This window comes from Brachyhypopomus gauderio, chromosome 18 (genome assembly GCF_052324685.1).
Source record: "Brachyhypopomus gauderio isolate BG-103 chromosome 18, BGAUD_0.2, whole genome shotgun sequence".
In the NCBI taxonomy this organism is placed as follows: domain Eukaryota; kingdom Metazoa; phylum Chordata; class Actinopteri; order Gymnotiformes; family Hypopomidae; genus Brachyhypopomus; species Brachyhypopomus gauderio.
The window spans coordinates 12,027,138-12,171,316 of record NC_135228.1 but is presented as its reverse complement, the minus strand read 5'-3'; the positions used below and the strand labels follow the sequence as shown (position 1 = coordinate 12,171,316).

General features: G+C 41.8%; 7 protein-coding genes across 11 annotated transcripts in view; 3 read left to right on the top strand and 4 right to left on the bottom strand.

Moving 5' to 3' along the window:
• The window catches only part of clcn5a (chloride channel, voltage-sensitive 5a), an 8,601-nt gene extending 6,395 nt beyond the window's left edge, over positions 1 to 2,206 (top strand). For all 3 annotated transcript variants that reach the window (XM_076979326.1, XM_076979325.1, XM_076979327.1), the window contains one exon: positions 5 to 2,206. In XM_076979326.1, coding sequence (XP_076835441.1) covers positions 5 to 95 — 91 coding nt within the window. In that variant the 3' untranslated portion in view covers positions 96 to 2,206. The remainder of the gene's footprint in view (positions 1 to 4) is intronic.
• Positions 2,207 to 4,546: 2,340 nt separating this feature from the next.
• tnfsf10l3 (tumor necrosis factor (ligand) superfamily, member 10 like 3) lies at positions 4,547 to 11,352 on the bottom strand. Of its 2 annotated transcripts, XM_076979328.1 has the most exons (5): positions 10,657 to 11,350; positions 8,049 to 8,198; positions 6,873 to 6,909; positions 6,570 to 6,665; positions 4,547 to 6,174 (listed from the first exon to the last, which is right to left on the bottom strand). In XM_076979328.1, exons 1-5 carry the CDS (start codon positions 10,918 to 10,920, stop codon positions 5,717 to 5,719), a joined length of 1,005 nt encoding a protein of 334 aa, XP_076835443.1. In that variant the 5' UTR covers positions 10,921 to 11,350; the 3' UTR covers positions 4,547 to 5,716. The 2 variants fall into 2 exon arrangements, with proteins under 2 accessions (XP_076835443.1, XP_076835444.1); XM_076979329.1 differs by lacking the exon at positions 8,049 to 8,198 and having other exon boundaries at positions 10,657 to 11,352.
• An 18,906-nt stretch (positions 11,353 to 30,258) lies between these two features.
• LOC143481843 (multidrug and toxin extrusion protein 1-like) lies at positions 30,259 to 46,489 on the top strand. The gene is made up of 17 exons (XM_076980010.1): positions 30,259 to 30,989; positions 33,541 to 33,642; positions 35,628 to 35,696; positions 36,346 to 36,494; positions 40,276 to 40,318; positions 40,574 to 40,618; positions 40,715 to 40,812; positions 41,163 to 41,260; positions 41,610 to 41,723; positions 42,135 to 42,202; positions 42,676 to 42,784; positions 43,989 to 44,064; positions 44,269 to 44,338; positions 44,872 to 45,004; positions 45,446 to 45,540; positions 45,699 to 45,833; positions 46,012 to 46,489. The coding sequence occupies exons 1-17, from the start codon at positions 30,819 to 30,821 to the stop codon at positions 46,252 to 46,254; spliced, it is 1,818 nt and encodes a 605-aa protein (XP_076836125.1). The 5' UTR covers positions 30,259 to 30,818; the 3' UTR covers positions 46,255 to 46,489.
• A 10,804-nt stretch (positions 46,490 to 57,293) lies between these two features.
• On the bottom strand, positions 57,294 to 66,571 carry LOC143482065 (multidrug and toxin extrusion protein 1-like). The gene is made up of 17 exons (XM_076980322.1): positions 66,272 to 66,571; positions 65,769 to 65,870; positions 65,604 to 65,672; positions 64,930 to 65,078; positions 64,755 to 64,797; positions 64,513 to 64,557; positions 64,236 to 64,333; positions 63,951 to 64,048; positions 62,998 to 63,111; positions 62,799 to 62,866; positions 61,751 to 61,859; positions 61,212 to 61,287; positions 59,363 to 59,432; positions 58,789 to 58,921; positions 58,559 to 58,653; positions 58,351 to 58,429; positions 57,294 to 58,242 (listed from the first exon to the last, which is right to left on the bottom strand). The coding sequence occupies exons 1-17, from the start codon at positions 66,449 to 66,451 to the stop codon at positions 58,010 to 58,012; spliced, it is 1,761 nt and encodes a 586-aa protein (XP_076836437.1). The 5' UTR covers positions 66,452 to 66,571; the 3' UTR covers positions 57,294 to 58,009.
• Positions 66,572 to 83,567: 16,996 nt separating this feature from the next.
• wdr55 (WD repeat domain 55) lies at positions 83,568 to 92,715 on the bottom strand. Its single transcript, XM_076980156.1, has 8 exons — positions 92,445 to 92,715; positions 91,976 to 92,130; positions 91,443 to 91,543; positions 90,847 to 90,934; positions 90,466 to 90,645; positions 89,820 to 89,919; positions 88,721 to 88,890; positions 83,568 to 84,440 (listed from the first exon to the last, which is right to left on the bottom strand). Exons 1-8 carry the CDS (start codon positions 92,511 to 92,513, stop codon positions 84,104 to 84,106), a joined length of 1,200 nt encoding a protein of 399 aa, XP_076836271.1. The 5' UTR covers positions 92,514 to 92,715; the 3' UTR covers positions 83,568 to 84,103.
• Positions 92,716 to 95,610: 2,895 nt separating this feature from the next.
• Positions 95,611 to 126,118, bottom strand: chm (CHM Rab escort protein). 2 transcript variants are annotated; one of them, XM_076979616.1, is made up of 15 exons: positions 126,048 to 126,118; positions 119,657 to 119,723; positions 119,042 to 119,114; positions 118,797 to 118,927; positions 117,987 to 118,341; positions 117,299 to 117,415; positions 115,744 to 115,864; positions 115,196 to 115,418; positions 109,729 to 109,806; positions 106,118 to 106,222; positions 105,037 to 105,100; positions 103,600 to 103,696; positions 100,602 to 100,712; positions 97,100 to 97,257; positions 95,611 to 96,853 (listed from the first exon to the last, which is right to left on the bottom strand). In XM_076979616.1, the coding sequence occupies exons 1-15, from the start codon at positions 126,097 to 126,099 to the stop codon at positions 96,617 to 96,619; spliced, it is 1,989 nt and encodes a 662-aa protein (XP_076835731.1). In that variant the 5' UTR covers positions 126,100 to 126,118; the 3' UTR covers positions 95,611 to 96,616. The 2 variants fall into 2 exon arrangements, with proteins under 2 accessions (XP_076835731.1, XP_076835732.1); XM_076979617.1 differs by lacking the exon at positions 109,729 to 109,806.
• An 8,172-nt stretch (positions 126,119 to 134,290) lies between these two features.
• The window catches only part of dacha (dachshund a), a 108,369-nt gene continuing 98,480 nt past the window's right edge, over positions 134,291 to 144,179 (top strand). Inside the window, 2 exon segments of the mRNA XM_076980103.1 lie at positions 134,291 to 134,722; positions 134,825 to 134,931. Coding sequence (XP_076836218.1) covers positions 134,453 to 134,722; positions 134,825 to 134,931 — 377 coding nt within the window. The 5' untranslated portion in view covers positions 134,291 to 134,452.

Below are 144,179 nucleotides of genomic sequence, written 5' to 3'. Positions count from 1 at the left end.
ACAGGCGTTTATTGGGCATCATCACCAAGAAGGATATTTTGAAGCACATGGCCCAAATGGCCAACCGGGACCCAGACTCCATCCTTTTCAACTGAAATTCCACACGGGACTTTCTGATCTCAACTGCCCTCTTGCGCGTAGCCACCCATTGGGCAGCGAGCACATGCCTGACCTGACCTTTGCACTACAGCACTGCCGGTGCTGCATAAGAATCCAGTCCCACTGTGATGGCCATTTGAGGGGCCCCTTTGCTGCAGACACCCCGTCGAGATGGACGACCTTCAGCGGCCCTCGTGCACTCCAGCATATAGCTTCTTCACCAAACGTGGATAAACCAAGATGCTAAAGTTTGGTTTTGCAAGTAGCCAGTCTATCAATAACATATCGAAACTATGACTTCGATTTGAAGCGAAAAAGACCAGTGGATATACACACACTAGAGCAATCCTGATAGAATGTTCCTGTGTATCTTAAATATGTTGCAACATCTACAAAATGAGGAAACTTGCATTCATGGCCTTTGGTAAATCTAAAATCCCAAAGCCTCATGTTCCTTCAGTGACAGCAGTGCTTTATTTTTAAATTAATTGAAAATCAAATGAAATCAATCAATAGATTGGGCTCTACAAGCTATTAACAAAACTCCTGTGTTTTTGCACAATTTCAGTCCTTGGTTGTGCAAATGCTATAAATGGGCTAATTTGAATAGTAATTTGGTATAAATAATCACACTGATGTATTTTCTGTTCTGACTTTCTCCATTTTATGGTTTATGGTTCATGTCTATAAAAAATGAAATTTAAGTAGTTTCCATTTAGGTACAGTTTGAACATTTTCTGAGTTTACAGCACATGTATAGAGAAGGAAAATGCAGATTTACAGGTTCTACATGTAATAACGTATAGCCTTTAGAGTTAAATGGCTTTAGAGTTAAATGGCTTTGTTGTGTGTACTTTATCTAGCATGAAATAACTGTGGAGTATCATTGAGTGCTCTGCCAGCTGGCCTGACCACTATTGTCCTTGGATTTTGTTAATCACAATGTTTTTTTATATCACATCAGCAGGTTCAGGGGGTTGCACAGGCACCAACCAGTTCTGACAAAACGATGAAGCGAGATTTACTTTACCTAGCCACGTAGTTTTAGATATATCAACATTATGCATTTTGAGAACATTTTTATGATTGAAGGGAAAGGATGCGAGAGAATTTCTTGTTTAAACACGGCATTATCAGTCCTCATCAAGCAACATTTTTAACTTTGCAGGCATAATTATCCACTTGGAGATTAAGCAACATATTGTAGTATGCTTTATGCCTCATGATGCATGTTTGAGGCACTCAACGATATATTTTAACTACAACCTTAATACCGGTCAACGTATGCAAATGTTTTTCTCAAGTTAGTGTATAATATGTATATGTTGTGTCTGACGGTTTGTTTAAACCTTCCCAATGTAGAGGCAGACTGAAAACAGGAATTGCTCTGTTGCGGGCACTCCGTCATGCTTCATAAGAGACTGGACAGCCCTTCTATTTGTTCCATCATTATTATGCAAGTGAGTTTGTTAGTTACATCATACGGTGGTTTGAAGGGCTGAAACAAAGGTGCAGTTGTAGGAGGTTGAGCGTGAAATTTCCACATGCTTTTTCTTGGCTGCCTGCTAACTTTGTGACACTGCCTTCAGTCAGTTGCATATGATAACTGATTCAAGGAGTTTGTTGTTTACATCCTACAAAGACATTCATTTTTATCGATTTAAGCTAAATTGACTCATCTGAATTTATCAAGGTCTGGCGTTAATACTGATATTAAGCCAAGATGCAACTACATTTCTTTATTACTTTTGCTAACATGGAAAGCACTAAAAGACATTAAACACATCAGGTGATGAGTAGCATTGGACCAGTCTCTAGATGCAGCAGTTCTCTTCAAGTCCCAGGGCATTAACATGCCCTGTCCCTTTTAGTTACTGTTGATCAGTTGGTACCTCATAAATGTATTAATTGACATATAGTGACTTTTATGCAGAGTATTCCCTTTGATACAAACATGTATTTGTGTTAAAAAAAAGTGGAATGTCTAATCAGTTGTTTTTACTCAGTTTGTCTGATTAATGCTTGTTTATCATTTATGTATTAGTATAAAATATGAATGTAATGTTATCACAGTAATTTATTCATTAATACCAATAAGACAATTTGAGATGTGATGTGTGTATATTTGGTTTTATCTCTGCCTCTAAGCAGTCGGAATGGGTCCAAGTCTGATCTGTAAGTTTTTTGTAAGACGGTACACTGGTGGGTTACAGTCCAGCATCAGCTTTTGTCCATAACTGACCCAATATTTCATGTGCCACAGCGAAAGACTAATGATTTCAACTGCTGGTTCAGAAAAATCCTTTTATTTTCAACTTGTACTGAACCAGTTTTTCTTAATCATCATCTTTATACACTGCTCAAAAAAAATAAAGGGAACACTTAAACAACACAATGTAACTCCAAGTCATACACACTTCATGTTCAGATAGGAAGCAACACTGATTGTGAATCAATTTCAACTGCTCTTGTGCAAATGGACAACAGGTAGAAATGAGAGATTTTCAACTGATTTCAAAGATTTTTATTGATTGAGATCTAGGATGTTATTTTAGTGTTCCCTTTATTTTTTGGAGCAGTATACTTTTCCTGAGGGTCACAGTAGTACCAGGCTAAGATCAGCCCAGATTCCTGCTTCTTCTGTGTAGCACCCAGAAGCTCCCAGGCCAGTAGTGAAACATAATCCCTCTGGGTCCTGGGTCTGTCTCTTGGCCTCCTTCCAGTTAGACGTGCCTGGAACAGCGGTGGGAAGCCAACCAGGAGACATTCAAACCAATTCCTCAGCTTCTCTCAGTCTTGAAGAATTGTGGTTCTACTCCAAGGCCTTCCTGGACTGCACAGCTACTGCATTGTGGAGTCTAGCAGCCCTGTGGGTAAATCAAATTTCCCTTGTTTCTATTTGTGATCTTATTCTTTTTAGTCACTCCACACATCTCATGACCACAGAAAGGATGTGGACTTGGACTGAGGACAAAGCTCATGCTTCACCACCACATAATCATTTAGAGATGGCAACACTGCTGACATGATTGTCAGTTCTTTGTTAACCTATACTCACAGCCTCTTATCACTTGTGAGTAAAATCTCCATTCCATTCTTTTCCAGTACCAGACCTCAGGGTTGGATCTTCTCCACAATGTCAGTATGTCAAAAAGATCTCCATCAGCCTGACACATACAGTGAAAGACACTGACTTAAAGCCAAAATAGTGTAAATTGCCCTTACTGCATCTAGGCTAGGTTGACATATTTCCATGTTCCCTCATAAAAGGGAAGGGATGAGAAAAGAGCTCAGTCCATGGTTCCACAACCTGAGTGCAAACTGCAGTTTTACCTGTACCCTAGTTTCATTTTTGTACGGATTCTCATATCCAGTATCCCAGAATAGACTTGGGAGGCTGAGGAGTGTGATTCCCCTGTAATTGGAGCATACCTTTTTCAAATATAGAGACTATCACTACAGTTTGCCAGTCTGAGCGAGCTGTAAATGATGTTTAAGTGTGTTAACCATACAGCCTCATCTTTCCTCACTTGACACTTGGTAGACGTTATGTTAGAAGTGGAAGTTGAAACAGTTTCTAACAAAATGATCTGTCAGATGTTCTAGGGCCACCTGGAAGACTTGAAGCTGTTGGGTTAGTAGGAAGCAATCACATAAGCACCTGCCTTGCTACTTCACTGAATACTCTCAACTATTATTTGGTTCATACACACATGCCACAGTCAGATTTCATCTGAGAATTCTCATTGAAGTAATCTGTATTTCCCCATTTGGACAAATTTCAACTGAGTTAGCCTTTGACTTGTGGACACCCCCATCTCTGCCAAGGCCCTGACTCCTCTGGGGACTGCTGAGCAGAAAAGCCTCCATCTTTGATCAAGAAATTTGGTTCCAAAGCCTCTGTTGTGTGTGGATGTAAGGCTGACTGTCTAGTCCACATTATTCCATTTCCCACACCATTTCTTGCACCTTCTCTTAGGAAGTGACACTCCACAATTCCCAGATTTGTTTCGTGGCCTGGCTCCAGGTGCATGTTCCTCATCCAGGTAAGGTTGTTGGTTAGTTTGTTTTCTAAAAGCACCTTCCACCTGCCCTCTGACTGTTCACCAAGGGTAACCCTCCTTGAAGTATTTCACTTCTGATGACATAGCCCTGAGGTTCATGAAAGCCCCTTAAACATAACAAGGGTAAAGTTAAGACCATGGCATCTGATATACATAATAGAGAATTATTGTATATTTATGGCAGCAAAACCTCGAGACCAATTTTTTAAAATAAAAATCAAGTTGTCACAAGCAAGAAACAAAGGTTCAGTGTGAAATAGGATAGTTTGGGATTCGCATGTAAATGGAGTATCAAAATGCTGACTATCTTATATCACAGTCTGACCTGAGGGTGGTTGTGGTGATGTTTCTCCACACTAGTCACTGAGGTTTTTTGCATCTAGTCAAGTGTCCAAAAACTTTATTTTCTTTAAAAGACTATATAATACAAATGTCGTTTAAGTCATTACATTGACATGGAAAAGTCACTTAGAAATCATAATTTTGGTTTCAGAGTTGCTCAGAAACTGAATGCCATGTTGAAATGTGTCTACATAAAAAGGGTCCTTTTTCCATTCAGGTTGTCACTTTTAGGGACATCCAAACTTTCTCATTCCCTAAAACCAGTAAACCAGTGTCTGTAAATTACTATACAAAGGGGGGGGGGGTGTGTTTTTTACATTGTTAACAGTACTGTGTATAGCTAACAGAACATGTGTTGTATAAGCCTGATAAACTAATATACACTCATTTCTAAGAATGGTGAGAGACTGGTACATTTTATGCGTTTCATGTATGTACCTAATCATAATGGGGATTATTTTTGTTTCTTTGTTTTTTCTTCTAGTGTATCGTTTTCAGAGTAGTTTTCTATTTATATTATGTGCCTTATTATACACATTTTAAACTACTTTTTAAAAATGTATGTCGTTTTTAACGAGTATCCATCAGAGAATACAGCAACAGCTGTTCCCATCCCCAGTGCGTGTGTACATCCGGATGAGAAGTTTTTCCATGCTTCTGTCAGCACTCTCCACATCTGCCTTATTACAGAGTTTGAGAGTCAAGCTGTCGCCTTTCCGCTTGCTCCAGACCCTCCATGCCAGAGAATTCCTTACTTGGGATCCCATTGCGCATTTATGAGGGGAAACCCAACTTGAGCTGTGATGTTGGTTTCCTTAGTCACTGTGGCCTTGGGGGGAAAAAACCCAGTGATCTCTCAAGATCCCTTTTGTATATAAATAAAGTTTAAACATGAAGTCTTGTACTCTTCCTCAACTTTGCATGAAATCAGCTGCCTTTCTTTTATGGTTTGATATTAAAACATGCGCTTTATCACTGGGTGATGAATCACACTTCTCCATCTGGTTTCATTATTGGCATCTGTCTTTAGTTTGTTAAATCCTGAAGTCATTTGAACGTGGTCAGTGGAGGTTTTGGATAAACAGGAAGCATGGTGACTTAACGGATGCTTCTATTCCACGCTTTTCTTTCCATTTCGTCCTTATCTGGGATGCTACAGAAAGACCCATTTGCATTCATCAAAACATGGCCACCACCCACCGCTCGCAAACTCAGAGATCAAAGTGGAAAGCTCCAAAATAACTGGACGAGTCCTCTGCATGGACCGCTACAGGAGAGGACACGGAGACGAAGATCTCGTCACCCGCTCGCAGCTCAAAAAGTCCACCCTGGTAGACGGAGTGGAGGGCGTTCTCGCTGTCCGGGGCCCAGCACTTGGTGCCCACGCCTTTGAGCAGCTGAATGGGTCGTGCATATGCGGTCTTCTTATACACACACTGCACCACCTGGTGGCTCTCTGAGCTGGACTGCTGGCTGCTGCTGGAGAGCGTGATGTAGCGGAAATACACCTGGGCGTACAGGTAATAGCGTCCGGTCTGGGGGATGCGCAGACGCCCGTTGGACACCGTCATGTTGTGCAGGTGGGAACCGAAGCTCTGGTTGCCCCAGGAACGCACGAGGTGACGGCAGGACTGGTGGAGGTCTAACTGAGGGGTTAAGGATGTAGGTCCTAAAGGAATGAATATGATGTTTAAGTATATAGCCGAATGTCTATAAATATAGCTTGTCAATTCTGTAATACAGTGCTTAATACAACGACATCCTGCTCCCTTAAGTATATGACTATATGGAGTAGGCTTGAGCTAAGGTTGTAAACCTATATTAAGTCAGATATAGTATACATAAAGCATACTTAATACAGTACTTAATAAAAGTCCCTTAAGTCTTTTGTAAATACCTGTAAAATACTGTGTGTCTGTTTAAGAGGTTTAAGTTCAGTTAGTTGTGTTAACATTCTAATCATTAACAACGTCCTGACATTCTTAAGAACTCTTGGACCGTTACTTGGTATTTAAGATTATTTGAAAGAAAAGCTCATACACCAACTCGTTCTTTCATACACACCCTGTGGTCCACTGTCTCTGAGAGTGAGGTGGGCAGAAGGTCGTGGGTTCCCACCAGTGAGAAACTTCGTATGTGGCTGACCAGTGCTTTGCCTCTCTGTGGGAAACACAAAGGATTAGTCAGATTGTAAGGAGATGACTCAAAATGAAAATGAAATGTGGTTTACCTTTGGGATTTAGTTACATGTTTAATGTGTGTGTGTGCGCGTGTGTGTATGGATTGAGGGAGTGAATGGAGAATCTTAGTAAGTTATTTTTGGATTATGTTAAAACAACTATTGAGGTTCAGTGGGTATAGTATTACCTTGAAAGGCATGTTGGGAGATGATGTTTTCTGTTACCTAATAAAAAAAGAAACATGTTATTCAAGATTTTTTAACAGCAGGAAAGATAAAAAACAAACATTGACACTGTTATCTTGCTGATCATCCTTGCCTACAAAATTCAGCTCTGTCCTTAGTTAACCAGAATGTTCAAAAACCTACTCCCCAACATCTTTGTTTACAAAACAAAGTAAAGGGTGGTGGAAGGATACTGTGTGCAGGAAATGACTGCATTACTTAACACTGCCAGAGGCCAGTCAAAACTTGCTGGCTAAATGGAATAATGCGTATAGACTTAGAGCTCTTTTGTCCGTGTATGACATCATTCAAGACATGCTTATCCTCCTCATATCCAACAGAGCCACTGCGAAAACTAAACACACTGAGATTCCAAGCAAATTTGTGCCAATAACACAATGAAGTGCTGACATCATAAGTGATCGACTTTCTCTTCCGGATTCAGACTACTTATGTATCAAATGTACAAAAAGACACCTTCCAGAGTATAAACAAATGTCACAGATTCAGAGGGAAAAAAACTACACAAAATATGAAATGCATGTTTTACCTAGTCCAAACAGTTGAAACAAATTGCTATTGAGTAAGTAAATCAAGCAAGTAGACTGTCCTGCCAGTAAGGACACAGAAGATCTATGTAGTGGGTGAGATTTGGCAACCAGTAAAAGTGGAGAGGAAGATTTGTCCTGAGGGATCCAGTCTAGGATAACAGAGGATAGCTGTTCTTTTGTTTTTGCACTTATGACCAAAACATGTTTCTGTGGAGATTTACTCCTGCATCTTCACTTTCACAGTCACATGACTCTGGACATTCATTCAAGGAGGAACCAGTGATGGGTCCAGCAGTGATACCTGATCTGATATCACTGCAGGCAGCATTCTTGCAGTTTACCATCGAGCCTCACTAATTAGAAGCAGGTGATGCTTGAGATTGTATTCTATCATACTATTCAGTCAATGAAATGTAATCAATGAATCTATTTCCTGAACTTCATGCCAGTGGCCATAGCTCGGGTGAAATCTTGATTGGACTAAATAATCTACAGGTTCAATTAAAGCAAACTCTACAAAGTAAACTTGCAAAAGACATTACAATTTCCAAATGAAATCCATTTCGCCCATACGAGCAAAATGTTTACCTTGGAAATATATGCCTTAATTCCCTCAGCCAACTTGATGCATGGTTCACCAAAGAGCTGCACCAGGCCATCAGGCACCTCCTGCTCTTTCTCCAGAGCATTCAGGAGCCCTAGACATCGCAGTTCCTCTGAAACGCCCTGGCTCCGGGCCTATCATAAAGTCAGGAGTGAAAAACGTTGAAGGCAGAGTGAAAAACAGACAAATCTTTTTACTAAAACAAAGAGGTTAGAGTGAACACTGCTTGTCCCATGAGCAGATGTTGTCCGCTCATCCACAGAAACCCCCTGTACTGGTTCCAGAACTGTGGTCAAGATGAAAGAAAAAAAACTGAAGAAAAAAAAAACAGCACCACCAAGAATTTCATAAACATGTTATGACTTCAATGAATGTTTCAGTTTTGTTGGCCAAAAGCAAACTTGCTTGTTCAATGATCTTAACCAGTAATGACAGAAGTGAAACTGAAAATACACCTTCCAGTGTCCTTCTGATAAAACCACAAGCTTTTTAAATCCCTCATCTTGAGACTGAGGCTTATGAGAACTAGCACTATAGTCACTCTCCTCTGCCACAACACACTAATCAGGTCTCCTTTCTCTCTCTGCCTTTGACTGTTAAGGCCTACAGTAATAACATGTTGCAAGGTTTGCTATTGTTAATGCAAAGTTAAAAAGTTTATTCTCCTGGTCTCAAGGACAAGGGACACCTGTTTTTGTCTTCATTTTTCACTGATGGATTGGACTTCCAGCAGGGAATCACACTTCACAGAAAAAGGTCATTTCTTTACACTGCATCTCTGATAAGGAGAGTGGAACATTCTACTGTTCACCTGATTAGGTATGGGACAGAAAGAAAACTTCATATCATGATCTCAGTAACCACAATTGTTACAGTTTCGGGGTTATTCTTAGCACAGTATTTTTAGAATATACTTTTAAACATGAACATGAAATTTTTAACATAAAATATCCCATCTTAATTTTTTTAATCTACATGCACCTTTTCATGAACCACTGTTATTAGTGTAATTATTCATATGAACACCTAAAAACTTTAATAATGGAGTGCTTTCACATTTTTCTGCTTCTACACTGAATTTTGCATCTGAGCTGTTGTGATGGACGCCTTGCACAGAGACTATATCAGTTGGCAATTTACTTCTATTATGACCTAATGATGGCTATCATTAATGGTTATGAGAATTATACCATTTGAAAATGGTATAATAAATGGCATGGTCATTGTTTTCTATTACTGATTTAATTTATTTTGAATAAGCTTTACATGAGATTTATGCTGCTGTCATCATGGGAATACAATTAATCATACACTTTCTAAACCAAATTTTGGCTCTAATTATTTCATAATGAAATTCATGATTATTGTTTGGGCATTCCTAGCTACACAACTGTAATAAGATTGCTTATAATATTTAGAATTATTAGTTTGATAATACTGATAAACTTTAGTTGCCACCATGAATGGTACAGTATAATGTGGTATTTAACTTGTAAACCATTCCCTTAATAAACAATCTCATACAGATATGGGGATCAGGTATTGTTTTGGTGGGTATTTTAGCAAGCACATCTCCGTGGGAACAAAAAATGTCTGGAGTCTTTTTCTCCCCCAAGCTCTGTGGTTTTTGTTTTGCAAGGTCACATTTTTTAAAGACTCCTTATGCATTATGTGCACAAAGCTGCCCTAACCTCTTCTTTGTATCCAAACCACAGACCATGATCTCATATATGGAACTAAGATCAGACATAATATGAAATAAATCTGTAACATCCAGCCTTAGTTCAAACATTCATTTATGTTTTGCTTCAGTGCCCATATAAAGAAAATGCCTTTGTATATTTTTATGGCTTTCTAGGAACTATATATTCTGTGAATCTATTTAGTGATTATTTGGAATAACAATACGCGTTTTTAAAGGTCATTGGGTTTTGGTCATTACTCATTACCAATACTGAGATATATTATGCACGGAATGAGAACTGTTGTAATGTGACATGACGGTTAGGCCAATTAGGGCAATAATCATCCAGCATCCAGTGAACCAAAATGGGCTTTGACATGGTCCAATGAAGCAAGCAGGAAAAAAGCTGCTTTCTAGGGCCATATAAAAGAAGGACGATTATAATGCAAAATTTCTGGTTTAAATATAGGACCCATTTGCGTCATTCAATACGTTGACAAATCAATAATTACGTCATGAATTATTTAAGAATTGTTCATTAAAATTGTTTTACGTGTGTTTACGTGACGATTATAAAACATATTTACTAGCAACACACCAAAAAGTATAGTGTAGTCAGTTTTGGTGTATATTTATTAATACACACTAACTATTTTCCAACCAAAATAGTTAGAATTCAGGTTGGAAAATAAAGAGAAACACTGGGGTAACGTACGCCCGAAGGGGAAAGAGTACCATGAAATAACAGCAGCGCTTTCGCGTAAAGTTTCATGGATTTCATAGATTAACGCAACCAAATCTGCCTTTGTCCCCGGGTTTGGTTACCCCACATATGCTGCTCAACACTTCATCAACTCTGTCTATGACTACTACAAAGCTCAACCAGTGCAAAAATGAACCAAACTTACTTGGGACATGGATATATTAAGGTAAACGAGGAGTCCGGCAGTCGAAGCAACTTGAAGAATAATCATGACGATAACGATCATTATCATCCATAACTTGGAGGGCGCTTCCATGCGACCTTTCGGCTGAACCATAATGAATGAGCTCGACTCGCTATTCACAGATCTTAAATAATTCGAATTGGCTTCGGATGCTAACGCGTTCCTGTCGAAGGACTGCTCTTCGTGTTCAAAAGAGGGTGCCGCTGTGGCCACGTCCATGTTCATAATACAGTCCGTTAATTAAAGACGTAGATAGACCGTCAGGCAAAAGTCACCCAGATGCTGTCTGGAAGTTCATGGCTGTGGCTGTTGAGCTCATCTAAATTCAGACAGCGATACCCATGTGCAAATCTTGTCATGAAGGCGTTCCGGTAGAACAAAACATTCGCCTATAGCTGCATGGAGCTAAATTTAACCATAGTTTTTTAGATTAAATTCCACTTTGGCTAATATTAAGTCAAACCTGGATTTATACACGATCCTATACTTTGTGCCTTTTGTAATAGTCCATCTTACTGCAACGCCCGGCACAATCGACCATCTGCTTTTGGCTTTAAATCAGTTTTAATATTCTGTTTTTCCCCCAATATTAACTGGGAGAATATGATTAGTCGGTCGATTTGCTACAGCACACTTCCACGTTTCATATTGGGACAAACAACAAATCTGTTTCTGTCTGGGATCAGAACAAAGCGAAGACGTTTTATCAGTACATCACTGATGAAAATGTAAGATGCGTGCTGCTACATTCCATTTTCATGCCCTTACATGACAAACAGGACCCAATGCAAAACAAACCCTCTACTATATTTTTCCATTTTCACGTCCTAACAAACAGAAATAAACGTAAATGCCAAAGCCGCAACATGCTGAAATAAATGTCTCTCAAAACTTTCTTTCAAACGCCTGTGGAGTTAGCCTTCTTATTAGAGGGAGCCATTTCTACCCAATTACTCATTGAGCAGCTTAGGAAGGGCAAGATTCTTCCAGTAAGAAAAATCAGACATAGTGCCATTATGACATTTATTTGGCTGGACTAACTTGGTCGTGTCTGACAGTGCCTTGTAATTAATGTTTAGATGTTAGATGAAATTAGAGTTTAGGTTAAAAAGAAAGAAGACTGCCCCCTGTCTGCTCTGTTTGGAAAAGAACACACTGCAGTGTTCAGCCCTGTTCTCCAGGCGTCGTAAAAGCTCTGAAAGCACTACATAGCTACCATTTATTTGATTTGGAGAGAAGGTATGCTACCAAACAATTTAAAAGGGGGTCACGGTCAGCCTTGCTAATCCAGGAAAGGTTTTCAAACCAGTCTGTTCTTGTGTTCAACATGTGTAATACAGTGCACTATACATAGGAGGTGTTAGAGAAATGCTCTTTTCCAGATGGTTGAAATTTGAGAAATTCAAATGCGAGAAAGGCGTGACAGCCTGTCAACATTAGTCCACTTTAGCTATTGGAGAAGAAAGTGGGTGGTTAGACACTGTGGTGTTTGTGGGTGTGTGTGTGTGCTACAAAGATGCTTGTTTCCTAAACTCCCCAAAAGAGCGCGCATACAGTGAACAGCTGCATCCTGATGTGTGTTTACCCTGCGTCCTAGTCCACATGGCACATGCGCATCAAAGCCAGGATGTGCGGAACCCACAAGAGACAGCTGCAGGACGAACCGCATGTCAGGACTTTTCCCACACTCCTAAAATGCAGGTTTCACGGGATAGAAAGCTAGTGGCCTTAGTTTGTTTGTTTGGGTATAATAAGCAAACAAGATTTGTGATGGGGCTTACTGAGTGTTACATAGACCTGCATGTGATAGGAATTAAGAAGAATTAGGAGTTCAAGGCACAGCTTACTTTTTAATCCTGTTAGAAAACAAATTTAATCTGAAATGCGGGAGGCGAAGGGATAGCAACAGAATAACCTTTTAAAATGTAGGCTATTTGAAAGAAATAGGTTTTAACATATTAACATGCGTACCGCAGTTAATGTAAAAGTAAATAAAATTTTAATGGCATGAGACCAAGTAATTACGGTCAGACATGCTGATGCTGACGATGGCCTTAAACTGTGTACGTTTTTTAATTACACGTGTAATAATGTCCTGTATTACATAACTAATTTTCTGCATTTAAGGTAACATATTGTTTAGACTATACTGAATTTTAACTGCGCTATTATACATGTTTTACACTTGAGTTTAGCCAAATTCTAAATTGTAGCTTTGTGTATTGTTATACCTGTAATTAATACTGCGCACATTTCTAAAATCTATGTATTCTATAAAATATATACATTTTATGACATTTGTGGTTTGCAAGGAAATACATTTTGTATTCATCGTAGTATTTAGCATTATGTTAATATGTAATGTAATGGAAATGTATGTAAATGTAAATGTAAATATGTCGGCTTTAGCTCTCTGGATGCTGATTTAACAACACCTATACGTTGCAGTATGTGTAGGACTATCCATTTACGCTAAAGTGATCTTGATCAGCACTAATGCTGGTCTTGTCTTGTGTTTTTAACCACGAGTATTTGTACTGTCAGAGTTATCCAGTTAAACTGAGAATTGAGGTTACGCTACACATTATTTCAGGTGCCACTATATTTTTCACCACAAGAGGGCGCATGTAACGCATCCCAAACCGGATAATCGGGGCTTTGCTTCAACGCAAAGATCAGACCGCTCAAATAATTGGCGGGAAATTTTTGTTGCGAAGCATATAATATGAGAAATAATTATACGAATTAACTAGAATAAGTTACTTAAAAGTTAATTAATTTATTATGAGTAAATTCTATTAGCTAGATGGACAGTCTTCACTATGGTACCTATCAAAATTAAACATGTGTCATTTACGTCACAGGTAAACCATCTAAATCACATTTCTGTAACGGTTTGGTATAGGTTTCTCTGATTTTGATTAAATATTTGCAATACAATCCTCTGCATACATTCACCAACCAGTTGAGCACAAAGCATTACAAAGTGAGCATGTAGTTTTGTACACTCCACAAATTCATTAGGAGCTAAAATAATTGCTGTGTAACCATTATGTCCTTCATCGACCGTCAGCGGACTTCTTGCCTAAGGCTGCTGAGGAGGGCTGGGACACATTGCGGGTCACCTGCACTCAGCCCTTCAACAAGCACTGCCAGTTTGGCCTGTCCTTCCTGTGCATGCACTGTGGAGTCAAATATGACGCCTGGCCCTCTGGAGAACGTGGTCGCTGAAAGGTGACAAAAGCCGTGGGACCCTGTGCTCAAACCTGAAAACCTCAAACTAATGAATGAACTGTTAGTTTATCTTCAAAAGAGATACAGGCTAATGTAGATCAACCTGTTCAGGATAAGTTGTGAAAAGTTGTGTTTCATAAATAAGTGCCAGATGCCACTTGTTTGTTTTATAACTAATTATTTTATGGTTTAACAGAGCTTACCAGATAAGATGCAGTCTGTAAGAGAGTGGTTTTCCAGCCGTGTTGTACGCGAGACCTCCTACAAAACTTGTCAGAGCCCAACAACATATGTCAGACCCCTATAACATTTGTCAGACCCCTACAACGTGTCATACTCCTACAACGTCGGACCTCAACACTTGTCCGACCTCTAAAACATTTTTCAGACCTCTCCAACACTTATGTTTTTAGTATGACAGTATGTCTCAAATGTAGTCTTATCAATTTACAATGAAATTCATTGGGACTGTTTCCTGTTTCCACCACGGACGTAATTTTGGGGGGGGGACGGGGGGGACATGTCCCCCCCACTTTTTCAAAAGCCGGCTTTGGTCCCCCCAGTTTTTACGGTTAAAACCAAATATTTAAATAGCGACGAATCCATGTCCCCCCCACTTTTGAAATCAAAATTACGTCCATGGTTTCCACCAAATTGACTTTGAAGCCACATGATCTGTATCAGTATCTGTATCATCTTATCAGTCTCTCTAAGGTCTTTATTGGTTTTATACAAAGGAAACACCTATCTTGAAGAGGCACGTTATGTCTTTAACACTTTAACGATTCAGCTTGAAACATGGACCCAGCCGCGATACGTGAGACAGCTGAGTTGAGGGCGGCTCTTGCTAACCAGGGGCACGATCAAGTATTACGGCAGATTGTGGAAGAACTTAAGAGGTACTTCTCAGCTGCAGGGACCAGGAGACTGGCACCAACTGAGCAAGTACATGAAGCCAAAAACAGGAAAATGCAAAAAGAACCCCTACTCTAGAGCACACGCTAACAAATATACAGCCAACACTGGGGGACAAGTGTATGAATGTCCTTGAATGAACATGCCAAACATCCATGGAGAGATCTGAAGATGAAGCGTACAGATGATCTTCATACAATCTGACAGACCATTCAGAAAGAGATGAACTGGCCAAATCCAGATGTTAAAAGCTTATAGTGACATCTATGATTTACAGATTTAACTGCTACAAAGTACTGAATAAAGGGGTTAAGGATGTTACTGCCACAACTTTCATAACAGGGACAGTTTTAGACAGGTGATATGCAGTGTGTCACGCCCAACTCTGCCCCCCTCCATTGTCCCTCCTTGTTTTCCTGTTGCCATAGTTCCCTTCTGTCTGTCACACCCCTGTCCTCAGTGTTCCCACCTGTGTCTTGTTTTGCTTCCCTGTCCCAGTGTATTTTAGATCTTCTGTTTCAGCCATCTGTGTTAGTCATTGTGTTTGTAAGGTTTTCTTTATTCCTGTGCTCTGTTCCTTCTGTGTTAGCTACCCTGCTCTTCACCCCCACCTTTCCCGTGCGCCGGTCCGGTTGGTTCTATGTTATATTCCTTATGTTCTACTGTGAACGTGGTACTACGAGTGGGTGAATATGGAGGTGGGTTCACTACAGAGAGCGAGATGAATACAGGCATGGAAGTTCCAGTTCAGGTGTTTTAATTGTGTATTCCAGCAAAGGAGTAAATCACCAATACTAATAAACAAAAAGAAAAACTGTATAAAAGGAAAACAAACATATAAAAAGTACTCAAGCCCGCAAAGGCTTATAAGCAGTACCTCAAGAAAGCACTGGCAATCAGCAGCCAGTCTAGCCCCTAACTTTCTTGGGCTCAACACAATAACCTCCAATATCTACAACCAACATTAACCAACCAATCTCTACCTCCCTTAGCCTCTGAGAGGAAGCCCTCTTATACTAGTAGCCCTTCCCCTTAATTAAGCTGGGACATACCACTACTACTAGCAGGGTTTACCTACAAACACAAACATGACATACATACATTACTGCAGTAACACACAATATACACATAACATTTTACATTTAGTGCACTACTATGACAGGAATAATTATTAATATCTCCATTTGTTGCATACATCTCCGTCCTCATGAATTCCAGGACCTGTAACCCCCCTCCCCTCCTTTAGTAGGCCGAGGGCCCTTTGACCACTATAAGGAAGGAGCTGGCTGGGCCGCCAGTCCCCCTGAGAATAACACAGGAACAGGTAAGTACAACATTTAATCAATAACATGAATGTCTGTAGAGTCTTGGTGATAGGCCAGAGCTACTGGCATCATCACATCTACTCTGCATTGCTCTTTGCAAGTATCTTGTCCTCTGATCTCCTGAACTCTATTTTAGTTACCTTGGTTCATTTAGTTGTTTCTAGTCGTGTGTATTCCCCACGTATAATCTCTCTATCCTAGTTAATGATTTCAGTATTCTCACTTTTGTATGCGTTGTCTTCCCTGTCTGTCTGCCTCCTGATAAAGTTCATGTTTAGTTGTAACATTAGTTTTGTATTTCCAGGTTTCTGTGTTTTAATGCCCTGAGTGTAGTTAGTATTTATGTTCTTTCAGTCCTGTTTAGTTTGTTTGTGTTTAGTGTTTCTGTTATCGTGTGTGTCCTTCATAGTAGGTAGGTTTGTTAGTTAGTTATTGTCTATTCTCCGCATAGTTGGTTGCATGTTCTCTTTTGCCTATATTCCCCTATACAGTTGTGATCAAATTTATTCAACCCCCACTGAAATAAAGTGTTTTGGCCAGTTTGACATTGATTTTGATCATTTCAGTCATCTTATTTACAATTATATCAAAGAGGCACTTATAAATTAGACAAACATAACATAATATTTATGATGGAATAACCACAAATGTCTTTACTGTGCTCACATCATTATCAGTTTTATTCAACCCCCTAGTGACATAATTTTTTAGTACTTAGTACAACATCCTTTTCCAGTTATGACAGCTTTCAAGCGTGAAGCATAGCTTGACACAAGTGTCTTGCAGCGACCTATGGGTATCTTAGCCCATTCTTCATGGGCAAAAGCCTCCAGTTCAGTCACATTCTTAGGCTTGCGCACTGCAACTGCCTTCTTTAGGTCCCACCAGAGGTTCTCAATTGGATTTAAGTCTGGTAATTGCGATGGCCACTCTAGAATGTTCCAGCCTTTCATGTTCAACCATGCTCTAGTGGACTTGGATGTGTGCTTCGTATCATTGTCCTGTTGGAAGGTCCAACGTCTCCCAAGCCGCAGGTTTGTGACTGACTCCATCACATTTTCCTCCAAGATCTCCTGGTACTGAAGGGAATTCATGGTACCCTGCACACGTTGAAGCTTTCCTGTACCATTAGAAGCAAAACAGCCCCAAAGCATAATTGACCCCCCGCCATGCTTCACAGTAGGCAAGGTGTTCTTTTGTTCATAAGCCTGGTTCTTCCTTCTCCAAACATAGCGCTGGTCCATTGTCCCAAACAGTTCTAATTTAGTTTCATCTGACCACAGTACACTGTCCCAAAACCTTTGTGGCTTGTCCACATGACTTTTGGCATACTGCAGTCGACTTTTCTTGTTCTTTGGAGTCAGCAAGGGGGTGCATCTGGGCGTTCTGGCATGGAGGTCTTCGTTATGCAGTGCGCGCCTTATTGTCTGAGCTGAAACTTCAGTGCCCACATCTGACAGGTCTTTTTTCAGTTCCTTAGCAGTCACGCGGGGATTTTTCTCCACATTACGCTTCAGGTAGCGCACAGCAGTCGCGGTCAGGATCTTCTTTCTGCCACGACCAGGTAACGTTTCCACTGTGCCCTTTAACTTGAACTTGCAAATGATACTTCCGATAGTGTCTCTTGGAATATTTAACAACTTCGCAATCTTTTTATATCCATTGCCATTCTTGTGAAGAGCAATAACCTCTTCTCTTGTCTTCTGGGACCATTCTCTTGCCTTCACCATGCTTGGAAACACACCAGTAGATGTCTAGAAGGAGCTGAGTATCACAGTCCTTTTAAATCTGCCTAATTGGTGCTTATCATGCTTGATTGCTGCTCGTTGACATCCACAGATGTTTTCAATACCTGATGGAAAACACTGGAATGAACCTCTGTTCTTAGGAGTGGTAGTCGTAAAGGGGTTGAATAATTGTGTCAATGAAGAAATCACAAAAAGGCCATTTAATACTTTATGACAAAAAAAATTGATGCTATCTTAGTTGCATTTAGTTCTTTAACAAGTCCTTGTAAGATTTCATTATGAACACAATTACAAATGTGCACTGAATTCCATAAAACCCTTCGCAGCATTGGGGGTTGAATAAATTTGATCACAACTGTACCTGTTTACATTCCTCTGTTTAGTCCGTTGCCTTCTTTATTTAATAAATTATTCAAACACCTGCATCCACATCACACCCGCCCCCTTGATACGTTACACAGTGCTTGTTTTTTGAGTCATGGTGCTTGCTGTTCTGCCCATACACCAGTCTCCCACATTACCAGATTCATTTATATGCAGTTTAGTAAACACCAAATGGGCTGTCATATACTTTTTACTCAATAGTGGCTTCTTTCCTGTCACTCAACTATACTAGGAAGGTTCATGATGGTGCTAATCTTCTTAGTGAGGTCCTAGTGAGTATTCAAAGCCATATATGTTGTTTTATGTCATTGGCCTGGTCTTTTGCTTGCACAACTTTTATCCTGGAGATCCACTGATTTTCCTTAAACTTCACGGCTCAGTTTTTGTCATGACAATGTAGTGTAAATTGTGGACCCTTATAGGCTCAGGTGTGTGTCAATTCAAATTGTAGCAGGTGGACTCCATCTGGATTCTGGGTAGCTCAAGATTAGTAAAGCAAACAGGATGTACTTGACCACAAATTGGAGTACCACAGCAAATGGTTTGAATTCTTCCCCTGAAATATTTTTAAATTTGTAATTAATCTTCAAACCTCTATGTAATTATATTCACTCAGAATCAAGTTAAACTGTAATAATGTGCAACATCACTACATAAACAATATAATGGGTAGAACAGTAGAAAGACAGAGCGTGAGAGAGAACCAAGGCAGCATCGGAAGGATGGACAATAACAATATTCATTCTTCCTAAACACTAATCCAAATAGTGAACAGGACATGTTCCAGGACAGTGCTCCTTCCTCTTTTACCTATAAATACTATACGTGAATACAAAATTTGCTCCTGCTCTCTAAAAACATACTATACATTTTATAAACCTTATCATACAATAGTTATGTCTCGTATGGCCTCGCCCCCTCCCTTAGCTGTCACTCCGGGTTCCCTCTTGTCTGTGCTCCTTGCTTGTTTATCCCGCCCTGCTCGTTTGTCTCCGTGATTCCTTGTTTGTTACCACGCCCCCGTGTCATTGCCGTGACCTGTCCCTAGTTTAGTTACATTGTATATAAGTCCCAGTATTTCCCCAGTCTAGTGATCTGTGGTTTTGTCTATCAGTCGGTTTGTATTGTCAGCCTGTTTGAAGTCCTGTTCGTTGTATCCCCGTTTTCAAGCTCTGTGTTTTCCATCATCAGTTTGTTCCTGCCTAGTTCGTGAGTCCTCCTGGTTTCTGTTTTGTCATGCCTGTTTTTCCTTCCTGTTCGGACTGCTTCCAAGTTATGACCCCTGCCTGCTATGTCGACTCTGCTTTTGGTATTCCCTTTATTAAATCTCGCTCTCCTCAGCGTTTGTGTCCGTCTCCTCGCTCTGTAGCGCGAGCTACGTTACATAACCACGGATCCATCAAGGACACAGCGAGAGAGCGAGACTCTGGTGAGTTCGTTCACAGGCCCGTCGCGATGGGGCAGGCAAACCAGGCAATTGCTTGGGGCCCCAAGCTGGCCTGGGGCCCCCAGACAACAACAGGTTAAGAATTAAATGCAGCGACAAACTGTGTGAGCCCCCCTTTACATTCTCAAAGTCATGAGCAATGACACTGTTCTCAGAATCCCCCTCAAGGGGCCCCTCCCACCAGCTGCTGAAGGCAGGCAGACTGTCCTGGCAGACAGCCAAGTTTTAGATGCCGGCAAATATAAAACTTAACCATGAAGCGAATTTATACATCAGGAAGCCAAAAGAGAAAACAAAAGAAGAAAGAGGAACACAAAAAAACACAAGACAGTGGTAAGTGATTTACACTGGATAAATTAGGCCTACCTGTACAAATGGTGTAATTTAGCAGCAGGTAGGCTAAAAACAATATATACGTCCCGGCTAGTGTTGCCACCTGTCCCGGTTTTCCCGGGCCGTCCCGGTTTGTCCCGGTTTTTCTTCTTTTTAATATTCAGTCCCGGAAAAAATTAGGTTAGTTAAAACCACGATTCAGACTGTTTCTGCACACTTTAAATCTGTTTTTTTCTCGCTGTGTCCATTTTAAACCCCTCCGGTAACATTTTACGTTCGCATCCCCCCCCCCCCCCCCCCCCCGCTCAACAATTTACGTTCGCCAACCCCCCCCGCTCAACAGATTACACTCGCCACCCTGTGTCAGTATGACAGTGTCCTTGTTTTTTGTCAGACCTAGGTGGCAACCCTAGTCCCGGGTAATCCCATACTTAGGTTGGGGGGGGGGGGCGGTTGGTGTCTTTGCTTGGGGCCCCCAAATACCTTGAAACGGCACTGTTCGTTCACTGCAACGAGATGTTGGCTGGTTTAATTCGGTTTGACTCTCCTGTGTTACAGCTCGAACAACCCAGAGACAGGAATACCCCTGGCGCTGTGGGAACAAGGAAGTCTCGTCGAAGACCAAAGAAAGCGCAGTCTCTATCAACTGGCTTTCGCGACGAGACTCCTATTGAGTGCTATGAGTCTGCCCAGCTCGGCGAACACCACAGGGAGGAGCAACCTGTGGTGCAAGCAGCGGGCAGACGGAATGAGCGCACAGACGAGCGTTGGCTTAACCCTCGGTTGGCTCTCGATAGCTGCTGCGAGCTCCCGACGCCTCAGAGGAGGCGGAGCTATCGCAGAGAGAGCCACCGAGGGGCTTGTGTGTCTGTGTTCTTCCAGGCTCGACCCGGACCCCGTGGAAGAGGACTTTCCCCCGCCAATCCCGGAAGCCGCTCCCCGAAGCGTTTTTGTCCGTCTCCTCGCTCTGTAGCGCGAGCTACGTTACAAGTTACATCAATTAAATAAGGTTGTTATTATAATTGCTATTGATCATAGACAATTTAACAATGGTGATCTTCATATAATAGAAAACTACTGTAAAAACCATTTTGTGGATCAATGGAAGGCTGGTTGGTGGACTGGAGCTAAACGTCTTAGTGTAAATATTTGGGAACAGTACTGGCAAAGGTCAGGTGTGATAAGCGAGGTTGTATTCTTGGTACCTGATGCCCTTTTCAGTCTTTAAGAGACAGATAACCTGAATGACCAACCTTCAGATGACTCTGATTCCCAAAATGCTGTGAGCATTAAAGCACATTTTCTAAATGAACACACAAGACTTCAAATACGAAAAGGGGTTCTTTATTCTCAGCAAACACTTCAGTTCTCCGAACTAGTAAAGAATAAGAGTTAGCAAAAACATGCAACTCGTGCTCTATCTCTGGTCTCGAAATGGCGTACTAGCGTGCAGCGGCACGTTTGCATGAAAAAATGAACATAAGAACATACGGCAGTAGTCTCTCTACAAAAGGACAAAAGAACAAAAAAAACATTGTTAACATCTCTATGCTGCTCATGTAACAGGGTAAATCATTGATCCCACAAACATTTCTTACAGAGTTTCTCGAACATTGGTTCAGGTAGCCTAACTCACTCACACCACTGACACTCATTACCCCGGCACCTGGGGATGGCGCCACCCTACGCAGGTACTTCAACCAGCATGTGGATAATACAATGGATTTACAGTGAACACTTTACAGTTAACCACTTTTTTCCACCTGGTTACATTCTCCCCTGCTTAACAGTCAACGTCCTTGGTGACAAAGTAACTATGTTTAACTTCTTTTAGAGCTTCTCAGAAAAACACAGAACCTAAGCTTGCAATTATCTGGGAGACCATTGATGGACTCAGTTCTGGCTCCAACACTGACCTAGGTTCATGGTAGGGGTTTGGATGTTTCCCTGCAGTTGCACGCTTGGTCCTGCGAGGAGCAGGTACAGGAGCTTTCCTAACACAAGGAGTAGATGCTTGCACCTCACATGGTTGGTCAGTAGTACATGTTTCAATCTCAACATGTTCAGTCTCTGCCTGTTCTAATAGAGGTTCACTGTCTGAAATCAAATCAGAGTCCTCTGGCTGCTGAACACAATCATCAACTAAGCAGTTTGCAACATCTAAATGAGGGTTTAAATTAAAAGAAACCCATAGACGAGTCAATGTCTAGTTCAGTAGTCTCAGCTGATGTGGTTACAGTCTTTCTTCCAGTGTTTCTGTGGGTCAAGTCCGGAATATTAACACATGGTCTAATGTCAACCCTATTCACTCTCTTGATAGGCCCTCCTTCTGCAGGTTGTACTGTGTAAGTTGTACCTACAATGTCTACAACTTGGTAGGCAACTGGACTCCAAGCATCCTGTATTTTGTTACGACCAGCCGGTCTGTGTCTCAGGTTTACATACTCTCCTACTTCAACTGAAGGACAATAAATTGTGACTATGCTGAGCAATGCGTTCTGCTGCCTTTTGTTCACTATACTCTTTGGCTCTTGCATGGGCCTCTTTGAGTCTATTTTGGTGCACAGCAAGCCAATCAAGATTTTTGTTGTTGCCAGTTTCATTTGCAAGCAGTGCATCAACAGGAAGATGCGGATCTACCCCATAGAGCAAGAAGTAAGGGGAATACCTTGTAGTTGCGTGTGGGGTGACATTATATGCATATACAAGCTCGGGTAAGTGCTCAGGCCAGCGTTTCTTTTTGTCAGCTGGAAGTGTACGCAGTAGTTTATGGAGCGTACGGTTAAAACATTCACACTGTGCATTCCCTGTGGGATGATGGGGTGTAGTGCGTGTCTTTTTCACACCGTACATTTTACAAAGCTCTGCCATGACCTCTGATTCAAAGGTACGGCCCTGGTCTGAATCAGTAATGACTAAAACATTCTCTCGGCCATCTGAGGCTGGTTCGAGAAGCGTGAAGTCCACTGCCACCACTTCTAAAGGCCGTGTTGCCAAAAAGGATTTCATTGGAGGGTGAATTTTTGGATTGGGCATTTTAGTGAGAACACAGCGCTGATAACTTTTGACCCAGTGCTCGATGTCCTTGTGCATCCCTACCCAAAATGCTCTTTGCCTCAACAGTTTCAACGTCCTCTCTATTCCCTGATGGCCCATAGAATCATGTACACTCTGCATTACAGACTGTTGTAAACAACTGGGAACAAGAAACTGAAAACACTCTCCAAAATGATGATCATTCACTCCTCTGTACAACAACCCATCACGCATCTGAATGTGTTTCCATTGTTTCAACAATGATTTGACATTAACAGGAAGATTATTTCTTTCCTGTGAACTTGGCTGACTGTCTTGATCCCAAAACTGTTTAAAAATGCTGATCACAGGATCTTGACACTGAAAGGTCTGCAGTTGTTCCTTGGAATAGCCTGGAAGGGTTGGTGTTGCCTTTTTAGAATGGGACCCACACTGATCAGCTTCTATAGCCCTAATCTGGTTTAGCTGACAACATTTGACTCCTGCTGTGACCAACTCAGGGTCAAGAGTGGTACCTCTACAGATCAGGTTACAAATTGCGATGCAATCATCAAACTCATCATCATGTAGCTCTGGCTCCCCTGCTAACAGGTGCCGTGACAGTGCATCAGCTGCAGGGTTGCACCGACCTGGGCGGTACTGCACATCAAAGTCAAAAGCAGCTAACTGCGCTACCCATCTTTGTTCAATAGCTCTAAGTTTTGCATTTTTGAGATGACATAAGGGGTTATTATCTGTAATAACCGTGAACTTTGAGCCTAGCAAATAACCTCGAAACTTTTCCACTATTGCCCACTTAAGGACAAGCAGCTCCAGTTTCATGCTGCTGTAGTTTTTGTCATTTCTCTCTGCATTTCTTAGCCGTCTACTTGCATATGCTATGACACGTTTCTTGTCACCTTGCTGCTGACATAGGATAGCTCCTAAGCCCTGACCACTTGCATCGGTCTCCAAGATGAATGGGCAAGTGAAATCTGCATATCCCAGAACAGGTGCAGTAACAAGCTTTTCTTACAGTGTGTCAAATGCATCCTGGCTGTTAGCATCCCACAGTGCACTCAGTTTTTGACTAGACTTGGCTGTACTAACAGCACCATGACATTGATTTACAAGGTCATGCAGTGGGGCTGCTATCTTAGAAAACCCTTCAACATACCTTCTGTAGTAGCTGCATAAGCCTAGAAACGACTGAAGCTCTTTAACAGCGGTGGGCTTAGACCACTCCTTGACTGCAGCTATCTTAGAGGGATCAGTTGCAATGCCCTCTGCAGAAATTTGGTGCCCAAGGAATTTAACTTCACTTCACTTTTAGTCCTGTGTATCTCAAACATTTAAGGACAATGTCTAGCCTTTCCAAGTGAGACTCAAATGATGGTGAATACACCAGTATATAATCAAGATAGACCAACATGATGTCAAATATCAAATTGCTCATGGTTGCCTGCATCAGTCTTTGAAATGTCGCAGGGCCATTACACACTCCCATGGGCATGCGAACATACTCAAACAGCCCAAAAGGCGTGGTGAAGGCAGTCTTATGCCTATCTCTCTCATCCATGGCCACTTGATGATACCCACTTGCTAAATCTACTGTGGAGAAGTATTTTGCACCTTTTAAGGCATCAAAACTCTCATCAATGCGAGGCAACGGAAATGCATCTTTCTTATTCTTAAGATTCAGTTTACGGTAGTCTACGCATAAACGTATGCTACCATCACTCTTGCGGACTACCACAATGGGTGAGGCGTAAGCACTTTCACTTTCCTGTATGATCCCTTTCCTCAAAAGTTTAGAGATGTGTTCTTGTACTTCTTGGTACTGATTAGGAGGTATGCGACGATACGGTTGTGTGATTGGGACATCATCAACCAACTTAATCTCGTGCTTCACCTTTTCTGTGTGGCCAAGATTTTCCTCATTGTCTATAAACACATCTATATAACAAGAAAGTAATGCACAGAGAGCGACTCGCTTCTCCTCAGTACCTCCTATGTCAAGTTTGTCCAACATGGTTTGCACCTTACTGACAGTTGGATCTGTGTTGGAATCCACTAAAACCTGTTCAACATCTGCAGAGATGCGCTTAAACTTTACTTGGCATGTCTGCTCACTTTCAACACAATCAACATTGGAGATAATGCCTAGCCTTGTTCTAGGGCACAACCACACATCCTCTGAGGAAAAGTTAACAACCTGGAGGGGATGAAAGTGGCTGGCATTTGTAACAAGTGTTGGGAGAACTACCAGACCAGGGGGTCGAGGTGTGGTCACTGGTTCAATGATAATCTGAGAGGATGCACCTGAGGTTTTGGTATGGCTTCTAACAAGTACCGTGGACACTGAGGCCGCCGGGATACGTACTTTCTCTCTGCCTGCAATGCTACAGACTTGTATCTGTTGGAAAGCTGTCCTCCACCCGGAGTCTAAGGATCCTCCCAAAGCACTGTCAAACTCTGCTGCCACAAGCTGTCTGCATCTGCAAATGACATTCATACCAATTATGCACTATTCAGAAACAACAGGATTAGCTGAGGGCTTCAAAACCAAAAAACCACAGTTTGGAATTTTCAAACCCATAGTCTCAACCTCCAGTTCCACATAACCCTGATAAGGAATGTCAAGTCCATTAGCAGCAGCTATCTTGAGCCAGCCAGTTGTAGCAAGTATGTTCTCACTGTCACCAATGTGGTCTTTGAAAAACTTGTCTGTTATGGTACTAACTTGACTGCCAGTGTCAAGTAACCAATGGGCTGGTACGCCACTAAGTTTTAGGTCAACTATTGGGCATTGGCCTATAGGACGCTCAATGATTTGCTCACGTGTTATCTCAGGTTGAGGTGAGTCTACGACATTACCCTGCCTTGCCCGACTCACTGCAACCAGGGTCTCGCGTTTTCCGACTGACTGCAAACCAGAGGCTGCTCAGAGTTTTGGTGTTTTCTCTGTGGACATTGTTTAGCAATATGACCAGCGACTTGACATTTGAAGCATATAGGCTTGCCATCTGGGGTAAATCCATTTTGGTCTTACTTTGTGTAGGACTACTGTGGTTCTTGCTCTGGGTAGTCAGCACTTTCACCGCTTTAGTGAGTTCAGTTATCGCCTTCCCTTGCTCAGCCAGTACTTGTAGAACATCATTAACTGAAACTGACTTCTCACTAGGCTTAACCACATTTGTGACTTTGCCTTGCTCTTTAAGAGTTTTCATTACATCCTCAAGACACACTGGGTTTTCAATAGCTGTAGCTGCACAGCACTGTGCTTCTGCTGTAACATGACTGCAGGCATTAACTTTACTCCTAACTACCTTTGTGCTAGGGACTTCTGAGGACCACAGGTAAGCTTCCTCCCTCACCTCAATCAAAGTGGATGTAGGTTTTCCTCGTACATATTTTTTGAGTTCTCGTCTTAGGGAGGGATCACTGACACCCTGAACAAACTGATCTCTTAACACAACTTTCTCATTAGCTACAGAGCTGGGATATTGTTTTACCACACAACTAAAGGCTTGTGCCAGAGCATGTGAAAAGTCACGAATGTCCTCCCCTTCTTTCTGTTTACAGTTATAAAAGTTTTGCAATAGCTGGGAAGCACTACGTTTATCTCCAAAAGCATCTCTTAGGTAGACAAACAGATCTTTTACAACGTCACCATCAGCTTTGCGTAAACGTACCTCATCTAGGGCTGAGCCCCTCAAGAGTGACATCACAAAATCAAATTGCTCAGGTGCAGATTGGTTTCTAGCAGAAATAACTCTTTCTACTTACTCAATATACTCATCTACACTCCTCCCGTCTTTGTCAATGTCTCCACTAAAAGGTGAGATGTGTTTTTCTCTGGGAACATACACACAAGACCTGGTAGGCTCAGTATTTAGTGATGATATGACTGTCATGACTTCTTCTTGTTTTCTAGCTAACTCGCTTATTTGTTGTAACACATCAGCTTGTTCGTTTCCATTGTCATGTTCATGGCGATCCTCATCCACTAGTAAATGTCCATCAAACATCTAAACATTTCCTGATTCAGACATTTTATTTTTATTTTTATTTTTTTAGTTTACTTAAAAGTCAATACAAAATCAAAGGATAAACTCGTCGAAGATCCAGAGCTCCCGTGAGGCTCCTGGACGATGCTCTCTCAACCTGGAATCCTTCCCAGTCTGATGGTCGCCTCGCTGGAATCCCTCACAGCCACGCCAGTACAGCCACTCGAGGCCTGTCACGTCTGTCCCAAAAGTGCGCAAAGTGTTGTACTTCCTGACACTCATTACCCCGGCACCTGGGGATGGCGCCACCCTCTGACCTACGCAGGTACTTCAACCAGCATGTGGATAATACAACGGATTTACAGTGAACACTTTTCAGTTAACCACTTTTTTCCACCTGGTTACATAAACAACCGAATTCCTTGTCTATTTTGGTTTTAGCTGCACACTGGGAAAAGCCTTGAAGGATGTGATGCAATAATAACTCAGCTGTCCTGTTTAGAAGTATAGACCCCACCTCCTGTGTCTTCCCTGAATCTGTTTTAGTTGAAAAATGTGATATTTGTATACTTTTTAGGGACAAGATTACTAGTATAAGGCAGAACATACCAACAAGCCCTAATAGACTATCAACCCAAATATCAGTTACTCAGCCTAAATATAATATGTCTTATTTCCAAGAAGTTGACATGGTAACACTATTTGATGGGATTCCATAACTAAAATCCTCTACATGTCAACTGGACCCTTTACCAACATGCTTTTTAGCTGTAACGACGGGGTGAAGGAGGCAGGCACCACGACGTTGAAGGTGAACATACAACGATTTATTAAGACTGACGTGAAGCTCCGGGCGGAGCGCGAGCAGCTCACAGTTCACACTCACGCAGACACGAAACTTTAGACAAAGACAGGCCCGTAGCCAGGGGGGATCGAAGGGTTCGTTCGACCCCCCCCCGTACACACATGCCCCTCAAGATAGGTAGGCTATTCAATGCATGAATTGTTAATCTCCGGTGAATATACAGACGAACAAATAAGGACAGCAACAACAGACTCACAACAAACTTATAACAGTGTTGCCAACTCTCACGCAATGAGCGTAAGACACACGCATTTGACCGTTTTCACGTGCTCACACGCCATACATCCGATTTCTCACGCTGAAAAAAAAAATCTAGTTTATTTATCTCCGATCTACATCTATGATTCAATGAGTTACTATTTCGCTCTGGCGCCAACCACCGGCGATCGATCGCTTTAAGCCAGGTTCGCACTACACGACTTTTCAGTCGTCAGGTTCAGTCGCCGACTGCTAGATATTAAACATGCTAGATATCTGCCGGTCGTCCGCGATGAGTCGGCGACCAGTCGGCGACGGCTCAGCGAGCGTCTTTCAGCAGTTCACACTACACGAAATGAGCGAGCGACGAGTGATCGCCGATTTGCCCCCGACCACAGTTTCTGTCGGCGATCTACAAAAAACAGTCGGCGACTGAAAAACCAGCCTAAAATCGTGTAGTGTGAACCGGGCATTAGGCGCAGCATAGACGAAACATATAAGACATAACACCCCCGCCAACGTTTGACACACACACCACACCACCCACCGACCGCCCCCAAATCAAATCTCAGTCCTAGTGATTTTGAAAAGTTGGCAACCTTGCTTATAATAAATAAAATATGTGTAAATGAAAAGGTTTGAAGTGTGCTCGTGTATTTAAGGGGCATTGGAGTAGAGAGCATTAAGTCCACTTTTGGGGGAAAAAGATCCCCCCCATCAGAATGCTGGCTACGGGCCTGATAGGTGATTAACACAGACCCTCGTGATCTCGAGACAAGGCACAGGTGATACTACGAACACGCTCACGGACAACCCACACCCACGGAACTACTTATATGGACATAACAGCACGCAGACAACATCGCGGCACGCCCACAGGGAAGGGTCGGGGACTGTCACCGTAACATTAGCAGGTTCTGAAATCATTATCTAACGATGCTCTAAAGATTGTTAATCAGTCTCTGCAACTGGGATAATTCCCTAGTATTCTTAAAACTACAGTGTTTAAACCACAACTCAACGAGGAGACAAAGTGTTCATTTTGTTGGCAACATCCTTGAAAACATTGTGTCAACCCAATTGAATGATTATGTTAAAGCAAACCAAATAAATGACACTTTTCAGTCTGGTTTCAGAGCTCTCCACAGCACTGAAATAGTACTAATTAAGGTAGTAAATGGCCTGAGATTGAATAAAAATGCAAGCAAACTCTCAGTCCTTTCGTTCTAGATTTGAGTGCCGCTCTTGCATTTATCACATGAAGGCTAGATTATTGTATTGCAGTTTTATCTGCTCTCCCAAAGAGCTCTATTTCCTACCTACAGAGAGTTCAGGGTCCTGACCCGCAGGAGAAAGAGGATAATTTTACACCTGCACTCCACTCACTGCACTGGTTACCTGTCAGTTTTAAAATAGATTTTATGGTTTTGGTGATGGTTTAAAATGTCTTCATGGTCTTGCTCCTCTTTACCTTAGTGAAATGATGGTTAGATATGTTCCAGTCAGGTCTCTCAGGTCTTCAAACAGTAATCTACTGGTGATTCCTAAAAGCAGATTAAAGATTGGCGAGGGTGCTTTTAGCAACTATGGCCCAAACCTCTGGAACTCTTCCTGAGGAGCTCAGAGACATTTCATCCCTATACAGCTTCAAGAAGCATCTCAAAACCTTCCTGTTTATATCTTCATTTAGTTAATAATCTCAAATGGTTAATTATTTTACTACTTTATCACATTATTTTACTTTATTACATTTTATGTATTTTCTAATTAGTTTAATAGTTTTGCTATCTTATTTATTTTATTACATTATTTTTGTCTATTATTTTAAGAATTTGTCATTTTATTACCTTATTTTATTGTTTGCTTCCTTTTTATCTTTGCTTTCTTAAATTATTTTGTTTTATTTGTTCTGTAAAGCACTTTGAGTTGCATGTATGCGTGAAAGGTGCTATACAAATCAAGATGATGATGATGATGATGATGATGATGATTATTATTATTATTGATTATTATTATTATTATTATTATTATTATTATTATTATTATTATTATTATTATTATTATTATGTGATCATTGCTGGGACAGCATTTAAAGCAGAATCATTTGTACAAATAACAGATTTCACAAGTCTTACGGAGACCCAGCTTACGGAGTAAAGTTCAAAGTTCATGGGGTGTATCCTTTTCACTTCTAAACCTTTTCTGCTCCGCCCCTGCCCCAATGAATTAATGTTGTGATTTATGAGGAAAAAACTCTCATACAGACCCATCAAATGCACGCTAGGGCTGTGTAACCCACCCCTTTTCATCCTTCTCCTTCCAAGCTTGATTGTGGTCTGGCCCTCTTGGGCTCATTGGGTGGCTGTGGGATCCTGAATCAGTTATTCTCTCCCCCTGTTGCATTTGCTGTTTTTGTAACTTGGCTTCTATGGACTGACAACACAACGTTGGATCTGGTTGTGAAACAGGAACCTTTTTTCTTGTGTGTGTATCTCTCTCTCTCTCTCTCTCTCTCTCTCTCTCTCTCTCTCTCTCTCTCTCTCTCTCTCTCTCTCTCTCTCTCTCTCTCTCTCTCTCTCTCTCTCTCTCTCTCTCTCTCTCTCTCTCTCTCTCTCTGTGTTCCTCCTCCTCTACTCCTTCTACGCTTGAATGGACAATGCTGGGATCCCAGAGGCTGCATTGCCTTTTGCAGGCAGTGGGCAGGTCACTGAGGGAACGGCACCCAGTTCTAGACTGTTTCGTTGTAGATTTGTGCAACGATGGGTACCCTTGGCCTACAGGGAAGAAGTCTATCATGTCCTCCTCCTAACTGGGCCTCTGGTGAGTTGCCTTTCCACTTACACATTTTACATGCCACACAACTTGGAGTTTAGCTATCAGAATGTCGTATCAACTCATTCAATAATAGCAGATGTATTGCGTTACCAGATATGTTCTAAGTCTATGACTATGCCTATGCAAAGGCCATAATAACACATAAAAACAATTGCTGTGTGCTGAATTTTTGCAATGGTGTATTTACTGCTATTCTGTACTATTGTCTAATCATCACATTTACATCCCTCTTGTTTATTTCTTTAATATAATTTTGTGATTCTAGACAAAACAATGACTTCATAATTAGTCTTACAGTTACATATAGTTATATGTGTATGTCCATAATTACACCTGTATAGTTACAGTATATAGAAGAAACTCAGAGACTGCAAGGATCCACGTTTTAGAGAGTTTTTATTCTCTAAATAAAAGAGAGGTGTCTCTGGGAGTCAGGCATGAACAAATGCCCGTGCAAAGAATTATCCACGTGGCCCAGGAGTAGTTCAGATGGTCTGGGTCGATAACGGGAGGGCTAAGTCCTGTGGGCTTCTAGGGGCTAGACAGGACATGAGGTCTGGGGACAGGAAGCAGGTCTGTACACGGGAAAGCATAGGAGAATGAGAAATGCTCGGTAGTCCACATGAAAGGCAAGACTTCACAAAGTGTAAGAGAAAGGAGGAGCTACATATAGGGAAGGAGTGTTAAATTAAGCTATGGGAAGAGGAGACTTTAATTAGAGATGGAGAGGTTGTGCCCCCCCTAGTGGGGAGATAAGGGGTTGTGTGAGTGTTATGTGTGGCGACTCCACATTTTTGCATGGGAATACTGTATAACACAGTAGATCTTGAATTCAATTCTGTTTTCAGCTTCTTTTTTGAAAGAATCTCTCTCTCTATATACACATACAAAACACATATTTAAAACTTCACAATCTGATGCTAAGCCAAATAACATTAGAATGTGCCCAAGCTCACTTTGCAGCTTTAGCAGACTAAAATAGTCCATGCTGCTAAGAAAAAACCTCTATGTATTACGAAGAACTCCTGTTTTTAATGTTATCTGACCACAACACCTTTTATCACATTATTGTGGAACCATTCAGGGTCATTGTTTTTCAACAATGACCCTGAATGGTTCCACAACAATGTGATAAAAGAGGTTAAGCTAGGTAGTAAAAGACTAGCAAGAAGGAAGTCATTGTTGAAAAACAAAATTCTTTACTACCTAGCCTACAGTTATGAATACATTTGTGCAGTGAACTGGATGCTGAGGAATTATGCTGCTTCTGACAACTTTCAAAGTAGTTACAGGCCTCAGTGACATCCCCAGCCAGCTCCTGATCAAGAGTTGGATGAATTGGCCTAGGCAGGGTTTAGACTGCATGGTGTTTGTTTCTTCTTGGACTGCTCTGGGAAATCCTCATTGTGCCTCTCTTCATGCTCAATAGCCCTAGTGACTTGTCACCACAACATCCATCTAGTCCATAGCCATAGGTGGTAAGATTGCCACTAGGTATTTTAGGTCCCATGAAAATATATCACATTGTATTAGTAGTGTTTTACTTTCAACATAAATCACAATTAGAAAAGGACATACGAGTTTTCATAAGAAAATTTACAGCTACTCTGAGGTCAAAAGGTCACTACAAGTGTACAAAACGTATATGCTTTCTGTAGGAGAGCTGTCTGGCCATCACAGACTGCACTGGCTGAAAGCAACTGTGTTTGGGACATGAACCTTGATAAGATACAGACAGTCCCTTGACAGGATGGTTGCTAAACAAAAGCATCCTCAAAAGTTACCATCTTAACCCTTCATCATCTTCACAAAGCTAGAATTGTTGGCATTGGTGCTGTTCAGTAACCAATTGTATTCAAGAACTCCTCACCAATTGTCAGGCCTGTGAGGCCGAGTTTTAGTCACTCGCATGTAAATAAATGGGTTTTACTAAACAGAGCATAAGGTGATCCGAAAGTGAAGTAAAAAAGCAGTCTAAGGTTATACACAGGTAAACCAGGCAAATCAAACAGACCTAGGAAAAGCAAAAAGAGTGAAAACCAGAAAGTTAAACAAAACGGGGAAGACAAACGGCTTAGAAGCACTACAAAACTCTGAACAAGACTTCAACATGACAAACACAAAGGCTTTATATAGGCCTACCAAAGAGAAAAACCAAAGGGACTGGAAAACAGGTCCATTCAGTAGAGGGGGATTAGGAATGAACAGGAGGATTGTGGGCAATGTAGTCAACCTGGGAGGGGCAGACATGATACCAACAGACAAAAGCAATATGGTCCGATTGTCTTTCTGTTATTTAAGTAATTATTTAACTACATCCAGATATTTTTACATTTGAAGAAATTCAAATACAAAATGTTTTAAATCCACATCCTGGACATTACTGGTTAGACATAGAGCAATTTGAATTAAGTGTTGAGTAGCCAGCAGTCAGTTCACGGAGTCTCACTAGGAAAGATCCCAATTCACCTCAAACCTGTACTGTAGCACTACTTGTGCACCTAATGCTGGTGTTCTTGTTTTTGTGTTTTTGTAGCTGGTTTCCCGGATCCTAAGCTTTCTTCAGCCATTTGTCAACACCATATTTGTTGGTCACCTGGGGAATGTTGAACTGGCTGGATACGCACTGGCCTCTGCGGTAATGCCTAATAAGATAAAATAAGATACCTTTTATTGTCATTGCACATGCACAACAAAATTGAGCAGCAATCTTAAGGTGCATGAACATACAGTAATAACAAGAAAAACTTAGAAAAACCAAAATATACAGATTGATGCATAGTAAGTAATACAATATATGAAATATATGATGACATTATTATTGCACATAGTGAGTTATTGCACATAATGAATTGTTATTGCACATGGAAAATTAATAAATATGTTAAAAGACCAATATAATAGTAAAGTGAATGTAGTGCGGTTTTTGGTCCAGTTATCAGTGTGGGGGATGGTTGTGTTTTTTTTTCCTAGTTACATTGATCTGTGGGGTTTGTGTGTGTGTTTAGCTGTGTTCAGTTCCCATACAGCGCTGGGATAAAAGCTGTTTTTTAGTCTGTTTGTCCTTGATGTGATGGACCTGAAGCGTTATCCTGAGGGCAGTTGCTGGAGTAGATGGTGTCCAAGGTGGTAAGAGTCTTTCAGGATTTTAGCTGCCCTACTGAGGCAACGAGAGCTGAACAGTTCCTCCAGACTGGGCAGTGGGCAGCCAGTGATCTTCTGGGCTGTGTTGATCACTCTCTGTAGTGCTCTCCTTTCCACTGCTGAACAACTGTTGTGCCACGTTGAGATGCAGTATGTTAATATGCTCTCAATGGCACAGCGGTAGTAGGACACCAGCAAGTTCCCCTGAAGTTAAATAATAAAGTCTCTGCTGTGCCTTCTTGACTGCAGCCATGGTGTTTGTGGACCAGGAGAGATCTTCAGAGATGTGTGTGCCCAGGAATCTGAAGCATGGAACTCTTTCCACAAGGTCCCCATTTATTAGAAATGGTGTGGGGTCTTGATGTTTCCTCCAGAATTCAATGATGATTTCTTTTGTTTTGGAGGAGTTCAGGGATAGATTGTTCTCTTCACACCACACAGCCAGTTCCTGGACTTCATCCCTGTAGGCGGACTTGTCTCCTCCAGATATAAGTCCCACCACGGTTGTGTCGTCCGCAAGCTTGATGATGGTGTTGCTGGAATGGGTAGGGGTGCAGTCATGCGTAGAGTGCGTAGAGAAGTGGGCTCAATATCCAACCCTGTGGGACTCCAGTGCTGAGTGTTACCCTGGAGGAGTGATGATGTCCTAATTTAACAGACTGAGTGCGGTTTGATAAAGTCCTTAATCCAAATGCAGGTGGGGTGCAAGGTCTGTTAGTTTGGTCTCTAGTCTCCTGGGGATGACCGTACTGAAGGCTGAGATAAAGTCAATGAATAGCATACTCACATAGCTCCCCTGATGTTCCAGATGTGTGAGTGCTGTGTGAAGGGCAGTGGTGATGGCATCCTCAGTGGACCTGTTGGCTTTGTACGCGAACTGATGTGGATCAAAGGTGGGTGGGAGGATGGCTCTGATGTGCTGTAGAACCAGTCTCTCAAAGCACTTCATTATGACCGGTGTTAGTGCGACTGGGCGGTAGTCGTTAAGGTCTCTGATGGTGTTCTTTTTTGGTAGTGGGATGATGGTGGCGGCTTTCAGGCATGGTGGGATGGTGGATTGAGACAGGGACAGGTTGAAGATTCTAAATACATCATGGGTGTTTAAATACATATAGGCTACTAACGAGGGGAAAACGAGAGTCAGGTGAAACAACTAAACACGAGGAAATTTAACTAGAGGGAGCAACAACAACGACAGTTGTTGTACCATTACATAAATAAATATTTTTAAGTTTAAATGTAATTTCGCATAATATAGAAAGAATAAAAAATTGCCGATTTTAAAAAAAGTTAATTTTTGTACTGTCTAGTGACAAATGCCTAGGGTGGTTAGTACGATTAACCAACATTGCCTTATTTCCCATAGGAAGCAATGATTTCACTCTTGCATTCTATTAGAAATAGTTCACTCACAACTGGATTCCACTGGCACATTGGGGCGACACCTTTATAATGTTCAGTCTTATGTTTCCCTCCCAGACTATTAGTGTGACCACAGCTGCAACAGGATTTGGTCTGGCCTTGGCATGCGACACACTGGTGTCTCAGGTGAGATCCTGTTGTCTGTACTTGATGTATTTCAGAACATTTTGGTAAACTCTAAACCCATAATATAACAAATGTGTCAGCATTTTGAAACTGGATAATTTTCTTCCATTTTCGTTATGTTTTATAAGGGAATAGGTAGTGGATATATCCACTATGACAAAGGCAAGGAAGGGAAAATGAATTTATATAGCACCTGTCACAAACAGACACCATTCAAAGTGCTTCACATAAGAGTTAATTAGATAAAATTTTAAATAATGATTTAAATAGAACAAATTGCCAATATTTGTCATAATGAAACATCTCAAATAAAATATCCATTAAATAAATGTAAAAAATGTAAGCACTAGAAGAGTTCCAATCAAACATGAAGTGTTAAGAGATGAAAATAAATGTAAAAAAACCCAATCATTAAATTAAATAAAAGGGCATTTTAGTGCTGAAAATGTAAAGTTCATAGTATAGGAGTTACATTACAGAACAGCCTAAATCAGTAAAGTTGTCATCTACACGTAACGTCAGTCAAAGAAGCAGTGTATGAGGAAGGATAATTTGCTCTTTTACATTATTTTATATGTGAATTTTGAAGGCACATGTGGATATTTGTGGTATGCTCGCTCATGTTAACCTGTGGCGGACGCATCTGTAGACGTTCGGCAGTAAGAACCTGAAGCGTGTGGGGGAGATCATGCAGAGGAGCATCCTGGTTCTGCTGCTCTTCTGCCTGCCCTGCTGGGCCCTGCTCATCAACTCTGAGTCCATTCTGTTGGCCATGCACCAGGAGCCCGAGGTGGCGAGGTGAGACACACCGGAGCGCACGCAGTCTCTATAATGACTATGACTCCTATCACTTAAGGCTACTATCACTCTTAAAGGACAGCATCACCATTTCCTCTCACTTTATATGTACTTAGACTGATTAGACTGATAAATACACTTTTTGCTTTTTGGTTAGTGGGCACAACAGATGTTTATTCTTACGCAGAAAAAGGAGGTAGAATCTAGTGGACAGTCTGAATCGGTTATGGCTGGTTCCTGCCATTTCTGTACATCTGGAGTAAGAATTTGTGACATTTTGGTTTGAACCCCAAATACACAGTAGACAAATTAACATTACATGTGTCGGCAATCTACACATAATCTGCTAACATTCACATAACCTGCTTCAAACAACAAAGTTTGAAGCTTTGTTTAAAGAGAGAATTTTATATTGAGTTTCAGTTTCCCAAGTGATTTAACTAGGAAAATAAAGTTCTTCATCCATTCCCTTGTTCTGGGGATAATTGCTTCTTTCTTTTTTTAAGTTTTAATTTATATCTTTATATCTATATTGTTTCCTTGGTATATATGTTGTGTAATATCACACATGTAATGTCTCTTTGTTTGCTTGAACATCCCTCTCCTTGGTATTTTGAATGTCACCATTTTATTGGTTGTTGGTCATTTTCATCATGGGCTATAAAAGCTAGATACTTGCTCAACACACGTGTCAGTGATTAGCATGTGGCTGCAGCAGGCTAATCTATAGCAGCATAACTAAAGGGAGGGGCCTGGAGGAGACAACAGTTATGAGGGGCCACTGAGCCATTGTTTTCCAATGGCTCACTAGAGTGAACGCATGACAAGGCTGGACGACACCATCACCACCATAGTTAACGAATTTTGTGCTATTTCATCCAAAAGGAGAAACATGTCTACTCCTACCGGCGCTCCATCAATGGCTGTGAGCTGGTATGTTTTTCCTAATGGCTCCAGAAGGATGTTAAGATCATAGCCAGTTGTGAATGCAAAAAATGTCCCTTGGCCCCTGAGTCTATCAGTGCTGGGAACAGAGGAGCATGTAGGAGTGATAAGAATCACTGGAATAGTAAAAGTTTTAACTACCAGACCTGACTTTGACAAACCTTTGACAAACCTACCAGACTAGTCCTGGGCTTGTGTGTTTTTGTTGTGTGGCCTGCATTGTCTCCGCCGTTCCCTCGGTTGTAGCCGTGAGGAATCACATTGCATAGGTTCCTCTGTAACTCATGCTTCCAAGTTTTTCCAAGGTTCACTCATGGGAACCTTATAGGAGTGTGTCCGTTGAGGGTGGCTTTCGTTCTCGCAGTTAATTATCTATTTGTATAGAGATCCTTGCATGCCAGTCTTCTATCATTTCGGTGGATAAGCCATTGCAAAAAGTAACCAGTAGGGCTGGTTCATTCCATCCACTCCCAGCAGCCAGTGCGTGATTCTCGTGAGCATATTCCAAGACCATGTGTAGTTTTGCGTAGTTTGAACAATAGTTCACCACATGACTTTCCTCCATGTGGATGATCAAAGACTGCATTACATTGAACTGATCTGAAAATGTGTGTGCATATGATTCTCTAAAAATAATTCCAAACCGCGGTTGCCCATTTAAGGGCATTGTCATTAAGCCACGTTGTAAAAAACACAATTTTACTGGAGAATTGTTATTTAAAAACAGTTCACATTGCAACAAGAACACTTGGCAGTTTTCAGGGCTTCCATCAAACTTATTAGGCTTACTAACCTCAAAATACTTTTCAGGAAAGTTTTCTGTATATCTATAGTTGTATACAGAGGCGGTCTTTGCATAGAGGCGTGGCTAGGCAACTGCCTTGGGCCCCTCCCACCGCAGCCCACTGTAGGGGCCCCCTGATTAGCTGACTTATTTCTCGCATATTAATGTTGATGGGCCCCCTAGCAAAATTCGCCTTGAGCCCCCAAATTGCTAAGTCCGCCACTGGTTGTATAGTTTAGGGGTGACCTGCAATAGTCGCTGATTCGATTATAGTCGACTATACCCCCTAGTCGACTATGAACGTCATAGTCGAATGTACCATTCTAACTGCATGGGGATGCCCAAGGATGCAGCTAAGCATTAGTTGTTACATGAAATGTCTTTGTTTTCGTTATATATAGCCTTTTGACAAATAAAATCATCCTAATTTCTGTTAATAAATATTTAAAATGATGTTTGCGCATTAACAATAGGCATCTTCCTTACTACACATTAATAAATCACACCCTGCAGTTGCACAATCCAAACGAGCGGAGCTAAACACGCTACAGAATACGCGTAGCATCTGCCGAGATTATAATGGCTACTAAAAAACTTCAAAAGTATTTTGAAAAAGATAAAGATGAATCAAACAAAGTAAAGTGCAAGTTATGTCATCAACGTCTTTCATTTCGCGCGACAACAACCAACATGGCATACCATTTAAAACACGTAAGGCGAAAAAAACAGTTCAGCCGTTTGTCGTTTCGGTCGTGTCGTCGCGTCTCGTCACGGTGCATCTCGGCATTTTTTGTTGTTTGCTTTTAAAACCACGTTACTTGAACCTTTCCTTATATTTTTTTGCTGTTGTGTGGCATTTTAAAAAATATTTTCAGGCAGGCATATTTTATTTGACAGTTCGATATGACGGTTAATGTTCTCTAACGTTTCATTAAAAAATAAATAAGTAAATAAATAAAAGCTGAATAAAGCCAACCTACCGTGTTTATTCATTTATCTGAGTGTTTTAGGTTTTTACTTTGAAGAGGAAAAAAAGTCCTGAATGAGAACGGGATCCCGTTTAATGTGCTCTAAATAAATAAATAAATAAATAAACCTGATTCGACTATTAGTCGACTTAAGGGAAAAGCTGACGAATCAGATTCGACTATGAAAATCCTTAGTTGAATACACCCCTATTTTATAGTTCATGTTTATAGTTTATCTTTAAGCCCCTTAAAGATTGCTGCTCAATTTCATTGCACACTATTCAATGACAAAGAAGTATCTTATCTTTCTTTACTCAGAAGCAGCTTTCTGACAGTTACAGTCATCCAGATGCATTATTATGAATCATCTTCTCACAGTGTCACGTTTTGCTCCATCCTACCTGTTTATCTTGTTTCTGGTTTCCATTAGCAGTTCCTCTGTCTCCCTGTCAATGCTTTGTTTTGGTTTGGCCATGTGCTTTTGTATATGGTTCAGCTTGTCACGCCCTATTTTGTAACTCCACCCCCTTGTCATTGTCTCCTGTATTTAAGCCCAGTGTTTCATCTTCAGTTTCCCTGTTTCCTAGTTTTCGTATTTACCAGTCTACCTTGATTCCTTGTCTTAGACTGTTTTATTGTCTCCCCCGGCTTTGGTTTAGTTCCTTATTCTGTCGTGCCTCCTGGTTTATTTTGTTATGTGTATGTGTTTTGGTTCTCTTTTGGATTGCTCACTTGTTATCACCCCTGACAGTTTCACTGACTCAGACTATGGATCTGCACTTAATAAATCTCACTCATCTCTGCGTGTGCATCTGCCTCTCAATCATTCTATGCCCAGCGCTACACATCTTCTCTGGCTTCTCAAAGATGAAATGTTCAAGTTTGTCTGATGGTGATAGTTTTGACAGTCAATCACATCTAATGTCTTAGTTTATCTATATCTTTATATTTTTATTTGAACGTATGGTCCTATTTATCTTACTTAATAGAAATACTTAATGGCAATTTCTTTGGAAAGTAAATAAATGAAAGTGTTTTTACTGACTTTCTACTGAGCAGTTTCATCTTTCTCCCTTTCACTCAGAATTGCGCAGATGTATGTTCTTGTGTTTCTGCCAGCAGTACCTGTAAGTGACCGCAGTTATGATCATGGCATTTATCAGACTTTAGTCTGACTGGTTTTTAATTGGTAAAAATGTAAAAATGTTTTTAATTGGTAAAAATATAAAAATTATAAAATTTAAATATAAAAATTAAATATGTAACAAAGATAATTACATGAAAATGTAACACCTGTATGAACCATTTGTGTAGCTTGACATTTTCAGGTTACAGTACATGGTATAAGAATAACCCTCTGCCCGTCTCTCCATACACATCAGGTCATGTTTTTGCACCAGCTGCAGGTGTCATACCTTCAAAACCAGGTACGGTGATTTGGACTCTACACCCACTGATGGGCCTAAGGGGAGGTGTGAGGGATCTGGATGTGCTGTAATAGCCTGACTGCCTTTGTGCCTCAGGGGATCATTCTGCCTCAGATGTACACCGCCGCTGCAGCCAACATACTGAATGTGGCCGTCAACTATGTCCTCATCTTCTGGATGGGATACGGCGTAATGTAGGAGTGCCTGCCTGTGTTGCCCCTACTTGTGTGTGTTTCATATGATAGGCCAGTAATCCTTTTATATATAGGATTTTTTAATTGATTTTATAGTACTTATCTTTGACCTTACTAATCACACTGACCTAATCCTGACTTTTCTTACATTCTTTAATAAGTGGGTGTTGTAAGATTTGAAATAATTTATAGATTTTAGTTAAGTCTATTGCGGTAATGTTGTTGAGGGTACAGTATATGGATAATCTATATAATCGTGCGCTTATGCGCGCTGTGTCATTTCTCTGGAATAAAGATTACTAAGACACTAGCTGAACATGCAGTTTGTGTGTGTGTATGTGTTTCTCTAGGGGCTCTGCTGTTGCTTGTAGCATTTCACAGTTCTCCATCTGTATCCTGCTGTTTGGTTACATACACTGGAAAAAGCTGCATGTCAAGACATGGGGTGGTGAGCAGTCTGTACACACACAATGATCTCTACAGAATAATAATAATCATCATTATAATAATCATAACAATCTATACTATGATAGCACTTTTTAAATTAGCCCTCTCTATTCCAGAACTTTTTTTACAAAGATTTTTCAGGATTTGAGTTGCAAAAGATCCCAGTGATTAGAATTAAGACTGCCTTAAGTAAAAGAAGTGGTGTTGGTGCACTGTAATACTTTTACAGAGCAGCACACTGTGCCAGAGGTAGACTATTCATATTAAATGACAAGAACGTACCTTAACCTTATATAGAACTGCAGAGTGTTACGAATGACGTTCACATAGTGCTTTGTCTCCCCCTGCAGGCTGGTCCACCGCATCGCTGCAGGAGTGGGACACCTTCATGAAGCTAGCCATACCTAGCACACTAATGCTCTGTTTTGAGTGGTGGATCTATGAAATTGGAGGTTTCCTAGCAGGTGTGTGTGTATGTATGTACAGGTGTGTGTATGTACAGGTGTGTGTGTATGTACAGGTGTGTGTATATGCAGGTGTACTTCTACATGGAATCTTAACACTCTTTCCCCCCTTTAATTTATCTTTTCTGGGAGTGCAAACTTGTTTTATTTTTTCAGTACAAGTTTCACATTGTTAAACATAATTATGGCTAAAAATTGCTATATTGTTTTTGTCAACTCTGGTCATCTATTACATTAATCATTGACTTTACACCCAATCTATATCAAGTCTGATGCAACAACACTTACAAGCCACTGTATTTTTATCTTTTGTAAATGAATCTGCTTCATCACCTTTTAGATGCAATTCAGTCAGCAAATGAAATATTCGTTGTGGTCCTAATCTCCACCCTCCCTCTTTCTTGTTAATAGGCATGTTGGGGGAGGTGGACCTTGCTGCCCAGCACGTGTTGCTGGAGCTGGGCGCCATCACATACATGGTGAGCAGTGGCCTACACTTGACTTTGGCACTCATTTACAGAAACACGTGTATGGTAGTATGGCCCTACCAGACACTGTGTCCAAGCGTGTTAGTGATTAGCCAGGCTGGTCACTTGGTGGTACAGAACAGAGGTCAGAAGTGAGAGGAGCTGTTATGGGATTACTAGTGTTGTCATAGTGTAGGACAAGCAAGGGCACTCAAAGCAAGATGAGGTCAACAACACACCTGGCTGTCAAAATCTCCCATCATGCCAGTGTACTACAACAAAGTATGTGTTTTGTGTTATTTGGCTTGTGTTTTAGACAAGAAAATAACTTAAACCAGTTTCATTTTGTTTATCAGAAGTTTATGAACCTACAGATGCTAATGAAAAGATCAGAAGTATAAGAAAACACTGTGGTTAGAAAAGCTCATACTAGCATTTGATGAGACTGGGTCCATATGGGTTCTAAGTGACATCTGTCCATCCAGTTTCCTCTGGGTGTACATGCTGCTGCCTGTGTACGTGTAGGCAATGCTTTGGGTGCAGGACACACCGCAAGAGCCCTTATCACCAGCAAAGTGACCCTCACACTCGCAGGTCAGAGAACCACGTACATCCTACCATAACACAGACATTGTGTACTGCACAAGCACAGACAACACATTGAAATATACCCACCACATACTGTATCCCTGTATCCGTGGTGGACGAAGTACACAAACCAAGTACCTGAGTTAAAGTACAGATACTCAAGGTAAAACATTACTCCAGTACAAGTAGAAGTCCTCCTTTAGTCCTCGACTTGAGTAAAAAGTATTGCCATTCAAATGTACTTAAGTATCGAAAGTAAAGATAAGGTTCTAATAGCATCATGCTCTGCATGGAAAACCTGTCAAAATAGAATTTATTTTCCAGACAAAGTACACAAACCACGTACATGAGTAAAAGTAGAGATACCCAAGGTAAAACCTTACTCCAGTACAAGTAGAAGTCCTCCCCTTAGACTTCTACTTGAGTAAATGTACAAAAGTATTTGCCTTCAAAAGTATTGAAAGTAACGTATCATCAGTTAATAAGGCTCTAATATCCTGTTATCTCTATACCATGACTCTTGCATAATCAACACATTTATGTGGAAAGACTTGACTCTTTGTACACAAACATTTTAATATTATTAATTCTATGTTTATTGTGTTAGTTTTGTCGTTTATTAAAATTATCATAAGCAGAAAACACAGAAGGCATGTAATTTCTATTTGGTAGCATCAAGTGGCTATGAAGTAACTTGCGAACAAGCAATATTTTGGTTAAAGATTTATTTGCAAAAGAAAGCGCAAAGGACATGCACCAATAGCTTTGCTGAAAGCTATTGTTAGATTTTTCAGTAAAGAAAATGAGCAGTAGGCCTATGAAAATAGCTCACCTCTACATGTTTCTTTAGACTGGATGGGGAATTCTAAAGAAGAAATCTTATGGGACTGAGGCAGGAAGAGGAGGAACTTGAAAACATAGGAAGTGAATGTAGTGGAGTAAAAAGTAAAATATCTGACTTTGAAAGGTAGTTGAGGTAAAGTAAAAAGTTACAAAAATGGAAATACTTGAGTACTTTTTATTTACTCAAGTACAGTAATGAATTACATTTATGTCGTTACTGTACACCACTGCCTCGTATATACAGGTTTTAAAGATGATACCACACCCTCCCGGACACATTCTGTAGCTATTGTTTGGTAACTGCTTTGCTAACCTTTTGCGCTGTTAAAATCTGTGACACAACAGGATGATGTTTTCTCTACTTCAGGAGTACTGGCATTATTACAGGGCATTGTGCTTGGTTCCACAAAATCAGTGTTGGGCTTTATCTTTACCAGTGATGTGTAAGTCAGTAGTACCTCAATCTATCAGAAGTGTCTTTAGTATCATCTTTGATAGTGTTTTTTACAGTACTGATATAATGTTAAGAAATTATACCCGATATCTGATGCTGCTGGAATCTGCAGAATTATATTCATATGTTATATGTATTATATGTGTGAAAAATAAACAAATGATGAGCTTAAAAACGCTGTTCTGTTTTTTAGGAACATTGTTGATGTTGTGTCGGAAAATTTGACATTCTACATTTTTCTACAGTTTTTTGATGCCCTTGTGGTAAGTTGTTAATGTCACTTGGCAGTGACTTTGGTCAAAATGGTCATAGTTAAAGATGTCATGACACTATCAAAAAAACCCTGCACCAGACCCCGAGCCCCAGATCTTTCCCTCCGATAACTGTCCCATTTGCAAAGCACATCTATTAATTCATTCAGTTAGCTAGCTAGCTGTGTAAAGCTATGTTTGTTATTAACTAGATTTAAATTCTTACACAGTGATGATAGTTTTGTATTCTTTATGATTGAGTAAATATTGAGAACATACACAATAATCAAGTGTGTATGTTTGTCTTTCTGTCACTTGCATCATTTGACCACTCTCAAAATATATTGTGGGATTCTTTCTATAAATTGAGGGCATCACGGTGCCCCTATTAAAGTGCAACTTCTGGGAGAGGTGGGATAATGTGGCTTTTTTCTGATGTTCCTTTTATTGGAAAATGTCATAAAAATTAAGTCTTTTTATACCTTTATATTTAAAAATCTGTCACAGTTCAAAGTATTGTCTGGTGGTTTTGCTTAACTCTCTAGTGTGCGAGTTCTGGGATTCTTCTGGGTGCAGGGAAGCAGAAGATAGCAGCCATATCCAACCTGATCTGTTACTACTGTATTGGACTCCCTCTTGGAATATCATTGATGTTTGCTGCAGAGCTTAGGATTCTGGGTAACAACTACTCCATGTATTTCCATCACATTGTTTCTGACAGGTTTTGACTACTGATCCAACCTGCTCATCCAAAAACAAGAACTAGTGGGACACCAAACAAGTGGGAACCAGAGGATTCCAACTGAACTTTGGTTTTCACAAACATAAGGATCAACTGGAATAGTCAAAAACAACAATCAACAGTTAAGCTACCATGTTAGCTAAAAAGCGTAGATACAGTATATTGCAGTTAACTTTTCAGTGAGCTGACAATTAGCACCTTAGTTTCAAATAACAATTACTTGTAAGCGAATCCATTTGGGTTTTACCTGATACCACTAAGTACTGTGAAGTCCTATTGCTGCCAATGTTCTACATGTATATTATAGAAAAATAATATAAAAGCCATATTTCTTCAAAATACTTTATTTGAGTTAACTTTTTTTTTGGACTCTTCAGGTCTAACACTTGGCCTCTTGGTCTGTGTCATCATCCATGCCATCTTCTTCATTACACTCATCTTCAAACTCAACTGGGAAAAAGTGACACAGCAGGTAGGGGCTAAAGCATAGAGCTTCTTTAGTTAGAACAAAGTACTGGACAATTGACTATAATACTACTAGGATCCCATTAGCTATCATGTTGTGCTGATTATGCAGTAACTTTATTGGAATCAAATCTGATATTAGCTTCTATCTATTAAAAACTTCAGGCCCAGAAACGAGCTGGAAAGACCACAGAAGCAGCATGTGTAGCTCAGAATGTGCCAGCTGCTACACCAGTCATTGACAGTGTGGTTCCTGAAGGACAGGACATTGTGGAGCAAATGACTGATGAAGGAACTGTGGTGGGTCATGAGCACTCACAATGTGAACTTATCGGCCACTTATAGCATCACTTCCTGCTAATTTGCATTAAATCACATCAGGCAAAATGCATTTGAGAATTATTCTTTACACAATTGAAAAATGTTTAAAATTTTAAATCCATTAATTTAAACACAGTGTTTCTTGTTTGCACTTTAGGTCCAGCTAGTCAATGATGGTCAGCCAGAGGGGGGCCGTCCCAAATCTCTGCTCTCTGTCCCCCAACTGGTGCTGAGGAGGGGACTGACACTGCTGGCTACAGTCCTGATCCTGGCTGCTGGGGTTGCGGTTCACCTGATCTGCCCCCATCCAGAGCCCTTCCACCAACTTAAGAGCAACCTCACCGTAGAGGGGTGGAACTACAGCACCCCTGTTCCTTTTCCCACCACTGCAGCCAGATAATCTCAAGGATTTCAAACCTCCCTTGACAGTTATGGACCCTGTAACACGTGATGATGCTTTTGGATTTAGGCCTAATAAATCTCACTCTTCTCAGCTTTTGTGTTTGCGCCTGATCACTCTGTGTCTTTGGTGTTACAAATGTTCATTTTCTTTAAATACAATGTCGTATTACTGACAAATTTAATTGTTTACCACTGGTTGAAATGATCAAAACTGCTAATGAATGAACTTGCAAATTGCTTCCTGATCCTTGTTCAAATAAAAATATTTGAGTGTTTATAAATAACACTTTGCAAGCAAGTTTGATCTGTTGATGTCCTGGTCATGTAAGTTCCTATCAAATCATATTTTATGAAAATGTATATTGTTATAATAGATGTAAGTCTCTTTAAAATCTTTATGGGTTTTACACATAACAAACACTCTGTCGTGCTCAGTGTGAACCTGTTGTCATCTGTAAAGAGCACAGGGCGACTGGCGAATCTACCAATCTTGGTGTTCTCTGGCAAAGTCCTGGTGTACTGCTGCATTCTCTGGACACTGCTGACAGATACAGCAAACCATCTAGCCACAACTCGCATCGATGTGCCATCTTGCATGAGCTGCACTACCTGAGCAACTTCTGTGGATTGTAGACATTGCATCATGCTACCTCTATGGTGAGAGAACTGACAAAATGCCAAAGTGACCAAAACATCAGCCAGAAGGGATGAGAACAGAGAAAAGGTCTGTGGTCACCACCGCTACTTTATAGGGGGTGTCTTGCTAATTGCCTCTCATTTCTACCTGTTGTCTGTTTGCACAACAGCAAGTGAAATTGATTCACAAAAAAAAATATTTTTTGTAAATTGTCTATGTTTTGAAAACTGATTTAGGACAATTTTGCACTGCTGAATCCGAAAATGACATCCATTTTTTCAATCAGGTCAAGTTTTTGTGGTAATTAGATTGTTAAAAATCAAATTTTCTGTCTATATTGATTACATTTTGGGACATTATCGGCTGACTTTTAGCAATATTTCTGATCCAAATTAGATTTCTAAAAGATAAATTGCTTTCAGATACAACTTATTAAAGAATTGAATGTTATAGTGGGCAATGGTAAAGGTAGGTACATGTTAATTGCATGTTACATCGTCACTGTTGGAAATTTAAGGCTTGAACTTCCATTTTTTGGAAATCCTAGAATGCTCAGTGACAGGAGTGTCTCTCTTTAGAGTCCAACAGTAATCAGCCATCATTACTGCATCCCAGCGTCCCTGATACCTGGTCTCCATCTCTTTAATGTCCTGATGAAATCTCTCCCCCTGCTCATCGCTCATTGATCCCAGATTCTCAGGAAATCGATCCATATGTGAGAATAAGTAATGCATTTTGATGCTCATGTTGCATCGGAGGTTTCTGAAAGCATTGGTGACAAGTTCTGAGTAGTTGCTGGCCTTGGTGTTGCCAAGAAAGTTCTTCACGACCAAAACAAAAGCCTTCCATGCTTCCAGTTCAATTTGGTTCACTGAGTTCTCAAAGTCTGGATCTCTGATGAGCTGACGGATATGAGGACCATCAAAGATTCCAGCTTTCAACTTCTCTATGGTCAATCCTGGGAAAGCCTGGCACAAATAAGTGAAACAGTCACCATTCTTGTTTAGAGCTTTGGTAAACTGTTTGATCAAGCCGAGCTTGATGTGCAGTGGTGGGAAGAGAATCCTGTCTCTATCCACCAGAGGGTTGTTGATGACATTCCTTGCTCTTCAAGGCACCAATTCCTCCCTCACAGGCCAGTTCCTCTTCGTGTAATGCTGAGCAGTGTCCCTACTATCCCACATGCACAGAAAGCATGGGTACTTGGTGAACCCAGACTGCTGTCCCAACAAAAAGTTAACCATCAGGTCAACACAAATGAACCACTCATGCTGATCATACTGAATTTTCTCCAGCACATACTTCACAGCTTCATACTTCTCCTTTAGTGTAGTCGAGTGAGCGAGGGGTACAGAGGCAAACATTGCCGTTGTGCAGCAGAACACATTTCAGCGATTGCTTGCTGCTATTGATGAACAGTCTCCTGTCTTTGGGTTCATACTGTGGCACTCCAAGCTTATGTAGGAGCTGCGCCTGTTGCGGTAGAAGGTGATGCGAGCGCTGTCATAGAGGAGATTCTTTTCTTTCAATCTGGATGCCAACAGTTCAGCTGAGGACTTTGACAAGCCGAGATCGCGAACTAGATCATTTAGCTCATTTTGGAAAAAAGGATGTAGAGCATCACCATCAAAATCCATTTCTTCATCTTCGTCTTGTACAACACTGGAGGAATCTTTGTCACTAATATCAGGAAGTTCTCCAAAGACAGGTACTGGAATTTCATCACAATGAGCTACAGGACGATGTGCTGATTGAAGATCAGGATACCTGAGGCTGCTCCGGTTCTTTCTGTTGATCCCAGTCACATCAATTGCACAGAAGTAGCAGTCAGTGCCATGGTTTGTCGGCTCCTTCCAAACCATGGGAATTCCAAACTTCAGACAACTCATCTTGCCCTTGGTCCACTGACGCAGATACTCGGTACATGCTTTGCATACCATGTGTGGTGCCCAAGCTTTATCCTGATCACCAAGTTTAATACCAAAATAGGCATGGTAAGCACGCTTTATGAAACCTGTGACTGGATTCCTGTTAGTCACAATGGTGTATTCGCCACAGATGTAGCAGAATACGTCGGATCTTCTGGTTGAAGACATTTTGATCACCAGCAAAAAAATTTTGTGGCTATAGCTCAAAAAGCTGACCTGATGCAACAAAACCAATGTGATTTTTGGATTCAGCAACTAAAAATTGTACAAAATCAGCTGAAAAAATGTAGACAATAAATTTTGTGTTGACCAGTGATCAGTGTATATATACACACAGACACACACAAACAGACCCATTCCAAAAAATTAGAATATCATGGAAAAGCTGATTACTTTCCATAATTCCATTCAAATAGATTCAGGGCATCAGAAAAGAGGAACTTTGACCACTGACCAACGGTCCAGCCCTTCTTCTCCTTGGCCCACTTGAGACACTTCCTACGTTGGCTCAGGTTCAGAAGTGGCGTGGCCCGAGGAACCCGGGTCCATCCCGGGTAGCTCATCTTCTCCTGCCATATTTTATCTTCCACTAGACTTTCCATTGATATGCTTGGACACAGCACTCTCTTGTGGCTTAGCCATCCTATGGAGGGTATCAATGATGGACTTCTGGCCAGCTGTTATGTCTGCAGTCAATTGATCCAAACTGAAGCAATTTAATGACACCTGAGGAAATCTGTGCAGGTGCTTTGAATTTAGTTTAGTTAATGATTAGTGTGTCACACTCAATCATGCCTTGCAAAATTTGGGCTGATCTCTCCACAGCATTATAATTTTTTTTATCCCATTTTGTGGGTTTTATGAGCTGTACAAATATACAAATAAATACTTGAATTCGTTTAAATTGTGGGCCTTGAATCTATAATCTATGAAAGTTTAACTTTTTGAATGCAATTATGGAAATTCATTAACTTTGCCATGATATTCAACTTTTTTTTAATAGGTCTGTAGGTGGGCCGTTATCGACGTTAACGGCGTTCGATAATTTGATACTCTTATCGGGCGATATAAAAATTATCGCCGTTAATCTATTCTTAAAGTTGGGTTGGGAACTGGGTCAAAATAGGTAAGCAAACTTATGACATTCACCTTGATAGTTTAGCTCGGCTGTATTCCTAACCAAATTGCACAGTAGGGGGTGAGAACGAGTTTTCAAACCTGTGAATTACTACGCACAACAAATCGCACGTGTGCTTACATGGATGCAGCCACGAAGCTGCCAGGTTTGCTTCATGGAAAATTCATTTTTAGGAAGCTTCCTAATGGAGACATTGACAAGTTGTTTGCACCTTATGCAACGCGAAATTAGTTTATTGTAGGAGTTCTACCAGTCTGAATACCATTTAAACGCAAAGCACCCGTTTGCTAATGCTGCTGACGCTGGGTCAAGCACTGATGCAGCCCAGGGGAAGAGTCGCCGCTGCCGAAAACAGGTTAAATGTACTAAATGTTGGCTTACATTTCACATCTCATGTTTAGCTGAATAAACATGTTATCAACCCCTTCTAATGTAGAGTATGTAGGCTTACAAATTCATGTTTAACTGAATATGCCCTCTTAAAGTATGTAGGCATACAGTACTATTTTCATGTTTCACTGAATAAACCGTTGAACACGATGTTGTATTTGTAGGTAGGAATGTAATAAGAGACCAAATAAGCACGAAACACACTGTAATACGAACGTGGTTCTTTTTACTTCACTTTTCTTCTTCTACTCTGAACATTGGCTCTTTTTACTCACACAGCGACACCTGCAGGCAGGAGTATACTACACAACATATTTCCCCTTTTGTAGAAAAGCATAGTTACCACACAAGAACTGTATGCTAGAAATTCCAATAACATGAATGTAAAGCATAAACAACATGTACAAACAGAATGAGCCATTTTTCTCAAACAAGCATTTTCTCTTAAGAATTGTTTCATATGTTACTATGAAGTAACATAGTCCTTAGCCCAGAATGGAGCACGACGAACCCTACGCAATTTATTTGTGTCCGAATGTTCAGATGACACAGTACAAGGTGTATGCACCCCGTGTGGCACGTAGTTATCCTCAGGCACCATCAACATGGATGGAATAGCAGGGGGCAAGGATGTAGGGGCGAGGTGTGCAGCATTCCACACTTTCCCATCAGACAGAAGGTAAGTAGCTGGACCATGCTTTGCAATGACTTTATAAGGGCAACTGAATTTGGATTGTCCTTTGCTGACAAATCCTGGTTTCCTAATGCGAACATAGGAGTCCACTTGAATGCCAGGAGCAGTAGCCGCACGACGCTTGTCTGTGTACTCTTTTGCCTTTTGCTGCTTCCTTTGGACTGTCAGCTTCCAGGTCTTTGCGGACTTTGGAGGAGCTACGGCCGGAAGATCTCGAACATGAAGTTTTGTGTGCATCGGGCGGCCGTGTAGCAGTTCAGCAGGAGAGCACGTAGTGATGGTATGACGTGTCGCCCTGTATGTGTGCAGGAATTCAGTGACAAAGGGTTTCCATGGCTTACCTTCAATAGTAGCAGTTTGAAGGCAGTCCTTAAACACTCTGTTGAATCTTTCAATTTCCCCATTGGCTTGAGGAAAGTACACAGAGCTGCGGCAGTGTTTAATGTCCCTCCTAGCAAGAAAACTTTCAAACTCAGAAGCGGTGAATTGCGGACCATTGTCTGATACTACTTCACGCGGATTCCCTTCTCTGCTGAATACGACTGAAAGAAATGTAATGACTGTGGCAGAAGTAACTTCAGACATAAATGCCACCTCCGGCCATTTGCTGTAATAATCGATGAGTGTCACGGCATAGCGGCAGTCATAAGCCGCTTGGTGGAAGGGACCAACAATGTCAATGGCTACCTTCTCCCACGCCGCTGTAGGAATAGGCACTGGATGGAGTGGTGCAGCGTGTGTTATAGCAGTCTTGTCATGCTGCAGGCATGTAGTGCATGTTTTAATGGCATTCTCCACTTGCATGTCCATACCTGGCCACCAGTAGAGGTCTCTTAAACGCTGTCTAGTCCTGACAATCCCTTGATGCGTGTCATGTGCCAGTTGAATGAACTTAGGCTGCAACGCTGCAGGTACTACCACACGATGAGTGCCGCGGATGATGTAGCCCTCTTGCACAGCTAGTTTGTCTCGTAAGCGGTGAAAGGGAGTAAGAGCTGAATCCATACCTTTAGCAGTACGAGGCCAACCTTTCGTTATGTAGGCCTTAACCTGGTGCAACACTGGGCACTGATCAACAGCATGCTGGAGTTCCTCAGCTGTTACAGCAGCGAACGCTGGCGACACCACTGCAACCATTTCAGGCTCTTGTTCTTGTTCCTCCTTCGTACAGGGTAATGGCAAACGTGATAAGCAGTCAGCAGTTACATTTTCTGTTCCAGGCTTGTAGACAATGGTATAGTTAAAACACAGCAAGCGTGCAGACCATCTAGCAATTCTCATACCTGCTCTACCAAGACCTTTTGTAGACAGCAAGGTCGTTAGCGGGTTGTGATCTGTTTTCAGGGTGAAATGACGACCCCAAAGGTAGGTGCGCCATTTTTCTGTAGCCCAAACACATGCCAGGGCCTCTTTCTCAGTCGCAGAGTATTTACGCTCACGTTCAGACAGTGTCCTGGAGGCAAAAGCAACCGTCAGTTCAGTGTCTCCATGCCACTGTGTAAGCACAGCACCTAAACCATAATCTGAGGCATCTGTTGTCACAGTAGTAGGGCATGAGGGATCAAACAATGCCAGTGCATGGCTGGTAGAAATGATCTGCTTCACTCGAGAGAAATTTTCATTTGCCTCATCTGTCCAACAGAATCCAGTAGCTTTCCGCAACACAGCACGGAGCGGTTCCACCAAAGTGGCATAGTTGGGAATGAACTTAGCATACCATCCCGTCAGTCCAAGAAAAGAACGTAGCGCATGTGCATCCTGTGGAGGCGGAGCTTGTGTCACAGCCACAACATGCTCTGGATCTGGATGCAGACCAGTAGCTGAAATTACATGTCCTAAAAATGGAAGCTCAGTTTTTCTGAAGGAGCATTTCTCCATGTTGAGTTTAAGACCACTGTCTTGCAGGCGATGTAGCACGGCACGAAGTCTCCTTTCATGTGTCTCTGGTGTGTCAGCATGAATTATGATGTCATCCAGATAACATTGAACACCGTCCAATCCATCCAACATCTGTGACATCATTCTCTGAAACGCACTAGGAGCCGAAGCCAGCCCGTACGGGACCCGTGTAAAACGAAACAGTCCGTCATGCGTAATAAACGCTGTAAGGTCTCTACTGTCCTCATGTAAAGTCACTTGGTGATATGCATTCTGCAAGTCAATGGTCGAAAACACGGCTGATCCCCTGAGTTCTGTAAAAACTTCTTCGATATGCGGTAGCGGGTGGCTATCTATCACAACAGCCTTGTTTGGCTCTCTCAGGTCAACACACAACCTGATTCCTCCCGACTTCTTTTGAATGACCACTATGGGCGAGACCCATTCAGAGGAGTCTACTTTCTCAATGATGCCTTCCTTTTCCAGTCTCTTTAACTCTTGTGAGACAGAGTCACGCACAGCAAATGGCAGTCTACGCAGCTTTTGTTGCACAGGCGGCACATCCGAGCGTAGTTTGACTTTGTGTACAAACCCTTCAGCTACACCACAAACATCAGTGAAGTCGACAGCAGCAGTACACCCAGCCGACGGCCTAACACAGCCATCTCGTATTTCAAGTTGCAGCGCAGTGAACAAATCCATGCCAAGCAATGGAGTTCCTTTCTCCACAATGTAAAAATCCACTTGTGTACAGTGAGCAGAACATGTAACACTGAGAGTAATGCACCCCAGCACAGGAATATGCCTCTTCATGTATGTCAGCAGACTAACTTTTGGGGTAGAAAATGGCAGAGTAGAAAAGTATTGTCTGTAAATCTGCTCAGGCAGAATTGAAACAGCAGAACCGGTATCTACAAGCAAATCTACTTGAATGGACTGTCCATGATCATCACTCAGAGTCACTTTACAGGTGAGCTTCTTTCTTTGCTCAACAGTGAATGGGGTTGTAACGCTCAGAACTGTAAGGTCTGGTGTGGTCACTTCTTGTACATTGCATGCATTTCCTGAATTACGGCAAACTCTTGCAAAGTGGCCAATTTTTGCACACTTCTTACATGTCACTTGCTTCGCTGGACATTTTGAGTAATTTGCTAGGTGTGAAAGTGAGCCACAGCGATAGCATGACTTATTCTGGGCAGTTCGGTGGCAATTGGATGCTGTTTGCTTTTGCGTCAGCTCAAACTGGGAAGGTCTACGAGGCTTTGCAGATGCATAAGAACGTGCATGTACAGCCTTGACCACGACATCGCCTGGGCATGTCATTGCTTTAGCCTCAGTAGCCGCCGATTCCATTTGCCCCGCAATTGCAATTGCCTTTTGTAAGGTAAGGTCAGTCTCCAGAAGCAAACGCTCACGAACACGAGGGTTGCATGTTTTCTCTACGAGCTGATCCCTTATCATGTCATCCGCTAAAGTACCAAAGTCACAGTGCACAAGAAGTCCACGCAGAGCAGCCACAAATTGGACGACCGACTCACCTGGCCTCTGACTGCGTTGACGAAATTTGTTGCGTTCAGCCACCACATTGATCTTGGGCACGAAGAACGACTCCAAGGCCTCTAACGCAGCAGCGTAAGTATCATCCCGCACTTCCAAAGTGTAGAAGATGCGTTGGCCCTCTGTACCGAGGCAGTGTATGAGTAGCGCTCTTTTTCGTTTCTCTGGAATGTCGTCTTGACCAAGCGCCAGAATGTAGTTATCGAACATACGAATCCAGGAGCTGAATGTCATAGACGGCTCACCGGGAGTCTCAAGAAAAGCAGGCGGTGGTGGAAGTCCAAGTAAAGCCATCCTCGTCGCCAATATGTTGTATTTGTAGGTAGGAATGTAATAAGAGACCAAATAAGCACGAAACACACTGTAATACGAACGTGGTTCTTTTTACTTCACTTTTCTTCTTCTACTCTGAACATTGGCTCTTTTTACTCACACAGCGACACCTGCAGGCAGGAGTATACTACACAACACACGAGTAGCCTACATTTTATTGAGCATGTTTTTTTTCTTCAAGTAGGGGAGACCGGGTATGGTTGTAACACTTTTTGCTTCAGAACCTGTAACTCACTGAATTTTTTAGCTAGACTTCTCAATCTTTTATACAAAGTACACCCATTTGTTTACTACAAATGGCATCAATTCAAACTTCAATTGAAATATCACAGCTGTCATGAGTTGATGTCAAATACAAGGTGTTCCCTTGTTACAACCTACCCCACTAGCGGGGTAGGTTGTAACACATGCTGGGGTAAGTTGTAACAATTAGACAAAAGAAGCAAAAACAGAGGCCACACCATGCAAAATGCTTCAAAAAAAATTTTTTTTTATAAAATAACAATCCAGAACAATGTATCTCTCTCTGTGACTGTCCATAACTCATATCCACCTTCTGTTTTACTCAGAAGTGTGTGTGTGTGTGTGGGTGTGTAAATTAGTGTACTACTAGAACAAACTTATTTAACAATATGTATGCTTAATGAACACTAATACAATGTACATGTGTAAAGAACATGTAGGTCAAATAATTAACATCAATGTCTGTGTGTGTGTGTTACATGGCAGATACCATGTGCCTTTGCAACTGATCTGACTGACTTACCCTTATTTGTGACCTCATCAGATGCTTCTTTTAAAAACATTTGCAGGCACACCTCTGTCAGTCTTTCTTTAAAATTATTAAAAATCAAGAACGTTTTACTGGTTGTAAGTAAGGTGATGGTTGTAACACGTTTTAAAGCTGTGTTACAACCCACCCCACCCCTGTCAGCCATTGTTTAACTAGCTGTATTAGCAAGGTGATTTGAACGGGAAAAATGCATCACAATTTACCTGAGAAACTAGTTTAATGTAATATAATTCATATGGTTTTTTATCTGCAATAGTATAAGACCTAATAAAATATAGTCTTGATTCAGAAATGTACTTTCTCACCTCAAAATCAGTTTTTTCTCTATGGAATCTGCATGTGCGTGTTTACAGCCTTGATATTCACCATGTGGGATCAGGGAGGAATTGGATAAATACTGGAATGATCATATGACTCATATCTTATCCGTGATGGGTGGAACTGATGGTGTTACAACTCTCCCCATGGTACAACCATACCCAGTCTCCCCTATCAAAGTAGAACAGCTTTCTCAAGCAGTCATTGATGCATTTTGGAAACAGGAGATGAGCCCCTGGTCTAATGCACCCTCTGTATTAAGAAACCCTATCTCAAAAACTGACTTTTAGTCATTACTTGGGCAGCACGCATATTCTGAATGAGCCATTTTAATCTAGATTAATTTCAAGACTTCAGTGAGATTAATCTAGATTAAAAAAATTAATCTATGCCCACCCCTAATATATATATATATATATATATATACACACACACATACACACTTGTTTATATGAAACGTGTTTAGTGTTGTTTGGCTCATGTTTTGGTTTTATGTGCAGTGCTGACAGAAAGATTCTTGGTATGAGCTACCAAATTATCAATTAAATTCATTTGGAGTGTTTCCTTCCAGTTTCTATGAAGCCACATTTTGATGAAGAAATACCAATGTTTTTTGTTGTACTTGTCACGGTACGGCCCCTGACCCCTCCGTCCGGGTGTGTCTACGTCTCTATGTTCGTCTGTATATGGGCTGTTTCTTCCTTATGGGCTGTTTGGTGTATGTTGCTCTTGTTATTCACACCCGTCTCTTTTCTTCTCTTTGTGATAAGTTGCACTTGTGTCTTGTTGATAGTTGTGTATTTAAGTATGAGCGTTGTTTACATTCCTCGTTCTACGTTGTCTTTGTTAAGAGTAGCTTGTCTTTATTAAGAGTAGTTTGTCTTTGTTAAGCGTGCATAGTCCTGTTTGAACTAATTCAAAATAAAACTCTAACCTGCTCTCACCTCGACATCCTGCCTCATCCTCGCACATTACAGTACTTTTCTAGAGTTAGAGCTAACACATTTTTTTTCTCTCATTCACTGATTGTATTGTTTCTTATGAGTTTTTATTAACTACAAAGCAATTCGGACATAAGGGATTAAAACTGCTCATGAGTGAGCAAAATGTCATCTGATCCCTTACATGTTCAAATAAAGTGCAAATTAAATGTTGATGCAATATCGTTTTCTAAACGTCAATATGAAAACAGGTTTCACCTGTTGATCTCCTGGTCATACAGATCTTATTTAAAGAAAACTTATATCTGTAACAGTCTGTCTGTAGTCCTTAAGAGTTTTAGACACACACAACTGTTTTAAGGGGTACTTTTGACAGATTATTACACATCTAACTAAATATTACAATTAAATGTATCAGTCATTTCCTCTGTGCATGTAACAAGTTAAAATGTTCTTTATTACAGAATATATTTTTCATATGACATTCAACATTTCAAAATCTTTAGAGGACAAACTGCACAGATTATCTCATATTCTCACTGTTTTCATAACTCTAAAAAAATAGCATATAAAATTACTGGCCTCATGATCTATATAGCAAGTGAAAATATGCATAGGTCATCTCAGAGTGCAAAAAATCTAAACTAAAACAGCTATGATCAGATGGTTTTACTTCATAAGCAAATGTATATTCTGTTTCAGGATTTCCATTCTGACATTCAGACACAGACTACATATTGAAATTATTGTCTACGAGTAAGCTACTTTCTGATAGCCTTAGACCTAATTCAAACTTGCAATGCAGACAAATGCCTTAAATATTCACATAACATAATTTTAAACAAAAATGGCTGAATGCCATGTTCATTGCTTCCAAGTTGAAAAGCTCTCTAGCTCAGTTTTCCACTTGGAGGGTCCAAGTGCTTTGGTTTAGCTTACACATACTTGGTACATGTCAGAGAAAAACAACAAATGTTTAACGTCATATGATCTGACTGAAGTATTAGCAAAGTTCAAGTTTGGCATCAGCCTTTACTTTGACTAAGGTACTCATTGTTTTCATCTTCCTAGAGGGTCTGACCCTTGGTCTTGAAAACAAGGTAGTATTTCCACCCTCTCCGTGTCCTGAGATATTTGCTCTCAGGCTCAACTGAGGAAGCCTGTGAGAACCTCGTTTAAGGAGATTCCACCGCTGAGTATGAGCACCATCAGGAGAAGAGTGAGTCCTCGACGGACCACTAGCTGCCTGGTGGTCAACACCTTGCCCACAGTGACAACTACTTCACCTTTAGTTGCACCTTCGTCACCTTTGATCTGGCCCTCCAGATCAATTTCTAAAACTGGGTTTCTTTCGCCCGGTTTGGGCTCTGGAGATGCATCTGTTAGAAGGGTAAGAAGAGTTTTTAGGAAGCTGAGTCTGAGATGGGATGTATCACAAATGCCAGTATAGGGAGGACAATTACTCTCGTCTTCCATTGATACCTTACCATCTTTGCACTGGATATTTTCTATGTCATAGGATTCAGTTTTGGTTTGAGCTGCCTGCACTCCCGCTCTTACCAGCGCCTGTGAGCAATCCATGACCAAACAGATGTAATTAATCCATGACCAAAGATATGACATTAAAAGGGAAAACAAACACAAAACACTTTTTTTTATCATAGTAATTGTAGAAGTTGAAATGGCTCGTTTTACCTGCTGAGTTGCTTTGTTCCAGTTAAGTTTGCAAATTATAATGATGAAGAAAACTGACTGCGTAAAGACGCACACAAAAAAGCCAGTCCACAAGCCTTGTGAGGAAGACGAGGAGGGAAGATGAAGCACAACAGGTTACACTGACAATGATGGAACTCAGAGCTCATATTATTAAACTGAAAAAACAGGCATAAAGTACTGAGCACTGCTTAATGTGTCATTCTGCTTACCGATTATTCCCATATTGAGTGCAAACATCAGGGACACACCGAGTGGAAAACCCACAAAATAGTAGCCAATAATATTACACAGAGCACCAAGCAATTGCTTTCCTGCACCTCGGACGATGCCCCCTGTAATACACTATGGATACACAGAAAGACCACTTCACCTGCATTGTCTTATTATCAGTGCAGGAACAAATGAGAACTACCTGCATTTGCAAGCACAACAGAAAGACTGGACGCTTCATGTTTGCCTGTTACCTTCACAAAAAAATATATTCAAAATATTCCATTTCCTCCTGGAATCAAGGCTAAATTTGAAGTGTATTTAGTATTTAGTGTATTTATTGAATATATGGAGTCAATGGGGACAATTACATTAACAAAATCAACTAGATTCAAAAGGACAACAACTTCTAAAAATCATTTTAGGATAGTATGAATTCATAAACTAAATTAAAAAAATATCTGAAGGAAATAATTTAAATAAGAGTTTTTCAATTTTTTAAAAACATTTTCAGTAAAGTTTTAAAGATCTTAATGGATTTCTAGACATATTATAAAAGACTTAAGTCCTTACTGCAACTGCATCAAACAGATGAACGAAGCCATACATCACCATGACTTGTGAAACTCTGTGAACAATTTCCCTGAATGCGGGGGTAAAAAAATGAAGACAGATGGTGAATAGGCATAAAGACAGTGTGTCGTAAACAATTTTAACCAGTGTCTACACAGGAACAAAATACTTTAACATGTGGGTACTGTAGGCTCCCTGACTGGATAGCAAGGCACTACCAATCAGTATTCTCACAAATATGAATGCTGTAATAAGCACAATGATAACAACACTATAACTGAAACCAATAGTGTGGTATATGCTGCTATATGATATGGTACTTGTAATCCTTCCTGCTGTTACCCTTTGAAACAGAGGCTGGAAACCAAGATAAAGATGGAAGGAAATTAGCAAACTGAAGGTTATATGGGTCAAAGAAGCTGATAGTATATAAGATACGTAAAACAGTAGTGGGACTAGATGTCCCAAGTGAATGAAACATACTAAGAAAGGAATATGAGAAGTTTGAAGAAAAAAAAACAAAACTGAAAGAAGAAATAAAAAGTGAATGTTTGCTAAGAGGGATATTTGGGACTTTAACCCTTAAACTGGAAGAGTAGGTCCAACAAATCCCATAATTAACCTCAGCACGGGATCTATGTGTATCACACGGGCTCAAACGTTGAGAAAGGACAGACCTTAAGTACATATGCTAACGAGGACAGTAATGATTGACAGGTGCAACACATAATCACTTAACAAGGCAGGGGTGTGACCAAGCAGAGATACCACACACACACACACACACACACACACACACACACACGCACGCACGCACACACACACACACACACACACACACACACACACACACACACACACACACACACACACACACACACACACGATGACAAATGCTAACGACAGACTTGGAGGAGTCGTGGCGATGGGATCCATGCGGTGAGGCTGAGGAGTTGTTTCAAATTATAAATAACCAAGAGTAACAATATCCTTTGATATTCTTTGATTTCAAAGTACTTTTACAAAGACATAAAAAAATTTAATGAAGTTAAATCACCTTGTTTTTTTTCCAAAATAAGAAAGGTTATATGTATGTTTATTTAAATAAAATATAGATTTAAATTTGAAATCAAATTAGATAATGAAATTAACATTTCATCAAAATAGGAAAAATACATTAAAAACAATAAAATACAAATAAATATAAAGGAATAAAAGACAAACAAGAAAGATTATTACTAAAATATATGAAGTGCATAAAATTTGAGATTTCAGAGCAAAAACATATGTTTGAGGCTCTGAGTTAGTGAATCAACACAGTCACTTAGTGAGAGAGCCGAATGTAGTAAAGGTTGGCCATATAATGTGGAACATTAGAACGAGTATTCTCTACACCATACTCTGGGGTGTGGCCCACTCCCAATATTATTTTGCAGCAGAACATCTTCTTTTGTCCAATAACCAGATGGTGGTGGCAAAGGACCATCATACTGAGTTTCTTGTCTGTAGATATGTTATCTCAAGTCATGTCCCAAAGATAATGTCTTAAACTCTTCATATTATAATTTTCTATTGGACCCAGAACAGATACAAAATTGGACCTTTAGGGTATAAAGGAGTCTGAAGTACCTCAGAGAAATACTCTGGGTAAAAGATTAACTTCACTGTCTGTATAAATGTATTTATTTGGATATGACAGAATCATGGATCAACAAACAAAGTCTCTAAGAATTAATTAATCTAAGACGTTTTACAGATACAAGCCCAGTGGGTGCTTAGCTACTGCTAGATCTGTTAACATGTCCTCAGTGTTTCTAATTAACACTATTACATGTGTTGGTATACGTACATTTCACTGGTAAAGATGTATCCAATAATGTCTTTGGATCCACTTATTAAAGCAGCAACTACACATGAGACCATGACTAGAGAGTAAACAAATGGTGGTCAATAGACAGTTCTACACAAATTACATCATAGCCTATTTGTACCTACTGCAATATTCATCAACTCTCAACAGCATAAATGCCATAATGAACTATAACTAACCTCTATAAATTAGTAACCGAGTGTCACATTAGCATGTATTGCTAACGTGTATCCATTGTGTGTCTTTCAAAGTTGTCAAGATTATAGTTTTTAATTTAATGCACTTATATATATGCCCAGAGTATCAGCCTGCCTGCGATCAGAATCATGCCCAAAATGTAGTAAGTATATGTTAATATTACATGTCTCTGCAATCTTACACGTAAGCCTACACTTAAGCCTACATCACTTATATTATAATATATACACACACACAACATGACAGCAGCATATAGTGAGCCTATATGGGGGCTGTGTGCTGTTTTTCAGAACTTAGCGAATGATGCCATGATCACTTACTTCCACAGAACAGGCACACTTTGCTTGAGTTTATGGCCTGACCTGTGTTTCCGGCTCCGAGGGCATTTCCCACTCTCACACTGGCTGCCACTGCGAAGCCAAGAGGAAGCTAATGGAAAGTGCCAAAGAGTTCAGTAAATGAATTTTTTAATCTATTTATTAGATAATATAATTTATTAACCATCGGCATAAAATAATAGACAGACCCAAATAGAAGAGTCTGATTCCTGATTTCCCTTTTCATCGTGTGAAACTGCCCCTATGCTTCTGAACTAATTCATCCTCAATGCATGCTGGTAATCTGAATATTAGCAGTTGGCCTTTTTTGTCTTATTTTAAGTTACCCCAGTTTATCAGTCATGCTTTGTTGTTGTTTGTTTTGTTTTTGAGGGGCTGTCTTGAGCATATGTCCAAAATATTTAAACAGTTTTTTCATGTGTTAATCTGTTTAAAAGTGCATTCTTCTGTCTTTTCACTTCAGTAGATTTTCACATTTCATATAGATTTTCCAGATTTCTTTACTAGTTTTTCTACCACTGCACCACCATCACTGATTTTGCTGCAATAAAGCAAAATTATGCGTTGAAGGGGTTAACAGTGTGCAAAGACTGTGAACACATCACAACACTGTATTGCTTAAGTAATACAATATTCTTTGTCAAAATATTTTAGCTAAACAGAAAGATGATTTCATGGAATAACAGCACCTTACAGTCCCTTTGACGTCAACAACAGAAAAAGATTAAATTTCACCTGCTATCACAAAATACGTGAACTCTGCTTTTTGACCTTTTAACCAGGGACATTACATAGCAGCAACTTCTCAAAGGACAACGCAGAAGAAGAAAAAAAAGCATCCATAAAGAGGATGATAGTCAACTGGCATACAACTCTTTTCTCCTAAAATACCTAGACTACCAACAGTAAAAGCAGTTACCTAACAGATACTCTACTGGAGTTATTCCCCCAAAATTAAGATGTAGGCTTCCTTGTGCTTTGAGTTATGTGTTGTGTAGTCTTGTCTTTTTAAAATGCACATGTATTTTACCATGTATCCAATACTGGCCAGCTCATAGATAACAGACTGGGCTGCTAGTTCAGCTTCACTGATGAGACCTGGAATGGGACAGCATGGGGAAAAAAAGGGAAAATTGAACACGAAACACATACAAAGTGGATTATGGAGATACAATATTATATGTACTGTAAAGCACGAAGAATAAAAAGAGGGAAGTAGGTATCAAGACCTGCAAGGAACCCGCCAATCTCGTACGTCCACCACTCCACACACAACATGAGCATACTGGGAAAGGCCAGGCGAATGAAAGAGCCCCACTCTTGTAAGGAGTCCTGAGACCAGCCTATCAGTGTCAGTACAAGTACAAGGATTTAACAGAGAGACAGCACAGAAACAAGAAAGAGAAGCCTAAGTAGAAATAATGTTATTTTTTTTAAATGCCATTTCTACATGATGGTGTCATTCTGTTCTTACCACAAATTACAAATGTATTATACATCATTAAATGTTTCATTAATGTTTAGGTTACCATGGCCACACACCCCTTTGGTTTAGTCTATGGTGCCCTCTTACTAACCAATGGAACATCACCAACAGACTGCTCGTCTTCCATAAACCCTATCCTATAGGCTCTCTATATATTTGTGGAAGATATATATATATATATATATATATATATATATATATATATATATATATATATATATATATATATATATATGCGTTCGCGCAGTGTCCCAAGTGTGATTGTTAAACGTGCGCTATCCGTGCTTACTTGTATTCAAATAAACGTACGTCAGTGTATGCAAGAGTGGACTCGTGCCTCGTCCTTCTCGCCGCACCGAACGTGACAGATATAGCCTGCAGAAGGCCTATACTTATTTTAAGCATGATCCCAAGTGTTTATCAAAATTCTATGTACAATTATGTACATATATCCTGTGTACATCCATCCTTCCTTTTCTCCTTTCTTAGCATGCATATGATTTCCTATCATGGCCAGGTGTCTAACTAAACTCTTGTTCTGGCATATGCCACAAATGAATTACGATTTTTTTTGTTGTTCTAGGTTAATTTGTCACAAAGCAAACCAGATTTTTTTTTTATCCATGTAAATACTTAACTGACTCAAGAGGGATAATTAGTGATTAGTCATGACCAATCCAGATTTAGATGACTCACCATCCCAGGTGGCCTTGTGTAAACCTTTCCAGCGGATGTATGCAAAAAGAAATATTGCCAAGGCACACTGAGAAATGGAATTTGCTGCCGCAGACCCACTGCACAAATAAAGTTATTGTAAAAACAGCATAATCTTTCTATATCACATAAAATGAAAAAATAATTTCCTTCTTTTTAGTTGTCACTTCCACAAATTTTAAACAGATCAGATAAAAAATGGATCAGTAAGAATGAAATCCATAAAGTAATATAATGTTGGAAATAACCATGAACAAAATTACTCACGGTACTCCCAGATCAAGCAAATAAAGGAAAATATAGTTGATCAAAGCATTCAGGATGTTGCCAGCAACCCCTGTTATGACCTGAGGCCATATAATACCCTAAAATATAAAGAATAGCTTTTCACTTAACATTACACCTACAGACAATATGAAAGCAGTATGTTTCGATAACATATGCAATGACTCATCAGTATGTCAAATTGTAAATCTACTGAAAAACAAAAATATTGCAACATATTTTCAGTGTAACACATTTTTGCATGAAATAGCAAATTCACCTGATTTTGCAAGTATTTCCCTTGTAGCTGGTACATAAAAACAGCCTAAAAGGTGCAGAGAAGTAAAATAATGAAAGACCCACGAACATAAAGGAACAAAGCTGTCTGTGAATCGATTCATTAACCAGCACGAGGACTGGACAGGTGTGTCAAAGAGAGGTGCGCTGTACACCGCACAAGTGATCTGCTAAGTGGACTAACAACAGCAGCAACAAAATATGTGTGCAGAAACAAAAACTCACAGGCAGCGCAGGCATGAAAATCTTCACATACAGCTGGGAGAGACTGCAGATGGAAACAAACATCACATTTATGGATTATACCAAACTCTAACATGGTTCATCTTCCTAAATGGCTTGGACTTATTTAATATTTAAACGCATGCACATTGGTATATGGTCCCGGTGGACTGCTTACCTAGCCACGCTGGAACTCTGTTTGACTGCCAGTAAGATGACCTCTGTGTTGACCAGTATTGCCCAGCAGGGGAAACAGGCCAGCAGAAGGATGAGGATTCCTCTCTGCAGAATCACCCCCACCCTCTTCAGATTTTTGCTTCCATACGTCTGCAGAGAATCAACAGCTGTACACCTCAAGCTATCAAAACCTTTGTGGAAACTGTATCTTCTCTAAAGGGTTGTAGATGTGTATGGTCCAAACTGGAGAATTAATTAGGTTGTTAATGCACTCCTGGAGAGTCTGCAGTCTGCACCCAGATAAACAGATTAAAGGACTTATAAAATAAACCCTGAAAGTGTCAAAAGCTACCAAAAGGCAACTTCTTGTCCATCCACTTGAGACATAAAAATGAAAAGTGGGGTGATAAAAATCATAATTTTTGACAAAAAAAAATAAAAATAATTCAGCCTCTGTTTACCCTGTATGAAACCAAAAACATTTCAGGTTTAGACACTATCTAGTTATAACAGTTATAAATCCTATCATTAGGATTTCAGCACTATTAAAACACTGCCATGATGGTTTGATTGTCAGTATACTTAACAGTATACTCTTGTCTAAAATATTATTTGATTGTGTTTAAACGTCTATGTACATGTATGTAAAATGAATGGAAATGTCAGAACACTTACCTGAGAAATGAGTGTATCACAGGCTGATGCCAGCCCTGCACCTATCGACACACCTGTGACATTAATAACCTGCCAAGCAAAAGAACAGTGTATAAAAGACTACTTAATAATCTTAGTCTGAACCCTCTCTCTAGGACCTCTAATCTTAGATTTGTGTTTACTCACAGCTATGGCCAGAGCGACGCCAGCTAACTCCGTTGTCCCCAAGTGTCCACAAAATACAGTACTAACAAAACTGATCAGAAAGATCATCAGCTGTGACATAAACTGTAAATGGAGAAACAGTCAGTCTGAATACCCAGCCAGATACTGTATGCTAGCAGAATGACGCCTGTTTTTTTTTTACACATTTAAGATTGTTAATAGACAAGTATGTAAGCGTGCGGAGAATTAAGCGTAATTCAGCTCCCATCCGCGGTACTGAATTACTGTAGGCTACTGAGTACTTTTCAGATTATTACTGTTAACTTTCATTCTCCGAGTGTCAAATCAATGAACACATGTCAAAATAAATTTAACGATAATACGGGGCAAATGGGGTAAATTTACATTTACATTTAATGCATTTAGCAGACGCTCTTATCCAGAGAAATAAGGCAGATAAATATTTTTAAGGCAGAGAAATATGCAGTATTGACATTTTTTAATCGACAGCACTACGCTCTTACCACTGGTCCAGCTAATTTGATTATCTCAAGCGTTTCTTCTTTGTAATTCACCGGTGCCCATTTACGAAATTTCCTCTGACATCCTCCGCAAACAACCCGTGAACTTGACGTTGACCGTGCATCAGCGTTTTTCTCCACTGCTGACACTGCGTTCATTGGATCTTCCTTTCCGATATCCATATTCTCCAACTAAAGACCGCGGGCTGCAGCAGTCCGACCTCTATATGACAGAACCTTAGGCTCAGTGGCAAGACTCATTACAGAGTACTCGGTGGAAAAGTGAACTTTTACAGGAATAAAGGGGGGTGGGGGATTGCCCCATCATTTTGGCTATTCCTCGAGACAGTGCCCGGGATACTCCACGTGGTCGTTACATAAGAAATAGCTGACAGATTAAAGAATCATTACAAACGACAACACGCACCAGACAACGTGCGGGGTCGAGCTAGTACAGCCCATTTGCACGGTTTGGCTGTGCTATCCCTCAGGAGGAAGAATAACCATGCTAGTTTTTTGTTCTTTTGGCTTCATACATAAGAGTAGCCCATAACTGCTAAGTGCAACCTAAAACCTATCAAAATAAAATCCTCGTCTCACGCGACACTAGCGTCCAACTCGGCAGTGCTGACGTTGTGTGAGAGCTCCGGGTGAGTGTTTTAGTCACGTTTTGCTTAACGTCGAGTAATAGTGCTGTACACTGACATAGCACTTTATTAGGAACACAGCAGCTACACTCATTGTACGTTTAATCCATTTACAATAAGAGTGAAAAGTCGTTTTATAAGGAGGTTTGTCACTTAGAAGCTGAAGAATGCAATAGATAACATAGTAATAGATAATATAGTAATACACACTCACTGGCCACTTTACACTCAATGGACGCCCTTTTGCCTTCAGAACCCTAATCCTTTGTGGCATAGATTCAACAAGGTACTGGAAACATTCCTCAGAGAGTCTGGTCCATATTGACATGAGAGCATCACGCAGTTGCTGCAGATTTGTCGGCTGCACATCCATGATGCGAATCTCCCGTTCCACCACGTCCCAAAGGTGCTCTATTGGATTGAGATCTGGTGACTGTGGAGGCCATTCGAATACAGTGAACTCATTGTCATGTTCAAGAAACCAGTCTGAGATGATTCACGCTTTATGACATGGTGCGTTATCTTGCTGGAAGTAGCCATCAGAAGATGGGTACACTGTGGTCATGAAGGGATGGACATGGTCAGCAACAATACAGGTAGGTTGTGGCGTTGACACGATGCTCAGTTGGTACTAATGAGCCCAAACTGTGCCAGGAAAATATCCCCCACACCACTGCACCACCACCACCAGCCTGAACCATCGATACAAGGCAGGATGGATCCATGCTTTAATGTTGTTGACGCCAAATTCTGACCCTACCATCTCAATGTCACAGCAGAAATTGAGACTCATCAGACCAGGCAACGTTTTTCCAATCTTCTATTGTCCAATTTTGGTGAGCCTGTACGAATTGTAACCTCAGTTTTCTGCCGTCTTCTGCTGTGGTCTTCTGCTGCTGTAGTGCATCTGCCTCAAGGTTCGACGTGTTGTGTGTTCAGAGATGCTCTTCTGCCTGCCTTGGTTGTAACATTTGGTTATTTGAGTTATTGTTGCCGTTCTATCAGCTCGAACCAGTCGGGCCATTCTCCTTTGACCTCTGGCATCAACAAGGCATTTGTGCCCACAGAACTGCCACTCTCTGGATATTTTCTCTTTTTTGGACCATTCTCTGTAAACCCTAGAGATGGTTGTGAGTTAAAATCCCAGTAGATCAGCAGTTTCTGAAATAATCAGACCAGCCTGTCTGGCACCAACAACCACGTCACGTTCAAAGTCACTTAAATCACTTCTCCATTCTGATGCTTGGTTTGAACTGCAGCAGAACTTACCAGATAAGGATAATGCCAATCGTAGATCAGTGTTTTATTCTTAATCAACTGTTTCACATCACATCTTAGTTTTTCAATGAAATTCAATTAAACACTGAAGTGCAAATAAAAGAGGGATTGTGTATTAATTCTAATTTGTCACATATAAAGGTGTTAACTCACAAGACAATGTGAATTTCTGGCAAAGGCTCACAAAATCTAAAAAAACATCCATCATTATACAGCATACACTTCATACACAAACATACTTCCATGATGCTTGAGGAAGACTGAAAGCCACAGCAGAGTGCAGTCATGTTTTAATTTCTAGTTTCTTCAAAATGGCCACCCTTTGCTCTGATTATTGCTTTGCACACTCTTGGCATTCTCTCAATGAGCTATAAGAGGTAGTCACCTGAAATGGTTTTCAGGTTTGCCTTATCAGGGTTAATTAGTGGAAGCTCAGTTATTTCACCTTTTTTGTTAAGTACATAACTCTACATGTGTTCATTCATAGTTTTGATGCCTTCATGAAAATAAAGATCATGAAATAGTCATGAAAATAAAGATCTCCTCTGCAACGCTCTCTTCACTGGCTTCCAGTAGCGGAACGCATCAGATATAAAACCTTGATTCTTGCTTACAAAGCCAAAAATGGACTAGACCCTCCCTACATAATGTCCATGGTCAAAAGCTGATCCATACAGCAAGCACTCAGAATCTCAAGCTTCAAGATTCATAGTTTTGATGCCAGTGAGAATCTACAGTGTAAATAGTCATGAAAATTAAAAAAACACATTGAATGGAAAAATCAGACCATCCCAAGCAGATTTCCATAGAAAACTGTTTTACAGTACAAATTTTATAGAGGACTGCTTTCAAAGTTTTTTTTTTTTTTAAGATGCCACAAAATTATTATTAAATAATGTGAGTGGCTCAGTGAGTTGTGAGCCAACATGCTGGTCAAATGGTAAGTTTATTTTCTGGTTAACTGTGCACAACACATTAGTCTGGACATTTTGAATGGCTTGGGGATGATGAAAGAAACTTTTGGGCAAAAGTGAGTAGATAGATAGCTAAACTGCTGTTTTTATTTATTACAATAACTGACAGAATGCTTCACATGACTTTGGGATGGTTCATGGGGAAAGCACATCATTGCAAGTTATCTTCATTAGTTGCTAATATAACGTTTGCAAGATAAGGTTAGCTACTGGTAATTCCACTTTATATGGCATGAAAAGCCTGTGGTTTTGAAGTATGTAGGTCTTTCCATAGCGGAAGTCTTCATTCTCACTATAAATGCACTGAAGTCTGAGTAGTTGTAAGCTGTAAGTAGTTTTGGAATGTGAAATATTGTACTGCAGAGAGGAATGAGGGTCCAGAGGTGTATAATGGTGGTATTTAAACAATAATTTCTAGGTTTCACTGCAGCATCCAAAAAGGTTGTGCAATATTCCATGAATATTTAAAACCTAGTGAGCTTGTGAACCTTAAATCCCCACCCATCACACACCTAAAGCTTAAAACTACTTATCCCACACATTTACATATGAAACTTTGTGTGTGTGTGTGTGTGTGTGTGTGTGTGTGTGTGTGTGTGTGTGTGTGTGTGCTGAAGCCGAAGCACTGCCTTCCTCTGAAATACTGTAGTATTCCAGCCTGTAGCGAGGAGAAAACCTGGAGACACTGCAGACCTTTGCTGTCCTCTGGTAGTGGCAGAGCATACTGCATGTGGAGAGCTGGTACAAACTCTCTGGCTTAGAGAGGTTTATACAGGGTTGTTACAGGGTTTTTTGTCACAGCTGCCATCTACTCAAATGACAACGTCCCAATAGTTGTCATGCAGCCAGGGTCAGACGACCCTGAAAGGACGACCAGACGACCTTGGGTGAGAAGACAACCGGTGTATTTTGAGCAGGGCTACACAGTTGTAACCTCCACACCAGCCACAATTAAATACGCACAATTAATTAAAATACACACAACCCATTTAATCTGCAACCTAGCCGTTTACTATATGTGTCAACCATGTTATGATGAAGTGCCAATTCAAACAGCAATCTGGTAGAGTTGAGCACACACGAGACAATGCTCAATTTTGAGCTATCACACATTTGAGACGGTCCCTGATTTACATGTTACATCACACATACAGTACAGGCCAAAAGTTTGCACACAACTTCTCATTCAGGTGTGTCCAAACTTTTAGCCTGTACTGTATGATACAGTGCTTAATTTAAATGTTACACCACACAAATGAGAGTGGCTAATTTACATTACATCATACATATATGCCTAATTTTCATCTATCAAGGCATCCATTCCAGTGTTAAACACCACTGGTAACACCTTGAAAACTGTTGGAAAACCATTTCAGGTGACTACCTCTTGAAGCTCATTGAGATAATGCCAAGAGTGTGCAAAGCATTAATCAGAGCAAAGGGTGGCTATTTTGAAGAAGCTAGAATATAAAACATGTTTTCAGTTATTTCACCTTTTTTTTATTAAGTACATAACTCCACATGTGTTCATTCATAGTTTGGATGCCTTCAGTAAAAATCTACAATGTAAATAGTCATGAAAATAAAGAAAATCAAGGGTATCTTGAATTCTGTACTATTATCTAGAATTAATTCTGTGATCAGATGCAAAGCACTTAGTAAGTCTATGTGGATAAGAACATCTGCTAAATGCCATAAATGTAAATGAAAAAAGCATCGAATGAGAAGGTGTCCAAACTTTTGGCCTGTACTTTATATAAAATCTCATTGAAATTTTTATTGAATTTATATTCAATAAAAATTTCAATGAGATTTTATATAAAGTACAAAATATAAGAATATAAGAAATATACTAAGAAATTTTTTTGCTGCATTACCTCCATGCAGCAAAATCTTTATACCCATCATATCTAATAGAAAAACATAAAAAAAAATCAAAGATTCTTATTGCTCTACCAAAATTAGGAATCAAGCAAAAATGAAATCAGTAATCCCTCAGGAATACAGCAGTAGAAGTTCTTTAATGATAACATTTTCCCTAATATTATCAATCTTATCATGTTATCTTCCACAAATCCACAAATGCATTCTGGCAGCTGCCTGGTTAGTTCTGATGCTCTAATTTAGAATTCTTTTCCCCAGTGGGACATGAGGTGATTTTTTTCCTTGATATATTTTTCCAAACCATTTTCTTATATTCTTAGTGCATCAACCAACAACATCTTACTGGAGAGGCTACAAACACTCACAAGCATAAGAGGTCACACACACACTCATGGTTTAAAGCCTACCTGACAGATCATTGCCAATATGCCCTGGCAAATATACAATGAAATGTGCCATATTTTGTCAATTGTGATTTTTTACACCCCAATCGAAATTTGTCCTCCGCTTTTAACCCATCTGTGCAGTCAGAACACACACATACACACACTAGTGATTACTAGGGGGCTGTGGATCACACGTGCCCAGAGCGGTGGGCAGCCCTAGCCCGGCGCCCGGGGAGCAGTTGGGGTTAGGTGCCTTGCTCAAGGGCACCTCAGTCATGGCCTGTCTGGGAATCAAACCCACGATCCTCCGGTCACAAGACCAGTTCCCTAACCGCCAGGCCATGACTGCCCCAATGCTCTCAATGCACAAAAGTAAATATGCTGGTCCACAAGGATCTGTATTGGGCCACATATGTGACGCTCTGTGACGCTACTGAGGAAGCCAGACACTGAGGTTTCAGGCAGCGTGCAGAGCGCGACTTTATTCTTAATAATGACAACAGCAGGATTTTCAACAGCAAAAGCAATGACGTGCAACGCCCCGCAGAAAAGAAACAACAACAGGCAATATTCTAGGACAAGACACACACTTGAATACGTATCAGACAACAAGCAACAGGTGCAACACATGATAAACAAGACAAGAGACAAGTGATACAAATAACAGACACACACACCGGAGCAGACACGAAATGACCTATATGGGCATAAACTACATAACCGGACACGCCTGAAGGGAGTACCGTGACAAACCCCCGCACAAAGGGCATCTTCTCCTGGAGCGCCCCAATGTGAGACCGGAGCCCAGTGCCGCCAGAACCAGGTGTCCCGGCAATGAGCACCCCCTCCCCGGGGGAGAGTCTGCCAACGAAGCACACTAGCAAAGCCTCTCTGGGGACACAGAGGGGAACAGAGGAGGTGACAGGGACAGTCACAATAAGAAATAGCAGTACATTCAACATCATAGACATAAATGGCAACACTGGACATACCCAGAAACATACATAAAGGAGCCTCCCATACACATCGCCGGGAAGGGATAGCAGTATGGGAAACGACGCCATGAGTGGAGGCCCCATAGCTCCCGGGACCCGAAGTGTGCGCATCAGACGTGGGGGCTGCTGGGACTTCACCCTTCAATCCTCAGGGACCGCGCCCGCTGGTTTACCAAGCGCCTGTTCCATGGCAATAGGGCTTGGCTTTGCCTCCTTGACTGGAGGCCTTACCAGTTGACTGCACACATTCTCCTTTACTTACCTTATGGTGCCAGCATTTAAGTAACAAAAGTAAACATTCTATATTAATCAACATTTTAAACAGTTTTCTGTTATAAATGCACCAGACAGTGCATGAATTGTAAGTCCCCCTCTTTGTAAGTCACATTCTTACAATTGCGGAATCCAGCTGCTGAGTCAAATATTGGCTCTAGTCTTTTGGGGAGGACTGAAGTGTCTGCATTTTTTTTATATTCCAGCTCTAACTGACTTTCTGCATGTGTGTCAATTTTTTTTTTTAAGAAATGCGATTTAACAGTTTCTCTTCATTTTTGGAAATAACTTCACAGCAAAAAAAAGTCACACTGGAATTTCTGCGTTAGCTATATAGCTAGTTAACTAGATCCTGTAGCGCCTTGGAGGGGGGGAGGACCGGAGGGTTAGGCAGGGGCAAAAGACAAAAACCAGAACGAGATCAAACACCAGGAAGCCAACCAGAAAATTCACTAAGAATACGCTCAGTAGTAACTCGTAAAGAGATACTTCGCAAGGTTAGGCTGGAGGAGACAGGCTTAAGTACTGGTTCTACCTCGACAAAAACAGCCGATTTCTAAAACTCTGGTGATTGCGACCTCTGGTGGCGGACGGAGATAGTGACATCAAACATACAGCGCGCAGATCACGGCTTTAATGTAAACAGCAAAAGCAACGACACGCGACGCCGCGCAGGAAAGAAACAACAACGGACAATATTCCTCAGTACTTTAAACGGAGCCAAAAGATCCGGCTCCCGCTAAAAAGCGCATAATTTCCAGCACTAGACCGGGTTTGAAAACATCAAATATCGATATATCGCAGAACGTTGAACCTTCACACTGCAGGAGTGATGGTCATGCACGCATTTCTCGAAAGTGTCCAAAAGTCATTTAAAACAGCGTATTCAGTGCTAAAAAAACTGCCACTTGGAAGCGAGACATACTTGGCACAGCCAGCCGAACTGAACTATCCGTAATTCCGCACCCATATGAGTAACTGTGTAACACTGCACGTACCGGAAGATGGCGGTATTTGAAATCTTTGAAAAGTATGATCGCTCTACCTTTAATTTACATAATCTTTTTCAGTAAGTCAGGGTCTTCAGATGTATTTGTGTAAACAAAATACATTTAGCTCTCTTTCCCGCTGTTTCCCAGTTACAGTTATTAGGGGAGAGCAGGGACGATTGTAACACTTTTTGTGATTTTTCCAATAAATAGAAAACCATTTACACGGGGTAAGCTAGTCCACATTTCCACATTGAATCATTCCAAGTCACAGGTGTGGCAAGTATAAAAGTCACTTCCATCTGTGCAGTCCTTGTGTGCCCAGGCTTTACAGGACCAGCACTGAACCAGACCTCCTCTGACCTGGAGTAGCTCTCGAGGCACACAATGCAAAATTCATCTTCATCATATGAGTCCTGAATTTTCTGCTTCTTGCTGGGTTTGGAGTTTTTTTGATGCTGTAATTCATTTTTCTCTTAGATTTAGACCTGCTTTTCTCAGTCTCCAGTTGTTTTTTCATGGGAGCATCTGTAAGGACAGCGGTTTCTCTTCTTTTCCTCCCCTTCGTGGTCTGCTTTCTTGGTCCAGCTTTTGAATGTGGACGGACGGACCTGGGTGAAAAGGTTGTACCCATAGCAGAGGATGAAGGCTCAGGCACCACACATGGTGTGATGGGGAGGATGCTGCAGGTGGTGTGTAGGATGCCACCGTTGCCACAGTGGGTGTTGGAGCTGTAATACATGCAACTGTATTCACTGCAGCTGCAGTGGAAGATGGAACCTGTGGTGTCACTGCTGGCAGTGGGTGATCTGTGACTAGGTATGGTACAAAGTCACTGTCACTGCTTTAAAAAATATCTCTTTTAAAAGGCCAAATTCCAGTGCATACAAACCCTGCCTGAATATTTAATGTTGTTGCATCCAGGGGAAGGGCACTCTTCACAATGCTTGGCAGAACATATATGGTCATTGTCACTGACTACTTGGTTCAGGGACGGTTGTAACAAGACATTACAATCGTCTCAGTATCACCAGCCATGTTTTCACCTCATGTGAACGAGCCTGACTGCTAGTTTGACACGGTAATTATTTATATTTTTAGCTTACAAAACAGTGATTCTAATAATACTTGTTTGGATTCACAGACATTTGTTCTCAGGACAGTATCCTAAAAATACATCTGATAGAAAAGTTACATTTTTACCTCAAAACATTTTGGTGATTACCTTCTCTGGAAGTTTCAAATGTGGCTCCTTTTTTGTTAGCAAGAAGACAGTCTAACTGAGCATGTGCACAGTGAGTGTAATCACTCTAGCTTGTGTCTTATTGTAGGAATTCAATTTTTTTTGGTTTTTACAACCGTCCCATCTTACAACTGTCCCTGGTTTTCTCTACTGAGCAGTCTGATAGGTTATAAGGCATTAGCAGACATTGAGACAGCTTTGTTAAAAGCTTCAGTATTGTTCATATATTTTTGCAACCGTTGCTTAGGTCTTGTGGATGTTGGGGAAACATGGTATTGTTCTGAGGATGTTTCTCCAGAGCAAATGAGGGAACTGGAGAAAGCGGCTTGCCTGACAGGACTCGCACAGAAATATCTCACGAGACTGTCTAACCCACGCTGCCTCATGGATCCACTGTATTCGAGAGGACATAAAAACATATGGACAGTAAACATCCCGGGACACCTACTGCCATCTGCCCCCGCCGAATACACATAGAGGGCACAAAATAAGTAAAAAATTGGCTTGTGATGGTTAGCAAGAAAAGATCACCTGCAATTTGTTTATACGTTTGGTTGATTTTGTGTGTTTTGTTTTGTTTTACAGTGGCTCCAAATATAATGGATTCTTACTTGACCAATAAATCACTTGTCAAAACAAACACTGCTGCAAAATCATTTTATTATGAATGTAGACGTAATGTTGGGATATAGTGTTTAGAGTAGAACAGAGAATGAGTGAAAGTTCTACTGTCTGTCTGCGTGGCTATCGGTCTAAGGGCTCTCGGTGGGCAGAAGGTTGTGTCCACAGCTGGGGCAAGTCTGATCCACTGCACTGGGTGGTAGGTCGACTGTAGGAGCCTGTCCAGACGCCAGGAGCCAGGGGGTGCTCAGTGAGATCCAGCCAGCCAGAGCGGCCTGGAGTTGGGCTGGGCTCAGTTTTTTAGTCCTGGAGCCCTGGACCAAGCAGGTCATTTCAATAAGGATGGAGAGTGATCGGAGCAGGATAGCATTCATGCTGTTCTCAAAGGAGGGGGAGGAGGTGGTGGAGGTTCTGGGCAGCTTGTTCTTGAGGCTGAGGTCCAGAGGTAAGTCGGGTGCGTCGAGGCTCGCCTCGTCATTGGAGGTTTGTTGAGGGAGGAGGTTCTGGAAAACAGAGACCATAGGATCGTCCACGGGGCTGGAGGCTAGTTCGCTCTTGACCCGAACATAGACCATTTTATAGAGGTGGATAATGAGGGACAGCTTTGAACAAATAATGAGGGAAGGAGGATATTGGTAGGTGTCGTCGGGAATTGAGAACGCATTTGGGCGTCTGCTATCTGTTTGTTGTTGCCATAAATGCAATCCCCGGCATCATCTTGCGATCGCGGTGCGCAATTTCAAAATAAGAGCGGATAGCGCGATTGAAAAAAAAGATTCCAAAAAAAAAAAACACTTTTCAAAACAGCTCGCGGGCCAGAAATAGATAGCCCGCGGGCCGCTATTTGAGTATGGGGGCCCTAGGGTGTCTCATATCGTGGGGAACAGGTCGATTCAGGTAGCGTTGATGGTATTCAGCAATCAGTCAATCCAATATACACTATGTTGCCAAAAGAATCTCGCTCCATCAATTAACGTGGCCTACCACTTTGTGGCTGAATTGCTGTCATTCCCAAACACTTATAATACAGCTGACAGTTGACTTTGGAATATTTAGGAGTGAGGAACTTTCATGACTGGATTTTTTGCACAGTACATTATTACATTTCCGTAAGGTTGCTGGGCCTGTTGCTTGCGGCCTGGTAGAACCAAAAGAATATTCTAAATCCTGAGATATTTGATGATACTCCCCTTTGCTCCTAATTACCCCTTTAATCCTAATTACCAGATTGAGATGATGTTACAGTGAATGAGAATCTTTCCAACTCCAGGATTTCTCCACAAAAGAATTCAAAATCACTATTCAGTCCCTGACTTAAGTTCTGTCGCTTATCCCTGTTGTGGAAACAAAAACTTATGACCTGACTTTAAATTCATCAATTGGTTTTAGAAATGACTCCTATGAAAGCTGAAACCCTCCCAAATGAGATTTAATTTACAAAAATAAATTTGCTTCACTGCAGAAATATTGATCATTTAATGAACACAGAAAGGTCAGATTTTGGCAAGACAAAAGTTTTGTCGCCCGCAGAAAGTAAGGTGAAAATCAAACAAATAATTCACTTCATATTAGGAGTGTATTCAACTAAGGATTTTCATAGTCGAATCTGATTCGTCAGCTTTTCCCTTTAGTCGACTAATAGTCGAATCGGGTTTATTTATTTTTAATTTTTTTTAGAGCACCTTAAACGGGATCTCGTTCTCATTCAGGACTTTTTCCCTCTTCAAAGTAAAAACCTAAAACACTCAGATAAATGAATAAACACAGTAGGTTGGCTTTATTCAGCTTTTATTTATTTACTCATTTTTTATGAAACGTTAGAGAACATTAACCGTCAGTGTGCATTGCGTATATCGAACTGTCAGACAGGCACTGTGCAAAATTTCAAAAATATTTTAAATAAAATATGCCTGCCTGAAAATATTTAAAAATTGCCACACAACGGCAAAAAATATAAGGAAAGGTTCAAGTAACGTGGTTTAAAAGCAAACAACAATAAAAAATGTTTATAGGCCTACTTGCGACGCACCGCTACGAGACGACACGACCGAAACAACAAACTGCTGAACTGGTTTTTTTTTTTGCCTTACCCGTTTTAAATGGTATGCCATGTTGGTTGTTGTCATGCGAAATGAAAAACGTTGATGACATAACTTGCACTTTACTTTGTTTGATTCATCTTTATCTTTTCCAAAATACTTTTGAAGTTTTTTAGTAGCCATTATAATCTCGGCAGATGCTGCGTATTCTGTAGCGTGTTCAGCTCCGCTCGTTTGGATTGTGCAACTGCAGGGTGTGATTTCTTAATGTGTAGTAAGGAAGATAAAAATATTTATTAACAGAAATTAGAATGATTTTATTTGACAAAAGGCTATATATAACGAAAACAAAGACATTTCATGTAACAACTAATGCTTAGCTGCATCCTTGGGCACCCCCATGCAGTTAGAATGGTACATTCGACTATGACATTCATAGTAGGGGGTATAGTCGACTATAGTCGAATCAGCGACTATCGCAGGTCACGCCTACTTCATATACAAATATATGCTTCATAACACTGGTGAATGACGATGTGGTGCCATTAGAGCCACATTTAATATTTTGTGTGACTTCCACAAGATTGAAAGACCGCATCCATGCGGTTCGACAATGATTCATACAATTTATTGATGAAGTCATCAGGAATAGCAAAGAATGCAGTCTTACATGCCTCCCAGAGTTCATCAAAATTCTTTGGTTTTGTCTTCCAAGCTTCCTCTTTCAGCCTACCCCAAACATGCTCAATGATGTTCATGTCTGGTGACTGGGCTGGCCAGTCCTGGAGCATCTTGATCTTCTTCGCCTTGAGGAACTTTGATGTAGAGATGAATGTATGAGATGGAGCACCATCCTGCTGCAAAATCTGACCCCTTAAAATTTGACTGACTAGTCAGTTTGTGCAGTGGGACTAGTTTTGCTTTAGTCCTGTGGTCCATGTCCAGTTATACTGCTGTGTTCTCCCTAAAGACACATTAAAGTTTTTTTATAGCTTACTAACTAGTTTATACTAGTATTTTATATTTGTGAAGTACAGTACCTTCTCAAAAGTGTTTCTCATTTTCTTTTGCAGATTTACAAATAGCTGTCAGCTTTATAGCTGTATGCAGCCTGAGGTTTGTGGACAGCTTTCTCACAAAGCCAGCCAGCAGAAACATGCAGCATGAGGAGAAATGCTTTTGGCATGGGTACCGTTTCTTTTTAATTTGTGAGTGAGGATAGATTATTAAGCATGTTAAAATACTCAAGTGTGTAAACTAGGCATCTATATTGTGCAGTGATAGACTGGGAGGTGACAGAATCATAACATCCCAGATAACTTTATTCCTCATGACCCGTGAACTCCAAAATCTACAGCTTTATGCAACTTGAGAGGTATTAATAAAATGCCTGACTACAAAGAGGTTTTCAGCCTAGCGTTAAATTTAGTCTGAATCTCAAACACTGGCAAAAACGTTACTCCATAATGTATTGCATTCCGCTGTAGTTGTCTGTTTTCATCAGGACACGATGGCCTTGGTGTCATTCCCAGTGACTCATGACAGGACATCTGTGAGAAGCTTCAGAAAATTGATGTGCTTCTTGCTCAGTTGAGGACGCCACACACTATACATGGATCTGCCCATCAGGTTTGCCTCCCAGCCTGCCAAGGATGCATTCATAGTCTGAGTTACCCTTGAGCGCTTTGCCCTTTAGGTAGAGCCTTTTTTGTCAGAACAGTGGGATCTCTCCAAAAACTGTGCTGTCATACAAGCTACTGTTAGTTTGTCGGGACATCCAAGTGCACAGGTGTAGAGATGCCACGCCCCACTGTACATCTCTCATCATATAAAGTCATTGTACCGTAAATATCGCTGGCCGTGAACCACAGCAGCAACGCAAATGGAATCTGAACTGAAAACAAAAGCAAGCTAGACGCTGTAATACTATGTGTAATGTTTTTTGACACTGCTTTCCTTTGATCCATTACATCTGTACTTTATGAGGGCTTTGTGAGAGAATGTTCTGACTCCACTGTTTTTTAACAGAGACAATGCTGACATAATTGAACACCCATGGAGCTAGAAACTGCCCAAATGGGACTCTTTGATGTTCATAAGCTTTGCCCTCATATGCAAGTCTTATACGTGGAGCAAATGTGTGGAGCAAATGTATAAGTAAGCATCAGATGGATTGATCCAATAAGAAAAATCAATGTCGAGTCTAGGAGTACATGAACAAAATCTATGTAACATTAATTCTACAATGAGACTATGCAAAAACAGGTAGGAAAAAACATAGTTTAAATGCACAGACCAACTGGGGTGCATGAGACAAAGGTAAAGGGGTCAGAAGCAGAGGAGCATGAAAAGATGGAACACGTACAATAACAAAGAACATATAGCACAGACACCTCAACACCAGGAGGAAGAATCTGTGACATTTACGTGCTTTTACTATATTACTATGTGGGGGGAATTCTCAGGTCTTGGATAAAAAAAATATACCGTTCAGTGACCATTAGCTCCTTTAATTGCCCTAAATGATATCCAGGAGTTATAATTCATAATTGCAATGTGGAAGACTATTTACAACAGTTCATGCATATTACAACATCTCTCCTAATTAAAACGGTTTCTGATATGCTATTGGATTTTAATCTCCACCAGATGAAAGAACTCTCAATGCACATTTTCTCTCTGAAATAGTCAGTTTATTGATATTACTATATTTTCTGTAATAGACCCACATTGCCATCTAATAACTGAAATGAGAAGTGTTGCACTTTCTAACCCAGTTGATCAATGGGAATGTGCCCATTATAAAAGTGTTTCTCCTTTTGCAGGTATAATTTTTAAAATCTTGAAATTGTGTAACAGGTTCATTAGTGTTTAGTTTTCTTCACATAACCTCTGAATTTTATTTCTGTGCTTTATTTTGTTTTGAAAATGTATACATCATCTTTTTTGTTATTTCCCTTGCATTATGTCACATCTATTGCTGCCATAATTTCTAATTGTGTTTAGTAGTTCTACACAAACCAGATGGATGAAAATATCATGTTTTTTAAGTTTAAATAGTAAACACAATATTTCAGATGTTAATGTGATCATATTAACCTGCATGTTACAATGTTTTCTCTTTCCCTTATGCAAATGAGATTCAAGATCTGCTTATTTCCTTTCCATGGTGAATTGCTCAATATGTGTACCAAGTTAGTAATCTGACCAGGTGAATTGGCAAACAAATTAGTATTCTTAAGCCAGATCCTGTAACGAGTGCCTGGAGCAGTCTGGGGTTGTTGTGACACAGATAACAGACTAGAGATTGGTTTACAGATTAGATATGATGAATGCCCTTGATTCCTTCTACTTCTAATCAATATCAGAATAGAAAACATGACAGGCACACGGTGTCCCAGCTCATTCTCAGAACAATGTTTAGTACCAACTTTAATATTGCAGGGACCCTGAACACAACACAAAGTGTCATCAGTGTTTAGTTCCCTACAGCTGCTGGTAGCAGCACTCATTGAACTCACTCTACCAGAGAAGACGAAGGACAAGACTGCTGCTGACAGTGTTGAAGCAGCCTCAGAGATCAAAGAAGGGGATGGGGACAGGTTGCCCTGTGATGTTTTGGGGAAAATGTGAACAGGCTGAGATGGAGGGGTAGACTTTAGTGCCAACACACACCAGCTCTTCCATTTTCTCTGAAAACTCTGTGTGTGAGTGTGTGTGTGTGTGTGTGTGTGTGTGGGGGGGAGGAGGGGGGTGTTGTTGGAAGAGAGAGGGCGGAGGAAGAGTGGGAGTGTGGTGACTGTTGTTGACTGCAGCATCTCTGGCAGATGATGGTCATTTTAACTCTCATCCAGCATCAGAAACTCTGCTTGAGTCATGTTCTCCAGTGGTGATTGTAGTCACTCTGTGCCAACTGCATTATGTGTCTCCACCTGTGGTGAGATGGTTGCACATTTGCTGAACCAGCACATCTACATTTACAATGCAGGCATTTAAGAGATGCTCTTATCCAGAGTGACCTACAAAGTGCTTTGCAATCTGCTCACAGAATGCATCTTAGAAATTACAGTAGATAGGTCAGAATTCAAGGTATCATTGAACCAGAAAAGTACTAAACTGCAGGAGTCAATGCTAATATCACCTGATAACCATGGTCAGGTGCAGGTGGGATAGGTTGGAGCTGCACATATGGCATTAAGTCAGTGCTTGAGGCAAATGGATAGTGAAGAGCAAAGAGAAAAGTTGTCCTCTGATATTTCACTCCAGTACAGCTTAAGTGAGCACCATCTGGGTTAAAAACGTCTGTGCGCCCCCAGAAAAGATTTAAAATTGGCAATATAATTAAGATATCTTTGGCTGCAAGTTCTGTTCAGCCAAGTGTTGAGGCTGAAAGTTGTAAAAACAAATTACATCCTTGGGCTGGAAGAGGATCACTGATAAACTTTTGAATGGTTCGTTTCTTGAGGGTATTAAAGAGCTCGTTGAAGTTGTCTTTTAGGATCTCCATTGCCTATGAATGTCATTCTGCACACATGCATAACAATTCTATGGATCCCCCAATGCTGGGAGAGAATTATGGAAAGATCCCGGGTGAGACCAGACAGTTATGTTTGGAAGACGTTACTATTGATCCATTTCCTACCTTCCTAAAATTTCTAACAGTGGCATTTGTAATCCAGATAACATGTTCCTGTGGAAATTAGTATTAAAATCTCAGATGAGGATAGCTTTTTCAACTGAAATCACCAAGATAGATTTAGTTGCTAGATATCCTTCTCTGACAAATTAACAAGAGTGGCATGTATTTTATGTATGTATGATAATATTCCTGAGGGTTAGCCTCTTAATCCTGTGTTGGATATAATCCAAGTTTCTAGTAAGAACCAATTTAGAATTGAGGTATCTAGTATTCAGCAATCCCAACATCACATGAAATATACATGCAATGTGCTTGCCATTGTCTGCTTACCTCATTTAATAGTTTGAATTAAATTGCTACAGCACTTTGAGCGGTTTCTGACTTTTTTGTTTGGCTTGAGGAACAAATACAAACAAATTGTCCATTAGTGATATAATAATTAGGATCCCTAAATATTTATTAGATCCCTGAAGGCTAGCCTCTTTAATCCTATGGAAACATTTTTTTAAATTGTACCAATGGTATAATGATCACATACACACTTTAAAATGGAATATTTAAAACATAGAAAGCAAATGGCACCAGACTAAACTTGTGGTCTTCCAGGACTTGATCTGAATCAAAAGTGACCTGTTTAACCATAGATACTGTCCCAAATGCTTTAAAGGTGCAGTTATGCAGTTTAAAAAGTCTAAATATTGATCCCGTTTTGAAATTATCATTTCTTTTTTAACATTAAAAAAATATATAACATTTAAGAAATTACCATCTCAAATATAGCTGTCTGAGAATCAATGACATTGTTTAAACATTCCAGTCTGGTTCTATGGCTTTTCTATTACTGTTTTGTTAAATGTCACAAATGATTAATTCTGAAGATGGCGCCATCTTAATGCTATTAGACGCCAGTGCAGCATTTGACAGCATTGATCTTGGTATTGTGGTATCCATAGCATTTAATTAATATTGGCAACTACTTTTCACCAGTCAATCTCAGTGGCTGTGGGATTCCTCAAGAATCCATATTATGGTCAGTACTGATCCTACTACATACGCTCCCTCTTGGTAATGTTGTCTGAAAACAAAATATTTTGTTTCATTGTTTAGGCAGGTGAACAAGCCAGATTAAGTATCACCTAGCAGTGGAATGGTGGATGTAACCTACCTAGCTACATAAAGCTAGACCAGCTAGTCATGACTGTGTCCTTGGCTCTTTAGACATATGAGACTTTTTGGCATCTTTGATAGAGCCAAGTGATAGAACCACCAGAAAATGACTTCTAATCTAATCTAATTTTCTTAAATGCTTAATACCACATTCACAATGCGAGTGCACTGAACTGCTTTTTATTTACATTTCAAAAACTGTTCACCATTATTCATTTCTTACTCCAGTGCACTGCTGGACAATATTTCAGTAAGTTAAATTTAAGGTTTTTTTTATGTAGGTTTTTTAAGGTTTTTTTTCATTAAATGTTGATATTATTTTTCCATTTTATCTGTAATCTGTATATGACAGAAGGTTATTTCAGAATATTAAAAAAATTAAACAGTAAACGTATTTATGATACTGAAATCCATCTTCTCAAACATACTGAAGTATCAAATAGAAAAGTCCAATTCATTAATTTTACATGACACTGCTTATGTATTTATATATTTAAATTCAAAATTGCCTAACTGTGTCCAAATGGTACTAGTTTTGGCTACCATTTCCATTCTTTAAAACGTTAACAGCAGATAACAGCTTTCAACAGCTTTCAACCAAATCATGTGTATTGATCATATTTAACAAAAAAAAAAATATCAATATTTTTAATATTCTATTCTATAAACACATTGCACACAGCTCCAGGCTCCGAACTGGTCAGTCGCTGCCACTGTCACTATCGTCCTCTTCATCACTCTCCTCCACCTCCTCAGTTTTCATGTCTTTATTGTCCAGCAGTCCAGAGAAAAAGTCCCCCCCTGTACCAAAGGCCTTACTGCTGAGTGCCTTCAGACGTCCATCTTTTTTCTTGCGTCGCCGATAATCGCTCACCCTTGTGTCGGGGAGGTGTGAAATGTCCCAGAACTTGATGAGCTGGTCATGGGCGGAGCTAGCTAGAAAGTGACCGTCCCGAGACTGAGCAATCTCCTCGATTGGCTCGCCCGCGTGCTGTCCTACACTGCCAACCACTCGGTTGGGCAGGATGCTGATGACCCTGTGAAGGGGGAGGAGTCACTGAAAAAAGTACATTCTATGCCCATTTTAATGACTAAATCACTGCAATTCCATTGTGTTGCCAGTCTATTGGGTAATACACTGCAAACCCATTATACACCAAGTTAACATTTTATTAGATAGAACGTTATAACTGTTGAGGCCACCAATTTACCAATGCATAAATGTAAACTGAACAAACATCTGTTTTCTGGTCAAATTTAGAACATTTAGACCAGGGATGTCAAAGTCAAATACACCGAGGGCCAAAAAACCAAATTTGCTACAAGCCGAGGGCCGGACTCAGGCCCGTTGACAGTCTTGCTGGGGCCCGGGACAAGAAAGATTCATGTGCCCCCCCCCCCCTACGCGAAATTGACGTAATCGCAGTGGCTCCGCCCGTGCGCGAGGGTCTCGCGCGCTGTTGATTCGCGAGGTCGTGCACCTCTCGAATGTTGTACTTCGCGCGCGCCGCGCTTCAGCGCAATGAACAAAGTCATGTTTGCAGGGTTCATACACCTTTATAAGGTGGAATTAAAGCACTTGTACGTCACTTTAAAGGTCCATTTCAATATTTTCCAGCACGTTAAACTTAATTAAGTTAAATATTTATACATATACTCGAAATGATTCGAAATAATTCGCTTTTTATCACATTATTTAATGGTTGTTTATTTTCAAAACGCCCAATCTTAACGTCTTCACGAGAACTGTTCAGTCAGACAGATACTGTTGTGAAACGAAGTAGTTACAATTTCAAGCATTTTCAAGTACTTTAGCCTAAATTCCAGCACTTTTCAAACCTGGAACACAATGCAACTTTAAAACTCGTCAGGTAAATGTTTTTCCTTTCTTTTCTGCGCTCCAGATTTCAGTATTTACTTTAACTATCCACCACTGTATTTCCCGCTGTTGGGCGGATACCGGCCGGCTACAGTCGGTGCTGGATCAAACCATTTTCCAGTGGGAGGCGGGGGTGTATGCACTTAATGGAAAATATGCAGATAGGTAAAAAAAACATATATATTTGAGCCATTGAGCTTATTATGAGTACATAATTTTATATTAATGAAAGATTTCAAGATTATTTAAAAATTATAGACTTTAAATAAAAAATAAATTGCTGGGCTCTTTGATGGGCCCCCCTGGCCCTAGGGCCCGGGACAACAGACCCGGTTGTCCCCCCCTGTCGACGGGGCTGGCCGGACTGGTTCAATGTTTATTAAAACATATTGAAATGATTGCACATAGACTATTGAACCAAGACCTAACACAGTGTATATTATTTAATGCTTAAATGAATAAAGCTATATTTTCGTATGGATCTGTCGTTAATTTCAAGTGAAAACATTTTTCAACAAGCAAACAGATAAAAACAAACTTCCTTCAAAGAAAACATGTCCTGTACATTAAATTAATAAAGTAATAAAGGTTTGAAAAGTGCTGGAATTTAGGCTAAAGTGCTCGAAATCATTTCACAACAAATATCTGTCTGACTGAACAGTTCTCTTGTATTACGTTAACAAATACGAGCCTCTTGTAATTCCAGGACGAAACATGAGAGAACGTGAAGAAGTTAAGATTGGGCGTTTTGAAAATAAACGATTAAGTAATGTGAATAAAAAAAATAAAAAAAGCCAATTATTTCGAATCATTTGGAATATATGTATAAATATTTAACATAATTAAGTTTATGGTGCTGGGAAATATTGAAATGGACCTTGAAAGTGACGTGTTTTAATTCCACCTTATAAAGGTGTTTGTATGAGCCCAGCAAACATGACTTTGTTCATTGCGCTGAGGCGCGGCGCACGCAAAGTTACAAAATTCGAGAGGTGCACGACCTCGCGAATCGACAGCACGCGAGGCCCTCGCGCACGGGCGGAGCCACTGCGATTATGTCATTTTCACCGCGCGGATCCTCGTCGCTTGTGCGCGCTGCAGTGACTTCGCGGGCTACCGTTGCATTGTGGGGAATGTAGTGTTTGTGCGTGCAAAAAACCAGCGGGCGGCTGTGGCCTGCGGGCCGGTTCTAATAGTAATTAAATATCATCCAGGGGGCCATAGATAATCAATTCAATTCAAACCAAATATCATCCAGGGGGCCATAGATAATCAATTCAAACCAAATCCGGCCCGCGGGCCTCGACTTTGACACATGTGATTTAGACCATGGTAGAAACTAGGTAGAAAACCCAGCTGACTGCCTCGGAAAGAAGAAGGTGCACCTAGTTCATGGGTTAAAGCAAGAAATTTTCATTTGACTGAAAATTTTTTCCTGGCAAAAGACAATGCCAGCAATTACTGAAAATGTGGTGTAGTTGGGACACGGCCTCTTTTGCCTAATTCTACACAATAAACACATTTATAAAGTATATTTATCTAAACAGCCTGTGTAAGGAGAGAAGAGAGAATGAACACCTGAGCAATAAATGTACATAAATGTTTATATAATGGAGTTATCTGGGGGTCCTCTTCCAGAAAATTATTTAAAGATCAAGTCAAATTTAGTGAATCCTGGTGAGAGGTATGAAGCTCTCTTGTTTTTATCAGATTCACCATCGCAAAAACATAAGCCGTAAGATTACATGCTTTAAGTAGGTATGTTACAAAAAATTTAACACCACTGGATAGAGCTTTTAAAAACAAACAGAATAACACCATCCATGTTATGCCTGGTTTAAGCCTTTATACTTGACGCAGCACGAGTGGCGTGAAGCGCGAGGGTCCGCACGCCGAAAATGACGTAATCGCGGTGACTCCACCCGTGCGCGAGAGCCTCGCAGTCGTGCACCTCTCGAATTTTGTAACTTCGCGCGCACAGCGCTTCAGCGCAGTGAACCAAGTCATGTTTGCCGGGTTCATACACCTTTATAAGGTGGAATTAAAGCACTTGTACGTCACTTTCAAGGTCCATTTCAACGCGTTCTCAACGTTAAATTTAAGTTAAATATTTAAACATATACTCGAAATGATTCGAAATAATTCGCTTTTTATCACATTATTTAATGGTGGTTTATTTTCAAAACGCCCAATCTTAACGACTTCACGTTCTCTCATGTTTCGTCCTGGAATTACAAGAGGCTCGTATTTGTTAACGTAATAACTGTTCAGTCAGACAGATATTTGTTGTGAAACGAAGTAGTTACATTTTCAAGCATTTTAAAGTACTTTAGCCTAAATTCCAGCACTAATGCAACATTACAATTGGTCAGGTAAATGTTCATTCCACTGTTTTGAGGGGTGTTTCTTTATACTACCACATATTGCTTCGGTCTACACTGCAAAAAGAATGTGACGCAGCAAGTAGCCTCTGCCGTTCGCGCAGGTGTACAAAGTCGCGCGCTACGATCACGCCAGGCAGGAGGGGGGTAAAAACTTTTCTACGTAACATCCGCAAATCTGAAGGCGGAATGAACCGCAAGTCAATCAAATGACACCGCCGTCATCCATCCAGCGCTGATGAGCGCCAGTGAGAATCATATCTCGGCCACAAAACAGATAGCACGCGCGTGTGTTGTTTATTATGATTTGACGGATTTTTTCCCCCAAAAAATCAAATGACGGAAATCCGTCGTAGTGACGGAGAACTTTAACCCATGACCTAGTTGCCCCTAGTTACTGATCCACTGAGCCAAGGGCAGTCATGGTCTGGTGGTTAGGGAACTGGTCTTGTGACCGGAGGGTCGTGGGTTTGATTCCCAGACCTGAGGCGATGACTGAGGTGCCCTTGAGCAAGGCACCTAACCCCAACTGCTCCCCAGGCGCCGGGCTAGGGCTGCCCACCGCTCTGGGCACGTGTGATCCACAGCCCCCTAGAAATCACTAGTGTGTGTGTGTGTGTGTGTGTGTGTGTGTTCTAACTGCACAGATGGGTAAAAAGCGGAGGACAAATTTTGATTGCGGTGAAAAATCACAATTGACAAAATATGGCACATTTACACTGCAAAAGTATTTGTATACATATATAGTATATGGGGGGAGGGGGGTTGTCATTAATTCACAATAAAGTTAATTTATGTATTCAAACTGTTCAACTTAGACTTTACTTTAGACAACTTAGAATGTCAACCATATAAACAGTTTTCTACTAAATTAATTGTACATTATTTTCAATTTTTACTGAATGTCATCTGAATGGGACCCAAGACTGCAGTTCAGATGGTCCAAATGACATTTCTAACCGTAATTAATACAACATCCTGGTAGGTTTACTTCTTAAGTCGTGTTCTCAGCAAACAGATGGAAAGGAATCAAAGCATTACCACTCAAAGCTCCTACCTGATGACGCCATCCGTAGAGGCGGTGCACAGCAAGCTGTCCGTAATGGGCACGATGCAGTCCACAGACTCCGCCCGCAGGGCGAACCGGTCGCTGGTGGCCCCGAACCCGTTCCAGTTGAAAATGTAGACCGTCCCATCGCTGGAGCCACAAACCACTTTGCGTCCCCGCTGGCAAAGAGAAGCAAAGAGGAACGATGAAGAAGTCTTGGCTGGGAGCCTTCACTCATCATCTCAGCGTGACGCAGTGCTGCAGGCCGCATGGCTGTTTTAGCCTCTGATGTAGTTCAAAGCTCTTTGAGTGGCCATGTTGGCCGGACTCCGGTCCGGCCGTGTCAGTGTTATGAAGCGCCTGCCCTGGGCTTTCATGTGTTTATTGCTCTCTGCAGTCTTTTTGGGGTTTTTTTTTGCAATCCCTTCTGTTACTCATTTCCAGGATTCGTAGTGTGACCATTCGTGGCAATTCTTTAGACAGCTTACAGGTTACTTGTTGTATTTTGCATTAAAACATACACTGGGCTGTAGGATAAGGAACAGCAAATACTGATTTAGACCATCGCAGCCTAACCATGTAATATTTATTAATCATTTCAAAATAAATTCATAGTTCAGGTTCTCTCAGGGCAGTGAGTCCACTAAGAGGATTGCTCTCTCCAAATCGGACACTTGAGGAAGCACCCAAGGACATCCGTTAACGAAAGGGGCAAAAACAGACCTGACATCGTTTCTAGCTTAAAAAAACAACAGGACATTAATACTCTTTACACCAGAGTGTAACTCAAAACCTCAAATCCACTTTCCAGTCCTGGATTTGTATTTAATTATATGTTTAATGCATTGGTCACTTTGATTTCTGACATGACCCACAACTGAGGGAGGGAGGGAGGGTGTGTAGGTAGAATCTAGAATTAAGGGATGTGGTACTTCTGAAATATATAATACAAATACATAAATGACTCAGTGATGATTCAGTGTCCACATATTGAGAGCTCCGCCACAATCCTGCATGTTCGGTTTTGTCTATTATGATGAATCAACAATATTACAGATAAGCACAAATGTGTTCTGTGTAAACGTAGGACATTGTGAAACTGCCTCACTTTCATAATGGAAACTGAAGTAAGGTCTCCACTCTGGATTTCGGACAGCAGCTCAAATCTTCTCCTCTTTATGTTGAACACTCCCAGAGTTCCATCGCCACTAGAAAACACATAAAAAACAGGGGTGTACTTTGGTGTAATAGAGCTCAACTAGATGACTAGAATGTCTGTGAGAGTAACAGCTCACTCTGTAAAGCCAACAGTGCTGCTGAACTTTGACCAAGTTGCAGATGCCCCTAGAGATCAAGCATGGTGCTTTGCCTATTATGTACACTGCAGGTCCTGCACCAACACATGTACATCAACATCCATACTCCGAGAGATCCATGTTCCTGCCTGCATCTAACTCATGATCCACTCATTCATGGTTGTAGAAGGTACAGGATCAGGTGTGTTAAACTAAGTCCTGAAAATGAAGGACTGGTTTATTAGAAACGTCGTCACGTTAAATGCTAATAACGAACGTCAAATTATCAGAAGCTAGTTAGCATGTATATGGAAGAACTCTGAAACTGGCTTAGCCGACACTCATTTTAAGCCATGCTTGCACATTTCGTGGATTACTCCAACGGAACCAAGCTGCTGCTATATTTCAGGCTGCTCCAATACGAACAGCCTCTCCAGCCGATCCCGATCGGATGGCTACCTGGAGGTGAGCAGAGTCCTCTTGGCCTGGTCGATGGCCATGTCGCTGATGTAGTCCTCGTGGTGTTTCAGGGACATGAACGCAGTGCCCTTCCTCATGTCCCACACGTTCAGCGTGCCCTCGTCGTCTCCGGTGGCCAGGATGTTCTCGTCAACCAGCAGCAAGGCATTGATGGGTTTGCTAAAGAGAAGAACGAGGGAGATCAGGAGAGGCAGCAAGAGCTCAGCTGACATGTTCGCCATTAGAAAACGAGGCTTATGGAAATAACTGACGAACACAGTAGCAGTATCAAGCAAGCAGTGCTCTACGTGGGACTTGTGAAATTGAAATACACTCAGTTCACCATGTGGTATCACACAGATTCAGCAGGTCAGGTAATACCTGTGAGCTTTCGGAATGCGCGTCACGAGTTTCCCAGCCTCCACGTCCATGATGTGAACGGCCTTGTCTTTGGACACGCTGAACAATTCTATATAAAGACAAGCTTTTACATCAACATGCAGAATACATAACTGAATTCATGCTAACGTTTAAAGGCGAATGTTACATTATGTTTACTGGATTGCAAGCAAAATTTTATACTTTTAGATGCAATGTTTCTTTTAGGTGGGGAGATATTCACGATAGACCATTATCTTTATATAGATTATCTTAATTATTATTATATATTATTCGATCTTGAACTTTCATTATGGTCAAATTGTTCCTTAAAATATCTCATGAAGTAATTCCTTTTCACCTAGAAACCACCCTGCCACTATCATCAGCCTCACCAATGTGGCATAATATACCCAAAGCAAAGATTGGAGACTATTTCACTATTGGTAACACACTTTAATACCTAGCAGTCTTTGTTATTAATTGCTGCACTTCCAAATCAGTGAGACAATTAATTTGAAATGTTTCTAGATCCTATGATTTGCTGATCATGATACGACAAAACCAAGACTTCCCCAGAGCACACAGTAAAGACATACTTTCTCCATCGCTCGAGAAGGCAACCTTCCTGCAGGACTTTAGGTGATGCCCAGATGACCAGAGCTCCTTGTTCTCACCCTCAGTGCAAGAGTAACTGTATCTGCAATGTACGAAGTTTAAGTCCGCATTGAACGACTTTGTTCCTTCTCATCACTTTACACCTGTAAAGATGCTTTGGAGAGGCTGGTCAAACGTGGGAGTATTCGGTCAGCCCTCATTTACACAGGTAATGAATCCTGGTAAGACCTGGAATCAGTACTGTTTTACTCAAATGCAGCTACACTACATATTCGGACAATAAACAATAAGGTCAAGCTGTCAACAGGTGGGAGCAGCATAATTCAGTGTCAGGCGGCATGCATTAGCTCACCCATTAGTGCAATAAACAGGTAAACTGAACGGAAGGGAAAACACACACACCGTGAGTGTTGTCCAACACACCATTCACATATCTGATGTCTTATTCATCTTACTGGAGTCGAGTTGACCCCCTTCTCAGCAATATCCATGACAATAAACAAACAAACCGTACAAATATATGTCTCCGTCAATGTCCCCAGCTGCGAGAATGTCCTCTTTAGGGTGGAATGCCAGTGTATTGACGATAGCATCTTGTTTAATATCCTCTGGAGTCTCTCTGATCTTTGGTTGTTGAGGTTCCTCTGTTGAGACATCCTCTGTCTCTTCCTAACGTTAAAAAAAACAGTATTCACAGCTACACTATGCTATCCTTCTGTTAAAACGCATTTTAACAATTGCGACATTATAAAGGACAAAACTACAAGCCTCTGTGCAATACTTTCCAGCGTAAAAACAATTTGCAGTCTAAGAACTCATCCTAAACACCGTTAAACCATCCTGCTACCTAGGCACGAGGCTACCCAACGTTAGCATGCTAAAGTTGTTAACCTAGCAACTTGTAATTCAGCTAATACTAATACTAATGTATTCAGTCGAATACATTAGTGTTTTCGGATAAGTAAGAATGTGACTGAACCTACATTCTCTTCTAAAACGCCGAACGTTTCTTCGTCGGGAGGAGTTTCATGCTTCCACTCGGGCGCCGCCATCTTTTTTGTAGTTTTGTAGAGTTTATTTCCAGGTTAAAGGTCAACGATGACTTATTGGTCAAACGTACAAGCTAAAAGTGCTGTTCAAGTTAAGTAAATATCAGTAGTTTGATGGTTTAGTTTATATGCTGTATTTTAAACATTCTTTGCAGTAAACAGCATAACTAACTGTCAGCATAACTAACTTTAAGAGCATAACTAACTGCAATTTAACTGATGTGCCACTAGATGGCATTATTTACACATACATGGTGCGATTACAGGCGCACATTCGCTATAAATAAACGTGTTGCGGTCCACATCGAGATGACGTTATCTTAACGTCGCCTTCAAAATTGAATTGATGTGAATGTAAGTGATCTTATCGCATTATGCCTTGTTTCATATGCCAGAAATACTACCCTGACTGGCCAATTTGTAATAAAGAAACTCAATACTGCCTTTTCTGTTATGTAAAGTTTTTAAATGTTAATGTACACTACTCAGGAGTATGCATCTAAGTACATGGGTATACATTCAACCATAGGCTAAGATCATTATTAAAGGGTCTCATGTTTCGTCGGTAACAGTGATGGGTATTTGTTTCTAGAGCAGGGCTATCGGCTATATCTTTATCTCAACACTGATCAGTCTCCTGAATATAATTTTAAAAATGTCTAAACGGAGCACATCGAGTAGAATTAATACATTTGCAGCCTTCGCCGAGTCAACAAAATTTGAACACAATTATTACTTAGTAGCTAATTCTGCTACAAAAGGTTAGTTTGTAATGAAATTGCCGTTTAATTGTACACACCACTTATGGCAACATACTGTCAAAATATTTTCAGAAATTTGTTCATTATGCAATTTAAGGTCAAGCTAAAAATCACACATTTAAAACCCTTTTTTTCTACAAACAGTAAAATTAGAATGCAAAACATGTTTGAGTAAGTTTCATGAGGGCAGACTGCAGTCGTAAACACAACCTCTGAGACCCTCCTGCCCTCTTTGTGTTTCAGAATATTGTAGAAATGCTTCACCCCACCCGTGCTGTCAAGAAAAACGAGCCCTCATTACTTCGATAAACAGAGCCCGTAAGCCTGTTGACAGACCTGCTGATTACTCCTATGAAAAGGCCAGACATTTGATACGGCAGTTCCCAGGACAGTTTGGCATTCCGGTCAGTTCGTAGTCATTTTAAGTCACATACGTGTCATTTAATACGGGCTGAGTGACAATGGCCAAAAACATAGCCGAGATATACTGATATTTAGATCATTGTTTCAGGTCAGTAAGATCTGTTGGCCTGCAGGTGTAAAATTTCGTGTTACAGTCACGTTGAACTTCAAAAGTTAAAATAACTTAAAATCAGCCTGCTTCACAGGAACTAACGTTTTCGATGAACCAGTGGCGGAGCCAAAGAGGTGGCAATTGCCACCCCCAACAGAGGCCTTGCCACCCCTACTGCCACCCCTACTGCCACCTCTACTGCCACCCCCAACAGAGGCCTTGCCACCCCTACTGCCACCCCCAACAGAGGCCTTGCCACCCCTACTGCCACCCCTACTGCCACCCCCAACAGAGGCCTTGCCACCCCTACTGCCAATGGTCAAATATTTTCCTTTCGTTCATCATTTGTATATGGACCCCTCTGATAAAGCCTTGCTCACCCTTTGGACACCCCTTGAAAAAAAGTCTAGCTCTGCCACTGCGATGAACGCCCTAAAACTCTGTAGAATCAAAACTCATTGTGAATCAAACGACACACAGGCAGGGCTGCCTCAGAGGTGCAGGGACAGCTGTATGCCCAATTCCAAAATTCAGTGAGAAACGTCTCACAACACCTCCGAGTGGATCCCTGAAGGTTTGTCTTGCTGAACGCATCCCACAGTGACTGGAAGTGTGGGCCCCCACTAGGTGTCTTGCCTGTGGCACTTTCTACCCTTTTACATTTGAATGTCAAGACTCTCCATGCAGAAAATTGATTCCCAATGATACTATTGAGCGGCTGGGTCACTCAAGAGAAGAAATATAATCTCGCCCAAATTTAAACAGAACAGTGGGAGATAAAGGATTTTCATGAAATTATGAAGATGGTACGTAAAATTTAAGCATCGATTTAAACGGCATATAAGATCTCCTGCAAGGTCGAGAAACAAAAAAGACCTAAATCTGCCGTTTCCAATGTTGTCACTTCAGAAGGTCCAGTGAAACGAAATCTCAAAGACTGCAGTGCAGGTCACAGCACTCCGCCACTGTGATCCACTGCATGGGGCGCCAGTGCTGTATCGTGTGAAGAGAATCCTCCAGCGGTACAGGCACCAGTGAACCCTCAGCTCCTAGCAGTAGCCCCGTGCACACATCGAGTGGAGCTACTCCACTGACTGGAGCTACTCCACTGACTGGAGCTACTCCACTGACTGGAGCTACTCCACTGAAGCTGCCCCCAGAAAGGAGAACCGCTCAGTTTGCCCCCTCGCTCACGACGCCTCTTCCCGGCGTCGGGGGAGCGCTCCGTTCCGCCAATTTCCAGCCGCCCGGCGCGCCTTCTCCGTGCCGGGACTAACCGGGGCCATGTGTCGGGCCGTAACTCATTCCCCCAGCCGAACGGGTAAACACCCTCAGCAGAGCCCCTATCAAATTCCCGCGGAACAAAAGACGGCGAGCGCTTGCGAGGGACGCCTTCGCCCTCGCAGCCATAATGAGCCATCTGTTCAGCCGTGGCAGCGCAAACCAAATGTCATCAAACTGTGCTTCCCCCCCCCCCCCCCCTTCCCTCTCTCTCTCTCTCTCTCTCTCTCTCTCTCTCCCACTTTTCACCTCAGCATCGTTGCAGGTAAACAGCTAATGTTCAGATACCGAGAGAGATCCTCGGTAATGTTCAATCTGTGGCCAACAGCTGCGGCGTCACTCTGCACTGGAGCCTGGCCTAGTGGAAACACGTCTTCACCTGTTCGAGACTCTGCAGGAGAGGCTTCTGGATATCAGTCTGGGAGGAGACCGCAGCTTTGGTTTTGTATGTTCACATACACTTCTGCTGATTTAGAGGAGATATATGGATGGTTCTGCACGCACGCGCACACACACACACTGGAGAAAAATACATATACTCCTCTCAGTTCAAATATTTAATATTAGCAATCGTTTGCAAACAATAATGTAATAGCATTTCATTTCAAAGCATACATTACGTAAGGACAACAGGACAGCACTGATGGCACAGTCAAAGAGGACCACAGCATTTAGTCTGAACTATGAAACAGCAGTCCTTGGCAACCAGAGTCTTCTAAGGCTTCGTGAAAGACCCCAAATGGCAACGGCTTCACAAAGATCCCTTGCAATACAATCCCCCCTCAAAAAGTTTGTTGGAAGTATCAACGAGGTGCCTCGAATCGATGTGCCCACATTCTCCATGTGAAATGGGTCCATGTCAGCAGGCACCTCAGCCACACCCCAGTTAACCTGTACAAACTCAAATGGGCAGAACTAAGTGTGGGGAAATGAGGAGATCGTCTGAACGGGGACCGTAACACCAAGGTTTCAGGAGGCGAAAATAAACCCAAGTCAACATATAACACGAAACCCCCCGGAACATACAAGCTCATCATTACAGAACTACTGATGTTTCTGTCTTCTTTCCTGCTTTATAGTTTTGCATTGCAAGGAAACTGCCTGTTGGGAGCTGCAGGCTAGTGTTATATTTGCATGCCAAGACTGATGTCCTCAGAACCATAAGACCATAGGAAGGTTTTCAGGCACTGGCAGTTGGATGTGGATGAACAGGACTATATGGAGCTGGCCCATTCAGATGCATGTACACAGTGCATGGAGCTTCTGCTTTTCATCTGCTTTTGATTATTACGATTATTGTTATTACTATTTGCAGGGCTTTTGCGGAAAGTAGTGGAAGAGTGAAGAACATCTTCTTCGGAGACATTCAAAGGACACACCATCGTCAGTCAGTGGCCACAAACCGTCTTCCTGGAGAGCTGTGTAACTACACAGTGTATGTAGACCCCGGTGTTTTAACTCTGATGAATGAAGATACCCAAGGGGAAGGTTGGTGGCCACTGAGAAAAGGGGAGGAGTTTGATGAATGGACCTTAAGTGAGGGGGAGGGGCTATTCCTCTGTGGATGGAATTTGGACATCAGATTCAGTGTTGGGTCGCTGGGTAGCACTGTCTGTACACTCTTCAGAGCTCTCAGATGGTGGCCCATTCTCCTCAGGTCCATTCTCCTCCTCAAAGCTGGCACCTTCTCCTTGGGCACCATCGCCATCATATATGATGTCCTCAGGGTTCGGCGCCGGTGGACAGAACTCCTCATCTGGAAGGAGCTGATTAAACACAGACTCGGCCTACGCACACAAATCACATAATTGTGTTACATTACAAGGGATTTTGCTTTGAATATGCAGAGTTGAATATGCATTTTTAAATACATTTTTATGCACCAATAACTAATTTTGAAATAAGATGCCACACACATCATGAAATAAATTAAGAACACCAACACAGAATATGTGATTGCAAGTCACAATATTACTATTTACAAGTTAGCATTTCCCATCTAGCTGCTCAATGGCGCCTCCTTGTGGACCCACCAGCTTAATGGAGTAGTCGCTACCCAGGTTGGCGTCAGGGCCGGTGCAGACGTGGACGTTGCTGGGCAGACTGTAGCAGCTGGTGTCCAGGCCAGACGTGTCGCGCATGTTGAAGTACATGACCCACAATGCCAGAGGCTTCTCACTCTCCTCAGACCCTGCACATGACACCGCCATTATCCCAGCTGCTCCAGACACCAGAGAAACAGACGGCCGGTGTCACAGGAGCAGACCGAAAGCCAGTAACTCCAGTAAAGGGAGCGAGAGGCAAAGGGAGACGCAATATTGACCTTGGGTTTGGTTTTCTCAAACTGCTGAACACATTTGACCACGGTGTCCAGGATCTTGAGCTAGCCTATGCCATGGCAAAGGCCCTTTAGCGCCAATCGCTAAACATAGCGCTTCAGAAAAAAAAAGCAGGACCAAGAACCTCCACCACATCAGGAACATGACAGCATTGCATTCGCTAATCCTAATAACATAAAAGGTGATAAACTAGCCGAGCTACCAAGCTAGACAAGAGTTGATCTGTTAAGGTGCTTTTTCTCACCAAGCCCCCCCAACCAAGTAGACCATCTGGACAAAGGCATATCTCCTGAACAAACCCGCTCTCATCTCTCACTCTTTCATCATGCACCGTATAAGAATCCGTTAGCGAAGTGCTATAAACCTGCGCCGTGACGAGCAGGCTTGATCTGGGAGGGGTGTGCCGGTGGTTCTCCTGGGGGAAACGCTACTTGAAGCTCCCGCGCCATCACTTTGCTGTAGTCAAACTCAAGTATCTTTTAAGCTCACAAAACCACGCTGGCTAAAGCTAACTTTACAAACCTCTTTTTCTTTTGATAATACGGCGCAATAAGGAGTAGTTATTGTGCTGCCAGGCACAACACTTAAACAGGCTGTCACCGCAGTTTGATGGCACCTTTGGCCAAGGTTGAGAATAGGGATATGGTCAAACGTAAGAGGTGTGTGTGTGTGTGTGTGTGTGCGCATGTACGTGGTGTGCATGTGTCTTGTTGGAAGTGTAAAGCTGTCAGTCGGTATCATTACCCTTTAAGTACACGAGCTTCCCCCCCATCCCCCCAAAGAAAAAAATGAAGTGGGAAAAGAAAGGCTAGAAAAAGTACGGAGAAAGGAGGTGTCAGTCTGAAATGTCAACATGGTCATTACCCAAATGTCACACAATTATGACGCGTGTTCCTTTTCCTGCCCGCAGTGGCTCAGTGATTTGCTTAATTTGGTAAGGGTTTTAGGGGGTGGGGGAGAGGTGTGGGAGACATCAATGTTTAACGCCACTTCAAAAAGACCACCCGGCCCTCAAAATACATAAATAAATAAAGGGGGGGGGGGGGGGGGCTGCACTACCAAAACCGACGGCTAATATAACTTTGAACCATTTATGGCACAGAACTGGACCGAATAACCTTTTACCAAAAGCCCCCTATCTGTAACCCCTTCCTGTCTTTACCGTATCGAAGTCTGAACAACGTACTGATAAAGTACGGCTAAGGCGCTAATGTCAGTTCTTTTTCCAAGTATAAGGAGTTGCAGCTAAAAAGCACACTGTATGCGCTACACACACACACGCACGCACGCACAAGCACGGGAGCACACAGCCACACACATACAGATGTGAAAAATGTCAGATTAGCATACACCACGGTTCCTGATGGGCCTAACACTTGCCTACAACTTCACACACACCCAAATCACAGCCACCTCTAACACACTCGGGCATCCCACGTGAACAGAAACACATGCACACTAAAGTAAACAAACAGCAGCGTGCAGCTCAGATCACGACACCGTGAAGAAACTGCACGCAGTAGACTTAGCACCGTTTGTTCTGTGAATCAAACATTGTGGGTGAAGGAAAGAGCACACACTGTGTGTGTCATGCAGTGATATTAGCATAGTATCTGAATTCCTCTACTTGACCCCACTTTGAAACACAAGAGATTCAAAATAAGACCTCACTGCAAACGCAGTAACCTCCGACCCCCACACACAGAAACGGAGACACACACACACACACACACACACACACACACTCTCTCTCTCTCTCAGAATGAATGAGAATCTGTCGCTCAGGTGACTTTGTCTCTTTGACCTGTTCTGGCCCACTGCTTCCCTTATCTAGTGATTCATCCTCAAGACCTCTGCCAGTATTTGTTCTGACATTTTAATTAAAATACTACTACCTCATTCCTGTGATAAAAAGGGGTGTGTGTAGAGTGAGGCCCGAATACACACCCCTCCGCAACACTGGCAATGCACCTGAGCACAGTATAGATGATCGTACACACACACACACACATAACAGTCGTTTGTAATTGTTTGCACCTAGAAGCACTTAAAATGGAGAAGAAAAATAAATGTAAGACTGAGAAATTGAAAAAGATGTTCGAGAATAAATGAAGAAAACGGAGACATAGAGATAAAGAGCTATGGGCAGAAAGAAAGACAGAAAGAGAGAAAGAAAGGTGTAGCCAAAGCTGGTCTATGAAGGAAATCAGCAAAAAGATGAAGATAAAGGAAGGGTAGAGGAGGTGACGATGATGATGGAGAGAAAAGGAGGGTGAGCGAGAGAGAGGAAGATGGAGGCACGCAGACAGGTTTTCGTCTGGAAATCTGTAGCACTCTTTTGATGACCTTGTCTCATGGCTGTAGAGGCAGAGCCATAAAAAAAAAACGACGGTCATCATCGCCACCCTTATCCAGAGACGTCTGTGGCTGGTCAGGATGGTGTCATCATTTCAAGTTCGGCACTAAAAACTAGCTAACAAAGGTGCCTTTTGCCCTGGGAAGTGGCATCTATGTAACTGCAGTCCCTAATCATCGAATTATATTTTAGAACATTTCTGGGTAATACAAAATGCTTTCCCAAGATCTAAATATTAAGGGCTTCACATTTTAACAGCGAATTTGAGTCCATGAACAGGCTCAACCGCTCACCCTTCTCAGTGAATTTACATTCAAATGAAAACAAATACATATCAGGGTTGTTCAACATGCTAATAAATTAATTAAACAAACATCCCCTTCAAACACGACTGGCTTCTGTCCCTGTGATTGAACGTCGACGCTAGATTGCGTACGAGGCCGCCCTCCAATTTACAGTCAAGGAGCCGGGCAGACCCTGACAGAGTGTAATGGGAATCAATGTCATGAGAGACTGGTCCCAGTCTCTCCACCACCCCCCCACTTCCAGCAACGCTACCATTCATATCCATCACCATTATTGCCGATAAGGGCTCGCCGCTGGGCCCCCGCTGGTGAATGTCATGGCAACGTGAGATCTTTCTTCTTTAAGAAGAAGAAGCAGATCATCTCCATGTGTCAGTGCGGACGGTGGGCTCGGACAAGGGCAGCAGGAGGAACAGAGGAGTTCACGTGCTGGGCAAGGGGCCAGGAGTCGGAGGTCAATAATGCAAAGATGGATGGAAAGGGGTGGGGTGGGGTAAGGGATGTTGATAGGAAGTGATGGAGATGGCGGCCTCACCTTGCACGGGTTCCTCCTCAGGGCTGTTGGGAACGTGGAAGAGTCTGGATACTACTGGTGCCAGGTCTTCACGCGCCGACCCCAAGGCTGGGCAGGTCAAGTGGACCAAATCTGTTGAAGGAGCACAGGCACCGACCTCTGGGTTTCTGGACATTTACTACAATGGTGCATAAACCAAAAACTTTAGAATTCATTTTTATTTACAGGCTGGCAAAAACTAAAGGAACAATATGGAGGATTTTGCTTTGAAGTTTGATCAAAAGTTCCAAATGGACTCCTGGTGAAATTTTTGCTTTGGAGTGCTTCAGGTTCAAATCACAGTTGTGGCATGCGGTGTCTATGGACAAAAGTTCCTACAGGATCAGAGGGGCTTCCATAGGTTTGCATCAATCACTCAAGCACTCAAACAAGAGAAGGGCCAACGCTAATGGGAATCAGCAGGAGCTGAAGTAACGTTTCAGGCTGGTTCTTCTCTCGTGTTCAAACCCCAACTTAGTCGTGTTGTCTAACCACTGATCTTGTTTCAGGGGGACTGACTTCATTCATAGGTTATGCATTGAACTCAACTTAAAAACTACTCATCATTTTTTCTCTGTTCAAAGGTTTGTAGGATAATATGGCACGTGAGCCTTAAAGACTGTGAGGGAGACATTGCCAAGTTCGGAGAATTACTCTCACCTCGACCCGAGAGAAAGTGGAACCTCGGCGATGGCCAATATACAGCCAAGGCAGAGAAAGTTTAATGCAGTTACGTTCTATGTTCGGACATAAAACATTCTCTCAACAGAAACTGCACTACCAAGAAAAACATAGGCTCGTATGCATAAACAGTTTCACTGCATAAAATAAATTCTGAAAGCTTCTTTATAGGCTATAAAAAACAATTAACGAAAAGATATTTCTCTTAACCTGTTTCATTAAAAGATCAGGTCCATCACATTTCATACCCTTAAATGAGCTAATGTTTGCTTAATGTACCACAGAATGGAAAACAGTTTTTACCATTGGCATATCTGATTAAGAATGGTTCAGTACTTAGAACTTCACATTTCACTCTAGGTTCTGATACTCTACATGAAATCAAGATTGCTTTGCTTAACATTTGACATGGAAATGAGGACGTTCCAATTTTATTCGCATCACAACCCTGATGGCTACCTGCAAGCAAGCCTATGTGATTTTATCCGTTTTTTGTTGGTTGAAGCCACATCATCTTGCATCAAACGTTTCAGGGACCTGACAACTTTAAGTTACTTTACTTTGCTATTGTTGTCAAGACTGAAAGCAATTAGCTAGTACTGGTAGCTTTAAGTAACTAGCTAGCATAGCTAGCTAAATACTAGGACAATCTAGTTAGCTAGCTTATTTACATGGAGATTCATTTTATGCATCTGCCTATGTCCCATTCAAAGAAATAGTCCATGTTTCATCTACAATACTACAATACAAGATGCGTCTTTGCCATTCCCTTATCCCTAATCTTTTTTACTTTCGGCTGTCTAGTTAACAAAATAAAACTAAGTTAACTAGTTAGTTTGGTTGCTTAGAGAGATCTACTGTATACAGCAGTATAGACATCATACTCGTGATTTAGCTAGTTAATCTGTTAAAATCAGCTGTGTTTGAGAACTGAAATATCCTTTGATTCAGGTTCAAAAATATAGTTGAATGTTTAATCACTCTATGGCTCACCTCTTGCAGTTAGCTAACGACTATGATTTCGACCTGTTGATTCTGTGAGCAACCATGGTGCCTGGCTGAATACCAGCCTATCAGAGCAGAGGTCATCCATTATTCATGAACTCACAAAAAAGGGTTGTAAAAAAAAATGGCTTGTTTCATTCTAGGCCCAAATCATAGGGTTGTAAATGGGCATGTAAAACAGCATCTGGGCATTTTTCACCCCGACCAAAGTCACATACCTTCTATATAGACATCAGAGAACAATTTCAAGATAGTGAAATCCATTACATGGCACCTTTAAATATTTAAATTATTTGCTGCTCAGATGTTATCTTCCTAAACATGTCTAAACACTGACCAATAATTTAAGTCTTGTTGAGACTCCACCCTTGAGATTCTACACATTTTCTATAGCATGAGCAAAATGGTGGCCACCAGCAATTATGTGCTAAATACACTCTGTCACCTTCTCCGAGACTGCTATCATCATCATCGTCCAAAGCAATTGTGAGTGATGTGCCAACGAGGAAGTGGATTATTTAAAAGAAGAGTGATTCCTGTCTCTTCACCTGGGAATCAGGGACTTAGGGGGGGGGGGGGGTGCCAGCTCTAGCTCTGCACAGAGACTCCACCCCCTCCCCACCCCATTCAGCCCCAAGTCAATTCCCAGCGAGAGGAAGTGAAGTTCCGCTGATTAAGCTCCTTATTCCTCCCATCAAGACAGAGCCAGTGGCCAGGGCCCCGCGCCAAGACCACGATCCATCTCCACCCAAAGCCGCTCTCCTCTCCCGTCGTGATTGATAGCAAAATAATGTCGGCGTAACAAAAAGAATAACTTCCATAAATAACAATGGAGTTGATGGCAGAGTTGTCAGTGGCGTGAACAGGGCGGAGGCGGTCTGCATGGTAACAACAGCGGCAGGTCCGGGGCATGTCGCAGATCCACAGCCACTTGTAAGGGCCACCGGTTAGCTGGATACTGCACCAAATAAATGTGGGTCATGTACTTGTGAACCTATTTATCCTCAGCGACACCATTTCCCCTCACATATGGGTTAAAATGTACTCAGGAGTGCATCTAAATGAGGTTAGTGAACTTACTGTACAGAATTATTCGCTCACTGCTGTTTGGCTTTGAAAATCAAACCACAGATGCCTTGAATGACCACAGGGGAATTTGAGGGAAAATTGCCTCAGGCAACATTAATTAGTGTGCAGTAGGCCTGTGGTAAATGAAAACCAAACCATAGTAGATGGTACATCTCAACAATGTAGTGCGAATCTCGACATCTCAGGGGCGGCCATGGAGACTTACAGGTTCCGGGCATGCAGGTCATGGAGGAAGAGCTGAGCTCCACGGCCCTCACGGCTGGAGAAGAGGACTCAAGAGGAGGCACGGTCACCAACGAGATCTGCACGCAGAGGCATACGGATATTAAACATTCAGGCATTCACACTCTCTCTTCCTCACATGAGTGCACACACACACACACACACACACACACACACACACACACACACACTGAATTACATGTGCCAACAAAAGGTCCACACACACAGCAGCTGCACTTGAATAATGAAGTGGGCGAGACAGGGAAAAATCCTGTTAGCTAAACACTTTGCAAACCAAACGACATCCCCATAATCCTGTTACACGACTCGAGACGTTTTCATACGGCTCTTCCGTTTTCAGATCAACTAAGGCCAGCTTTTCAAATCAAGTGAACACACCTTTGCTCTCAAGGAGGGGGTATAAAAAAAAAAAAAAAAAAAGAGAAAGTTCAAAAAGCAACTTCTTTCCCCTCTCATGAATGTAAGTGCAACGAATGAGCAGCTAATTAAAACCAGCTTTAATATTTAATTATGTTTTGTCACACACAGTCATGTAATATTTCATTTCCACACTGTGTCAGGAAGCAGATATGAATTTCCACCGAGTCTAATGAGCAGAAATTACATACGCTTTGAGTGCACGAGTCCGTGTGTGTGTGTGCGTGCATGTATGTGTGCGAATACTCAATTGCAGGTTTTTGAGGGAGATCAAACCAGGCCAGACTGAGAGCTGATTGAATGAGTGTTCGGCCTCTATTCAAATCCAAATTCAAATGTAAATTCCATATTGAATTTATCAACCATGATGCTCATGTGCTCTTCATCTACGAGACCTATATCCACCATCCGTATCTGTGGCACTCAAATTAGCCTCGGTGGATGCTAGCATGTCACCTTTCATTCTCCCTGCACTCCGATTAATTCATCAAATTCCAAAGCTGTTAGGGAGAGCGGGATTACGCGCCTTTCACTGAAACGCTTTTCTTCTTCCTCATAATTCACTTTGGAACGTAATGCTCGCGAGCGGGACGTCAAAACTGCGGTAACGATCCCACAAATCGGCTCTGATGTTTTGTTCGTTCTCTGCCTGCTGACTCTTGGACGCTTCCCAAGAATCCATACAAACGTGACGGGCAGCATAAAGCAACACCGCGCAGTGGCGGGAGGCTGGCACACGCAGGACACGGGCACACGCATGCAAACGCGGACAGCAGAGGACGGCCGAATTTAAAATACGTGCAAGGATATGCGAGAAGGCGTTTTAGTTGTGATGGGCCTCCTTTTGTTTGCGATTAAGAATAGAGAGGATGCTTGGGGCAGGGGGAGGGGGGGCAGAGAGAAAGATGAAAAAATAATGAAAAGAACAGGCCAGCCAGCTAGATAAACAGGCAGAAAGACACGCCCACCCACAAATAAGTACCTGCTGATCAGAATCGGAGGACAAAACCGATCGATCTGTGATGACCACTGCTCTGGAGATCTGCCTATGAGATCATATCCGAGACACACACATACATCCAGCAAAGTTAAAACAAATATTTCACTTTAATCAATACCAGTGTTTTAATAAACATATAAACAAGAAAGAAAAGAAACAACAGTGATGCAGTTTATGCCAACATAGTTTAGGGTTAGTCAAAGATTAATGACTGAGAATGAGTGAGAGGAGAGAGGAAGGAGAAACTGAAACACTAAATCTAATTTGGTCCATTACAATTTAAAGGGGTTGCAATTAACATTGCTGATATAAGGGGCGATGGTTCTGAACTGGTACTTCATTTATGCAGTATTTAGACATTCAGCAGTAATTTGAGTCTATAAGAATAAAATAAGTCAGTTTAAGCTGCTAGAGGATATATCCAGACATGCATCATATTCTGCCAAAGTTCACAAAAGGTCTTAAAGCACTACTGTACCCTTTAGATTTCATTCACCAATAGATGTCAAACTGGATAAGAGATTAAATGAATCATTTACTCAAATATGTTGGTGACACATCTGCGCGAAAACAAAATAAACTTCAAATAACAAATAAGAGACAGGGAATGTACGATTTGACAGTGAAGCAGCCTTCTTTAGTGGCCGATAAATACTGCCCACTGAGCAGTGCGTGGTGCCTTTCTCCAACAGGTCACCACTGCATGTCACCACCGCCACAGGTTATTGACAGCAACAATGGTTTCAATTTAAATGATTTGTGCCATGGTAATTTAGCTGTGATCAGCGCTAAAAAATAAATAAAAAAACCCAACAAACCAAAAAACTTAAAAGTCAAAACATAAACCAAAACGGGCATTGGAACCCAGTATAATTTCACTGCTGAGTTGAGTAGAGTGTGTTGGGTTACATGTGCTCCGGCTCAACGGAAGTGGGATTGATTCACGGCAGTAAATTCTGCCCTGCTGTTTCTGTGGTTACCGTGTCCGTCTCAAGTACGTTACAGATTGGTACATGAAAGCTGCTTGTGAAAAAAGGGGCACCACAACCCCCTCCCCACCTACCTGTGTGAGGTCTTTGCTCTCTGCTCATCTCTGAGGTAGCCGTCCTCCACAACAAAATGGTTGCAGCTGATTCGCTGGCCATGCGTGTCAATTACAGCTTTACACCTTTCAAGATAAACAGGGCAGAACAGGTGAGTCACAGGTAAAATGTCCATTTGTTTGTCGCTCTAAGGCTCTCCAGCTGGAGATTCACCTGACAATTACGTCTGGCCTCAAACTTTTTGCCAAGAAAAACCAAGTTTTTAAAGCTTGACCAGGAAAAACTGAGAATACATTCAGTAAGTGGTTAGACTGATATGCCACTTTAAGTGTGAGAGAAAAGCCACCAAGCAACAGGAGACAGTGAAAATCTGTGTCAGACTGAAGTTTTGTAATAAAAGTGTGTTAGTGCAGATCCAGGGGCAAACGTGTGACCTTCTCAGTCTTCACACACACACACACATATACACACACACATATACACACACACACACACAGAAAGAGAGAGACAGGAAGAAGAAGGGGGAACGAAGGGGAATCTGTCGGCTTGTTATGTCAAGAGTTATAAATGTGCTTTATAGGGCTCATTATCCAAACTAATGGGCTACGGGTGACATCCTTGAAATGGACTTTCACATCACAATAAAGGACCAGGCAAGCACCTCGCTCCCCCGACAAAAAGGGCGGCCCTCAGAACAATCTTCCCTCTGCCCACGTGCCGGACTGACTTCGGGACAGATCTGTTTATGTAAATGAAGATTTATTTGCTGAGGAGAACTGGCGAAGGAAGCCACAGGGGTTCCAATCAATCGCCAGCCGATGCGATGAACGCGGGCGATATGGGACACACTCCACAGCCTCGCCGCACCTGAGGGGCAAGTGCCAGCGAAGCGCAGACACAGGGTGCACGCACACACGCACACACACACACAGTGTGCACACACCAGCCTTTCAGGATCACTGCTGAATCTGGCACTGCTGCCAAGAAAAGACTAACGGTTACTTTCAGAATTGACCCTCTTTGTCTAACATCTGACCTCCCGCCACATTCTTCTAACACAAGCCTCAAGGACTCAATTACGCACCATCAACCTCCCTTTGGAACTTGAAATTTGGAGACTGTCAGACACCACAGGTCTGATGATCACAGGTCCCATTGCTGTGTACTGTACCTCAGTCCCAGGAGGACCCACACTTATACGCACAGAAGTGTCTTCTGTCAGCATTCATAAAATGTTGATATAGTGCTAATCACTGGGTTTCACTTGACCCAAGGCCAGGTCCTGCTTTCTAGATCATCAAAACTGTTCATAAATACCTCTCATAAAGCACTGGCTGCCTCTGAGCCAATCAGAACGTTAACCTTGTTCCTGATGGGCACACGCTTCCAAACTCATTTGACTTTTATACACTTCCCCACAAACACTCCTTAGTTCAGGCTAAATTGATCATGGGCAGTATGCAAAATGACGTCATGACGGATGGTACAGCTGAGGTGAAGCTCGTCTTAGGTCTGAGGTGAAGCTCGTCTTGGGTCTGAGGTGAAGCTCATCTTGGGACTGAGGTGAAGCTCATCTTGGGTCTGAGGTGAAGCTCATCTTGGGTCTGAGGCCTGAAGACACAACTGAGGTCTGAAGTCTTTACTGAGTTTGAGGTAAAGCTTGAGGTCTGAGGTCAGAACTGAGGACTGAGGTGAGGTACGACCCAAAAATAGGGCCTGCGCAACAAAAGACCTGGAGATGGACAGCTGTTCTGAGCCAGTAACACGGAGTGACAGGGCCACTCAGCGTAGCCGAGTGGAGCGATCAAGTCATGCTGATGAGGCAAGAGATAAGAGCAGCGGGACAAATGGGATCGGACACGTGATTGAGGCGACTGTCGCCCGTGCTAACAAGTCGGGCCGCTGTCGGACCCACCTCCGCGCCAAGTGGCAGGTGGGCTCCACGGCCCCATAATCCTCTGCTGCATTATTAATCTAGCTCTACCCTTTTCAGCTTTATGCCTGTAATAAGAGAAGACATAGGGAGGTAATTTATGATGCTGGGGAAATTAAAATCATTGTTCAGCCTGCCAGACACCTTGCCAACTCTTCTTTTCTTTTTTCTTCTACCTCTTCACCTTCATGGAACTTTTTTTTCTGCCCCCCCCCCAGCCGATGATGTATGGCAAGAGCGGGGTCGAGTCGACAACCGGGTGCCTCTGGCGGAGGGCAGCGATTCTCCACGCCGAGCCCTCTGATGGAGCTCTATGGACTGGATTTCAGGACCTGATTGACACAGTAACTTGGAAACCGTCCAGCACTCGACCAGGATCCTCAGCGCGCATATGGGCAGCGCCGAGTGGCGCTGGTTGTTGTCCAGGAGATTGGACCCTGCGGCTTTCCTCGAAAACTTGCGCAGGCCCACATCACCTGTTCGCGCTTGTTCGACTTTCTGGTCCTGATGAGGGAGGCGGAAGGGCTCAGGAGCGGCGTCTATTCGTCACGGCTGTCTTGATAAGTTTTTGGTATGCCGCGTTAAGTCCTGAAGACCACTTAGCCGCAACACCGCTCAAGCACGGGCAGCAGTGGGGGACCGAAGGGCGAGTGGACCGGCTCTGCCAGGGTCACGTCGTATATATGGAGACGACCTCTGTCAAATGAAACTAGGGAGGGAGACAGTCACCTACGAGCTTGAGAGCTCTTTATGCTCTCCAGGAAGAGGACAGGAAGTCAAAGTCAGGCGTCTCAGTGAGACGGTTCCCTAGTCACTTCCAAGCACACCGCTTCTTCTTTCGGTGTCCGGACTGAAAATCTCAGAGCCTTCTTCCCAGCAGGGGAACAAGGCAACCACACGCACCCATCCCTGTGTGCTATCCACATCCACAGAAAACCCCCCAACCCCACCCCTGGTGGCGTCACCCACCGCCAAGATGAAAGAAACTCAATATTTCGCCCAAGATGCGGCCAGGGAGCGAACAGGAATGAAAGAGAGAGAAAACGGGGGAGGGGTGGAGCAGCAAAGGAAAAAAAGAAAAAAAAAAGCTCCGATCTAACCTAGTTTATGACAACAATCCACCTTTGAAACTCATTAAAGGCCTTTCTGGTGAGGCCTGACGCACATTATCAGCACAGATTAATCAAGGGAGACTGGAGATGAACTCTCATTTTTTAAGAGGCAGCAACAGAGGGCTTTTTTGTCTTCAGATGAAAATCAATTAGTGGAGGTAAGGCCACAAGGAAAAAGCGGCATCACTCATCGCCGGCCCAAGTGGCAGGGACCGTGATTTGTCTTCCGAGCTCGGCTGCTTCAGGGGGGCTGTGCACTGCTGTCTCCCAGAAAATTAATTCCATATCTATAATTCTGAGCCCCCTCCTGGTCCCTCTCAGAACCCCTCTCCCCCTCTCCAACTCACCCTCTTACTCTCTTTTTGCTTTATTTCCAGGGACCTGTTTACAAAGGAACTCCAGTCGAAGTTGAGGCCCAACCTAGACTAGATGAGCTAGGATGAAGGCCAAGTCTGCTGTCTCCTGGCTTTTTATCTTTTTTTTTTGGTGGTGGTGGGGGGGGGGGCATGTTTTCTTGTTCTTTTGTTTTAGTATTTGTGTCAGAGCGAAGTTGGTGTAGGTGGTGGATCGATGGTGAGCTACTTACTTGCCCGATTCCTTGTCCACAACCAGACACTGTACGGAATGTCGCAGGCAATAAATCCCGCCAAAGACAGCACACATTCTGGGGGGGGGGGGGGGGGGGGGGGGGGGGGGAAGAAACACGCAACGACCCACCCATGCACCCACACACACACACACACACACACACACACACACACACACATTTAGGCACAGACACATTAGACTGAATTTGTTAGGATCTGGCAAACACCCACAATTACAAGAGATAGTATGACATTAAAGGCAACAAAGGATCTGATCACACCTTGTCTACACCGAAAGAACAAAATCTAATTAATTTGACAGGGCAAAAATGTCACCAGAAACATAAGTCACGTTATTTCACACTTTCTCTTGCAGCTTTTTGTAGTAAAGGAGCTGTTGCAGCTCATACAACAAGGAGCAAATTTCATCATTTTGATCAATAAGTAGCAATCACAGACCTGTTATTACATAAGCAGCTTTTACATAAGATGAACCCTAAACTCCCCCTTCCATTGAACAAGTCCCAGCAAGTTAAAAGCCAACTGGATACAACTGACTTGTGATATGGTTCTGGTTCACCCAAGAGAGCCGCCTTCGTAAAATGAAGGGATTACAGAGGCTGTATGTCGGATCTACATGGGGACCAGGTCTAAAGGAAGAGATGAAGTGATAGCAGTAGATATACCCAGTCATTCCCATAGTCTAGGGTCCCCGAGGATGAGGGGGGGTTGGGGGCTGCTAAAATGCCTCTGTCCCCACAGATTAATCTAAAGACATGGCATCTTAATAAAGCACTGGGGAAGGTGGGTGGGGGGGGAGAAGCTGAACCTGCCAGCAATCATCTGGGCCCATCTCATGTCCTCCACAGAAGCCCACAGAAACGGCAGGGGAAAGTCCTTTGATGTCATTAACCCTAACTGACAGACGTTTAAGCTGATATTACTCTAATTAACTGCCCGCCGTCGGCCGCGATGGCAGAGCACACGGGGGCCGCCATCCACCACCCCCTCCTCCCCCCACGTGCCCTGCCGATCGCCCCCACGACATCGCGCACCATCGCAGGGCTAAATTAACAGTTGTGAAAATCCGGTACCCCCGCACGAGCCCTCGGTCTTTATAGCCTCTAAATGGCATTTCAGTTCCTATCAAGGCGGGAATCAGGGGACGTGATTTTTTAATACGCTAGCAAAACAATGGGGGCCATTAATAGCCCAACGCCGTGACAGCGCCCTCGCCGATGATTTATGAGTTTGTGTATAATTTGATTATGCTATTAATTCCACTGATTACAGCTGCAGTGAGTGTGGAGAAGGTCACATCCAAAATAAATCTTTGACAACTCCCCCTTTCTCATCACCTAACCCTCCCCTTCACCCAAATCCCCACAAAACAACTGCCTCCAACTAGTTATTTCTGTAATTAAAAGGTAATGTAACAAGAAGCACAAATAAGCTGCAGGCTCTTCCAGCGACATCGCACTCAAGCCCAAAATAAATTGAACGGAGCCTCACAAGGGCGGAGGCTGCCTTGTTTTCAACTTCACAGGCACGTGATGGGACGGTAATGATGAAATATCAGAACCACATAATGGCTAGGTATACCCACGGGCTGTAATCCAGTACAAATACTAGTTTGTCAAGCTAAGTAGATTGTTCCATCATGGACAATGAGGGTTGGGGGACAAACAAGCAAACATGCACATCAATGATCAAAAACTGAGATGTTGGGACATTTTTGGAGGAGGAGGAGGAAGAGGAGGAGGAGGAGGAAGAGGACCCAAGACCAATCTTAAAGAGTTTGGCCTACACTCTAGTAAGGCTGAGTTCCTATGAAGTGGAGTCAAGACTTGTCTGGCTTGTTCCTGACTAATTCTGATCACCATCACTCCTAACAGGTACACTACACGTGTGTTCTTACACTTTCTTACCAGTTTCTGAATTCAAGATTTCCTGGTCAACTTCTTTTTTCACCAATGTACAAACATGGAAAGGTGTTTGCTAACACATGCTTCCTCCAAAGAGTGTAGCCAATTACCTTCGTCTGCAGCCAATCACGATGACCTGCTACATTTTGCAAGGACACGAGTTCGGAACCACAAAGCATTTTTCTTTTCTATAAACAAAGGCACATCTATATATTATACACAAAAAGGACTAGCTGCAGAATATAAATAAGAGGGTAAGGTGATTAATTACATTATCTCAACCAATTATATTATTCGCCTCATACCTTTGAAGCATTCGACACAAATGTGCTATTGTATCTTACTTTCTTTCTTACTAACTGTGCAGCTTTGCAAATGCAGTGGAGCATGAGTATGAGGTCAAGACCTCCTCTAGCCCCTGAGTCCACCAGTGAGCACTCACTCTCTCTGCTCACTCCTATAACTACATACCTTTCATATCAGTTTCAATGTACTCACTCAATAATTCATAGTAGTCACTAAATAATATGCCCAAGATTAATAACTAAGGAATTAGCCTGAATTAAAGTGCTTAACCCCTCCTTAAATGCATCAAGTAAGGGTGGGGCTAAATATGATTCATTGATTCGTTTAGAATTAAATAGATGGCTGAGAAGACACGGATGTTACAGCTAGGCGTGCAACAGACAGGGTGACTCAACTTTATAAGCTGCTGCTCCTGGGACATAAAGCGAAGGAACAAACGTCTGTGAGTGTGAAATTACTAACGGGACAGTGTGGCTGCAGGTTTTTGTTCCAGCGAGCAGGAACGCACGCAAGACAACTAATCGGCTGTTTGAAGACCAACGCCAAACTGATTAAGTGGAAGCAGGTGCACTCCGGCAGTGCTGGAACGTAAACCCACAGCCACAGAGGCCCTTCGTGGATAAAACCGCATGCTCCTGATGCAGAAGGCATTCGCTGCATCGCTGTGACTCTAGATGCTTCAGTAAATGTACGTTGGCAAAGGTGAAAAAGGCCTGCCCTCTTGATAAGGCCTTCATAATTGGACTAACGCCACCCGATACCTCCGTCCCTCGCAGGCCAAAATCATCAGGAGAATTCATGATGAGGAACAGCCAAGGGGTTTACAACCACTTTTTCTGCGTGCGTCAACAATAAATCCTCCGCCGCCCAGGAGGAGCTAAACAAACAGAATTACTGCACGCGGCAAAGACCACTCACCTGTCAGGATCGCTGCTCACAAAATGTGCTTGTAATCTGGGGTGCTGGGCGCCAGAGTGGGGGGCTAATGGTTGGCCAATAATTAAAAGAAAACAAAGCACCATGCTGCCTGGCCAGCCGCTCTCGCCGAAAATTAAATCCCACTCCGATCAGAATAAATTAGATGTTTATTGCAGCCCGAGATGACGAGGTGGATGAAGAAAAAATTACGCAGAGGAAATATGATTTGTGAGCTAATGCTGGAAAAGACAATCATTGGTTCTAATTAATGCATTTCCTCGTCCTCTCAATCTGTTTCTGTTTGACTGTCGTCTGATTGGACTGCGGTGGTAGAGGTTGCAAATCAAAAGCTGCCAAGACCGCAATGTGTTTACAAGGCTACATGAATCGCATTCTCTCAAACCGCGCGCTCCCTGCGCAAGATAAATAAATAAATAAAACTCGAGGAAGGACCAGCGAACGTAACGGGAAAGAAGAAAGCCGGCAGCGCCAAAGGTTATTTGAAAATTAAAAAGAGTCTCCGCTGTCAAAACTTGAGGGATAATGCGGGCAAGGACAGCAAAGCATTTCATCACTTTATTAGCGCCGCTGCTCGCTGATCTGTGAATAACCCGAGAGAGTGAGCATTATTGAGTTTGCGCCGCCGTCCATCCATCCATCACCTGCGAACAGGTATCAGCGTGATGGATGACCCCGCCTCCTCGCCACCTCTCACGCCGACTTTTGTCTCTCTATCCCTCGCTTCGGTCGCCTCTCGAGGTCTCCTGCCTTTTCATTTTCCAGCCCCTCTTCGTCATCCTCCTCCTCCTCGACACTTCTTTTTTTCTTCCTCTCTAGGATATCTCACTGCACAGCGTTGACGCGCGCGGCCGTTCCGCAATGGCCTGCGCTGACCGCAGGTCCGTTGACTGAATACTGAGTAACTTTTAAATGAATATGAGGCACAGCCTGCTAATATATCGTGCGTGGATTGATACTGAAACTGACAGACGTAAAAAAAAATTGCAAACCGACACGAAATAAACGGCAGACACGGGTCTGCGTTGCTGTACCGAAGGGTCAAGCAAAGAGGAACCTGAGGGTGGAACAACTGCTTCCGGAGCAGCTGGTGGGAAACCCACAGGCTGGACTGAGTCCAGACGTGCTAGCGCTTATCTGAACATCAGCAAAGGCGATTAGCGGACAAAAGCGGTAGTCAACAGCGCTTCTTTACTTGCTACACAGGAGTCACATTCAAATTCCCACATCAAGCCTTCATCCTCTGGCAGGTTAGGATGTGTATACCTAAGAGCGAGAGAAATAGATCTTTACAAATTAAACTTTTGCGCGATAGAAAAATGTCATATAGAGGCGAGCGATATTTAAAGATACTGCTTCTGTATGTGATATACAAGTTCATATGAAAGTGGTGCATCTTTACATCCTGTCTACCTAGCCTCAAATTCCAGACAATAGAACACTGCCTGGATACAAAAAATTTAGGTAATATCTTTTGTACAAAGTAAAGCTCTGATCCACTTCACAATGTTTCTCATATGTCCCAAAAATGTAATATGAAGTCAGGCCAGCTTTATGGAGCACGAAATATCCTCAACAGGTCATAACTTAGAGAATGTATGGACTCTTGCATACCACAGGGGCAATTTCAAGATAAACGCCACACGAATCGGCCTGCCTTTGGGGAGATGTGCTCTCTAAAGCTGGCCTCCTGCCAGAGTTCTTCTCACTGACAGAAGCACATCCTCTCTGTGGCAGTGGCCAGAAGACTCCTCGCCTTTAAGTGCCACAGTTTTACAGCAACAATCCCCACAGACCTGGAGTGCTAAAAGCAGCCACTTATGGCACCACACAGGCTTGGCCCTCCTTTTCCCTTTAGTGCCCTGTGTCTGCCTGTGTGACGGTGTGTGTGTGTGTGTGTGTGTGTGTGTGTGTGTGTGTGTGTGTGTAGAGAGCTTATCCATACACACTTTATGCAGCGAGCATGGTTTGATTCCTCAGAAACTCCAAAAGTAATTACATTACAGTCATACTAAAGTCAGATGCTTTTTTCCTCAGGTACATTAATCTGAGACACACGAGGTCTTTTCCCCCACAGACTTCTAACATACCTTATACAGCTAATCAAGGCAGACAACTGGAGTATTTGAACATTACTGTGTTAATTAAGGTTGGAACCTAACTCCAATGTTTTAATTATTTAACTTATTACATGCACGTACCATAGTTTTAAATGACAGCAACCTATTATACAATGTAATCTTTGACAAGCTACTGACTCAAGTCAGCTTATGTTTCAGAAGTTCCAGTACCGCCTCACCTGCAAAAGCACTGTGGAATCTCACCCAGGCCATACAAGGGGAACAGGAAGGGCGTGTTGCCGTAGCGACCCAGACACCGCAGGAAGTGCTGCGTGGCCTTCAGACCGTCCTCGGTCGGAGTCTCTTGGGCCGCCATGGCGATGGAGTGCAGCACGAAATGCTGCAGGTTCTCCGTGAGTTTCTGGCTCTTCAGGAACTCCCAGAACGGCTTCTCCGAGAAGCCTGAACACGTTACACGTCGAGGAGGATTGAAACGCGGTTAGCGACGCTTGGCTCACACACAGCTACCGCTCTCGACGTTAATTTCAGCGTCAGTTGGAAACAAAGTAACAAAAATAAGATTCCGGCATCACAAAAGCGACCTCTGCCGATTCTATAAATGTCCTTATACAGAATCCATATGGAAGCCCTTGAACATTTTGGGGCCCGTGAGGACGCTATATGACAGCATATATATTAGACATTAAGAGAGAAACTATATATACGTTTGGGAGAGAAGGGCATGGAGAGGCACAAAGAAAAAACAGAAGCTGAAGAAGAGTCATACCCTGGAATTCCTCTGGGTGCTGCTCAAAGTCCAGACAGAACGTGAGGAACTTCATCAGCATGCGTTTCTCCACCACGCTCAGCTGTTTACTGCCAAATACATCGGCCCGTGAACATGGGACCTGGGGGGGGGGGGGGGGGGGGGGGGGGGATGGAGGGAAAGGGATGAGAGAAAGTAGAGGGAAAGGGAGTTGATTAAAATGGATTTGAGGCGAGGGGTGGAGAGAGTGAACCAACGGGACGAAACAGGAATCCAGGAGAATGAAAGGAAGGCGGGCAGACAGACAGAGACAGACAGACTGAAAGAAAGATTTTAATATCATTAGTGGGGAAAAAAACCTTTTTCAGTGTCGATTGGTCAGTCACATTAGTAAATAGAACAGGTTCCCTCAATCAGAAATCATTTGAGTGCCACTTCATAGCCAGAGCAAGGAAAAGCCGTGGAGATTATGCTAAAACATCACAGTGGTTGTCTGAGGGTTGCTCTTATTTGTAGCCAAGCTAAACAGAAATAAACCAAACAGCATTTGCATCCCAGGTAATGTACCTCTCAAGCAACATATCTAAAAGTATTTAAAGTATCCAAGCTACAATCTGCAACAAAGTTTGACTAGTTTCTTTTTCCGATAAAAATCAAACTGGATTTGTGTGAGTCTTCACTAGTTATATTTTTAGTGCTGCTGGTCTAAGCCACCATCAATGTGAAAACTGTAACAATGAATAATTACATAAATCAGCACATCATCCATTAAAACCAAACAGAAAGTAAGCGTTGGTCCTCTTTATTACCCATTAACACTGAATATAGCTGCTAATACCTGTTCATGTGTACAGATTTTTTTATATTAAGACTACAGGCTACACCAACGGTGTCACACTACAAATGGTTATAAAATAGAGCCACCACACTCCTGTGTATATAAAATAGAGCCACCACACTCCTGTGTATATAAAATAGAGCCACCACACTCCTGTGCCTATTCAGCAACCAAGAGTAAATCTTAAGCAACTAATATTAAGAATCGCAGGTAAAGGTAAATTACCCCAAACGATCCAACTCTATTAGACAAGCCTGTAGACCAGAGGCTGCAGGCTGTGACTAACTGCAAGATGCTGGCCAGCACGTCCACCGGAAGATGTGGGACATCCCAGCAGGAAAGAAAGCGGATGAAAACAGTGATTTGCGGCGGTTAGAACCATGACAAATCACAGCCAAGAGTTTAGACGTGCGTTTGGGAGTTGGCCAGCTTATCAGCACTGTGCCATCACTCCTACCAGCCAAATGGACGGGCTACTTGTGGGGATTCAGGAGCACATAATTTTAACTGCACAAGGGAGTAAAAAATATTCTTAACTGCTTATATGTTTATATTAATATTAGAAAAAGGAAACAAACTTTAAAATACCAGTCCTGGTATTAAATGGTCTAATAACGAAGATTTGCATGTGTGACTAATATGACGTTTCCATGTCCTTTGTGGATGAGACAAACACATAAATTAGATTAAGGATGGGTGCATCTGTGGAAGTTTCAGGAAGGGCACGAGAAGGTCTACCTGCTCAACCTTGCCATCACGGCAGGTGAGGATGCGATTCACGTTCTTGAACTCCGCATAGCGGCTCACGTTGGACTTGATGAGCAGGTCCACCAGTGACCCGCGCGAATACAGCAGCTGTAAGATGAGAACATGGCAGCCAAGCAGTCATATTCTGACTCCATTACAGATGTAGAATATAACAGAATTGATACTTTATTGATCCCGAAGGAAATTAGGGTATATGACATTATGAGATATTTAGTCTTTCTTGCCAGTCCCATTACCGCCATGATAAGCTCACTGCATCAGACCTCCTAATTACATATTAATGTTATGTTATTATGTTCTAATAATCAGCAATACAACAGTCCAATTAAATAAAGTTTTCCATGAAAGAATAAAAGACAGAACTACTTGGCAGAACCAGCAAGAAGGATTAAATAACGCTGAAACATTTAACTGATATATTTAAAAAACTATTAGAACGAGGAGGTAATTAGTACGCAAGTGACATACTGGTCTTATATTAAGGAAACAACATATTCCACATTCCCAGGGTTTTACAAAAATGTAAACTAGTTGAAAAGGTCAGGCTGAGGTTAAAAGGATCTCAGGAAAACAAGCAAATATTAGAAAACACGGACAAAAATTAGAAACTGACTAAACATAATGACTTGGTGTTTCACTGTTGATCAACTACACTCACCTTAGACACCAGATCAATGTTAAACCTGCGTCCCTCCTTCAACAGTTTAGCATAGGTTATCTTCTTCTTCAACTCTACAGGTGCTTCAGCTGGGTTGGTGATTGGCTGCTCTTCCTTGTCACCTTCATTTGATTGGCTAGATTGTTGGGTTTCAGGCGTTTGCTCATTGTCACTGGGGTCTGTCGACTCCACCCCTTGTTTCTGAGACTCAGCAGCACCTTGTGCACTGTCATCAGGAGAGTCTTGGGCTTCTATAGGAATGTCGCTGGACTCTTCAGCTGTTGCCCCAGAGTCTTTAGGAAAGCAATTTGCCATAGACACCTTCACCACCTCCTCCTCTTCTTCAGACTCCTCACTATGCAGAGATAACAACATTAAAAAAGGCAACTTTATTTATATAGCACTTTTCATACACATTACACACTGGCAATTCAAAGTGTTTCACAAAAAAAAAATTAACTTACAAGTTCTCAAAGTCATAAAAAGATTTTTAACACTTCATCATAGAAGGACACCAAAACGTGTTTGTTTCACAAGGAATGTGATTTACACTTTTGAGGATTTTCGTCCCCAAGCAATTTATGTATCCACTCCTTCACTTCAAAATACCAACAGAGTTGCTATAATGCTGTCCCTGGCAAAACCAGAGAAAGTTAAATTTCAAGATTAGGTTGAAATGCAAAGTTGAAATGCCCGAAATGTAGACTTAGTCACTTGCTTGCTGACCCTAAAATGCACAAACTGCATTTTTATAAAGGAATGTATAGTGGAGGCAAAGCTAGCCAAATGCACAAGCAAGAAAACTCCTACCTGGTGTAAGAGAATACTTCCAGGTTGGTGATGGAGGAGTCTGTGGAGCTGAGAGGCAGCACATCTTCTCCTTCCTCGATCTTCTCCACCCACCCCTGCTCTGACTCTGTGTTTGGCGTCTCCTGCTGGGCCTGGATCCCCCCCATCAGCCCCACCAAAGCAGCGTTAGCAGTTTTCCACAGATCTCCTGTTAGACAGGCAACTACCTGAACATCATGTTTGCACAGAAGAAAGGCGTGAAAAACCTTGTACTCCTCTATCCATGACAGCAGGCCGTTGAACGTGAAGCTTGCCCAGTTTCCAGCATAGTAGTTTCTCCTGTAGCAATAAACAGGTGGTGAGGAGACGGTGTTAAAGGTCTTCACTGATATTTGAGCACTGGACAACAAGAAAATGCCAAAGAACAGTGACAATATCAAAATTAAACCTGAGAGAAATACAAAGCAGACGTAGGATTGAAGGATTTTCAAGTTCGTAATCATCTACATTATCCCCTTTTTTGAATTTCGAGGCTGAGCAAGACTGTGAATGCACTGAGATACCTCAGTGTAATCTTGCGAATCCACTGACTGCCCACTTTTTTTGCAAAATCAGCGTTTATACCATTGCAATACCACTGTGCAGCCAAAAGCATTAAGACATTAAAGACCGCAGGATTTATTGTGTTCCATAAAGAAAACACACCTAAAGTAACAATCTGAATGAGTTTTAAATTCGCCCCCTCATGATTGCCAGATTCACAATATTCAAATACAATCTAGGCATCTTAATTAGCAGGCAAGGTTCTTCAAACACTACTCCTTTTGCCCTGTCATGCACTCACACACACCCAAGGTCACAAAAACCCACAGGAAACTCACCTGTCCAAGTGCAGGACCCTCTGGCCCACTCGCGAACAGGCGGCAGCAACGACAGACTCAGCAAGGCCTGCGAATGAACGGAGACAGCGAGCATTGTCACCGGCCGCCATTAAATCCTCCGCCGCGCCCTCCCCTCTGACCTCGCTCCAAATGAAACGCTTCATTCAATTTGGGAAGCGCCTCACATTTCGACCTCACGTCGCCGCCCGGCTCACCGCCCAGCTCACTTTCACAATTGCACCTCCACGATCGTAAAAAGCATTAGGGCTCACTTGAGCTCCATTCAATTCGACTGCTGCATTGGCCAGTGGACAACTGGAAGGCAACATATGGAAGTACAGAGCAATAAAATTATGATTAAAGTGACTTAGAGTAACTTCAAGGGGAGTAATCGCGCACTCTGAAACAACGGCTTAACCAGTGCATTTAACCTCTAAACCAGTTGTTCAAAAGCCCAAAAGTTGTTGTAAAGCCCTCGTGCACTGCGAATTAGGTTCAGGTTCTAGCGTAACTCATGAAGGTTGAGAATTGCCCAGCTGACTGATGTGTCAGGTGTCTTGGAATAAGAAAAAGACAAAAAAAATTTAACCAACTGCAAAGACTGAGGTTTCTAGGCCTGAGATTACTACCCTAAAATTCTGAAAATGTCACCTTTTCACTACATTGCCCATAATCCCCTGCTCCACCAAGACCCTGTATTAAGCTGAACTGCATTTCTTATCTTCATCTACAGCACATTCTCACACTTTCCATTCTGCTGGACTTCGTTTCCCATTACAGATTACTAAAGTGCTGGTAGGCTTTGGTACATTTACAAGCCCACATGCTACGTTAGCGTGCCATTTTACATACTGTAAAGAGTAGCAGTAAAAAAATGCTTTCGTGGACCGTGTGAGGTCCGGGGGAGCAAGACGGAGTAGCGCCCGGGCTGAAAACAACTCCATTAAGCCGCTGAAGCGTGCCTGTCCCTCCATCTTTCTTCCTCCTCATCTGGCCTTGCGCGGTGCCGCCTCGCGTGCACAATGGAAAAGTGATTTATTCCGAGAGGACCCGCAGGCCCCAGCACCTCTTCCCTGGGCCTGGCCATTTAACTGATGGAGAATCCTCCACTGGCGGGTTATGGCCTTCCACACATTTGCTGGTTTCACACGGGGCCGAATGGAAGGGAGGCGAAGAAAAACAGTGTTTTTGCTCGGCATTCAGCTTCTGAACGCTGCTACAGACAGCCAGAAAACAGGGGACAGGCTGTGAGGTTTCAACTTTTTATTGGGAGATGGAACAATCTGAAACTCCTCTGGAAAGTGAAGACAAGTCAAATGTTCAAGTGACATGAACAATGTGAACCGGTACATATGCTCAGTGGGCTAATATTCATAGGTATATAATGTAATATATCTATGAAAAAAATAAATCATCACAGACTGTGTGGAGAGACTTTTGCTGTTCTGTCTTGGCTCAGTAAGACACTTCTTCAAAAACATTCTTTTACACAAACTACATAATTTAGATCAATGAAAGGAAAATATTTGTTCATTTCCCCTTCGTTCAGCCCCTTTCAAACAGGAAGCATCTGAATAAACTATTTGGCGGAAAAGCAATAGGCCGGGCCGCCTCTGTCTGTCGAGACAATACTAAAGATGTTTTTAAAAAGTGTAAATAACCTCTTGCCGCCATCTTTTAATGCCATTTATCCCATCCGGTATCGATTTTTCCACATCATGTTTGCTAAAGACAAACATTACCTGCCATAAAGCACTAGTGCCACACAGACATGCTTGGCGATAAATAATAGATTGGGGCCGGCAGGACTTTGATGACCGAGCAAAGCCCGAAATGCTTTCAGCAGGAATTGTATGAAATCATAAATCACTCTTCATTTCGGAGAACATTCCAAAATGGATTCTATCTCTGCACCTTGAAAGTCATTTGGTGCGTTATTTATAGTCGGTGCTGAAAAAGAGAAAGAGAAAAGGAGAGAGGGAGCGAGAGGGAGAGAGACAAAAGCCTGGGAATCCACTTTCCCCTCACACTCCTCTTTCTGTCACTCGTTCCCCCTATCCATCTCGCCCTCACAGCCAGTCAGCAGTCTCCCTGTTCTCCACCTCAGATTTGTGGGTGGCCGAGGTCAGCGCGCGGAGCATCCTCGGGTGAAATCGAGCTCCACGGGTGGGGGAGGGGGGCAGACTCGGCGCCGCTTCTCAAGACTTCAGCCCGAACCAAGTCGGCTTCGCAAATTACAAATCCGGACACGGATGTAAAGTAATCTGGGCGCAGATGTACCCCCAGGGCTCATCACGATAACACTGGCTGCCTGCGCCGCTCAGTGGCAAGCGCTCGAGCTCACAAGCCGGTGCGCGCGCTCGAAGAGAAGAGCGCGTGAGAAGCGCTCGTGAGGAGTCCGTCACCTGAAAAGGAGCGCGCGCCGTCGAGGACCGCACTCCATAACCGGAGCGGTTGCTAATAGAGGCCATTTGAGCCGCGGGCGCGGAAGGTCCATCCGAGATGAATAGTTACATTAACCCAACTGCGCAGCGCGGCCCGGCAAAACGGCTCGCTCGTTTCCGCCGTGGTGGCTCTATTAGCAGTAAGTGTGAGTGCGACGCTGTTATGAGAAACGCTAATTGTGCGTCTCAGTCACGGATGTGTCGGGCAAACGGACGAGGACCCAGGACCGGCAGCGGGCTCCGATCAGCCGTGAGGCGGTTCATTATAGCCTGCTGCTGTATGCTGCAATTCTTCAATTGCGGAATTGACCAGTTCAATTGCTAAATTGACTAGGAGGGATTTTAAATGAGTAATTCAACACAACAATGTTGGTATCATGGGGGAAGAGGTTTCCAAGTCATTTTATGCCAAGGCCTTATCAATTATCAATTAGTTCTTGGCTGAGGACGGAGACCAAGAAGCCAAAGCCTACACTTCACAGCAATGCGTATCTGTACAAATGAGGACAAAAAAAAAACAGCATGTATTTTCTGTTTAGGGGACAGAAGATAGTGAGGTGTTGTAATCGTCCATCTCCCTCCTCTCAATGGAAGCAAGTCTTATTTACAAAACAGCCCAAAAGGAGTCTAATTAAGCTCAAAGCCTATAAGACATGGTGATAAAAAAATAAATAAAGCCAAGTAAACCAAATTAAAGAATGAATAGAGGCCTTCGGTCACTGAACATGTTAATGCAAACGCTGCTAAACTGCAGAGAATGAATAACCTAAATCATGGGAAGCCATCCCTGCTTCTATATATTAGATCAGCAGATTTTTCAAGTACAGTTTAGCTCCAACCGTAATCCTACCAACCTAGCTCTAATATTCAGAATCCTTGATAAACAAGATCATTGTGTAATAATATACTTGGAACGTGGTTCTGCAAAACAGCAGACCTCTACAAGCAGGTAACCTTTAGTAGGCTCTGATTCAAATTCAATGTAGGATAACTGTTCTTTGCACCGTTTGAGTCCGAGAGGAGGCAGCACGTCTGGTCCAGCGCTTCAAGAGCATACATAGCCATGGGATGACCTTGGCCAAATGCGATTCCATTAAGAACGGATGAAATGCTTTTGCATATAATCTACCCAAATGGTCAAAGCCTCAGTTATGTGATGGCTTTTACAACATCTCCGCTAAGTGGAGGCGCAGGGGAGAAGCAGTGTTGGGGTATTCATCTCTATTAGCTGTCAGAGGAACCTTGGCTCATGGGTTCCCATCTTTCCCGTTGCACATGGTCAATTCATGGAGGTCTTCAGGCCCCTAGCACACTGTGTTTAAATCGTCTTAAGATTGCCTCAGTGTTACAAGGTTTTGCTTTATAATGCCGTTATCATCATGTATTTCCAGTCTTATTTCTAACAACATTAAATCCACACAAAAAAACACAAATTTTGCTGTGATGTTGAAATGCAGGTCTACATTTCAAGCAAGAAAACGTTCAGAAGCCAAGATTTTCAGATGACCTGGCTACAATACCCCTCAAGGTAGATATCAAATCTTGAGTTACCGAATTATTTTTGAACGACATATTAAAGCAAACCCAGAAATTATGACAAAAATCATACTCCTCCTCCTCATCATTGACAGCACAGCAACTTAAAACAGCAAATCCAAAAAGTCCTCCAACAGTCTGGATTTCCACACTTATTTCTTCTGCCTGTCTCTCAGGAACTAAAGTATCCACGGGAAAAAAAATCCACAGGCTCCATATCCCAGGATGCACCCTGAGACACCCCGGAGACTCTCTGGCCGGGCGATGAACCGGCGGCATTCAATAGACAGGAACGCGGCCCTTCTTGTGTCTGCTGGAGCCAGCAGATGTCAGCGGGGCACCACCATATTGATTAACAACTGCTCCGTGTCCATACCCTCATTTGCACCTGTACGCAGCGGCGAGTGGAGGGGGGCTGGGCAGGGTTAGGGGGGAGATCAAAGGAGGAGGGGGTAACTAGGGAACCTGGGACAAACACGCCCGCCTGAGCAACCTTGACACGGAGCGGCGTCTGAGCAGAAATAGTGCAGGTTGCGCGTGTCCCCGTGTCACTGGCAGCCTAGGGACCAGCTGGCTCTGGTGGTTTTGCATGAGCGCAACCAGAAGTGGGCCAGAGATATTCATTTGCGCACCATCAATCACAGCGCGAGGACGTCGCTCTTAGCCATAGCAGGCCGTTCTCTTTTTTCTGTGCTTTTCTCCCTCATCTTCCTCCCTACAGTATAGAACAATGCACCCTTGCACCAGGGAGCATCTTCATCTCTTGGCTCTGGTGCTGTCCTGAGGATCTGGCCTGCATACGAGCGCACTCTCGCACTCCGAATCGGGACACTACGAATAAGAATGAGGACAGCAGCATTGAAGGGGTCCCACTACGTTCTTCTGTGGACACCTCCTATGGGCAGGGAGTGTAGTAGCCTAAATCTCTGGCTGTGTTCAAAATCAAGTGGTGAAGCAGGTCATAGAGGCAAAGTCAATAGCAGTTGTACTTCAGTGATTCAGAGACTGGTTTATGTGGGCTACTTTAGAATAGTGCTTTGAAAATGAGTACAAAGTAGGCTACCTTTGAGAGGAGAGGAAACTAATTTAAACTGGGTCTGGTCAGGGTGAGGGAAACTTGTAAACTAGACCAGTAGTTGGATAGCCGTGGACATGTATATTCATTTCTGAAGAGGTATTTAATCACATATTATTTTGCCCTTGAATAGGCCTCTAGTTGGTCATAAAAGGTCATAAGAGCCACTGGAGAAAATATTTTCACCTGATGAACTGGTGAGGTGAACATTTTAGTATATGGCATATATACTAATAGCATACGTCATATACGTTTTGTAACAAAGGTATTTAGTAAGCATAATAAAGCAAATAATCTAGCCATGGCATAGGTAGAGGTAGGGCCCGATGATTTAGTCTGCAATGCAGATGTGTTAAAAAGTATTACTAGGGGAGACCATTTTTTGCATTTTTTAATCAAATGGCTCAATATTTAGAGTCAATATTTAGATACAACACCAAATGATTTATGGAAGAGACTGCTCATTTAGGGCGTGTTTCCTTACACACGCTAGAAATGATGATGGGTACCGACTAGCTATCAGTATGGTAAAAAAAAAATAACATGATGCCAGTGCCAGGCAACCATCTCACGCAGGGGGTAATAAACAAACCAGACTGGATACATAGAAACAAGAAGGTACACATATGACAATGTGCTATTCAGGGAGTATAATAAAATAAGCTTTTCACAAATATCATGACCATAAACTTGGTCTAAATAATCATGAACCATATCACTGCACTGTGTCAAAGTTCTTAGGCTATTCCTCATAAGCCACCGTAGTAAAATCTCTGGAATTTGTAATACATATTTATAACTTGACATATAACGGTATATAGAGAGATCAAGAGATATGCTTTTCCCTGAGCGAAAACCACTGAGGAAGACTAGCCATCACCGGTTAAACACACTCTGGGGTTTAGTTAATAGCTTCTTAAATCCAGGTCACAGACATCCTAAACATAGTAAACACTTGAAACAGATATATGTGGAAAACAGCAATCCACCCAGCTCGCTCGCTAACTTATTTCTAAGCCAACTACCGAAATGAAATGCAAAGGTTAACTGGCTAACTAGCTCACTGGACCCAGTAGCAGTTAAATCATTCAAATCATATAACGATTATCTTTTAGTGTAACCGGCATCGACCACACACAACTAAATGTAATGTTGCATATGTATGTGAAATGGACCGCACAGGACATTAGCTAGCAACGAAGTAGCTATCTAGCCATGTGTGGCTTTTGCTTGTGAGCGTGAAGCTGCCACTGTATTTGTGTGTCCTTCGGCAGTAGTGGACATAAAACTATATATTTTTGGAGAACAAATGCTCCTTTATATGTCGGTTTCTTACCTGTCCCAAGTATGACAACATCAAATTCGGATGGGAGGTTGTCGGCAGCCATCTTGAATTTACAAGCGTCACGTGACACAACATATCATGACGTTTAACGATGAGGAAGTTAAATGGGGAAAACGACCCAAAGATTATTTAGACACCCATCTTGGGATTGTTGACACATATCTTTATTTTGTTATTTGAAAGATTCTGAGGTAACAGATACTTTTGAAAACATGTCTTAAAAGTCAGAACTTATTATTAGATTATTGTTATTAACAACATTATTGTTGTTGTTGTTGTTGTTGTTGTACGTGTCTTCATTATATGGCAGTATGTTAAACGGATTCATTTTCATTTATTTATAAGGCAAAAGTTAACAAAAAAATAGAAATAGCTTATGTTTAAGAATTTAATAGAAACACCTATGGCATTACACTGTAGTATAAGTATAGCCTACAAATGTTTTGCTCTGACCTGGAACCTTCATTTCCTTTCAATTGTTGAAGCCAACTTGCAGATGCTGTAGGCTCCATCATGCCACCACTTAGGCCATTTGAACACTTGCCTCAGTTGGATTCACTTTTGCTCTTTCAGTCAGGAACGTTCACTGTCTTTGTCTGCAGCCACTCACAAGATTTTATTACATTTCAGAACTTTGGCCTACTTTTTGTGTTTTGTTTACTAAAACAGGTTTTCTTGTGACTGGCCGATTTGCAGGTATTTAAATGCATCTATTTGTTTCTCAGTGTTGGTCCCTGCTGGTGAGAAAACTGCCCTATAACATAATGCTGTCACCACTATGCTTTGGAAGATTTAATCTTGAAACAACAGTATCTACAGCACAATACAAGGATGTTTAGTCAAGTGATAAAAATTAATAGCCTAATGAAACGTTACTTTCATACAAATATAGATAATACACATCAATCTGTACTCACACTTTCTAAAAAGTACACTATAAATAGCTTTATTTTAAAGATTAAATTGTCTACAATTCCTGGTTAGTTCATTTTGGCTGATCCCACCACGAGCAGTGCATTAGAGTAGTCTAACCTTTATGGAATAAAAGCATGGACTAGTTTCTCTGGATCATATGACGAAAACGGATACTTCGTTTTAACAATGTTTCAGAGATAAAAGCTGTTGTAGTATTACTTGTATGTGCATCAAATGAGAGATCCAAGTCAATAGTAACAGAAGCCATTAAGATCTAACCCATATTCAGGCAGCTTATTTGTGGTTGTTCTGTTTTCTCTGATGTAAGTGCATTGACATCTAGTCCTAATTTCTTTTAGACAAGTCTCAGCCTAATTATGTCAGAATACATTTCCTTTTTTGTTACCATAATTGGTTTATGAAAACATCACTTGGGCAATGGTGTGAAATGACACACTCTCCAACCACTGTATTAGAATCTAAATTTAGTAAACATCTATATACTCTCTTTTGCCCTGTACTGTTTGTGCTGGCAATCCTGAAGACATTTATCAATGAGCACTGACTCCAAACATAAGAAATTATTTCAATTATTGTCTGACCTTCATCTACGGCAAAATAGAAATATGTTAAATAATTAAAATGTTTTATTGCATTAACATTAGACACATTTTACGTTATCATATCTTTGTTGAACAAACATTAAACACTTAACTGATCAAAGTAACTGATGTGAAAAGTATGTGAACTCATGTGGACACCTCATAGCATGGCCTATGTTGCCAAACCAAATACTAGCAGAGACTAGTGGAACTTCATCTATTGTTAATAACCTCAACCTCTAAGTTCTTATCAGGACTGCAGAGAATTTAGGATTTATTTTCACCTGTTTCACTATACAACACTGTTTCAGTCCTTGTATATTTTTGGGACTGGCCTACTTCAGATCGTGCAACAGCATTTCAATGGGATTGAGGTTAGGCCTCTGACTTGGCCATTCAAAAATACAGATCTTTTCCAGTATGAACCATTTGCTGTTGATTTACTTATGTGATTTTGCACAAACCAGCCACTTCGGAAGCTTAGATAACTTGGAGATAAACCAGCATTCTACTATAGAGCAACTTGGATATATACTGATACAACTTGGACCTCATGTATAGCATTCAGCAGACATTTGTTCCAAAACAACTAACATATTGAGGATATAGGAGTCCAGCAGCATGGTTATGATAGGGCTCGAACCACCAACCTTCTGATAAATAACACAGCACCTTAACTGAGCTGCCCACAGAGATTCAGTGATGTCTCTAAAATCTGTGTGGCACTGAACCATACTGTATTTGAAATAGAATTCTAGTGTGAAGAAATGGTTATCGAAAGTGTTTATGTGTTTATGGGTGTTGAGATGGTGTACATTTTTAAGAACAGCTGGCATTTTTGTCTGTCACTGTCAATGTTCAGTTGACAATGGTCTGTTGCTAAAAAATCCAGCCAAAAAAGGTTCAGTGGAACTAAATAAACAAATTTAGTTGTGGAAGCATAAAAGGTCCACATAAAACATTTCCAAATTATTAGTTTTTAATTAAAAATAATCGTTTCAATAAGGGAAGCATAGCAAATTCTAATGGGAATTTTATCAAAGTAAAATAACATTCCAGAACCCACATCAGATGGTAAAAAAGACAATCAAGCTGAATTATCCCTACTTTCACCCACTTTAATGGCCAGAGTAGCATTGCATTACTCAGTGATATTGTCTTTATAGGACAATTGATCCATCTGGGTATCCTAGCAACATAAAGCTGTGTTTTATTTTCTAATTAGACTAATCTTGCACTTCTGTGCACAGAATGTACATATGCAAAGTGAATTGTATACTGTTCCAAAGTCCAGTAAATGGACAGTTTATTTTGCTGAAATGTCTTAATGTAAATGGGTTGTCTTTGTGTTATGTAAAGTTTACGTAAGCTTTACTTTGAAGCAGATGCAGCTCTCACATAGCTCTGCATCACTTGGATGCTTCTTAGAACTGTTTGGTTCTTATAAAGGTTTAGTGCACTCAAACCAGACTGTTTTCAGCTAGGAACAGCGATTTGGTTTGTTTTGGACACTGTTTTATCATGTTTCTCTCTTATGACTTTGGTTTACATTTACTGAATGTTTAATATATCACTCAGTATCATACAAAGGGTTTTATCATGTTTTATAACATGTTTCCTGTGTATTTAACGATCATGGATTTTGGGGGTGCAGTAATGTGAGTTTCAGTATAACTGACCTTTCCAAATTTGTCTCCATCTGGAACCAATGCAATTTTATAGGCTTAGACTATATTTTATAGATTTCAAAAGCTTTTTCTTATCAGGAGACAGGCGCTCCTCTTCCAAATGTTATGGCTTCTTGCATCAAAGGTATTTTTTGTCGTTTAAGGAAAGTGTCCTTTATATAATTTGCGCATATTTTAGAGTGTTCAAAACTTTTTTTTCTTGATTTAGTTCATTGCCCGACAAACATAGAAGCCTGTACAGGCCTACCAGAAAGGGGCGCTGCACTAACCTCTTGCCCTCTTTTTTCCATTGTATGTCTAGTCTTTGACATCACAGCTTTTGTCATCCTCGCTCCTTTCTTGAGCCAATATGCAGACAGGTGTTTATTTGCTGAAGTAAAAACTCATGGGTGACATTTGATCTCCTTTGGTCTGCTTTTTTAATGCCCATCTTGTCCACACTTAAAACAACATTGGCAAACAAGACAGATGGCTTACAATGAGAGAGTTTCTTCTCCCCCCCTCTTTTTCTTGCTAGCTGTCTCGTTCTCTCATATCAAACACACCAGGGGTGCTTTTAACCAGAGAGTTTGCCTCAGCGTTTGTGACGGAGGGGGTGTCTTCATGTCACCGGCTCATTCTCTGGAGGATGCAGCGCCGTCTTTTTGTTGGGGAGAGAAATGAAAAGGAAAAAAAAAAAAAACTACTCGCACCAAAATGGCTTTGGGAGAAGTCTTCATCGCCTGCCATCGCCGCGATGAAGCGCTTTTCTCTGGCTGGGTTTGAAAGCAGCTTCAAGGCGACTAGCACCACAGTACTTTCTGTTACAATCAAGTCGTCTTTATCTTCCAAGTGTCCACACCTTTAGCCAGAGCCTCCTGTGAGTTCCTCTGGCTTTGATCTCTGCTTCTAAGAACTGGCAAGGAAAGAGTCCTTACTCGTGGCATCTGTATTTCTGGTTCTACTGTAGCATGTTGTTGCAACAGTGATTCTAGTCTATCATTTTGTTGCCTGCTAATGGTTTTGAGTGAGCAAGGGGAAAGGAGTCCCTGTGGTCAAGCTCTCTAGCAGTTCCTTTGAGTTAAGAAAGCTTGTAAGACCTACAATGTGCAGGAACGTGATGTCCACATTGTATGAGAAGGTCTTTTGTAACAAAGAGAGTGCAACTATTCAGCCTTATTCACTACGGCACAGCAACAAACACACATACTGGAAAAAAAACCAGCACCAAGTGCTTTTTTGCATTCTGTTCAAAGCTTTGGCATGGTTTCAGTCGACAGTCGTCAAATGCAGCACTTGACGTTTTTTTTTCCCGCATTAAGTGAAACTTTGAAGTGGAATTCAAGGAGACTTCACAGTTCATTTCGTTTCTCAATCAACTCTTTTTTTTAGGGCAGCCATCTTTGGTGGGAAGAGGTGAGCAGTGGCAGAGCGATGCAGAATGACACCATCTGTCAGGGCCCCTATAAACACTCCAAATGAAACATCCACGAGGACATTATTGTGTTATAAATCTCACCATAAACGTAAATTAAATTTCAGATTAGTTATCAAAGCGCAACCGTGCTTAAACATGCAGAGCTGCGGTGGATAAATTTATATCAACAACGATAAACACATTTACACACCTCTCAGTCAACCAGAGGTGTACAGAACTGCTTGCATGGCTGATATTATTATCAATAACACTAACTGACATTTTATTTCATGGACTCGTGTGATTAGGACCAAATCAGTTCTATCTGATGAATCAGGTCACCTTGAAAGGCACGAAGGCTATTTGTAACATGACAAGCCATGACAAAACAGCCATCTTCTATGTAACATTCCCCATTATCATAAGTCTCTATCACTTCTTCGGTCGGCGCTGACCACAGCACAAATGAAAGAGATGAAAAATGAAATGGCACATTTGGTGAAGAGGTGGCTAAAGCAGTTAACTACTGTCTGTCAGTCTCCCAAGTCCATTCCCACTGATAGACAGTGCTGCACCAACAGCTACTTCATACTCCTAGGTCCAAGTCACCTCTGCTTTGGCAGCAAACACAAAGAGAGTGTTATTAAATCATCCGCAGTGGCTTTCTCGGCGGAATTATGTACACTGAGCACACTCAAGGAACAAGCTTGTCCATTCTTAAGTAGTATTAAAAGGCGATATTTTACCCTAAATTAAGAGTCCAGCAGTTCTTTGGCAAGTATCGTGGGCCAAATGGATTGCTGGACTGCTGATGTACGTAACATTTCGCCGAGCGAAAACGACACAAAAAGCGCAATGAATGTAAAACACTGTAATGGGCATGAATATTTATCATGAGTGAAAGTAAAATGAGAAAAAAAAACATTCAATTACAATCAGTGGTAATTTACTGTTGCCATTGATTTGTGTAAGACATGCATTAATAAAAAAAACATATAATTACATCAAGGGTACATGGTGATCTGTGCTTGGCCACTGCTGTAATATTTTACAGTTCATAAACAATAACTGGAAGGTGTAGTAATGCTAAAATACAGCAAAGCATTCCCTCAGTAACTTCCATGCTCACATGCCTGTCCACTCCTATTTTAGTTTCTCCCAACTCTCCCTACCACACATTCTGTCTTCCTCATACTGATAAACGTTCAATTAGGAAAGAGAAATGCATCTCTCAGTTAAAGCTATGTCAAAAGGTATCAGACTTTTTAGTACTAGACACCATAAGTTGGACAAAAATGATCACTTGGAGGGGAGGAAGCTTCTGTAATTAAATGTGTTGCAAAAAAGTTATTAACTGAAAAGTGCATTAGTTTAGGCTCTTCTTTAAAAAAAAACGTGTTTAGTTTCTTCAAGCGTACTTGACAGGAAGTTTGTATATAGCAATGTTAGATTCCTAAAAAGTATATGCATCACATTGTAGAAGTAGTGACAGAAGACTGGTGTACACACCTTTTGGTGAGAAATGAGCATGCCTACTAGAATATGCATCAAAAACCATATGCATATGCATAAGAAAGAACTACATATGCATAGAGAAATGTCTGGGTGTTGGTGAAGGGGTGGTTGAATAATGTGGTGCATATGTTTTCCTGCAGAGCAACGTATAGTAATCAGCCAGCCATTAAGATTAAATATGAAACAAAGGGGGTAAGGTGCAATCAAAACACAGGTAAAAAATGTATCTAATTTTCCAGATTGCCACCTAGCTTTTTAATTTCAGCAGGTTCTTGGCAGAAATTTGCATGGCATTTGGGCACTCATTACAATATTAATCTTCCCTGAGAAGTTGCTAGAGCTCAAAGGTTAAGCATGATTTCATATTAATTTTACAGCAACTTTTTTTTAACCCTGTATAATGATTCTCGTTTAAAAGGTACTTGTTTACTTGACTAAGTGGTCTATAGATCTACACTGACGGCGCAAACACAAATATATTATATAAACATTCAGGAAAGACATCCCATTGAACAAATTTCAATTGACTTTGATTTAAAAAATATTATATCCCATTTCTTTACATGCTCTATACATGATGGGCAAACTGGAGAAGCACTGGAAGCACCCAGGGAAATTCAGGGTCCCACCATAACTGACCAGAGGGCCCCTCTAATCCGTAATTGAGCCTCTACTCTAACTGACCAGAACAACAATCTACTCTGAAACTGACCCTCTACTAGGAACCACTGTCGTCATCCAACTCAATCCTTTCATAAATCTACAGACTCCCTCCCCATCGTGATTTCCGGTATAATATATTATCCATCCATCATTTTGTGGATTAGTATTCATGTGTCTGGTGATACAGTGACACAACGGAGCGTGTGCAGAAGGAGTAGTGTGTGAGGTTCCTGCACGGCACAGGGAGGTTTGGGCCTGCAGTCTTATGATTAAAGTGCTGAGGTACTTTACCTGTTTTGTAACTCACTTCTCCACCCCTAGTATCTCATAACAAATCCTCCAGAAATCCTTTCAACTGTACCACCCCGTTATGCCTACATGGTTCTACACATTACAAACAACCCTGGTTTAACTTAAGTGGCCAGTCAACATGGAAGAACACAGTCCAACAAGATAAACAAGATTATAACTTCTTCAAGAATTTTAAGAAGGCCTTTTAGGGCCTAAACAATGTCTGTTCTTCAATATTTGCCTTGTCTGTGAATTTTGTTTACATATACAGTAACTTTAAATTTACCACAATATTATTTTATTGAATAATATACTGCCACTACAAAACCATTGTGAGTGCTTAAGTTCATAAAGTGCCTTAATGCAATTACATTTCTATCATTATTTGAGTAATTAGTAGTCTAACTCATAGATACAACGAATCCAACGAGTTTTAATGTTTTGCAATATAAGCTCCATTATTAATTACACATATAGGCTTTTAGTTTCCCCACCTGCCATGTCATCTTGCACTATTGTGCATCAAAAAATGCTCAATAGCCATCTAACATTGTACCCAGACTGAAATGGTTATGTTAGACCTGAAGTATAGTCGCCTAGCTGTTTGCTGCATTGATCTGAGTTAAACTATATATATGGGTGTTCAGAGATTTATATATAATATTCAGTACAACTGGCCAGTACATCTAATGTGTTTAGTGTACCAATCAGCAAGAAACCAGGCTGTAAGTTTTATAGTTTACTAATGGTCTAATAATTTAATAAAACAGTAATTAAGAAACAATACAGTCTACATTTGTCATCGTCCCACTTGTGTGATTCAATATTAAAATGTCCTGTTCTTATCCGGTAGATAACTGTAAAAGTAAAATTTTATATTGATAAAGTACATTTAAAACTGCTTAATGCAATCCCATTCAAATTAAGTTTTATGATAATAAAGCAGCGATTTAGCCTTTCACTACGTTTTAGTTGAACTGATACAGTCTACTGAAAGTTATGCTCCGCTAAGCGACGATAATAATAAAGCTCCCTGCTATTACAGACAAACCACCAATGGGATGCGACGGCGTGTGCTGTGAAGCTTCTTGTTGGAGGAGAGACCTGTCACTCCACGTCGAGGTGGGCTGGCTAATTGAAACGCTGAGCGCAACGCTCCTCATTGTAACCATCCCATTTGCGAGGAAGGTAGTTGCCCATCGCCGACTGCCAGTCTTCAGCGTGGTCGCATGAGAAACACTAAGTGAAGAACGGAGAAACAAGCAAAGCGCGAACGGGTGTGAGAGACCGATCGAGTGCGGAAAAGGAGGAAACTTAAAGAGAACTATGGCCGTATCAGCAACTCCCCCGGTGCTTTCACCGACCGCGACTCCGGGCGCGGGCAGCTTGTTTCGTCCTGACCCCCTGTACTCCAGCCCGGCCGAGTCTCCGCGCCTAACGAGCAGCATGATCAACTCCTTCATCAGCAGCGGAGGAGGCGGCGGAGGCAACGGCAACAGCGCCAGCAGCAATAACGAGTGCAAAATGGTGGAGGTCCATGGGGTCAAAGTAGCCTCGTTCACCGTGGACGGTCAGGAGCTGATCTGCTTGCCGCAGGTTTTTGATCTCTTTCTTAAACATCTGGTCGGGGGACTGCACACCGTCTACACTAAACTGAAGCGGCTGGATATATCTCCTGTTGTATGCACGGTGGAGCAGGTCCGTATCCTGCGAGGTCTCGGGGCGATACAGCCCGGCGTCAATCGCTGCAAGCTCATCAGTCGGAAGGACTTCGAGGCGCTTTACAACGACTGCACAAACGCAAGGCAAGTTTCGACCGTGCACAATAAAAAACTTAAGTATCAATGTCCAGTCAGACTTCGCTCTTGTTCGTTGTAATGCACGATCCGAATCTAGTGGTGGTGCTGCGCGTTTGCGCGTTCGTGCTGTTCTGTTAAAAGTTTTGGAACTTGTGGTGCAGGCTTGTCTAAAAGACGTTTGTTCAACTAATACAGACTGTACGTCTGCAGACGATTTAAGCGAGATTATGTTTCAGTAAATGTTCTAGGCAATTAAAAAGCAAATTATCCTCGTTCTGGCTGTATAATTTGAACACATTCATGTTCCATGTAAAAAAAAAACGGCCACCTGCAGATTAACCGCTTGCCCGTTTTAAAGCGCGTGCAAAATTTTATGCGTATTTATAGCCCAAAACTGCTTAGTAGACTGTGAGTGCTGGTTTTGGGTCAGACCAATCCAGCTGAACCGCAATCATTTTTGGCCATTTAATGAAAATATCCGCTCTCATAGGACGGAGTGCTGGAAACAGTCCCCAGTTTACTCTGTCATTGTTTATTGGCCATAATAAACACTCGCTCTGGCCACCAAAATGAAACTGACAAGCAGATGATACAGTTTATGAAAGAAGAGTTTAAACTTGTTCTAGCTCATTTCCTGATTTGTGGGTGTAGTTCACCTAGCGTTGACCTTCACTGTGAAGTGCATCGTGTGAAATGTACAAAAACTTCGGCAGTGATTAAGAGGAAAGACGTAAGCTCCTTTAAGATGTACATTTAGAAATGTTATTGTGTAGCAAGTTTATAAACGCACTGTGCGGTATTACTGAAACAGATACAGGCCGATATTTTATTATTATTATTAAAGAAATCACAGGCAGATTTCACAGGATATCACAGGAGATGGAGTCATCTGTTTCAAAATTTCAAAACTCTGCCTTTTCCGAAGTTTTGATACAAACTTATGAACGTCTGCCAAACGATCCGATTACGTCGTGTAGTGTTTTGGTGTGTTTTCATATATATATATAATTATTCCCTTCTATTTTCTGTCGCAGGTTAAAGCCGATGTAACAGCAGTAACATTTAGTACTTAATGACAAATGTTCAGAAATTCATGAACAGTGCCAAACTCACGCTCTGCTTTGTGGCAGTGTTGTTTACAATTCTCTTGTTTGTAAAGATGTCCAGCTCATTTGGACTTAGTGTTTGCCCGTGTTAAATAAATCAATGCGACCGACAGGGCGGGATAAATCACCTCGCCCGGATTCTTAACTCTGTTTGGTGTCGAGATGTTATTCTTAGCTTGTTATCATGACAGATGCATTAGTGTTCCCATGCTCTATATTCTTCCTGCAATGTCAATGTGGGGGAGACACTGAGAGAGAGAGAGAGAGAGAGAGAGAGAGAGAGAGAGAGAGAGAGAGAGAGAGAGAGAGAGAGAGAGTCAGACAGACAGACAGACAGACAGAGAGTCAGACAGACAGACAGAGAGTCAGAAAGAGAGAGAAAAAAAGACGGGAAGGGGGAGTGAGAGACTGAAAGGGGAGAGATGCTTCTTTTCCACCTTCATCCGAAACCTCAAGGGTTTTTGCTTTATTGTCTGATTGTATTACTGAAACTTTTTTCAAGGATGATGCATCAAGGACCTCGGTGACAATGAAGCATTCTGATTAACGCCACAAAAGCAGAATGTTGTTACATAGTATTTTTTACCAGTCGACATCGACTTGAATAGGCCTTATCTGCTAGAATATAACTGTCTAAATGTACGATCTTATCGCGAATAACAAAGACTTTAAAATGAAAACTTAAACAGGCATAACGCCAGTAATAACGTAGTAAAACACTCACGATATTACTAAGAATAGTAAATTTCAGTCAGTGAGCAAAACATGAATAATCGTGTTGTTATATGTCAAGAATCTGCCAAAAATGAGTCAAACTAGTAGCCACCAAGACAAGAAAATTAAATGCAAAGATTATGGACTACGTAGTATGTTTTCACTCCTATCTTGTTCATTTCTTCACTTATTTCCATCTACTTACTTATTTACATGCTTACAAACATAAAATGTTGTTGCTTCCTGTATTGCGTTGTTGCTCATGTGAAGTAATCTATTATTTTAGAAATATTGTGTTCATGGAATTGAAGTATTTTGAAATGTTGCATATGGATGGAATATTTGAGACTTTTTCACTTGTTTTGTTTCTTTCTTAACTGTGTGACAATGTGTGACCCACTTGAATTGAGAAGGCTATCAGTACTTCAGTAACGCAGCCTGGGGGCTTTGTTGAAGGAGAGCATGATGCCTAATAAAAAATACACCGACGATAGAGATTTCGAAGGGCCAGTTTTATAATAGGCTACCTCATAATCTCTACAGGTACACTTTTTATAAGGTGACCACGCGAAACTAAACTGTTTGTCTGTGTGCATGTTTACGTGTGTGTGTGTGTGTGTGTGTGTGTGTGTGTGAGAGAGAGAGAGAGAGAGAGAGAGAGAGAGAGAGAGAGCATCCAGATGGCCATTTTGGGCTTGGTTCGGTAATTAACCTTTTAACAGCACCCCCCCCCCCCCCCACACACACACACACAACCTTCAGAATTCAGCCGTCACTTTATTGGGTTTTGCGTTCTCGATCAATCTGTGAAGCATGATGTACGTCTAATCAGTGAAGGGGCGGGCGGGGGACTTTAGCGCCATCGTTTTGTTATTTTACTTTATATATTTGGATTACAGGCAAACGGGGTAATAACGGACAAGCGCGTGGAGCGTCGCACTGTTCACTTAAGTCAGGTTGCAGCATACGGTCGGATAATGAAATTGCTTCTGCAATGGCCTCGTCTAGAATTGAATTTGCTCCTCGGTCTCACTGCTTTACAGCTCACCTTCCGGTGCCCGCACATACAGGCATCGCTTTTATAGTCAGATTTAAACATCACCCACCGTCCCACCACCATATGGTGGTAACTAATGTGCACAACCGGTCCCGTCTCTGTCTCTCCCTCTCTCTCCCTCTCTCTCTCTCCTTCCCAAGAGGATGAGTGGGGGGGACGTAAGAGGTATCTTTTGCCTCCGTTTTCACAAGCACAGTCACGGACATCAGGAAAGTAATCAAAACATTTCGACGGGATCTTTAAAACTGCCACGGACAATTTAAATACTAGGAGAAAATGTCCAAATCAGCAAACCCAAGCGGCACTTAGGGCCTGCTTTTATGATTTCTCAGCTCGCAATTGATCTCCGGGTTTTTATTGCATTCATTATTTATTAAAAAGAATTTGCAAGCTAAACATAACGCTAAACTAGTTTGCACTTGGGGACTGCACTTAGGAAATTGAAAGGGAATTACATTAGAGACGAACATCTGTGGCGCTTCTGCCCTGCTCTTCCGTGTTTATAGGCCAGTGTTGCTTCTTCGTATAGATGGGCGTCGGAACCGCTTATTTAAATGTTTTCTCACCAAGCGAAAGCGGCTCAGGAGTCAAGCGTCCAGGCACAGCAAGAATGCCCCGTCAACAGATATTTTAGTGCACGGCTAATCAGGGATTTGTTTCGAGGCAAGCACGTCGTAAACGAAAACCCCCAGCACACTGACTACATCGCGTGGGTCAAAGATGCTCCTGTCAGTACCTACTGAGCTGGAGAAATTGACAACTTAAATTATTACGGTATTACTTGCATAAAAGTTCGTCAGACCTTGTTTTTTTTCTCTTTCTTCGGGCCGCTTGTTTTTTAACCATTACAATCTTTTAATTCATTTTGTTGCCACTGGCATGATCTGATTTGCAAATTGTGTCACTGATAAGAGCAACAGATTAAAATAATATTGCTAAAGTGCATGTAGTAATCACGTCGACTTGCAAAAAGCATTAGCTACAATTTAAGATTTTAAACCGTTATTTTAGATTACATTTCTGATGAGGTTCTGATTATTTTCCTTATTAAGCTTTTTTTTATTTGCTTTCCCGTGAAACTCGATCCTAATAATAATAAAAAAATCACAAAACAATACAGCTGTAATTATTTGCGCACTTACTCTAAAGTCGGCAATAAAAGACATTTAGGTCATGTCAGTGACGGTATGTGGCAACGAGGTACAAACTCGCATTTGTTTATTAGTATGACCATAGCGTTAATTTTGCATGACCACCCTCTGTTCCCTGTTCCCTCTACGATGCCCGCACCTGTGTATGTGCGTGTTTTTCCTGTGTGTGTGTGTGTGTGTGTGTGTGTGTGTGTGTGTGTGTGTGTGTGTGTGTGTGTGTGTGTGTTTGGGGGGGAGGGGGCGTGACTGTTGTAGTTCGATCGATGACCAGTATGGTTTTTGATGCAGCGCGAGCGCACATTCGTACAAGCGCGTGTCTGTCGCTGTGCCTAGTCCATATGGACGTTTCTTTGCCCCTGGCTTCGCCTAAGGCTACGGCTCCCCGGCTCGAGCCTGGCACCCAAGACACCCTACTGTCTTCTCCAATCTCCTCAGTGGGCGTCGAGACTGTCACTCGTCCTCCTGCGCACCTTGAATGTCAGTAATCAATTATACATCCACCCTTTTCCCCAGTTTTATCTTATAACAAATTCCCTCCCTCTGCCCTTTCTATGCAGTAAATTATAAATTAACCCCACTCGGGCCGAAAGTGGCCCAAGGGCCCAACCCAGCGCCCCCAAGCCGACCCACTTCATAAAATAGTCAAGCAGAGATGCAGGGATATGTTTTTCCTTTTTTTAAGTTTTATAAAGGTCGTGTGTGACATTTGCGCGCGTGTTTGTGTTATCTTATGTTTATGTGCTTGTCATGTGGCCGCCGGAAGTGGTGAGGGAAAGGGAAAGAGAGAAAGGAGAAACTCGTGCCCATTGCTTGTTGTGTCAAAAAGAAAAACAAGTGCTCGTTGCATTGCGCTACAACTTCTACTCTGAAACGTGGAGAAGGACATTTTGCGCCCAAAGTAGCGTTAGACGCATTAAAGGGCTATTCTGACAATATCATAACGTCCATCACATACGGTGGATTATTTGTAAGGCATCACCTATTCTTGTCTACACTTTGCTACTGTGTTCCAAGCTACACGGATTTCAAATAAAATGCACCCGTCGTTGTCTTTCAGAAGCTTTTCGTCGAACACTTTACCATAAAATGGTTTCGTATAATAAGGCTAAAATTCCCCATGCCCTCTTTTTGAAGTTAACATTCCAATATCCACGACCTTTCTGCGTGTCAGATTTATGGCGCTCCATTGTAAAAGCAAAGGTTGAAATACTTTGATATTTTTATGGCTGCGGATAGCTTGCGATGTGTCCGTCTCTCTCTCTCTCTCTCTCTCTCTCTCTCTCTCTCTCTCTCTCCCCCCCCCTTCTCTCTCCCTCTCTCCGTCGTCCTCCCCTTTCTCCTTCTCTCCATGTGAATATGTTGATATGTTGGAGACTTAAGAGCGCTTAACTGCGTCCGGGGTCTAATAAAACAACTTGTGGCCATGAGATCTCTCATTAATGTTGGCAGGGGCCTGTTCCGTGCCGCGGCGCTTTAATAACTAGTCCCACGCGTAACCAATGAATTACACTCAAAGCGAAGACACATGTGGTCAATTAGTGATGGAAATGCGCTACCTGCATCTAGGACTTAACGCGCGCGTGTATTTTAGCACTGTACAAACATGCATTAAGCTAATGAAAGTTTATTAGGGCCAACATAATGGCTCTGTGTGCGTAATGTAAAGTTACTTGTATTCACTTTTGGGTGAACTCCAGCGCTTTTTCTTGGGGTGGTGTTTGGAAATGTTTACTTATTTTTGTTTTATTTATTTAGCAAACTTTTTCGTGCTATCCGTGTGAGAGGTTAAATCTGACAGATGGAGAAGACTTGTCAAGCAAGAGGGGAAAATGACACCTCCGCCACTCACTGCAGGAGAGCGGTTGAGGAGGGTGGTCGCGCATGTGGGGAGAGGAGTGCGTGGGGGTGGGGGTGGGGGTGGTGGTGGGGGTGCTGGAGCCACTGGTGTCATTTTGACTTTGGGAAAATCTCCTTCCTGAGCCTAATGACACATCTGCAGCCGGGCTATATTTATTACAGTCATGTAGAATAAAATTGATTGTCTCCTAAAATTAATTTTTGGTTTGCCTCTAGCAGTGCTTTAATGGAGGACACTAGGCTCCATGCAGGAGTATTGTTTAATCACATTAATATCACAGCCCCCAGGACAGCCGAGATAATTGTACAAACGAACATAGAAATATGTATCTCCAACTTTTATGATTGAATTATGCAAATTACTTCTCTCCTGCCCTTCCAAGCACTAATCATCTAATTAGGACTGATGTTTTAAATGGTTGTTTTTGGACGGGGATTCGGAGAGACGCAGGGAGCAGAAAATTGAATATGACACTAAAATCAGCAAAGTAGTTTGTGCCGGAAGAGCTGGTGTTTTCTCCTATGCCGCCGCGACGTTGTCTGTCGACACAGCAGGCAGAGGGAAAATGATTAGAGAAGTTTAAGAGACTTGAGATATAAGCTCCCTTTAATCCATAATTGCCCCTTACCCTTTTTTTCGAGAGTTCGTTATTTGTATTTGTCACTTTAATCGTCGATTTTGACACTAAGCTTCTACGCGCGTGAAGGGCGGGGAACGTTTAGCGGAGGAGAACTCAATCCGGCGGAGGAAAAGCTAACTAGGTCCTAATTACGCGGATTAATATTTTATGACGTCTTCCACTATATACCTACCTGTACGCGTACCAGCTGTTGGAGCGTTTTGCCGGCACGCCTGCGAGTGGAGGTTACAGTAATAACAATAAGGCTCAAGTGAGCATTACGCACAACCTCGGAATGGCATTTTATAGGAAAAGAGTCCTCAAGGCATGAGAGAAGGGCAGAGCCGCGCGTTTCCCTTGGCGCAATAGTGTTTACAGTTGTCTCCTACATCTGGAGGCAATAACTCGCGGCTCTACCTCCCGCACACAGCTAGCTCAAGGGCTGGGATCTGGGTTCACCTGCAGAGCATCCAAGGGACCAGCCATGTAATAACACGCTCTGCTGGCCCTTACAGATGCCCGGACCTGTAAACGTGTGGGGTCATATCTAACTGAATATTCTAAAAACAAAAATGCACAGAATCAATTATTTATTTGATATTGTTTGTATGTTTCTTTGTTTGCTCGCTAAAGGTTAATAGAAATGTGGTAAACAGGCAGAGTGAGAACAAGGGTAGAAGAAAGATACAGATAATATTCATAATGAAACTGAGCTCTGCCACTATGCTGAGTTGGTTGTATCAGAGGCAGGTAAAGTTGAATGTTTTAAAGAAACATTCAGTTGTACTTTAAAGAAGTGTGATGTGTGTGACAGTTTGCATGTGCACACACACAGGTGACTTCAATAATGAAGCACACATTTATTTCTTAAAGGGAAAATGAGAACCAACCCGCAGATTCAGTGTCTTTGAGAGCAAAGGGATCAAGGGATCAAGGGTTAGTGGAGTGGTTGTTTATCACTATGTAGGAAGTCCCAGGTGAGTTAAAAGTCTATTAGTGGCCATTGTCAAATGGAACAACTGTCAGCCCAGAGCATCAAAAGGAGGGGTAAAAATGATAGAGAGAAGAAAGGAGGGAAAGAAAGAGGAGTAGGACAGTGAAAGACAGCGAAAGAGAGAGAGAGAGAGAGAGAGAGATGTGTGTGTGTGTGTGTGTGTGTGTGTGTGTGTGTGTGTGTGTGTGTGTGTGTGTGTGTACATGAGCCATGTCTGGGTTAAATCAAGAGAATCCCTGGGTATGTGATGACATCATGGTCAGTTCTGGTGCTCTTCCTGGATCTGCGAAAGATTCATTCTGTCTGTGCTTGCCCTGGGCAACCTGGGTCCAATTACACACTCAGACATAGACACACACACACACACGAGATACAAAGAGATACAAGTGGTGTAAATATAAAAGTATATTCTACCATCTGTAAGCCTGTGCCAAACTTTGAAACATACACACGTCATGCCGTTTGAGACTGACTTCTCTCGTCATGTGCGTGCTGCTTGAGGAAACAAGACTCCCCCCCCTCACACTCAGCTCATCAACAAGCTATTCGGAAAGGTGACAATTTACAATATGTGTGTGTCAGGGGGAAGATGTGTATGTGTATCAAAGAGAGAGAGAGAGGGGGAGTGAGAGAAAGAGAGAGAGAGGGGGAGTGAGAGAAAGAGAGGTGGACATCTGTCAGCTTTGAAACTTTTTATTGCTATTCCTCAAATTCTCAAATGGGAATCCCAAACGAGAACAAAAAGCCTCTCCCTGACACATTCACACACTTACGCATTCAGTAACACCAGGTAACAGCTCACATCAGGCAATGCCCTATGCATTTATTTGTTTTCATTCTTCCCCTATTTTATTTTTAAAAGTGTTTAGGAGAGAATCTGGCCCACTTGTAGTCAACCCGTCAACTTTTCTACCAAGACCATTCATCTCCTGAGGTTCAGCCCTGGTGCCCCCAACCTCTCTGTCTTTCTGACCCTCTCCCCCTCTCTTGTTCTCATCTCCACTCTCTTTGACTCAATTACAAGGTAGCGCATGAGTTTCCATTTGCCTACAGTAAATAGACTGTCAGTGGGCGTCGGCGGGAAATAAATTTGTCGGGCGGCCGCTCCTCCCTAAAAGCCCGGGATTTAAAAACCTAAAACGACGCGGATTGATTTATACTCGGCGACGTAACGGACGCAGATGCGCCCGTGTTATTCTAGATGAACGGCGAATGTGATGAGCTGATAAGGCCGTCCTGCCTGCTGTCTGATTTTAATTACCCCACAGAAACGTATTTGTGTCGGCTGTTGATTTGTGCTGGGCCATGAGGGGCATAATCTTGCATAATCTTGCTCTCTGTCTACAAAAAAAAAATGCCACCGGTGTCATATTAACCCTTACAATCATAATTTGTGTTCAGCTTATATAAACGCTGTTAATGTTCATTTAGTTTTTGTGTTTGTTTTGTGTGTATGTGTGTGTGGTTTAGGGTACCTGGCTCATGTTTTACTTGTTCAAAATAAAGATAAACGGAAATGTATAAACAACCCCCCTTCGGTGTGCAAGGTGTGTGTACACAGTAACACGCGTTTTGATTATTTAGCAACAAACTCTTGGTTTGACAGATTCGGTTTGAAACCTGTATTCATGGAGCGGGTCTCAATGCCCGGCCTTTCTCACTCGCGTCCTCATCAGCTTTAGACGAACGCTCTGTTTGTTTATGTGTTTTCCATTCCCGTCTTCCCCCTCATAAGTATGAAGATAGCTCTCTTTA

What these genes read in the sequence shown, in the direction of transcription:
- tnfsf10l3 (XM_076979328.1), bottom strand. Translation starts at nt 10,920, where the DNA reads ATGAACATGGACGTGGCCACAGCGGCACCCTCTTTTGAACACGAAGAG. An exon ending in TTAATATATCCATGTCCCAA is followed by an intron (nt 8,199 to 10,656) that starts GTAAGTTTGGTT and finishes ACTTTATGATAG; the next exon opens with GCCCGGAGCCAGGGCGTTTC. An exon ending in TTAAGGCATATATTTCCAAG is followed by an intron (nt 6,910 to 8,048) that starts GTAAACATTTTG and finishes TTTTTTTATTAG; the next exon opens with GTAACAGAAAACATCATCTC.
- chm (XM_076979616.1), bottom strand. Translation starts at nt 126,099, where the DNA reads ATGGCTGCCGACAACCTCCCATCCGAATTTGATGTTGTCATACTTGGG. An exon ending in GAAGTATTCTCTTACACCAG is followed by an intron (nt 118,342 to 118,796) that starts GTAGGAGTTTTC and finishes ATCTCTGCATAG; the next exon opens with TGAGGAGTCTGAAGAAGAGG. An exon ending in GCGACTACTCCATTAAGCTG is followed by an intron (nt 96,854 to 97,099) that starts GTGGGTCCACAA and finishes TTGTGTGCGTAG; the next exon opens with GCCGAGTCTGTGTTTAATCA.
- LOC143481843 (XM_076980010.1), top strand. Translation starts at nt 30,819, where the DNA reads ATGGACAATGCTGGGATCCCAGAGGCTGCATTGCCTTTTGCAGGCAGT. An exon ending in GCGACACACTGGTGTCTCAG is followed by an intron (nt 35,697 to 36,345) that starts GTGAGATCCTGT and finishes ACGCATCTGTAG; the next exon opens with ACGTTCGGCAGTAAGAACCT. An exon ending in TGTTTCTGCCAGCAGTACCT is followed by an intron (nt 40,319 to 40,573) that starts GTAAGTGACCGC and finishes CATACACATCAG; the next exon opens with GTCATGTTTTTGCACCAGCT.
- LOC143482065 (XM_076980322.1), bottom strand. Translation starts at nt 66,451, where the DNA reads ATGGATATCGGAAAGGAAGATCCAATGAACGCAGTGTCAGCAGTGGAG. An exon ending in CAGAGTTCCAGCGTGGCTAG is followed by an intron (nt 64,798 to 64,929) that starts GTAAGCAGTCCA and finishes TTCCATCTGCAG; the next exon opens with TCTCTCCCAGCTGTATGTGA. An exon ending in ACTCAATATGGGAATAATCG is followed by an intron (nt 58,654 to 58,788) that starts GTAAGCAGAATG and finishes CTTCCTCACAAG; the next exon opens with GCTTGTGGACTGGCTTTTTT.
- wdr55 (XM_076980156.1), bottom strand. Translation starts at nt 92,513, where the DNA reads ATGGCGGCGCCCGAGTGGAAGCATGAAACTCCTCCCGACGAAGAAACG. An exon ending in TCGGCGTTTTAGAAGAGAAT is followed by an intron (nt 92,131 to 92,444) that starts GTAGGTTCAGTC and finishes TTTTAACGTTAG; the next exon opens with GAAGAGACAGAGGATGTCTC. An exon ending in CGCATTCCGAAAGCTCACAG is followed by an intron (nt 90,646 to 90,846) that starts GTATTACCTGAC and finishes TCTTCTCTTTAG; the next exon opens with CAAACCCATCAATGCCTTGC.